Source organism: Macaca fascicularis, chromosome 11, assembly GCF_037993035.2.
Source record: "Macaca fascicularis isolate 582-1 chromosome 11, T2T-MFA8v1.1".
NCBI classification, from domain to species: domain Eukaryota; kingdom Metazoa; phylum Chordata; class Mammalia; order Primates; family Cercopithecidae; genus Macaca; species Macaca fascicularis.
The window spans coordinates 10,767,194-10,903,878 of record NC_088385.1 but is presented as its reverse complement, the minus strand read 5'-3'; the positions used below and the strand labels follow the sequence as shown (position 1 = coordinate 10,903,878).

At 38.1% G+C, this 136,685-nt stretch overlaps 4 protein-coding genes and 2 pseudogenes across 13 annotated transcripts; 4 read left to right on the top strand and 2 right to left on the bottom strand.

The window, feature by feature from the left end:
* Window positions 1-5,672: 5,672 nt before the first annotated feature.
* Window positions 5,673-14,358, top strand: CLEC12B (C-type lectin domain family 12 member B). Of its 2 annotated transcripts, XM_005570102.4 has the most exons (6): window positions 5,673-6,274; window positions 8,378-8,476; window positions 10,115-10,333; window positions 10,845-10,999; window positions 11,201-11,316; window positions 13,908-14,358. In XM_005570102.4, exons 1-6 carry the CDS (start codon window positions 6,184-6,186, stop codon window positions 14,056-14,058), a joined length of 831 nt encoding a protein of 276 aa, XP_005570159.3. In that variant the 5' UTR covers window positions 5,673-6,183; the 3' UTR covers window positions 14,059-14,358. The 2 variants fall into 2 exon arrangements, with proteins under 2 accessions (XP_005570159.3, XP_065379571.1); XM_065523499.1 differs by lacking the exon at window positions 13,908-14,358 and having other exon boundaries at window positions 10,123-10,333; window positions 11,201-13,527.
* A 16,425-nt stretch (window positions 14,359-30,783) lies between these two features.
* On the top strand, window positions 30,784-37,781 carry LOC102146517 (C-type lectin domain family 1 member B-like; annotated as a pseudogene).
* A 6,933-nt stretch (window positions 37,782-44,714) lies between these two features.
* On the top strand, window positions 44,715-59,157 carry CLEC9A (C-type lectin domain containing 9A). Its single transcript, XM_005570104.5, has 6 exons — window positions 44,715-44,825; window positions 46,327-46,407; window positions 53,591-53,737; window positions 55,529-55,680; window positions 57,206-57,327; window positions 58,608-59,157. Exons 1-6 carry the CDS (start codon window positions 44,735-44,737, stop codon window positions 58,738-58,740), a joined length of 726 nt encoding a protein of 241 aa, XP_005570161.3. The 5' UTR covers window positions 44,715-44,734; the 3' UTR covers window positions 58,741-59,157.
* Window positions 59,158-63,659: 4,502 nt separating this feature from the next.
* Window positions 63,660-92,974, bottom strand: CLEC1A (C-type lectin domain family 1 member A). Of its 5 annotated transcripts, none has more exons than XM_045364686.3 (6): window positions 92,739-92,974; window positions 83,361-83,459; window positions 74,971-75,209; window positions 69,244-69,395; window positions 67,047-67,165; window positions 63,660-64,684 (listed from the first exon to the last, which is right to left on the bottom strand). In XM_045364686.3, the coding sequence occupies exons 3-6, from the start codon at window positions 75,200-75,202 to the stop codon at window positions 64,504-64,506; spliced, it is 684 nt and encodes a 227-aa protein (XP_045220621.1). In that variant the 5' UTR covers window positions 75,203-75,209; window positions 83,361-83,459; window positions 92,739-92,974; the 3' UTR covers window positions 63,660-64,503. The 5 variants fall into 5 exon arrangements, with proteins under 5 accessions (XP_045220621.1, XP_005570162.3, XP_073862344.1 ...); XM_005570105.4 differs by having other exon boundaries at window positions 74,971-75,147; XM_074006243.1 differs by lacking the exon at window positions 74,971-75,209.
* A 3,383-nt stretch (window positions 92,975-96,357) lies between these two features.
* LOC135966381 (heterogeneous nuclear ribonucleoprotein A/B-like) lies at window positions 96,358-109,308 on the top strand (annotated as a pseudogene).
* Window positions 109,309-113,194: 3,886 nt separating this feature from the next.
* Window positions 113,195-125,917, bottom strand: CLEC7A (C-type lectin domain containing 7A). 5 transcript variants are annotated; one of them, XM_005570108.5, is made up of 6 exons: window positions 125,697-125,917; window positions 123,509-123,607; window positions 122,328-122,465; window positions 121,048-121,199; window positions 119,298-119,416; window positions 113,195-114,690 (listed from the first exon to the last, which is right to left on the bottom strand). In XM_005570108.5, exons 1-6 carry the CDS (start codon window positions 125,824-125,826, stop codon window positions 114,558-114,560), a joined length of 771 nt encoding a protein of 256 aa, XP_005570165.2. In that variant the 5' UTR covers window positions 125,827-125,917; the 3' UTR covers window positions 113,195-114,557. The 5 variants fall into 5 exon arrangements, with proteins under 5 accessions (XP_005570165.2, XP_065379768.1, XP_015285855.2 ...); XM_065523696.2 differs by having other exon boundaries at window positions 113,195-115,378; window positions 125,697-125,866; XM_015430369.4 differs by lacking the exon at window positions 119,298-119,416.
* Window positions 125,918-136,685: the final 10,768 nt, after the last annotated feature.

The following is a 136,685-nucleotide window of genomic DNA, read 5'->3' as shown; positions in this document are numbered from 1 at the left end:
TTGTTTCCTTTAAGTCTCGGATACCTCTGGCTTTCATCTTCACTTTTCCCTATCTCTTTTTTGTAAATAATTCTGAATTAATTGTCATTCTTGCTATTCTCTAGGTACTTGCCCATTTAAACCCCACTTTAAAAGTGTCCTCTGAAATAAGCATGAAATGTGAGAACAGAAAGAACAGAGTGAGAACGAATCCTTCTGTCATGTTAACTCAGTATTTCTTTTAAGGTCTTTTAAATCAACAATACTTCCACATTTAATAACTGTGTTTCCCTATTTTCCAAGGTGAACAATATTTTCTGACAGATTTAATTCATGTGAGAGCAGCAAGAAATGTCAAAGGTGATTCCAAGTTTTTAGCCGAGAAACTGTACACATGGAATGTACATTTATTAAGAAGAAGAAACACATTGGGAAAAAGTACCCATTTTTTGATGTGTTAAGTTAGAAAATCATATAATATATTGAAGAGAATATGCCAAGAATCCAGTCAGATATGTGATCCTGTAGATCAAGCACTGGTATGGAAATAACAATTTTTGGACATTATCAATGTATGGCTGTTATCTCAAGTCACGAATCTGTAAGAAATTAATTCCTATTCTGCCTTTCTCTGGGTACTATTCAATGTAGTTCAATCCAGGATAAGTTTTTTTTTTTTTTTTTTTTAAATAAGACCAACATTTGAACTCTAGGGCACGAAAACATCTTAAGTTAATTTAAAGAGGAATCAGTTAATCTGAGGGAGGATTGGGTTGTGACTGAAGCAAAAGGAAAACCAAGAGAATGGTGTCCTAGGGAACAAAGTATTTTGGAGAAGCAAGTTTATTATAAAAAGTGAATAATCAGTTATTTAAAATTCTGTTTATACAATGTGTAAGATGAATCCTAAGAACTAGCCATTGAATGGGTTTATATTGAGGTAATGATGACTTTAGCAGGATTGTTTTTATAGAAATAGTGAAGGAAAACGCCTAATTAGAATAAGTTCGAGAAGACCACAGAGAAATTTTTGAAGCCATTTGTTGTTAAGAAAATTAGAGAAATGGGGTGATCATGTGTATGGTGGTACGATAAACAAAAGATGGCTTTTGCTTGTTTTTACATAGGAGATACTACATCATCTTGGGAAGTCAATGTAAGTGAACAAGTAGAGACGAAAAAAATGGAAAAATTGATAGTGCCAGAAAGAAAAAAAGAAGGAAAATTGCAAGCTTGAAATCTTTAAGGAGACAGGTGAATGGATTTTAATATACAGATAGAGATTAATCTTAGATGAGGTAGTACAATTTAACCACTGTTGAAAAGGATACTACCTTACATACTGATGTAGATGTTTTGGTATATTTGATTAGTGAAACAGAGAAAACGCCTTTCTGAATTTTTTTGCTTAAGATAATGTTAATGGAAAAGCCAGGTTAACCACTGAGTTTGTAGAAAGAGAAGACAGAAATTTGAGAGTTTGAGAAAGAAAAAGAGATGGGGAATAATCTTTTAGGAGATTTGCAGAACAGATTGATTAGTAAGAGTGCTGGGAAGTTACATTTCAAAAACGTAAGATAAAACCAGCTAATATGGTCACATTCAGCTATTTGAATGTATGCACAGAGCAGGTAGGGTTGGATTTAACCAAGCTGCATTTTCTAGATGCTTATGATGAATGAAGAGATAAGCAAGGAAGTTGGAGCTGTGTGTAATAAAATGATTTTTATAATTGTTCCCAGTAAGTGGTGCATGCTAGGTATAATAGGCAGTGAGACATGAGGGACTGACAACAATGAAAAGGTGGCATGGTCAGTGAGGTTGCTATCTCAGTGGGCACTGAAATACTGTAGAGTGCAGAATCCCCAGAGAGAGTGGGCTGGAAAGATAGGAGGTGGAGGTCAGAGAGTGAAATATCTGAAACAGATAATGGAGGAGTTTCTCATACTGGAAATGAAATTGCCTGCACTCTACGACAGTGCTGTTCAAATAGCAATGTTGGGAATAATGGAAATATTATTTACCTGCACTGTCCAATTGCATAGTCAATGCCACCTGTGGCTGGTAAGTACCTGAAGTATGACTAGTGAGACCTAGGAAATACATTTTAAATTTTATTTAATTTTAATTAATTTAAATTTAAATAGCCATTATATGCCTAGTGATTACTATGGTGAATAGCATAGCTCTCAACTAGGATCATCTAGTGGGTGACTGATTTTTGTGTGCGAGCAACTGATTTCTGAGTGTGGGTAAGGTTATTGGAGGCAAATTCAAGAACTGAGAGCTCAGAGTATTGGAATTATCACCCACCCGAATGTCGAAATCGCTGATGATAATCATGATAGGAGTTGAGGTCAATACGATTTAAGATAGTTGAAAAAATAATAAAGAAATGAGAAGAATTTGGTAAATGACTGTAACAAAGTGAGTTTTTTAATAGTGTAACCGATAAAATAAGCTACAGAGATGCTGTAAGTTTTTAAGGGAGAAAAGTACAGAAATGTCTAAATTAATATGATCATACACTAATAATGATAGATGATACAGCTTTTTGGATCATAATAATAGAAAGTATGTGAGAAGTGTTATCAATCTACTTTCTCTTAGAAATAATTAGGAACCAGGTGACATTCTTCATCGTTGTTCAAGCTAAGCATCATTTCATGGATAGTGAGAGGTTAATACTTTGTTAGGAAACTTTAAGGTATGTGAAATAATTAAGGAAATGAGGATACAAACCCAGTTTTTGCAAAATCTGGTGAAAGTTATGAACAGTGAGGCCAGCTGGACTTCCTGGATAGAGTTGGGAGTTGGGGAACTTTCCTGTCTTACAAGAGGATTGTAAAATGTACCAATCAGCACCATGTAAAATGCACCATTCAGCACACTGTAAAACACACCAATCAGCATTCTGTAAAATGCACCAATCAGCACACTGTAAAACACACCAATCAGTGCTCTGTAAAATGCACCAATCAGTGCTCTGTAAAATGCACCAATCAGCAGATTCTAAAAATAGCCAATTGTGGGGAGGATTGTAAAAAGGGCACTCTGATAGGACAGAAACAGAACATGGGCGGGGACAACAGGAAATAAAAGCTGGGCACCCCATCCAGCCGCAGCAGCAATCTAGTCAGGTGCTGTGGGTGCTTTGGCTCTTCACGACAAACCTTGCTACTGCCCAGTCTTTGCGTCTGTGCCATCTTTAAGAGCTGTAACTGTAATCCCAGTACTTTGGGAGGCCGAGGCAGGTGGATCACGAGATCGAGACCATCCTGGCTAACACAGTGAAACCCTGTCTCTACTAAAAATACAAAAAATTAGCTGGGGCAGTGGCGGGCACCTGTAGTCCCAGCAACTTGGGGGAATGAGGCAGGAGAATGGCATAAACCCAGGAGGCGGAGCTTGCAGTGAGCCGAGACTGTGTCAGATTGCGAGATTGCGAGTGTCTAGCCTGGGCGACAGAGCGACACTCGTCTTAAAAAAAAAAAGAGCTGTAACACTCACCTTGAAGGTCCATGACTATATTCTTGAGGTCAGCGAGACCACGAACCCACCTGGAGGAACCGACACAGACCAGAACAGAGAGAGAAAACCATTCTTAATTTCTTATTTTTGTAATCACCTATTTAAACTGGTCCTATTAATGTCAATGGTCTCTGCCTTAATTCACCTAGAATAGTAAAAAGTATAGATTTATTATTTGTTTCCATATTTTTGATAGTGGAGTTTTGTTGATGTATGACTTAGAGCCTCCAACATTTTTTTGAGTATTTAATCAATTTGGAAAAAAACAATGAACAAGCAGCATATGTACATTTAGGTGTTTAGAGATCATGCACAATATTCCTAAAGAGAAAGTTTTCACATTGCCTTTCTGCACCTGCTTCACACCTGTGGAGTGAGTGCACCTCATGATGGACACCTTTGACTAAGAAAATCTCCACACAGACATGAACGTTGGAAGTTTTAGATCACTCCCCAGTCATCTGAAACCACAAAACTCATACCAAATCCTCCACCTAAGTACAGTTATGTAATCATCTGCCTCTCCCCAAAGGAAAGTTTTAGAAGAGATTCCTTAGTTTCATCACTCATGTATAGCGCCCCCCTGCCCCACCCATATTTTCCTGGGTTCTGTATTGACTACATATTGCTGCTGTAACAAATTGCCACACATGTATTATCTTAAGGCTCTGCAGGTTAAAAGTGTGACATGAGTCTCACTGGGCTAACATCAGGGCTCTCGCTAGGGATATATTCCTTTCTAAAGGCTCGCTCTGTGGAAAACGCTGTTTCCTTATTACCTTCCCATTATCTAGCCCAAATTCATTGGCTCCTGGCTCCCTTCCTCCCTCTTCAGCTAGCAATATTGCATGTCCCTGAGCGTTCTTTTCTTTGTTTTGGTCACATCACCTTCTGACCACATCTAAGAAATATCTTCCATTTTTAAGGACTCAAGTAATCAAATTGCATCTACCCAGATAATCCAGGGTAATTTTCTCATCTCAAGGTCTGTAACCTTCAAAATTTACAGCATCTCCGTAGCTTATTTGATCAGTTACACTATTGAAAAACCGTAACAGTATCTGAAACGTCCCTTTTGCCAAGGTGAGCCGCCATATTCAGAGGTTCTGAGGATTAGAACGTGGGCATCCTTCAGGGCTATTATTCCACCTCCCGCAGATTCTTAACAACAATTTACTTTGTTATATAAATTAGTAAATTTAACGAAAAGTTATGGTAGGTTTAGAAGTAGGTTCAGTTTTTTAAGGTGTATGTAAATCCTATGGCTATAAATCCTATGACCAACTACATGTGCAACATGTTGTTTTCTCCTGTTCTTCCAGATAATAGAACACTGTTTATACAAACTGTCAACTCTTTATTGCTCATGTTGTGTTGTTCAAATTTATAATATCACAGTTCAAATTTATAATATCACACAAAGCAGTGCAGTGAGTTTACTTCAATTGTACTGGATGCATCTTTTCAGAGTATTTTTAGACCTAAGCGAGATAAAATAGAGGTTGGTTATTTTATTAAGTTTAAAAAAAATAAAATCTAAATACATAGAAGTTTAAAGAGGCTTCAAGTCCTAAAGACACTCTAGAGATGCTCATTAACCAGTAGTTGTATGGATATTCAGTTACTTCAGCGCTCTTTGTAGCTGTGGTTGCCCCACACAGCATCATCTGATTTTGTAATCCGGATATACAGCATGCTTTCTATAAGAATTCCGCTACCCTGCAGGAATGACTGAAAGACAAACAAACGAACTAAAAGCAGTGAGCCGAGATCTCGCCACGGCACTCCAGCCTGGGCGACAGAGCGAGACTCCATCTAAAAAATAAAAAAATAAAAAACTTAAAAAAATAAAAAATAAAACCAAAAACACCTTACCATGTGCCAGTCTCATTCTCTCTAGAATCGACCTGCTTTTTCACTTTCACTCTCATGAAACTTCAGGTTTTAAAAATCTTTTAAAAATTTTGTCCTGTGTATTCCTTGCTGTCTGCAGGATTATTCTAGGGTGGTTGTTCTGTTAGGAACTTTTCCAATCTTGCCAGAAGAGGGCACTCCCATTCATACTCACGTTAAGTAGCTAAGTAGCTATCAATTTCTTCTCCATGCCCCATTACCAACACCATCACCCCCCCCCCCCACACACACACACACGTGTTTGAATTTCCTATAATAGCAGCCATGTCTGTGACACAGCTCTTCCTGTCTTAATGTGTGTTTCTGCTTAATATCTGATGTGGCTGAGAATAAACTAGAACCAGCATCTCCAGGCAGATTAGCTAGCCTTAGGTAGATGTAAAGAAGATAACCTGACTCTTTTCTGAAACATTCACAGCAGCCTCTACCTCCAGGATCATGGAGGTTCTCCACATTCCTCCCGTTCTGCCTCCAAGCACCCCTTCTTAGCTGCACAGCAAGAAACAATGCTGACAGAGCAGACAGTTTGAGATCTGTAACATTCTAATGAGAATATTTCTAAGGAGAATATTTGACTTTTCTCACTTTCTCTGCAGAGAAACAAATTGTCATTCTCCTCTTACAGAGGGGCAGTGGAGTGTGTCTGGGTCAGCTGAGTGTCTATATCAAAGCTCCCAGCCTTGAAAAAGACACCCTGTTCCCAGGCCTCGAGATATTGAAACGTTAATTAGATAATTTAAAGTAGGGTTTTCTTCTACAATGTCTGAAGAAGTGACCTACGCGACACTCACATTTCAGGATTATGCTGGAGCAAGGAATAACCGACATGGAAATAACCTAAGAAAAAAAGGTAGGAGTTCAGAGAACACCAGCTGTGTCATTGGGGGAGCGGACAGGTGTTAAATGATTTGAGGTGCCGGCTTTAATGCTGGCGTTAAAGACAGTGTGCTGTGAAATCTCCAAAATGGGAACAAATCTTGTGGAATGTAGTAGAAGAGTGAGTGTTCCCAAGGTTGAAGTGAAAATATGTGGCTTTCAGAACCTCTTTAAAATTGTGTGATATCACTATGTTTCAGGAAGCTCTGTGTTGTAGAGAAAAATTCTGACTGGACATGCCAGAAATTGAGCCTGGGGAATTAGAGATTTCTTTTTATGAATATAATCCTTGATATTTATACCTTGTTAGAGATGCCAGGAGGATATTCTTTCAGAAACCAGATTGGAGGCTTCTAAAATAGAGAAGATAGAGGACATTTTTCTTTTAGATGATGTAAGTTGCTTCAGAGAAAACTGGAAGATGAGTGAGTGGATTAGAAATGGATCAGAGCTAGTTTCTCTTTTGTCAGTAGTTTTTCAAATTTTAGGGTAGTTGAAATCCAAGTATAATTTGTAATGTTGAACCAGTAATAATAGTATCTGGGTAGTATTTTATGTACATTATATACAGATATAATTGTGATGACAATTCACGATAATATTCAAATATTAGTATTTTCTCCATTACATAGATGAAGAAACTGAGGCTGAGAGAAATTAGATAATTTAACAAGCTCACACAACTGCTATGTGGGGAAGCCCAGACTCAGTGCTGGTCTTCAGCTCATTCTCTTATGCCTAATTGGAATAAATAGCAGTCTCCATGTTCAAGAATCAAACCAGATTCTGTGGACATAAGACCACATCTCTTATTTTCAGATATGTTAACTATCCAGGTTCTCCTGAATCATGTCAGTCATCTGAACTTCTTTCTCCTGCCCTCTAGATTTATCTTTACATTTTGTGTGGTACATGACATTTGAGGGAAGGATATCTACAAAAAGATGATGGGAATAGACTTTGCATGTGTCTAATAAAGGTGGTTCCACATTTTTGCCTTTTTTTTTTTTTAACTTCTAATTCTAATCTGTGAGGAAAAAGGGAGGTGTGGATATGGTGCATATCAGTGCACCTGGAGACTGTAACGCTATATCTAAAATATTGGGCTAGATGTTATTTGGACCTAAATCAAGGAACACGAAGCTAAGGAAAATATGACAATCATTGATATTTTAGACAACAACTACTACAAGTAGGATGCTAATGGCTTTCTGGTCTATTCTGCTGTTTGTAAGTTAGACTGCACATTCTTTCTTTCATTCAGTATTCATTCATTAGTTATTAGGTGATAAATAGCATGAATAATAGATAAGTTATTGTTAACAGGTAAAAGATACTTTAAAAAGTAGAATCCACTTTTACAAGGCAGATAGAACATCTGCCTTATAGAGACTTTTGAGCTCAAAAGCTTGAGGTGTCTCCTACTGTCAGTATCATCCAGAAAAACACTTTATAGATCTCTCATTTATGAATTCACTAAACTTGAGGAAGAAAAGTGGGTAATGGTGTAAAGCAAAAACCTTGAAATTAGGAGAAGCTTCCTCTTAAAGGGAAGAAGAGCGGTGGAGAAATGGAGGGGAACCAATGACGGCACCCTCATTGCACTTCATATTAGGTAATTTCTTTTTCTTTTTTTTTTTTTTTTTGAGACGGAGTCTCGCTCTGTCGTCCAGGCTGGAGTGCAGTGGCCGGATTGCAGCTCACTGCAAGCTCCACCTCCCGGGTTTACGCCATTCTCCTGCCTCAGCCTCCCAAGTACCTGGGACTACAGGCGCCTGCCACCTCGCCCGGCTCATCTTTGTATTTTTAGTAGAGACGGGGTTTCACTGTGTTAGCCAGGATGGTCTCGATCTCCTGACCTCGTGATCCGCCCGCCTCGGCCTCCCAAAGTGCTGGGATTACAGGCTTGAGCCACCGCGCCCGGCCCCATATTAGGTATTTTCTAAATGAGGGCATTAAAGGAGCAAGAAAGAAATGTTAGTATCTGGAAGCTCCCTAAGTGTGAGAAATAAACAAACCAAAGTGAAACAAGCACAAAGCAGTTCTGTTTGCTAATTGCTTTGTGGGCTTTCTCCAGGGCATCCAGCTCCATCTCCCATTTGGCGTCATGCTGCCCTGGGTCTGCTAACTCTTTGCCTGATGTTGCTGATTGGGCTGGTGACGTTGGGGATGATGTGTAAGTAAATCCGCATCGAACCCAACAAAAGCAACTAGAAAACATATTTGTAAACCATGTGTAATCAGCTTGGATTGCAGATGGGTCCTAGCATCCTGAATCCTCTGATACTTTTCTGCTGTCTCATATCTCTCCTATTCGTCATATCTTCCCAATAAACCGGCAAAAGACATTATCAGGATGTGGTTCTAAATTCGTTGTTTTATCTTGATAAGCTAAACTGGACTTAAATGAAGACTCTTTGTTTCTACTTATTCATTAGGATAAAGAGCCTCTTTTCTGCCTAGACACACATTCACTTATCATTCCAAGGCTGAGAAATAAAGTCAAGAAATATGTACTGAAGGAAGTGCATGCTATGTTATTTACCGGGAAGACTTAGCACTAGACTAGGCTCAGTGTGCTTACATGAGACTTCTCTAGTGGAGAGAAATCTTCCAAGTAGCAGCAGCAGCCTGATTTCTATGAATGAGAAAGACATATAAACAAGGAGGAAGAATGGCCTGATACACTTTACCAACTAAGAGAGTTGAACCATCTCCACATGACAATGGAAGCTCCACTCTCAAGCACCACGGCCACAAAGTAACGGTCTATTGATTCTGACCCATCCTTGGGCAGTTGGGGATGAACATGGTAGGGAGTTCTTGAGTAATGAGGAAAACATCCTGAGAATACAAACTTTATAGAGTTGTTAAGTGTATGGTATACAGAGTAGTGAATTGGCATGGTATTCACTTACAGGGAACTCATAGTCAAGAAAGTTAATTTGCTGAATGATGCTAACATCTCCTCTGCCACATTCATTTCTTTTTAATAATTTAATGGATAATTTTTTAAGATTTAATTGATAATGAGGATTTGGACATAGCTTTGTCAACATAAAAAGAGGTTAATGATGTACCTTGCTCTTTTGAAAAGGAATATGATGTTCAAGCAGCAGTGACAGATATTCTGGAGCCAATCAGTATGAGATTAGCAGCTGATCTTCTACAATAATGTATATTTAAAAATTAAGTGAAAATGCAATAACATATGTCCATTGGTTTGATATAGAAGGGTGACATTTCTTTTCTAAAATTTAGTGCTTTTGGTGCAGTGGTTCTTAAATTTGTTGTGCTGATGAAGCACCTTAAATGCTTATGAAAAGGGCGTATTTCATGGACCCATGACCAGAAATGGTCTGATGTGCCATTAAGATCTGCTTTTTTTAACCTTTTGGTAAACAAGCATCTCAGGTCATCTGCAGAGTTTGCGATATCCATTGTCCCAAAGAATGCTGTTTTCATTAAAACAACAATTACATCATCTATCTCCAAATAAAATAAAACAAAAATAAAATAATTTCACGAAAATGAGTGGCAGAATGACTGGCCCTTCCTTAGATGTGATGTCAGAAATACATAATTATTAAATCATTATTTTAATATAGTGTAATAATAAAAATGTAAATAAAATTAAAAAGAACTATAAATAATTTGGAATAGAAAGGCATCTGGTTTGTTTCTTGCATGATACCTCAAATACTAAGAGCTACTAGTGAATCGTGAACAATTAAGAAATGTTTCTGTCACAAGAATTGTCTACAGTTATGAGAATAGAAGAACATATGAACTTGTCTACTGTCATGTCTTGGAGTTTTGCAGATATCTAATGACATTAACTCAGATTCAGAGAAATTGAGTCAACTTCAGAAAACCATCCACCAGCGGCAGGATAACTTATCCCAGCAACTGGGCAACTCCAATAACTTGTCCATGGAGGAGGAATTTCTCAAGTCACAGATCTCCAGTCTACTGAAGAGGCAGGAACAAATGGCCGTCAAACTGTGTCAAGAGCTAATCATTCATACTTCAGGTAATCAGACTTAGACCTGCTGACCAGTCAGATGGCATATGTCGCCCTGGTCTAAGTTGATCACATGCACCACCTCAGAGTATTGAGAGAGAGATGTCATCCAATGAACCTCAATGATGTTGCACCAAATTTACAGACAGCAAGGAAATATACAAATTCATTTAATATTTTTGAAGCCACAGGCAAATTTGGGAAGTATCTTGGAATGATACCAATCCAGATACTTCAACCCCTCATTTCATTAACTATTTCTAGGTGATCCTGTTGTTATGAAAGCTTAAAAGCACAGCTGGTAATTCTGAAGCCAGAAGACTAAGCCCTGAAAAGAGAATCCCTATTGCCCCAACCCATAACCAGGGGTCACCTTATTTTCAGAGGCTTCTAAAGCAGTATGCTTTCAGGGTGCTGACTCTCAGACCCTATTGTTCAATTAAATGATTTTGTTTCAAAGCCTTCTCCAGTCACTCCAGGGTCATTCCATTTATATTATTGGGTGTAATTTCCTTTTCAGACCACAGATGTAATCCATGTCCTAAGATGTGGCAATGGTACCAAAATAGTTGCTATTATTTTACAACAAATGAAGAGAAAACCTGGACTAACAGTAGAAAGGACTGCATAGACAAGAACTCCACCCTAGTGAAGATAGACAGTTTGGAAGAAAAGGTAGGATTGAGTCTCTTTCTCTAGTTATAGACATTATCTATACAATGAGAGAGAAATAAATAAAATATCTGATTCACATGTTGGAAATTCAGTGCATCTTGAATTAGAATTAATACATGAATTTAATGAATGTTCTCATCTATCTTAACTCTGCAAACTGGAATGTGGCACTCACATAAAACTTTTTCTCTGTTTTCTCAGGATTTTCTTACGTCACAGCCATTACTGATGTTTTCATTCTTTTGGCTGGGATTATCATGGGACTCCTCTGGCAGAAGTTGGTTCTGGGAAGATGGCTCTGTTCCCTCTCCATCCTTGTACGTCTCTAACTATTGAGGGTAAACACAAGCTTTCCGTGGAATCCTGGGAAAATTAATAATGATTGTGAGAATTATAAACACAGACATAAAAAGAGGAGTACAACATACTGAGAAAAGAACTCCAGTAACAAATATTGAAAGGAGGTATAGTTCATTTCATCTCTGTGACAAATTTATGGCAAGGCACTGAACTTTATCTTTTGGTAGAAATGTGTTTATTTAACACACACACACCTAATACTACATTCAAAGTATTTTATAAATATTAACCTTTGAAGAAAGCACTGTTACATTCCCACTTTATAGGTAGAAATATTATCACAGAGAGATTAAGTAATTTGCCTGAGGTCACTCAGCTCATAAATTGCACTTTAGGGACTGTGCACTCAGTCACTCAGCTGTTGTGATTCTCCATCACCTCCAATCCAAAAGGGTACTGCTGGTCATAAGAACATACATCAACACATTTATTTATACCAAATAACTGTCAACTATTTTCTAACAAAAAGTAAGACTGAATTGACTGATTAGTTCAAGAATTAGTGTCATGTTGAGGACTTGCAAATTACAACATATGTATGGCAAGTGTCTTTTATGAATTAAAATGAACTAAACCTTCCACTTCAAGGTTTGGATGAGAATATTTAAAGGACAAATAGAATATATAACACTTGGAAACTTTCAATTTTTTTAACTATTTAAAGTTATGAAAAAATAGATGTCAACAAAAATGTGTAAGGGGATATTAGGTTTGCTAAATTATTTCACAGATGATAAAAAAAAATTTTGAGGAAGACCTCTCATCATAAGTACATTTAAATGAAACTGTATTAATATTTTAAATATAATAGTGTTTTTATATTAGATAAAATTTAAGATCATTGGCATCTTAATGGATTTTTAAATTTTTTATTGATACATAAGAGTGCATATGTTTTGGGGTACATGAGATAATTTGATACATTCAGATAGTGTGTAAAGATCAAATAAGTGGAATTGGGATATCTATCACTTTAAATATTTATCTTTTCTTTGTGCTAGGAGCATTTAAATTATTATTTTCTCATTATTGTGAAATGTACAGTAGATTATTGTTAATTGTATTCACCCTAATAATCTATCAAACACTAGGTCTTACTTCTTCTATCTAACAAGATATTTGTATCCATAATGGCTTTTTATCTACCTTCCTCCCCCAACAAATAATTATCCACCGCCCTCCCTCCTGTTTCACTCTTTAAAGCATGTTGTCAGTTTTCTTAAACTGAATAATAATCACTCATCTTCTGTCAAAGATGCCACGCTTCAGCTGTGACTCAGCAATTCCTTAAATCACAAACAATGCTAGGTCTGTTACTTTCTCCCTGGATACACTTTATCTTCATCCGTTTCCCAATGTTTCATTGTGGCTACTTCTACTCAAACACTAATCCCCCATTCTCTAATCACCATTATCAATCATATCAAGTCAACTAGTCTGGTTTCACACTAATAATAATGACAAAAAGCACATGCAGAGTAATACACAAACAAAAAAAGTGACAGTTACTCTTCGTGATGAGAGCAATACTCGGCATGAACTGATTAATATTAATCTGAGGTGTTGCTACTAGACTGAGGGTTTCCAGGAGTAGTACCATGACATCATGTAAACACATTCCGTGTTGGAATCTAAGATGTGTCCGTTCTCCCAAAGGGATTTTAATCATCCTTGGCCTCTCTACTCACTCTTAATCAAAGTGTGAGGGAGGTGGCCCCCACAGCAGGGTTCGGAACTTACAGACCCTGGCCCCTGAGACATGCAGCTGTCAGATAAGCCAGCATGTCAAACTCAGGTTAGAGAGACTGAGCTTCCAGATTGTAGAACCATTTCCTTGACTACTGAGTAAAAGCCCAGGCTAAGATTTAGAAAGCCTAGCCCTGAAGCAAGAAAAGAATATGGCAGTGTAATGCAGGTCATTTAGGAAAAAACAATGTTGGGCACACAGAAAATTTAGACCTGACAAGTATAATTTTCTAAAGAGATTATTTCAGGGTTAACATCACTTTCTTAGCAGAGGAAGTGAATACTATTGTCAGCACCATATCTATATAGTCATTCATTTCCTCTTTTAATGTCTGTCTGGTTCTCTTTTTACCCACCGCATATGTATAACTATGTGAAAAGTTATATTTGTGCATAGTAAAATGTGATAGCTTTTTATAACAGAACGTGATTTTATTTTTATGTTTTTCTTCATAAAGTCCCAGAGAACTTCAAGTACTTCTAATATAAGCTGAACTGAGTAGCTTTCATTAATGGAATTCCATATTTCTAAAGGACATACAAATTCTCAGCCCAGGATTTAAGTATTTTCTTAAAGAATTCTACCCGGGATCATGATTAACTTAAAATAAAGAACCCACATGTGCCAGCTCTAGGCAGATTTTGTGCCAGTTTTAGGCAGCTTCAGAGTTTGAAGGTTTGTGGAGGCAGAAGTCTCTCAATATTCAGATACATGACATTGGCTGTAAGAGCAACTGAGAGCACTAAATAGTGATCATGTTTCAAATATAGAATTTATAATACATTTCAAATTAATTTTCAGATTTAGTACTAAAGAACTGGACCAGATCAATGGATCCAAAGGATGTGCTTATTTTCAAAAAGGAAATATTTATATTTCTCGCTGTAGCGCCGAAATTTTTTGGATTTGCGAGAAGACGGCCGCCCCAGTGAAGATCGAGGATTTGGATTAGTATGCTTCTTCCAAATTCTCCAAGAAGTAAGAGACTTGGAGAGGAAAGAGGAAACTACGGTACCAGAGCCAAAACCAGCTTTTAAAATGACTGTGTATTTACATCATCAGACGAATGAACTTGTTTAACAAACATTCTCCAGTTCCTTGTCTGACATCTTCTGATTTGATGTTATTATTCAGTCTTACAATTATCCCTGGGGACCAAGGGGAATAGCCATACTATGGCTTTATGATTGTCTCAGAATCATTTCACTGAATTTCTTTGCTTTCTCAAATAAAGACTCCTTTCTTACATTATTATTATATTGTCACGTGTGCACTAGGGTGATATTTAAATATTTAAAAACTAGGGTGATAATTAAATATTTAAAAACACAGGCCACAGCACTAGAACAAGGTCCAAGAGACGCCTGTTGTGATAGTTGCTGGATCATGTGGAGGTCTGGGGGATCCCAGGCTAAGGATCCTGGTAGCTGGGGCTGCAGCACTGTATCAACTGATTTGGAAATATTTTATTTTAGCAAATGTTTGTACCACTGTGAACCAGCTAAGTGTCACCCTGCACTTGCAAAATAACTTTTCTTCTCCAACAACCCTATGAAAATAAGTATTTTTATTAATCTTTAAAATTTAGATAACTTGTAATCTAGGTTAAGAAGCATAAGCATTTAATATTTACTTTTTTTTTTTTTTTTGAGACAGTGTCTCACTTTGTCAGCTAGGCTGGAGTATTGTGATGTGATTGGCTCACTGAAGCCTTGATCTCCTGGGCTCAATCAATTCTCCCACCTCAGCCTCCAGAATAACTGGGATTACAGGCATGCAACACCATGCTCAGCTAATTTTTGTATTTTTTTGTAGAGACGAGGTTTCACCATGTTGCCCAGGCTGGTCTCAAACACCTAAGCTCAAGCTATCTGCCAACCTCAGCCTCCCAAAATGCTGGGATTACAGGTGTGAGTCACTGCCCCTGGCCAATAGTTATATGTTTATCATTTATCTAAATTAGTAATATTGATGTTACTGATTTTGTAATCTGGGCGTTATTATAAAAATATATTCTCTTACAATTGATATTTTGTTTCCCTCAGAAAAGTCTTAATAAACTGTTTGAAGACATCAAAATATAAAAACCATTATCTTTAATTATTTAGGCCTTTCCTGAATCACAGTTTGTCAGTGTTCCTGCACACTAGATGCTAAATATTGTAAATCTAGGGTTTAAGATTTTTCCTGGAACAAAATTGCTGATTTCAGAATACTGGTAAAGGATATAGTTTTCCATTTATCCTCACATCATTCCATAGCTATATGTAGGCAGAAAATAATGGTGAAATTAGCCTTTGATACTGATTTTGCTAGGTCAGAAATCTAGAATTTACTGGAAAATTGATATAATCCAAGTTCAAAGTTAGATGCATTTCAGTACTTTGACAGTCCTTTGAAACTACAACTTCATACATACCATCTAGTAGCTTCTTATTCTCTAAATATTTAAAATTATGAACTAATCAGTGTTTTATATATGCACCAACAGAAACTATAGAATAAAGGAAAAATGTCAATGTGAAAATTTAGTAAGAATTACAAACAATATATTTAAGCACAACTTTTGAAATACAGACAATTATCATAGTTCAAGTAAATAGAGTCTCAGCTCTTATACAGGATTCAAACATAAGTTACATACACATGGATTAAAGAAGAAACTTGATTCTTTCATTTCTCTTTAGCAGTTTGCCCCTGGCATTCTCACAAAGATAAAATTATTTATTAAAGTTCAAAATCTCTGCCTCTGACTCCCACACATTTGGGTTTCATTTTATTCCCAGGAGAAAAATAACTTCTTTCATTCCTCTATTTCTAATAAGAAGATCTACTTTTAACAATTAGAATACCTTAATTGGTTATTTTGTTCCTATTAAGAAGTTATAGGTTTTTTTCTGGTATATTGTATGTTTTAATTCTTATTTCATGTAAACTCTTTTATACTCATTAAAAGTTCTGTTTGTGACCTCACAGTGCCCTGGATCTTGATCAGCTCTTATTACTAAGAGCCTCCTCCTTGCTGCCGTGCTATCATCATGTTATCCCTGACGGCCTCTACAGTAGATGCACAAATCCAGAGTTCTCAAGATACATTAGCCATTTGTGTCAGAATGCTTCATCTTTTGATTCTGGTAACTTAGCTTATGAGACAGGGCTTGTTTCCAGAAATTTTCATCTCTTTCTTTTTCTTCTCTCTTCCTTTCCTACTGCCCCCAACACCCTCTCCAGTCAAAATCCCTGAGATATTTTATATATATATACAGGTATGTGCAAATGGTATATTTTTAGGGGAAAGACCATTGATATGGTTTGGATCTGTGTCCTTACCAAATCTCATGTCGAGATGTAATCCCCAATGTTGGTGGTGGTGCCTGGTGGGAGGTGACTGGGTCATGGGGGTAGATTTCTCATGAATGGCTTAGCACCATCTTCTTGGTGCTGTTCTCATGATAGTGAGTTCTCACAAGATCTGGTTGTTTAAAAGTGTGTAGCATCCCCCCAACCCCCACACCACACCATCTATCCTGCTACTGCTCCAGCCATGTGAAGTACCCACTCCTCCTTCATCTTCCATCATGACTGTAAGTTTCCTGAGGCCTCCCTAGAAGCCCAGCAGTTTCCAGCATCATGCTTCCTGTACCACCTGAAGAACTATGAGCCAATTAAACTTTTTTCTTTATAAATTACCCAGTCTTGAGTATTTCTTTATAGCAATGTGAGAATTTAATGTGGGTTCCAAACCTGGCTTCACATCAAATTTACACAGATAGTACCTTAAAGGCACAGATATTTGTGTCACACATCAGATCTATAAAATCAGAATGGTTGGAAGACAGAAATGGAGAATCTGTAAGTTTCTCAAACTACACAGGTGATTTTTATTAACTCAGCCTGAGTGGCAATGTTTGGATAAATAACATCAATACTACCTCCCTGAGCAAACAGGCCCAGAGACAAAGGTGCTGGAACCATCTTCAAATTGGATGGCTCTTTCTGCAATGTTAGAAAAATTAGTTTGGTTTGTGCAGACCACATTAGCTCAGGACAGGTCAGAATTGGGACAGATGTAGTGACAATTCTCAGCTATTTCACTGTCATAATCTTAGCCAACAGCCCTTACTGAAGGTATTAATTGGCATGGTTAGGATGGACAAGTGATATGAAGTTTGATCTATCTAGTTCTTTGAAAATAGTTTTCAATTTTGCTGCACACTGAAATTATACTGGGGAGCTTTGAGGAAATACTGATGTCTAAGATTGTCCCACCTCTTAAGATGCTGATTTCATTGATGAGAAGTGTAGCTGGATTATTAAAAAAAATTAAAGTTTCCTATATGATTCCAATGTGAAGCTAAGGTTGAAAATCCTTGTACTGAGGTAGGCCCAATGGCCCTTATCCCAGCAAAATAGCCAACCCTCCATTATATATTAAGAAAACAAGTGAACTAGCTCCATTGGTGATGAATACACATGGTTGAGGCAGGGACAATAGTGTTGATGGCACATTCGAGGCTGCATACAAACATATATAATCATACTTGTATATATTTGTACTTACATGCAGAAGGATTTAGACACATTAGTTTTCCTCAGGGTAGGTATGATGGAGTCAAATTGGGCAAGAAGGGGAGATGATACACTTTTGGAATGAGAATCCACTGTGAAGCTGAGGACTGAAAACAAGAGGCAGATTATAAACAGGTGGCCAAAATTAACAATGTGGTCCTCAAGCAAATGTAATTTTTTATTCCACAGGTATATTAGTTTTACTGAACAAGTAACTACAAGTTGTACACCTGTCTGTCTGACTTCCCTTCCTTCCTTCCTTCCTTCCTTCCTTCCTTCCTTCCTTCCTTCCTTCCTTCCTTCCTTCCTTCCTTCCTTCCTTCCTTTTCTTTCCCTGCCTCCCTCTCTCCCTCCCTTCCTCCTTTCTTCTTTCATTCTTTCCTTCCTCTCTCTCTCTTTCTCTCTCTTTCAGGGTATATAACAATATAAATATAATAAAACACATCTCTATGCTATGGAATATTATTTAGCCTTTAAAAAGAAAGAAGCCCTGCCACTGCAGCAACATGAATAAATATGGAGGATGTTATGCTAAGTGAAACAAACCAGATACAGAAGGACAAATACTACATGATACCATTTGTATGAGGAAGTTCAAATAACCAAGCTCATAGAAGCAGATGGTAGAATGGTGGTTGCCAGGGATTAGAGGAGAGGGAAATGAGGAAGTATTAGCCAAAGGGTAGAAAGTTCAGTTACACAAGATGAATAAGTCCTAGAGATCTACTGTACAGCATAGTGCCTATGGACAACAATACTATATTATATGTTTAGAATTTTCTAAGAGGGTAAATCTTATGTTGTGTTTTTATCATACAAAAATAATAACAATAAATAAAGAGGGTGAGAGGACTTTTCAAGATAATGCCTATGTTTATGGTACACATTGTTGTGATGGTTTATTTACATGTGTATACTTATCTACAAACATTAAGTTGCATATATTACATATGTACAGCTTTTAAATATCCATTATATCCAATAAAGTGTTTTTTAAAGAAGACATGCTTATGAATAAGGCAAGCAAGTAGGGATGGCATTCCTAGTGGCTTCAAATCAGCCAACATCAGACCAGCAATAGAGGCTATGAAGGGAAATAGCAATACATAAGGCAAGAAAAGTGCCTCATCTTGAATTATAGCTCCCATAATCTTCACATGTCATGGGAGGGAACCAGTGAGAGGTAATAGAATCATGGGGGCGAGTTTTTTTCTGTGCTGTTCTCATGATAGTGAGTAAGTCTCATGAGATCTGAGGGTTTTATAAAGGGGAGTTTCCCTGCCACCATGCAAGACATGACTTTGCTTCTCCTTTGCCTTCCACCATGATTGTGAGGCCTCCCCAGCCATATGGAACTGTGAGTCAATAAAACCTCTTTTCTTTATAAATTACCCAGTCTTGGGTATGTCTTTATTAGCAGCATGAGGACAGACTAATACAGTAGACCAAAAAAACTACATTTTTAATCATAAAAGGAATGAAAATTACCAAACAATGTCTCCTAAGGGATGTAAGGGCATCCTGGTTATAAGAATTCTAACAGGAATTCCAACTCATTTTTTAAAATGAGTAATTTTTAATTTTCTAGTAATGCATATTTCAGTACACACATTTTCCCAGTATTTGAAATTGCATAGATCTCGCTTAATAATAGACCAGAACTTACAAATTTAGTCTTAGGTAGTTTGTAAGAGACGTAAACTAGTATCATACCAGGTATTATAATCCTGGCAAAAAATAAGCTTACCGTATTCCAATCACTTTCATTATAGATTATCTGTATGAGGTAACCTCTATGTAATCAGAGGGTTAAATAGGAAATTCATTTCATGGAGGTAAATCACTGTGGTTAAGGGCACAGACCACGCAGTAAAACTGCCTGCCTGCCTTCCTTCCTTCCTTCCTTCCTTCCTTCCTTCCTTCCTTCCTTCCTTCCTTCCTTCCTTTCCTTCCTTCCTTCCTTCCTTCCTTCCTTCCTTCCTTCCTTCCTTCCTTCCTTCCTTCCTTCCTTCCTTCCTTTTCTTCCTTCCTTCCCTCTTTCCGTTTCTTTCTGTCCCTCTCTCCCTCTCTCCTCTCTCTCCCTTTCTCTTTTTCCCCATCTCGCTGTCTCTCTCTCTCTGTGTCTCTCTTTCTCTCTCCTGCGCTCTCTCCTCTCCCCCACACCTCTCTATCTCAGATCACTTGGTAAACACCAAGACAAAAACCTGCCAAAAGAAAAAGGAATAGCTCACCACATTTTTCTAAGAACTTGAAACACATCAGGGAAGCGCTTGTGCCATCTTATAAGAGTCACACTTTCCTAAGAATTTGACACAGTCAGAGGATTATGCTATCTTTCCACACTCATAGTTGGATGTGCCATGTGAAAAACCCAGCCAGGAAGGAGGTAACAGTGAGACACAAAGTTCTGTAGAAGACAAAAGCAGAACATAAGTCAAATCGTCCATGATGCTGCCTCCTGGAGCTGTCTTGACCATGATGAAATGTATCAGAAATTGACAACATTCCATGACACCACCATGGTTTCTGTGCTGAGGATGGACATTGGAAAAAAACGCACAAGTTAGAAAGTTGATTTCTTATCCTGCCTTTTCCTCTGCCTCCAAACTCTATTAAATCCAATATAAATGAAAATCCCAACAAGTGTTTACTTTTTAAAACTTCTTCCCAGCATACTTTTCATTTACCTAGACTGAAAGTTTGATTCCCTCATGAAACGTGCTCTTCTAAAACTTTCCAAAGTATTGCATTTGATTGTCAGAATTGTCAGAAGGCAGGTGAGTTGTTGTGTAAACCTTAACTTTATACAATATCAATGTATCCACCTTAGAACAATTATAAATTCAAGATGCAATGTCTTTTTAAAATTATTCTCTTTTTTTGTTTTGTATTTTATTTTCTTCTTCTTGTATACTATCATTTCCCTAGAATCTCTTTTCCAAAATGATATGTTAGATTTGGAATTCAATGATGAAAGACAAAAATAAGTATTTAAATGAGGAAGTAAGTATTTCCTCTGTCTCTTTTTATTTGTTATCCTATTCAATATGCAAAACCAGGCTGTGTGGTCTAAATTAAGTTTTTTTATCCTCTAAAGCCTAGGTTTCATATCTAAAAATTAAGAATGATATTACCAGACTTGTAGGGCTGTTGTTTGCACACAAAGGAAGAATTAAATGTGATAATTTATAGACTCGCCTGAGAGCATAATATTTTATTATTAGGTACTCAATAATTGTTTTTAACTTATCCTCACCTCCTCACCTCACCTCTGTAAATTTTAACAAAAGACAGAGACCTGCATACTTACCAGTTCCTTATTCTGTATATTGAGTAGGGTAGAAATTTTAGAGACCCTCTAAAAATTTGTATCCTTGCTATCTTGCCATGTTATGGATTCCTGAATTATTTTATATTACTGGTCTTTTGCTCCATTACCACCTTTCAGGATAAGGCTTACATCCATTATCTGAAAAGTCAGAGGTATGTATTAATTATCTTGATTTCTTTATATTAAATATGGACCATTTAATGCAATGTTTGAGTTAGTTTTGCAAATATCTCATTTCCTCCCATGTTCACAAAAGTCAAAATATGAAAATAACCTAAATGTTCATTTCATTGATGAACAAGTGGATAAAGAAAATATAGTGTGTGTGTGTGTGTGTGTGTGTGTATATATATGTATATATACACACACACACATATATATATACACACACAAGAAAAAAGTTTCCACAAGAACCTCCATGTTCTCATTTAGAATTTAATTTTTTACCTCACACACCTCTTTTTTTTTCTACTTCCACTTGACACCTTTCTGGGGTACTAGGTAAGTTGTACCTGAATTCCACTTTCTCCCTCAAAATATCTGTCTCAAATTTGTATATACATTAGTAGGTATCAATGAGGAAGGTCTCCCCCAACCCATTCAATAGGCCCTGCCCCAAAATTTGAAAAGTTTAAGAAATTCAGAGCCCTGATTATGTACATGGGTGTACATTTTTGCAGACATTTTTGCCGACAAAAATCCCCTGTGCTCTACCTACTCATCAATCTTCTCCCTTCCTATCAGTCTTCCCCCTTCCTATCAATCTTCCCCTTTCCTATCAGTCTTCCTCTTCCCCTGAATCATTGATAACAACTGATCTCTTTGTTTTCTTTGTCTTGACTTTTCTGGAATGTCATATAGCTAGGATAATATGATAGATTTTCCTACTGGCTTCTTTCACTTAGTAATAGGCATTGAAGATTCCTCCATGTTTTTCATAGCTTGACAACATGTCATTTTATCCTCGAACCATATTCCATTGTATGAATGTACTGCAGTTTGTTTATCCACTCATCTTTTGAAAGACATCATAATTGCTTCTAATGTGTGGCAATTATGAATAAAGAAAATGTGTGTGCCAGTTTTTGTGTGTATATGTTTTCCACTTTCTACGGTTCCTAGATTGTATGTTAATACTATACTTAGCTCTATAAGAAACTGTCAAGTTCCCCAGCCCAAAGGTGCAGGCTGCAGAGATGGAGTGGTCCAGTGCCCCGGAGGGCAGCAGCTCCCACCTCCGCAGTGTAGAAGGGGCGGGACTCCCGCTTGTCCCGAGGCTGTGGCAATCTGTGGTGAAGTTGAAATGCTTTTCTGCTAGACTGGCAACATGTTTTGATTCTTCTCAAATAACCTGCAAGCTGCTGCTAACCTGAAGCACATCAGCTTACCTTGCCTTGAAGGAAACACACTCAAGGGCCCACAAATGATTAAACCCAGCAATTTATGTGACAATAGCATTTTTATTTTTCTTATCAAAATCTGGTTATTTGATCCACATAATGGTAAAAATTCCCAAGTTAGCCACCATCTAAATGACTCAAACTGATGATACTCTCTGCAGAAGAGGTAAGAACCACTGGCAGTAGGGTGGAAGGCATGGCATTACAGATAATGCTGACAGAGAAGGTAATCTGAGCCTACTTTATAAGAAAGTCGTGATTAAAGGAGAAAGGGGAAAGGGCATTCCAGGTTAGGAAAGATTCTGAACAAACGTAAAATAATATGAAGGTGTGAGCTGATATATTTAGGAAATAATGAATGATATGTGGGGGTATGTATCATCTGCAGAGGTGGGTGAGGGAAGATTCAAGTGGAGATGAAGGCTGGAGCTGCTGGTGGAAAGGCATCAGTGTATTTCAAAGGCCTGATGCTGGAGGCGGTAGAGAGCCTCTGTAAATCAGGCAGCTTCCTTACTCTTGCTCCTACTGATCCCTCAGTTTAAAATGTCCTCTTCTCTTTCTCTTTAGAGATAGAGGGAAAGGGAGTCAGACAATAATCTTCAGGAGGCCCTCCCTGGTTATTTCTTACTCCTCTGTTGATTTCCTTTAATCTGTGAAGTGTCTTCTAACTCATGGCCTGAGGCTTTACTGACTCTGCTGACTCATTGTCTGGTGCTACTGATTGTCTTCTATCTTGTGTCAGTGCCCCCTCTCCCCATCCCCACTGTTTTGGGAAGGAATTGGCTTTAGTTTTTACTCAGATTGAAATTTTATTTAGAAAGGGGAGTAGCAAGGACAGGTGCAATTAGTTACACCTGTAATCCCAGCACTTCGGAAGGCCAAGGTGGGTGGATTGCTTGAAGCCAGGAGGTTGAGAAATGGGCATAGCAACCAATGTCAATAGAAGAAACAGCATATAACAGGATGTGATAAATCTCAAGAAAAGTTATGCACAAATTACTATGGGATCAGGAACGAGTGAGCTGCCCGATGCTGTCAGTGAAGGCTCTGAGGGCTGGGAAGGATTGGCAGGGTTACAGGAGACAAATAAATGCTACAAATAACGTTCAAAGTAGAAGGGGAAGTGTTCAGTGTTGCAGATGCTCGATGACATACCTTAGGAGGGAACTGCAAATTAAAACAACAAGGAGAAACCACTGCATACTATTTGAATGACTAAAATCCAAAATACTCACAACATCCAATGCTGGCAAGGATGTGGAGCAACAGGAGCATTCATTCACCGCTGGTAAGAGGTAAAAAGGCATAGCCACTTTGGAAGGCAGTGTGGCAGTTTCTTACAGAGCTAAGTATAATATTAACATACAATCTAGCAACCATAGACACAGGACAAGAACTTGGACAAAGACGCCGCGGCCACAAAGGTTTCCAACCAGAAAATCAACACCCCAAAGATGCCGTAACATTATCTATGATCAATCTCCATCTGTATATTGAAATCAATCCACCTACCTCCTTAGGGATTTCAAGCTTGTAATTTTCTTTCTTTTGTTCGCTCTGGACACTATCAATTTCTTTTCATCTCCACTTGTTCACTCACCTTCACCTCCCAGTGTGGTGCAATATCTCTATGTTAAAAACAAGCAAAAGCCATCTTTTGTTTACCAAGGCCCCATACACATGATTCTAATTTTCTTATATTTCTTCTTAACATTTCTCTAATTTTCTTAACAGCAAAAAGGTTCAAAAATCTCTCTGTGCTTACTGTTTCATCCTACTTTTCTTTTATGCTAATTAGGCTTTTTCCTTCACTATTTCTATGAAAACACTCCGGTCAAAGTCACCATTAACCTCCATCTGAACACATCTAATGGCTGGTTCTCAGAATTCATCTTATTCACCAGATAAGCATTAAAAAAACAACAACAACTGATTATTTCCTTTTCATAACATATATTCTTCACTAAAATATGTTGTTCCTTAGGACACCGTTCTCTTCGTTTTCGTTTTGCTTCACTCACATCCCAATCCTCCCTCAGATTTGGATTCCTCTTTAAATTAATTTAAAATGTTGTTGTGTCCCAGAATTCAGTTCTTTGTCCTCTTTTTTTTTTTTTTAATTCATCCTGGGATGAACTAAATTGGATAGTACCCATTGAATGGCCATAATGGGAGTTAATTTCTTGTAACCTCATGACTTAACAGCCATACATTGATAATGCCCAAAATTATATTTCCATACCATTGCTTGATCTCCAGAACCACATATCTGACTGGATTCTTGGCATATTGACTTTGATCTACTATAGAATTTTTTAACTTAACACATCAAAAAATGGGCAACTCCTCCCAACAAGTTTCTCCATCTCGATAAATGAATATTCCATACCTACTGTTCTTCCGCCAAAAACTTGGAATCATCTTTGACTTTTCCTGCTGCTCTCACATGAATTAAACCTGTCAGAAAATATTGTTCACCTTGGAAAATATGGAAACACAGTTATTAATTATGGAAGTATTGTTGATTGAGATACCTTAAAAGAAATACTGAGTTAGCATGATAGGAGGATTCATTCTCTCTCTGTTCTTTAACAGTCTTTCCATTCTCACATCTCATGCCTATTTCAGAGGACACTTTTAAAGTGGGGCCTAATTGGATAGTACCCGAGAATGGCCAGAATGACAATGAATTCAGAAGTATTTACAAAGATAGAAATAGGGAAAAATGAAGATGAAAGTCATAGTTATCAAAGACATAAGGGAAACAAAAATAAACTAAAAACAGAAGAAAAATAAATGGCCACAAGGAGGAGACAGAGGATGAATACAGGAGGGAATTTATTTTGAAATGTATTAATATAGTCACCCAATTAGGTGAGTATACCTGACCTGGATAATAAAATGTCTCAATTAAAATGAAGTACTATGAAGACAGGCTGATTCATTCAAATCCTGGATCAACATTTACTTGTCCTGTGGCCTTTGGCAAGTTACTGAACCTCTGTGCTTTATTTTTCTTAATAGCAAATTTGCCATAAGTTCAGTGCCTACCACAAATATAACTGATAAAAGCATATAGAAAGAGCAATAAATGGCAGCTGTCATCATAGAAGTAAGTTTGGATTATTCTGGATTATCTTAAAAATGGAAGAAACCTGGGAAATTGCCCAAGCACTGACAGTGAAGCTTAAACAAACCAATCCTCATGAACACAACCAGGATCTGCCTCGAGCCTGTCCAGAAGAACTCGATTATATCACTTTTCTTCATTTGTAGCACTTTTCATGATATAAAATTACCTTGATCTTTGCTTTCTAAGTTTCTTTACTATCTGTGCTCCCCACTCTTTACTATAATATAAGCTCATTGCTGTATGATTCATTAATGATTAGTCCCCAGAAAATAGAAACATGCCTGAGACTTCAATAGTGATCAATAAACATATGAAATGGGAAAAGTTCCCTTATCCCCTTTGCAGAGCGTGCAATGGAGGTATGGCTCGCTTCTTCAGTGCACCGCTACTCAAACCTCTAGGGGAAGGGCAGGCTGTGGGGCTCTGGCCCCACAGCAGTGTCTAGGAGTGAATGTTTGCATCTGAAGCCCCAGTGGGCATGTGTTACAGGGTGCTCTTTTAGTTTACCCATCCATAGGTGGCTTGTGTTAGTCAGCTCAATTAGACCCCTACCTTATAGCAAGGACAGAGGCTTTCTGTATCCAAGGGTTCTTGCCTTGGTGTACCGGAAGAGTCAGATCACACGTGGGCTTGGAGAATGAATGCAAGGTTTTATTGAGAGGAAGTCGCTCTCAGCAGATGGTGGAGCCAAAAGGGAGATGGTTTTCCCCTGGAGTCTGGCCACTCAGTGGCACGGGCTCTCCTCAGATTGTCCTGGCCGAATTCTGCCTTGTTTCACCAGTTGGTGGCCTGCCCATGTGCTCTTGACGTCCAGCCACTTGTGTCTTGTTCCACTGATGACTACTCTCAATGTCTAACCACTTGTGTGTCTGCCTGCTAGGATCTTGGGATTTTTATAGGCACAGGATGGGGACATGTGGGCCAGGGTGGTCTTGGGAAATGCAACCTTTGGGCATGAAGGCAGGAGTGCCTGTCCTCACCTAGGACTATGGGCAAAGGCCCGGGGGTGGAGCCCTCGCCAAGGACCCGCCTTTCTCTACCCAGCACTTCTCTGCCCCCCTTCTGTATCACATACGTTCAGATAAATGATTAATTGCCCCTGTCATGAAATTTTATAGTAATTTTAAAGGAAAGTGCAATGGCAGATATACTTAACATACTATGAATCCTCAATTCAAATATACTTGATCAGTTCACTTTCTTTCAATCAGTCACACTATTTCCCATAATCACACTGGGTAGATTAGATGATAGTACATTTTTCTTATTGTTAGTGTTTTGTTTTTGAGACAGGGTCTGGCTCTGTCACCCAGACTGGACTGCAGTGGCAAGTTTCATGATCTCAGCTCATTGTAATCTCCGCCTCTTGGGCTCAGGTGATCCTCCCACCTCAGCCTCCTACGCAGTGGAGCTACAGGCATGCGCCACCACACCCAGCTAATTTTATAAACCACGGGTTTCACCATGTTGCACAAGCTGACCTCAAACTCCCAGGCTCAAGCAGTCCTCCCACCATGGCCTCCAGAAATACTTGGGATTACAGGAGTGAGCCACCATGCCCAGTGCCTGGTACTGCTTTTTACAAGAAGTATACTTTCAAACTTCCAGACTTTTATTCAGATGTTTGCCCTGACTGATAAACATTGCCTTCTTCTTTCTCTTCTTAGGCAATATTTACCTTTCCTTCAAATATCAATGCAAATCTTAATTAATCCAATTGATTATCATTCTTATTTTTTCACTTACATATGTTTTGTATGCAAATGCTTGATAAACTTTGTGATATGACTGCAGTCTGACACATTTTTCCCTTCATTTTCACTACTGTTTGTCACAAATGATCTGCCATAATTTTGGTCTGAGAGTTATTAGTTGTTTGGTTTATTAACTTTTAATAAAGCTCATTCCACTTTGAAATCCACATGTTTAAGCTTTCTGTAAATGAAGGAGAAAATATTAATTATACTTTTCTATGACAGGAAATCTTACAGAATTTAGTATTTGTGTGAAAGCCTGGTAAGTCAAAGGCGAACCAACAATTGTAATGAAGAGAGAGGACCAAATATCACTGATAGAAGCACTTAAGGCTTTAGCTTAAAGGTGGTAAGAAGTCTGTGAAAAGCTATCACCAATTGCAAAATACTTCCTTTTTTTCCTGTCTGCAGTCATAACACCCACAGTAGTCAACATCTTATGGTCCTTCTCTTTTACACATCCACAGACCATCCCTGTATGTTAATCAGTCTTATCTACAATGTTACACATTCCACTAATTTCAATTCTTACTGCATGTACTCCTTGTCATTGCTATCTTAGTGTCTTTTACTCATTCTTCAGCTATAAACATAGATGATGGAGTATATGAAAGACATCAAAATGTAGTAGAAAGAATTTACACACTGGGTAGATGCTACTAGGTGCTACTTTTTACAAGAAATACCATGATTTAAAAAGTCCCCCAAATTTCTTAAACTTCTCTTCCCATGTTCAAAATCAGGATGATAATGCCCATCATACATACATGCATTCATTCATTCATTCAACAAATATGTATTGGGTAACACAGGAAATCCTCACTTAACATCATCAATAGATTCTTGGAAGCTGCGTAGAAACAAGGTAGAACCAAACCAACCAGCATATTTCTGGTCACAAAAACATCACCTACCTTGTAAATAAAGACTCAAAACACTTCTAAGAGTAAACATTAAAACAAATGTGAACTATATATAATACGTACATTTAGAAAAGATGAATGAAAACAAGATAATTATATACCCAATTTTTAGTAAATCAGTGGGTGTTGGTCACAGTAGTAGGTAAAATCAAGGAATAGGTGTTTGCAAAATAAAAATTGACACAAGCACCTCCTAAAACATGCAGTTCAACAATACACAATCAGGAATAGGGCGGACTCACTGAGCCCTTTCCAACTGCATTGCTTATTTACCTGCATTTGTATATTGACTATTTTACAGATTCTTATTTTACAATCATTTGTATTCATTCATTCATTCATTCATTCATTCTCCCACATACTTATTTCAGCTCCATGTCTCAGGTGGCCAGAGACCATCCCGGCAGCTCAGGACCAAGGTGGGCACTGACTGTGAAGGGGCCACCATCCCATCGCAGGGCATACTCACAGACATGCACCCTCACTCACACTGGGACCGTGCAGACACGCCCACTCACCTAATGTGCACATTTTGGGACATGGGAGGAAACAGGAGGGCCCAGGAAAAACCCATGCAGACGTGGGGAGACCATGCAAGCTCCACACAGTGGCCCCAGCTGGGAAGGAATTTTTTTTTTTTCTCAACATCGTTATAACAAAACAACCTTACACAGAAGGATGTTACTCAAGAACCTGCTTTAACTGCATGTCAGTCACTATTTTAGAGCCATGGGACACTTTCTTCTGGTAATAAAGGACAAAACATTTATGACCAAAGATATCTCTACGTGTGTTGGGTAGTGATCAGCGTCATGGAAAAGAGTGAAGCAGGGAAGAGGGACAAGAACGTGGGCTGGTGTGTAGTTGAGTAGGAAAGATGTTCTAAATGTTCAAAAAGAAAGTTCACATAGCCTGAGAATGAGTGAAGGAAGAATTTTAAGAGTCCCTTTTGGCTAAAACAGAAGTTACAAGGACACACGCTGTGGTAGGTGAATGGTAAGTGACTGAATTTACCCAGCTTACAACTGAGAACTACTGAATATTTTAACTGAGATTTTAAAAAACTCAGTGACAAAAATGGGTTTGGGATTTTAACTTTTTAAATTTTTAGTACTTTTAAGAAATTCAGCATTGATTTGAAGTGAGCTTTTTTATTATTAAGAATTGGTTTTTTTGGTAAAAATATTTGAATCATACTAAGTTTGTTTCCAAAATCAGGTACTGTCTTACTTTTTTGGTTGTTTATTCTTCACTTCATTCTCAAAATAATTTGAAGAGTGTAGAGAAAGAAATTTTAGAATGAAGGATCATTTTAAGTGAATTGACAAAGAATTCACAGAGAAGGAGATAGCAGGGAGAAAAAAAATATGTACAAGCTATGTCAAAGGGCATGTTAGTAAACAAAATATCTGCCACTACAACTCACATAGTTACTATATTGAGAAGTCTAACATTCTGCTAATTAGAAGAAAAAAAAGAAATCGGATCACTTATAAAGTAAAAGAGTACCACTTATTTGGAAAAATGGAAGCTTTTTTGATCATGGGGGTTTAACAACAGCAACAAAATCTTCCATAAAAGTATGTAAGAGCTACTCTAATGGCAAAATAGACAACATCCTCCCCAGTATTCGTATGATAAACACATCAGCTAGCTTTGTATGGCTGTTCTTATAACTATTTTCAATGCAAGCTAAAATAACTTAAAAGCTCATTTCATAAAGTTAAATGTATGCAATACAATACATATTACATTGTGATGAAAGGATACTAGGAAACCATTCAGCCTTAAATATTAATCTAATCACCACTATACCTGAAATTAGGTGATTTCATCACATCAAAATTCTCCATTTCCAAGAAATTCACTGTAAAGTGCAAACATTACTGAAGAATAATGCAGCAAGTCACTAACTGTATTATTTTACTTTATTTGATAGTTTTCCTTTAATATCTAAATCTAAGCAATATCAGGCCTGCCCCACATGGAGTCTTCAAATAAAAAAAATTGACTTATAAAATATGCAAGAAGTTGGGTAAATTCTAGGTCATAATCAGGAATGATTTCTTCCAACACAGGCCATGAAATTTAGCCTCTATAAGATCCAATTATATTAGACTTGCTTCTCACAATGGGATAAACCGTATATCTGCTGGTGTGCTATCCATAGGAAATCACTTCATTTGAACAATGTGATTTAGACTATGCTAGGGCTAAGATGAATCATGAACTTTTGTTCTTCAGAAGGATACACATGGTGGAGTATCTATTTACTTAATGTTGAAGATAAGGAGACAGGAAACAAATGCTCTATCTACTTCTTTACCACAAGTTATTTATTATTTTTGTGTTTTTGTGTTCACGGTCCACGTATCTCTGAGCACCTATTAAAGGGCTTCCTGGAAAACAAAAAGCAAACAAACAAAAAAAAATGTGTCCCATCTCACATGGTTCTACCCTACCAGAGAGGAAGATCATATACTGACAGATACTGAAATTGTAAGAGTTGGACACTACATTTTGCAAAGTCATTGAACCCTGTGCTCACTTGCAGTCTTCAGGTAGCCATGAAGGTTGAAGATGGATACATCACCTTAAATATTGAAATTTGAAAACCAGCTCTCACCTCAGATAAGAATGCCCAGAGCCAATAATTTGGAAATGAATTAGAAAAATGAATACAACCTTTTTTTTCTTTTTCTACTATTGATAGTATATATAGTTCAATTTCTTTTTCCTGAATAACGTGAGTGCTCTATAGCATTTGAGCTGTACCTTCATAGGCTCATACAGACCTATTTAGAATACAAATATCAAATATAAGGGCAGGGATCTTTGCATTAAGCCTCTGAGAGTTTAATGTTTGAAGGCATAGAGGTTTAGGGGACAAGGGAAGATAATGTTTGGAAACTTCATTTTCTAAATGTGAGCAACAACAACAAAATAATTTTCCATAAAGGTATGTAAGAGCTACTCTAATGGCAAAATAGACAAAATCCTCCCCAATATTCCTACAATAAACACATCATCTAGCTTTGTATGGCTGTTCTTATAACTACTTTCAATGCAAGCTAAAATAAAAGCTCATTTCATAAAGTTAAATGTGTGTATGATTCTCCAGTTGCTGTTTATTAAAGCAGTTATTCATGGGATGGGTGGGCATAAAACAAAACAAAACAAAAAATACAAACACATCAGGCCTTAACAGAGAGTAATGTTTTGGCTTGGAGAGGTAAAGTCCATTGGGGATGAGGATGGGTGTGTGGTGTGGGAGTGGGCCATGCCTATTGTTGATGATCATCAAGAGAACACAGGTGAGATCTGCCAGCAAAGCTCTTTCCATTACTTGGAGAATCTTGAGATGGCAGGGACAGGGGCAGGGGTGAGCCTTCCCCATAGCTAACCCACACTGCCTGCTCCTTGATATCTTTATTTTATGCCTACAGTGGCATATTCCTGGTGGCGTGTGATGGCCGATTCTGCTGATTCTGTGCGTGGGGATGGTTGTTGGGCTGGTGGCCCTGGGGATTTGGTGTAAGTGCTGACTCTTTGCCAAAGATTCGACTGGAGGAAGGTAATACTGAAGGGTCATGGCATATCCCACTAAGCTTCTCAATTGTCACTATTTGTCTGTTTGTCACTACTTCAATTGTCCTATACATAGCTGCCAAGATATTCTCAATGAAGGAGAACACCGACCTTTTCCTTGTGATCAAAATAACTTTCTAGGTTTTTATTACTTAAAAGTATTTTTAAGAATTTACTACTGGCTTTTAAGAACTCCTAAATATGGATCCAAACTATTTTAAAAAACTATTTTGTCCCTCTTCCTATCTTGCATATCCTAAGAACCATGGAGTTTTTCAATTTCATATGTAAATCCTATGTTCCCCTGTCTGAAATTTTTCTCATTCTATTCTCTCTACCTCAAATTTCCTTCATCCCACTTTGTTTACTAAAATATTGTGCTGCTTCCCTCCAGTAAATCTCACAGTCCTCCAGTGGCACACTGTAGTCTGCATAGCTGTTGCTTGTTTACATATTTGTTGATTTTTCATAAGATATTTTAGAATCTTTCATTTATCATCTTTTATGTCTTTGTTATTTACCTAATTATCACAAGTACTTTATTTATTTATTTATTTGAAACAAAGTTCTGCTCTTTCACCCAGGTTGGAGTGCAGAGGAGCTATTTTGGCTCACTGCAACGTTTACCTCTCAGGTCTGAGAGATTCTCATGCCTTGGCCTCCCGAGTAGCTGGCAGTAAGGTGCGCACCACCACGCCTGGTTAAGTTTTGTATTTTTAGTAGAGACAAAGTTTTGCCATGTTGGTCAGTCTGATCTCGAACTCCTGGCCTCAAGTGATCTGCCAGCCTTGGCCTCTCAAAATTCTGGGATTATAGGCATGAGCCACCGTGCCCAATCTTATCACAAGTACTTTAACCATAACAAGAAATCAGTATGCATTTTAAAATAAATGAATAGTCTGGCATCACGCAAGGAACAGAAAATGAGTTCATTCACCTCTCTGAACTCAGCTGAGAATCCTGTATTCAAGAAAATGTCAAAACAACTGCTTTGGGCACGTTATTGATCTAGGAATCTTTTTTATTTGTGATTGTCTCCTTCAAACAGTTCAATTATTAACCCTCAGGTGTCAGTTTTGTGTATTTCTTAATCTGTTCTTTATAGCCCCTTCACTCTTTTCAACATTCATTTATTCACCTGTATCTAGTAAACTCTTCAGATATTGGCAATTTTAATGAAATGAAAATTCAATAAAAAATCTTTGCATCATTTTTATAATTCTGATTACAAAATGTTATTATTTATTTTTTATATCTAGCTGTCATGCAGCAAAATTACCTACAAGTTGAGAATGAAAATCTCTCAGGAACTCTGCAACAATTAGCAAAGCTCTTCTGCCAATATGTAACAAAACAATCAGAACAAAAGGGCGGCTGGATGTGGTGGCTCACGCCTGTAATCCCAGCATTTTTGGATGCCAGGACGGGCAGATCCCCTGAGGTCAGGAGCTCGAGACCAGCCAGGACAACATGGTGAAACCCTGTCTCTACTAAAAATACAAAAAAAACTTAGCTGGGCATGGTGGTGGGTGCCTGTAGTTCCAGCTACTCGGGAGGCTGAGGCAGAAGAATTAAACCTGGGAGGTGGAGGTTGCAGTGAGCCAAGATCGTGCCACTGCACTCCAGCCAGAGCGACAGAGTGAGACTCAGTCAAAAACAACAACAATAACAAAAACAGAAGGGTACTTTTAGTAAGTATTGTTTTTTTAACCTCTTCATTTCTCTAATCCCTGGAGCATTTCTCTGACGGTAACTGAAGGGAGTCTTGAGATCTGCAGAAAACATTGAATGTAGGGAAAATGTAATTCCAATTTAAAAACAGCAACAACATTCTCGTGCTTGGTTTCTCCAGACGACCATAAACACAGCCCCTGTGACACAAACTGGAGATATTATGGAGATAGCCGCTATGGGTTCTTCAAATACAACTTGACATGGAAAGAGAGTAAGCAGTACTGCACTGACATGAATGCTACTCTACTGAAGATTGACAACCAGAACATTCTGGTAAGAAGATTCTTATGTCAAATATTTTGGAGGCAAGGGAGAAAACTCTCAAATGTAACACCTGACCTTTTTTGTTTTTTACATTTTTCTTAACATCTTTCAGTTTGTACTAATCTAAGAACCTTATGGAAACCTAGTAAGGATTACAGAACCCAAATATTCAATCCAATCATAATATTCTACAACATTGCTAGAGTTGATCAGTCAAATTGACTTGTCCCTTCCTGACAGCTCAGGTACATAGTCGGTCACACAAAAAGAGTCAGCCCAGTGATGTTCTCAATCATTTGTGTCCTGTGTTGTTCTAACTTGCTGCACTGCCCACTTACTGTTTTTGTGGGCTCAAACTCATACAAAGGATATCCAGTAAAATTAATTAGCTTTTGTTTCCGCTCCAGCAAAATAAGAGAATTTCCTAAAATCTCAGCTCTGTTACAAAACGATTAATTGAAAACATATATGTATATCCTGAATTTGTATTAGTCTAGGCTGGTTCTAGTTTAAAGATTTATAACTAAAAGTAGTCATGCAATTTTTTTTAAGGAAAAAAAAGGTATAGGTGAATTTCAAGTAGAATTATCTGTTAGGTTCTGTAGGGAAGTATGTAATGTTGATATATTCCAAAGAAAAGATTAGGAAATTAGAGAAAGGTTACTAGTGGCTTAAGCTTTTAGAAATCAGCAATCAAATGCGACTGTCACACAATATCTCCTGTGGAATGCCATTCTGAGTCTTACATATTGGTCAAGAACCTCAAGTCACTTCCTATTTGCCAAAAATGCATTCTCACTTGTTATTCCGGGAGGTGTGAAAGAATGTAGACGTTTGTCCTCCATTTAGTTTTCTTACTCATATACTGATTGATTTACCTATTCCTTCATTAATTCAACAAATATGTGCTAAAACTATCCAGGACTTGGACCTATGCAGTTAATAAAACACAAAAAATAATCCTTAAGCTCAAGGAGTGTATATTTTAGGTGAAGCAACAGCCAAGAAACAAAACAAACGACATAGTATACAGTATAGTAGGTAGTGATTATTGCTAACTAGAGATAAGTAAACCAGAAAAGGTAGATAATAAATCCCTTTGAGAAAGACATTATATACTCCTTGACTCAACTAACTAAATTAATGCTTCTGTAGGTAAGATTTTATAGGCAAGCTAAGCAATAAAACCAAGCCATATAGAGTTTTAAATCTAAGGAATATAAAGCTCACCAATAAGGTATTTCTTTGTGTTTTCTTTCTCTAACTGTTTACATTTATTCCTTTGAATCATGTTTGGTAGTCTATTTGGGAGTATAATCTTCAATTGATTGCAGATATAAATATATGCTATAAACACATAGGAAGATTAGAATATCAGCTATTTTGTGTACAATTTCACTTGTGTCCTACAAGCTTTTTTAAGTTCTAAGACAAGTGAAATTGGTACAGATTCAAATATCAAATGAAATACATTAATATTAATATAGACATGTAATCCAACTTTTTTTTTTGTCCGAAGTCTTATCATAAAGCTTTGTCTTTATGTCATTACCAACAGCTATGGAGGGATCTGACCATTGTGTTTATTTATGTTTACAATAGGAATACATCAAAGCCAGGACTGGTTTAATTCATTGGGTCGGATTATCCCACCATAACACTAATGAGGTCTGGAAGCGGGAGATGGCTCAGTTCTCTAAAAATATATGTAAGTCCCCAACACTCAGAATAGAAAGTAATACTAGAAACTCTTATTCTTGAGATCCCCTTTCCTCTCAGTCCAAGTCACTTAATAGTTGAGATGTGTCTCTACACCCTACTATGGGTTATATAAGCAGCAGCTGAGTCACTTACCCCCTACTTCAAACAAGAGAGCACTGGTCATAAGACAATTCTACTTTCCTCTCTCCCCTTCTTAAACTCTTTTATCTAAGCCACAACCGATCTTTATACCTGATATTATTCCCCTTCATTTCTACATTCATCTTTATCACGGAACAGAGTGTGTGTGCGTGCGTGCGTGTGTGTGTGTGTTTAGATTGCTCTGATTCTCTCCATATATATATATGGAGAGAGAGAGATGGAGTCTCGCTCTGTCACCGGGCTGGAGTGCAGTGGTGCGATCTTGGCTCACTGCAGCCTCCACCTCCTGGGTTCAAGTGATTCTCGTGCCTCAGTCTCCTGAGCAGTTGGGATTACAGGCACGCACCACCACACCCAGCTAATTTTTGTATTTTTAGTAGAGACGGGATTTCAGCATGTTGGCCAGAATGGTCTCCATCTCCTGGCCTCATGATCCGCCTGCCTCAGCCTCCCAAAGTGCTGGGATTACAGGTGTGAGCCCACGGGGCGCCTGGCCCTCTCCACATATTTTTAAATCAAAATTTCATCCTTATTATTTTACAGTTGAAAGTTGTAAACTTGAGAGTCTTTAGACTTTTCAGTGGCATTTTGCCTACTCTTCTATCCTCCAAGTCTCCAAGAATTCAATACATTGTGGTTCACAGGATAATTCCAATGTCCATTAATGAAGCTCTATCCTCCTACACATGATGCAGGCAAATGGGCTGTTAACACTGGGTTGTGAACCTCAGCCGCTTCCTATATGGTTTTCCAAAGTCCAGTCTCAACATCTTTCGTCCATCCTACATATCAAAACTACAGTCTCTCTCCAAGTAAAATTTAAACTGAAAACCAAATCTTGCACAATCTGATCATGACTTATACTATTAATTAACTTATTTAATAAATATTTAGTAAGTATTTACTACAGGTGGGATCTCAGGATACTACAGCTACAACTCTTCACAGACCATGGGCTTTATCTCCTATTACTTGCTGCCTCATTCACAATATTGCAGACAAATTAGTGGGTTTTTAAAAAAAATTCTTCCAACAAATCAAACTCGTTTTCTTGTCTCAAGGCTTTTGCATTTGCTATTTTCTTTTCCTAGAATGCTCTGCCTCCACAACCCCATGACTGTTTCCTTCTTGTGAATCCAGTCTCTATTTAAACATCACTTCTTCAATGAAGCGAAGTCTAATTACCCAAACTAAATTAGCTTCCCTTCAGCCCACATCCACACAGTCTACCACTGTTTTGTTTCTTTGTAACTTTACCACTGTCAGAAATTTTCATGTCTATTTGTGGGCTTCTTACTGGCATCACCTGACTGAAATGGAAGTTCCCCCGCAGGAAAGCCCTTGGCTTTCTTGCCTTTCCTTATCAGTCTATCCTCAGCCCATAGAACAATGTTGTCACATAGTTATGCAGATATATGCCCCATAAACTAATATATATTCTTTGTCCTCTCGTGATAAACAATCTAGAAGAGAATAAAAGATAACAGCCGTTACAATACAGCATGCTGTCTTAGATCATCTATCCTGTAACATAAATCCTCAGTTCAAAAATATTGAATCAATTCACTTTTCCATGAACCTATTGCCATCCATGGCAGCTATTTGTCCTGTCCATCTCCTGTCTGTTCATCTAAATCCTGCCCTTCCATCAATACCGAACTAAAGTCTGAACTTGTAAATAAAACCTTTTCCCATCATTTCAGAGCTATCTCAATCTCTTCTTTGGGGTTCCTGTTGTACTAGTGTTCCCGTGCTCCTTAATCTTACGCCACACGAAATTGCCATTGAGCTTTTCAGATACGCATACCTTCTACTACCAAGCAGGTTGGGAGTTACTCAATAATGAGAAACTTCTTTTCTCTGTTTTCCCCAGAGTCTCCATTTTGTGCATCAAAATACTATACACAGAGTTTGACTGTTGATTACTTCCTTAGTCTCTGAAGGAATTTATTCTACCTTTCCCATTCACAGGTTTGAGCTTTCTGAAGATGGAAAAGGAAATGTGAATTGTGCTTATTTTCATAATCAGAAAAGGCACCCTACCTTCTGTGAGAACACACATTATTGAATGTGTGAGAGGAAGGCTGGCATGGCCAAGGTGGACCGGCTACCTTAATGCAAAGAAAGGGGCCGGATATCACAGTTAAGGGCTTTATTGCACAATGAAAGTTCTGAATGAAAAAATCAATAGCCAAAAATTGCTTATTTCTTCCTTTCTTCTCCTTGATGTCATTTTTAATATTATCTTTACTACCAGAATCACTTGCCCACTCCCTTCTTTGAATATCCAGAAGCCAACATGTAAATTGATCACTTGTTTCCCAATTATTCTACTTTCCCTTAATTTTCTTTCTTCTTGTCTAATTTCTAATTACCTGAATACAATATGATTTACTGCATCTTCATATATACACACATAAAATTAAAATCAGGACAATATAGGCTAGTGCTTAATTAAGTTGGGCAAAATATCGAAGCTTAAAATGTATGCAGAATATCTAAGTTTGAAAGATAGCGTGATGTAACAAAACGAATACTAAACTTGGAATCGGTAGAACAATTTAGATAATGTCACATAAAGTACAAAAATGAACAAGTCACATAGATTTTTTACCTTCTATTTTCTAATACTTAACATAGGAATAATACATTCTCCATTTATACCTCACTTCTACAACTTAAAATAAAACTTTGTAGTGTTAACTATACCAGAAACTTTACAAAAGCAGGCACTGTGACTTCTCCATTTACTATTGTATTACCAGCACCAACCCCAGATCCTGGCTTACAGGAAACAGAAAGACATTACAGAAATACAATTACTATTCCAAGTTCATTTCTGGTTAGACTCAACAGCAGTAATTTTGTGCAAAAGAAGGAGAAGAAAGTTTGTAAGAAAGCTCGTGGGGTTTGTAAAATGAATAAATGCTTCTCAAGAAGGCCCAGAGGCTACTGCACAGAAGGACAAGTTAAAATGCTTTAGTTAGGTCTTTTCCTAACAACTCTATGCTTGCTTCTTGCTGAATAACTCAGCAAGTATTTATAGAATACATGGAAAGGCACCCTTTCACAGGATAATAGGCAAAAACTGCATTTCTTTCCCACAGCTTCCCTTCTTTAGTGAATACAATTTATAAACATGATTCTCAAACATCTCAGCTGAGGTGTTGGTTAAAACATTGAGACATTCAAACACAAATGCTGATGTTACTCAGTGGGAAGCCTGAGGACACACAGAGATGTGGGTTTTTACAAGCACCATGACATAATTCTTGTACAAGTAGTCTTTAATACAGTTAGAGAAATATCACTACTTTAGAACTTACTCTCTCTATAAGTAATTTAGTGTCTTTAAAACTCTATTTCCTCATCTACGAAATGGGTTTAATATTATGACCTTGCTCATAAGGTAATTGTGAAGCTCATTTGATATGATTATATAAAGTATTGATCAGAATACTAAGCACATAATACATCCTCAATAAATGTGTGTTACTCTTAAAGCTTTGTGCACTAACACTCAAAGACACTTGAATCTTTATCTTTTTTCTAGACTATCAATAAACAAGCAGATTTGGAGGGCTTAGGAAAAATAACAGAAATACCTCAAATTCTACTTGCTATTTCAAATGTCTAGAGATCTTGGATTTGGAGTGAATGTATTATTATTTTCTTATTTTTAATTGTTTATTTAGAGAAACCAAATAGGAACTAATAATTCAGAACATTATCCAAAAATTAACCATATCTTTGGCTTTCGTTTCATCTCCCCAAAATGGGAAAGCATATGTTCATACATCACTATGGCACACATAAATTTAGAAGAATAGTATCTTAGTGCATGGCAACAATACAACTTAAAAATGTAAGCCAATCAAACTGTGCCTACAAAGATACTTTTTTCCTAGTATTCGTATCTAAAGCATCTTACACATGAAATCAAAATAACAGAAACGTTAGTAACACAAATCAGAACACTTCATTCCAAATACTGAATCTTCTACCTATTATCTAAGTGAACTTAGCAAAATTCGACTCCTCTGTGCTTCAAATTACAACTAAGTTACAAGCATACCTCAGAAGTATTGTGGACGCAGTTCCAGATCACCACAATAAAGAAATCATTGCAATAAGGTGAGTCACACTAATGACTTGGTTTCCTAATGCATATACAAGTTATATTTGCCCTAAACTGTTGCCTATTGAGTATGCAATAGCACTATGTATACAAATGTACATACTTTAATTTAAAAATACAATACTTTATTGCTAAAAATGCTAACGATTACCTGAGTCTTTAGTGAGTGGAAACCTTTTAACTGGTAGAGGGTTGTGCCTCGATGTTGATGGATGCTGACTGATCAGAGTGGTGGTTGCTGAAGGATAGGGTAGATGCAGATGCAGCTATTTTTAAAATAAGACAACTGTGGGCCAGGCACGGTGGCTCATGCCCTGTAATCCCAGCACTTTGGGAGGCTGAGGTGGGCGGATCACAAGGTCAGGAGTTGGAGACCATCCTGGCCAACATGGTGAAATCCTGTCTCTACTAAAAATACAAAAATTAGCTGGGCGTGGTGGTGCACACATGTAGTCCCAGCTACTTGGAAGGCGAAGGATGCAGTGAGCCAAGATTGCGCCACTGCACTCCAGCCTGGTGACAGAGCGAGATTCCATTAAAAAAAAAAAAAAAAAAAAAGACAACAGTGAAGTTTGTGGCATCAATTCATTCTCCCTTTTATGAAATTTTTATCTGTAGCATGAAATCATGTTAAATAGCCTTTTACCCATAGTAAACTTCTTTCAAAATTGGAGTCAATCCTCTCAAATCCTGCTACTGCTGTAAAAACTAAGCTTATGCAGTGTTTGAAATCCTTTGTTATTATTTAAACAATGTTCACAGCATGTTCACCAGGAATAATATTTGTCTCAAGAAACCATTTTATTTGCTCATTCATAAGAAGCAGCTCCTCATCTGTTCAAGTTTCCTCGTGAGATTGCATCAATTCAGCCACATCTTCAGGCTTCACTTCCAGTTCTAATTCTCTTGCTATTTCCAGCACATCTGCCGTTACTTCTGCCACTGAAGTCTTGAACCCCTGAAAGTTATCCATGAGGGTTTGAGTCAACTTCTTCCAAGCACCTGTTAATGTTGATACTTTGACTCCTTCCATGAATCACAAATCTTCTCAATGACATCTAGAATAGTAAATCTTTTCCAGGTGATTTTCAATTTACTTTGCTCTGATATATCAGAAGAATCACTATCCGTGGCAGTGATAGCCTTATTAAATTTATTTCTTCAAGAATAAGACTTGAAAGTCAAAATTACTCCTTGATCCATTGGTTGCAGAAATGGAGGCTGTGTTAGCAGGAATGAAAACACTAATATCCTGGTACATCTTCATCGGAGCTCTAGGGTGAATAGAGGCATTGTCAATGAGCAGCAATATTTTGAGGAAAAAAAAACAAACTTTTTTTTCTGAGCTGTAGTTCTCAACAGTGAGCTTAAAATACTCAGTAAACAATGCTATAAACAAGTGTGCTATCATCCAGACTTTGTTGCTTTATTTATAGAGAATAGGCAGGGTATATTTAGGACAATTCTTAAGGTCTCTAGAGCTTTTGAAATGATAAATGACTATTGGCTTTAACTTAAAGTCACCAGTTGCATTAGCCCCTAACAATAGAGTCAGTTTGTCCTTTGAAGCTTTCAAGGCAGCCACTGACTTTTCCTCTCTAGCTATAAAAGTCCTATATGTCATCTTTCCAATACAAAGCTGTTTCACCTATACTAAAAATCTGTTGTTTAATGTAGCAACCTTCACTTATCTCAGCTTTATCTTCTGGATAACATTCTCCAGTTTCTAAATCAATATTTGCTGCTTCATCTTTCGTTTTTTTGTTAGAGAGATGGGTTCTTTCCTTAAACCTCTGGACCAACCTCTGCTGGCTTCCAATTTTTCTTCTACAACTTCCTCACCTCTCTCACTCATCGTAGAATTGAAAAGAGTTAGGGCTTTGCTCTGAATTAGGCTTTGGCTTAAGAGAATGTTGTAATTGGCTTGATCTTCTATCTAGACCTCTCAACTTTCTCCATATTAGTAATAAGGCTATCTTGCTTTCTTATTATTTGTGTGTTCACTGGAGCAGCACTTTTAATTTCCTTCTAGAATTTTTCCTTTACATTCACAACTTGGCTAGCTGTTTTATATAATAAGTCTAGGCTTTGGCTTATCTTGGCTGTTGACATGTCTTCCTCACTAAACTTAATCATTTTTAACTTTTGATTTAAAGTGAGAGACATGCAACTCTTCCCCTCAACACTTACAGGCCTTTGTAGCATTATTACTTGACCTGTTTTTAATATTGTTAGTTCTCAGGGAATATAAGGAGGCTCAAGGAAAAGGTACCGAGATGACGGAACAGTCAGTGGGTGGAACAGTTAGAACAACACAGTATTTACTGATATTTATCAACAAAGTTAACCAGCTTATATGGGTATAGTTCACGGTGGGTCCCCAAAACAATTATAACAGTAACATCAAAGATCACCATAACAAGTAACAATAATGAAAAGTTTTGAAATAGTATGAGAATTACCAATATGTGACACAGAGGCATAAAGTAACCATAGGTTGTTGGAAAAAATGGCACTGATAGACTTGCTTGAAAGAGGGTTGCCACAAATCTTCACTTTTAAAAAATGCAATATCTGCAAAGTACAATAATACAAAGCTCAATAAAACAAGATATGCCTGTACTCGATGCTAATGATAGCGCCTATTTCATTGATCCGTTGGTAATAATCAAAATAATTTATGTATAAGTTCTTGAAAATAGTACTTGGAATATAATTAACAATAAATAAAGGTACGATTAAAAACATCAAAAGTAATAAAGGGAACATATTAATCCTGCACTAGGAGAAGCCAATGGCTCCATACAATGAAATTTATCAGGGAATGTTCTATATTTGGGGAAAAGGAGTCTTTCTGAGCCTGATATTTAGTGCTGATAAAAGTTGAGAACAATTGGAAATTAATGACAACTTATGCTTCTGTTACCGTGTTCCTAACATTAGTCTCAATGTACATTTGGTATGCTTATGATTTCTTCCTCTGTTTCTCCTCAAGATAGAAGTGACCCTACTTCAAGGCTATGTGGGATTAAGTTATGTTAATTTTCAGATGTGAATCTCAGGTCATGTGAGCATCACATAAAATATTGAAGAATGGGGCCAGGCACAGTGGCTCATGCCTATAATCCCAGCACTTTGGGAGGCTGAGGCAGGTGGATCATCTGAGGTCAGGAGTTTGAGACCAGCCTGGCCAGCACAGCAAAACCCCATCTCTACTAAAAATACAAAAATTAGCTGGGTGTGGTGGCAGGTGCCTGTAATCCTAACTACTTGGGAAGCTGAGGCAGGAGAATTGCTTGAACCCAGGAGGCAGAGGTTGCAGTGAGCCAAGATAGGGCCACAGCACTCCCGCCTGGGCGACAAGAGTGAAACTCCATCTAAAAATATATATATGTGAATGGGCTGGATATTCTCTTCAATTGCCCCTGGGGATTATCTCACTTCCAACCTGTGTTTTGAGAGGCTGAGGTCAAATGAACACATTATCAGAGCACATAAACTTGGCCCCTGAATTGTAAATTCAGCCAATGGAAGGCACTGATGATCAGAGGTAGGGTATTAATTTGACGGGCTCTCTCCCTGCCATGTGTTGGTTTGGCAAAGGTACACGTTCTCTATATTAGTCCAGGGCCTTTGTCAGGCAGGTCATGCAGTTCCAATAAACATTTTCAGCTTAATTATTCAGGTGACCTGACAGCTTCCCAGTGCATATGTCACACCCCTTTTTGGTTCCCTTAACACTTCCCGAAACTTTATATACAGTCCTTTAATTAAATGCCCTTAGATTACCCCTTGAGTATGCCCTTTGTTTCTTTCTGGGGGCCTGATTGCTAGGGAAAAGACTGATGAATCCAGTGAGATACTGAAACAAAAGCAAACAGTGTAATTTTGCATAATGTTGGGACTCGTAGACTATGTTACTTAGACATAACCTTTGGCCATAAAGACAAGTGGTCAAACGATGAATGATGATTAAAAGTCTCAAATTTCTGATGCTATAGTCACAAGATGTGGCAGAAATGGCCATTTGTCAGCTAAATAGTTCATGCTTTCCTTCTAGAGTGAAGTGGTCATCAAGAGTTTGCTGTCCAGGCAAAAAATACATTTTGCAAGCTCAAACCTTGTGTCCAAAAGTGGGCATGCCTTTGGTGGATGTGAATGTGAGACATGCTATTCTAGGTTATGGCTTTCAAGAGCAGGTGTGGATTCATCACCTTCTCTTTTCTTTCCCAGTGGATGGAAGTCAAGGACTCCAATGTCTCACAAGATGAAAGAATCCCAAGTCTCATTTGGAGGAATGCTATCACTAACTAGGATTCCTGGAGCTAAAACATTATGTAAGATATAAACTTTTATTGTGTTAAGTTGCTGATATTTTGAGGTTTATTTATCACAGTAACTAGCATTACACCAACAAATATACAGTATGTAAATTTAGCTTAAGGTTGAAATCCCTTCCTAGCTTTGTTGTTTGAGGCTACCCAGTTATCTCCCACTCTTTACACCCTGGTTTGCCCAATGTGAGTTATCTTTATATCTTTACTATCTAGGTCACCCCTATGCTTCATCTCCTATACCAAATGCAAGTGCGTTCTTTGCACTTACATCTTTTTCTTCTGAACTCACTGCTATCACCTTCAACATCTGCTACATTTTGGAAACCATATAAAAAATGTTCTATCATTGGCCATTCTGAATTCAGTTCTCTCTCATTTCCTTTTTCACCAAGTTGTGTTTTGGCTTAGACTTGATAAACTTCCACTTTCTGAATGAAGGTGCATCTATTCTACTCCTTAAACACAAATATAGTTTCCCACTACTGTGAAAATGTAACCAATTTCAGTTCTTTCACCAACCTGCTCCAAACCACAAGAGGAGTTATTTATTCCAGCCTCCTGTGTGGACTGCTTTCCTATCAAAGCACCTCAGACATGCATGAGGAAGAAATATACACCTCTCTTCAGTGGGATAGTCCAGCACCAAACACTTACCAGAAATGTCTGTCTTCCAACAAATGTTCAGGTAACCAGTTCTAGCTATTTTGTGCGAGACTTTAGGGTTCATGTTTTTTGTTCTTTGTGTTTTGTTTTGTTTTTTTCTGCTCTATCATGAGGCCAAGATGCTTATTCTAATCTGAGATAGTCTAGTTAAGGGTAATGTAATGTCCGTGAAATGCTAATGAAGTGGAGAAGGAGTAATTAAAGGTGAAAAATAAAAAGAGCAATTAACTTGATAAATACGTGGAACTGTTTTTTCCTCTGCCTCTCTGGAAAAGAAAAAGAATACCTTGATTTGGGAAATTTGTGAAAAAATACAACTCTAATTAACTGAAGTCCTATTAAAACATTCTGCAAATTATCTGATAAATACTAATAAATAAAAAGAGAAAACATAGGTTGAAAAACTGGCAGGATCTCATTGGCCTAGAGTTGTTGGCTACAGTGATTAGTTCTGTCTGCATCATTTAATATCTATATTAGTTCCTGTCTGCTGGTGTAACCAATCACACAGACTTAGGGGATTAATAGAACGTAAATTTATTATCTTAGGGCTCTAGATGTCACAAGTTGAAATGGATTTCAACGGGCTGAAACCAAGGTGTTGACAGGAATCTAGTGGAAGAATCTATACCTTGTCTTTTCTGGTTTCTAGAGCTGCATTTATTGCTTTACTTGGCTCATGGACCCTTTTTCTGTCTTGAAAACCAACAACATAATGTCTTTAAATGTTTCTCAGCCTCCATTATCACGCCATGCTGTCCCTCCAATATCCTACCTCTCGCTTAAAGAGGACCCAGATAATTCAGGTTAATCTTCCCATCCCAAATCCTTAACTTAATGACATCTTCAAAGTCCCTTTTCCACATAAGGTAACTTACAAGTTCCAGTAATTATGACACTGGCATGTGAGGCAGGGGCGTTTCTCTGCCTATCACAATATCCAAAGATAAATTTTAACTATTTTTCTCTGATTAGTGTTTGAATACAAAAAAATCACATAATCCTTTTTTTCCTCTCTGCAGGTTTGTAAAATTACCTTGGAAAACTTGTTCGTCTTCCAAAAATGTATATTTAAAAGTATATATTTAAAATGTGTATCTTTCTTTTATTTAATCATGTTCAAGTAACACTGAAGAGATGGGGAGATGTGAGACAGCATTTTTTATCTCAAAAGATAAAGCTAGCATTTGGCTTGGGGGAATCTCTAAATGATGGTTGGAAAAGAATACATATAATTCATTGATAAGGTGTGACATCAAAGATAAGGATAACAGAAGTATACTATTAAATTTATTTAATTTGGCAATTTCCATATCACATGTATTCCAAGTTATGCGTTGCATTTCAATGCATTGGAGCAAAGGTTCTCTTTTTCCTTTTCTTTTACACATTCCAGGCCCCAACAACTCTCAGTAGAAATGCCAATGTTAATTTCTTTTTTTACTCAATCTCAATCCATCCTTGCCCCATCTTTTTTATCTACTTTCTCTAACTTGGTTTCATTTTTCCTATTCCATGGTTAGGAGCATGGTGTCTTGTGATGGCGATTTCATGTATTTTCTGCATGGGGTTATTAACAGCATCCATTTTCTTGGGCGTCAAGTGTAAGTACAAAAATATATTTTCAAAATAACCTATATTGATATATGTATTATACACTACAAATAGCTTATATATAATGATATATGTAGGTAATTATGTATAGAACTTCATAATTTATAAATGGATGGAAAATCAATCAAGTAATATGTGAATGCACATAAATGATGTAAAATAATAGCCTCAAATTTCAAGCATTTGATAGACCTCTCTGAGCACTTGGATGCCACTGATAACTTTCAGTGATCTATTGCATGTTTTTTAACTCAAATTATATGCTGTAGGTCTCTGGGAGAAACAGTGAAAATAATAACATATTCTGATTCAATTTGTGAGTCATGCTAACGTGCTAAAGCATTCAATTTGAAAGATTTCACATTCTGCTTTTCTGTTTCTAATACATATTTAATTTAAATTTGACTTTTAAAGAGTATTTATATTACGCAAGTTTCAATTTAAAATGTTTAATGCAAACCCGAGAGCTTTGTTCGGCCACATTTAACCACATTGCTTTTTAGTCCAAATAGAAGAAATGTTTTCATGTTTGACAAGTGCAATTTTTATAAAATTTAATAATTACAGAGCTTCAGTTTCCAGAAAAAGAACTATGAACCTCTAACATCACTCATGCTAGTACTAAGAAAAATGTACATTAAAAGACAGAGGTGAAGGGTATTGTTTGGATAGATGTTTCTTTCTTATATGCCTTGGCAAATCATATCTCTATCTAAAAGACATCAGCCAGAGAGGAAGAATTATGAACTCTGAGAATAAGGAAGGGAAAGGTTCAGATTCGCATTCACAAAATATGGGAAGTTTGCTCTTGCTCAGGTAATGTCATGAGCTTCATTTTCTGCTGGTTTTTATAGGAAGGTTTTAAGAATTGCTAAGAGCTTAATCAGTAATTGTTACTTTGTCTATCTCCTCAAATAAAGTTTCACAGCTTAACAAAAATGTTAGAACTTCAAGACAGCTTTCTTTTTCTCTATCTACTCTCTTTGTGTCTTATTAAAAAATACATATTTTAGGCAAATGTGAGTTCATTATTTTTTAAGAAGCATACATATTAAATACTTGTTTATCAAACACAATAGAAACAGTTTATATCTAAAAGACCAGTTAAGTCAATTAACATCTAATAATCTACTTCTGCAAAAATTGAGGACTTTTAATGACACATTGCCAAGCTTCATTGTACCTCTACAATGTAAAAATTCATATTTAAATTGCATTGCAAATATTTAAAAGTACTGTTTAAATGTTAATTCTATGTAATGAATTTCAATGTTATTTTACAAATAATTATTTGGGGTAAGAAGATTTTGAAACCTAAAGTATAAAATCATTTCCAATTAAAAACAAAAAGTAATTGAAGATGCAACATCTTGAAGCAGTGTTGTCAAGTGAATGGGATATATAATTTGGTTTTTATATAAACATAAATCTATAGTCTCCAATTGCCAAATATTTTTTCTACTATATAGACAAAAATCATATATTACATAATAAGGATGATTATAAGAGTACACTTTAGGCCAGGTGTGCTGGCTCACGCCTGTAATCCCAGCACTTTGGGAGGCCGAGGTGGGCGGATTGCCTGAGGTCAGGAGTTCGAGACCAGTCTGGCCAACATGGTGAAACCCCATCTCTACTAAAAATACAAAAAAATTAGCCAGGAGTGGTGGCATGCGCCCGTCATCCCAGCTACTCCGGAGGCTGAGGCAGGGGAATTGCTTAAACCGGGGAGGTGGAGGCTGCAGTGAGCCAAGATTGCAGCACTGCACTCCAGCCTGGGCAACAGAGCGAGATTCTGTCTCAAAAAGAAAAAAAAAATACATTCTACATTTTCCATGTTGTCAAAAGATTTGCTGTTCAGTGTATACGTAAGTGTCTTCTCGGTCTAGTAAAGGAAATCTCTTTATATGAAACCTATAAATCATATTCCTAAGATGATGAGTTATTTTAAACTGTCTTAATTGTGACCCAGCAGCACCACTTTTGGAAATTGTTTCTATGGATAAACCTGCAATTTAACAATAGGGAAAAAGTCTCAAATACCCACCACATTGATGAGAGACCATGTTAATAAATAAGGGTACATCATCTACACAACAGAATACCTGGAAGCAAGAACAACAAAAGAAAGAAGAAACACTTCTGTATGTAAAGTGCAAAAAAACGGCATTTAAAATTTGGCTGATGAGATCAGTTGTACCCCAAACATCAGCATCATGCAATATACCTGAGTAACAAACCTGCACATGTACCCCCTGAATCTAAATAAAAGCTGAAATTATTTTCAAATGTATATGCTATGTTACAATTTGACTAAAAATGGACATTTTCTTGAATTTAAACAAACAATGGAAGGTTATATAAGAAATACTGAAAGTGAGGGCAAGAGGAGTGAGATAAATCGTGACGATGCGGAGAAAAAGATATTTCAATGTTTACTTTTTGGATTTTTTTTAATGTTTTAATCCTATGAATGTAGTGTATCTTTAAAAAAAGTTAACTCCCCAAACACAAATTATATGAAGAAAATGTTACTTTGATGAGGATAAAAGAAACATAGCTAGAAAACCATGTGCTTAAGACTTCCAATAATTTCTCGAAAATTCTTACAAATAAAAGTTTTTGCTTTTTAAATTTTGTCTTAATAGCTAAAAATGTATACTTACAAAACTTAAATATCACTATACAGATGTAAAGTATATTTTCCTTTAGCTTTTGTTCAAGTGTAGTGACTATTAATTTTTATTGTTGTTGTTTTAAAATTTATAATTTGCCTAGGTCTTCTTATACATTTTTAACACTTAGGGCTTTAAAAAAATACAACCAGTTACCATATTGAAACTGTTGTGTTAAGCAATAAGCAGCTTCTTCATGTGAAACATTCTGTTCAATAACTAATTACTTGTCCCAGCTGGTTATAGATTAAGTTATAGCCAGTAGGCTTTGAGTTACAAAAGTCATGTTTATTTTTTAATAAATATTCCATTTTGATTATGTTCCATTTTAAATTAAAATGTTACATCCAATTCTCTTTGTGAAAACTTGCCTTGTAAGACAAATGTCAAAACATATTTAACTTATATACATATATATATTTTTTAAATAGGACCATGTTCTGACAAAAAGTAGTAAATGAAAATTATAACCTTTTATTTAAAAGTATCATAACATGAATATAATGAAAGTGCTGATTACAAATTACTCATATATATTACCAAAGGACAGTTCATTCCTACCTGACAATAGAAGGACTGGCAAAATTAATTAAGTCATATTTATATAAAAGAATACAATGCCATTATTTAAAGAAATCTTCTAGAACCATTGTTATTGTTTTGGAAATATGGTTATGAAATATTTTCTCACGAAAGTAGCAGATTTCTAAAAAGACATTTATATAAAAATATGGTTTTCTAAAGGTTGTATATAAAATACTTTTCTATATATGTACATAGGAAAGAGTTTCAATAGATATAAACCAAATACTAATGGCCATATTTGAGTGGTAGGTTTCAAAGTAAGTAGACTTAATTTTCAGTTGTCTTCCTACTATTTCACATTTTCTAATTTTTCTACATTATTTATACCATTAATTTTTTTATTAAAAAAACTCTATAGTTCAAAATATTTTCTAAGAAATCAGCTTTTTTATTTGTTTTTACTGTTCATTTTCTTGATTCATCAATTAGGTATAATTAGGTATAAGATCATATAACAAATAATTTTATTTGGGGGACGTTAAAAGTATTTTGTTATTTTTCTCTAGGTAATTATATTGTTTTGTCTTTAGTCCTCATTGCAAATTTATTACAACTTCAACCCCAATAAAGGTGCTATATTTTGCTTCCCATTTAGGGTGAAACTCTGAAGAGAAGTCTCATTTCTCTTTCTCCAGTTTTATTACAGTTTCATATAGTATAAGCTGTTCAGATAGTAATAAACAAACAACAACAGCTTCTATAATATGGCTAATCTAAAAAAGCATCTAAATATAAAATTTTAGAATTATATATTGAATCTAAGAGGAAAATTATTATTTTTCAATGTCTAAACATGCCAGATCATTAATAGGATAAAATTAGCGCATCATTGTCCTACACTCGACTCTGGTTAGATCCATCATTTTGCTAAAAAGAGGGAAAAAAACTCCAAGCAGCTGACAGCCTGAGTTTTTTTAGCTATCCACAGACGGACAGGGCATAAACATCTGCTTTGTCTAGTGCATGGCTTTTGATGTCTGGTATTTTCTTCTCAGCAGCAATGTTGATAAGTAAAACAGACCAGAATATGTAGATATGTAATTAAATGGGTTTTTTTTTTTTTTTTTTTTTTGAGACGGAGTCTCGCTCTGTCACCCAGGCTGGAGTGCAGTGGCCAGATCTCAGCTCACTGCAAGCTCCGCCTCCCGGGTTCCCGCCATTCTCCTGCCTCAGCCTCCCGAGTAGCTGGGACCACAGGCGCCGCCACCTCGCCCGGCTAATTTTTTGTGTTTTTTTAGTAGAGACGGGGTTTCGCCGTGTTAGCCAGGATGGTCTCAATCTCCTGACCTAGTGATCCGCCCGTCTCGGCCTCCCAAAGTGCTGGGATTACAGGCTTGAGCCACCGCGCCCGGCCTAAATGGGTTTTTTTTTTCTTTTCTTTTCTTACTCTTTTGCCCAGGCCGGAGTGCAGAGTGCAGGGGTATGATCTCACCTCACTGCAACCTCTGCCTTCTGGGTTCAAGTACCTCTCCTGCCTCAGCTTCCTGAGTAGCTGGGATTACACGTGCACATCACCACGCCCAGCTAATTTTTGTATTCTTAGTACATGGCTCTGCCATGTTGGCCATGGTGGTCTCGAACTCCTGACCTCAAGTGATCCACCCCCCTCAGCCTCCCAAAATGCTGGGATTACAGGCAAGAGCCACTGCGACCAGCCTGTCTTGGTCAGAAGATTTTTGTGTGTGATCTTGGTTACCTCCGTTTTGTGGTTAAAAATATGAACATAATTTTAGAGATTTGCCCATTTGTTCTCCTCTTTTGTTTTGTTTCTCTTTAAGAGAGGATTTTTAATCCTAAAGGTCTAGCTGACATGCATAGGTGTTTTGATTTGTTTCTTAATCCACTAATTAATTTTTCTTGATGCCATTCTCTCTATACAATATGTCTATTCAATAGCCACAATCTGATAATGATTAACATATCATAAACTTATTTTAAACCAATTATATAACTGAGTAGAATCAATTTACCTGATTCCAAAACCTCTATTAATAGTGGACAAAAAGATAGCTATAAAATACAATAAAGAATCCAGAAATAGACTCATACAAATATGCCCAAATGATTTTTTCAGCAGTGCAAATCAATTGAAAGAAGGATAAGCTTTTCAACAAATGATGCTGGAGAAATTAGACATCCATAGGAAAAAAAAATAAAAGAAAAAGAAAATAAGCCTAAGTCTTATACCTTACACAAAAATTAAAAGTTAACTCAAAATAGATCACAGTCTTAAATGTAGAGCATAAAACTATAAAACTTTCCAAAAATATAAGACAAAATCTTCAGAATCTAAAGGTGCACAAATAATTCTTAGACTTACATCAAAAAATGATTAATGAAAGGAAAAATTGGTAAGCTGGATGGACCTCATCAAAATGAAATGTACGTACTCTGCAAAAAACACTAGGAAGAGGATAAAAAGACATGTTACAGGCCAGGTGTGGTGGCTTATGCCTGTAATCCCAGCACTTTGGGATTCCTTGAGTCCAGGAGTTCAAGACCATCCTGGGCAAGAAGGTAAGACCCCATCTCTACAAAATAAATAAGTAAATAAATAAAAGACAAGTTACAGACTGGGAATAAATACTTGTAAATCAATATCTGACAAAGGACTAGAACCTAGAATGTACAAAGAACTCTCAAAACTCAACAGTAAAAAACTAGAACATCCAATGAGAAAATGGCAAAAAGACATGAAAAGACATTTCACCAGAGAGAATATACAAATGTCAAATAAGCACAAGAAAAGATGTTCAATGTCATTAGCCATTAAGGAAATGCAAATTAAAACTACAGTGAGATATTACTACATACATAATCAGAATGGCTAAAATAACAATAAGTGACAACATCAAATGCATGTCAAGCTACAGAGAAAGCGGATCACTCACTCATTCCTGGTGGAAATGTAATATGCTGTAACCACTGTGGAAAATAGTGTAGCAGTTTCTTAAAAATCTAAACTTCACACTTCCTTAAAACACAGCAATTGCACTCTTGAGCGTATACCTCATAGAAATGAAAATTTATGTTCACACAAAAACCTGTACATGAGTGCCTATAGTAGCTCTATTTGTGATTACTAAAACCTGAAAACTACCCAGATGTCCTTCAGTGGGTGAACAGTTAAACTAGTAGTGGTAGTCCATATCATGGAATTCTATTCAACAATACGAAATAGGTGAGCTATTTATTTAAACAACAGTCTGCGTGAGTCTCCAGAGGATTATTCTGAGTGAATGAAGTGAAGAGCAAAAGGTTACGTACTGTAAGATACCATTTATATTTCATTCATGTGATAGAAAAGGAACACAAATTAGTGATTGCCAGGAGTAAACAAGGGGTGAAGGCAAGAGGGAAGTGGGTGTACTTATAAAAGGGCAAGGACAGATCCTGATGGTAATGGAGGAGCCGAGTTTCTTGATTGTATCAATGTCAATATCCTGGTTGTGCCATTGTACTATAATTTTACATGTCTATGTACTGATATGGAACTATGTTCAAATATGTATGTTAATGATAAAACAAAAGGTGCAAAACCATGTAAACATATTGTTACCATTTGTGTTAAGGGGAGAGAGTGAGTTTTATATTCATTTGCTTTCATTTGTGAAGTTTCATTTTGTTTTATGTGTAACATTCAAAAGCTCCCAAATAATAAAAATTAAATTGGTAAATCTGGTTGGGGGGAGTCAAATCGAGTGAATTAAAAAGGGGTGCAAAGAGAAGTTTTGTTCCACGTCCTTTGTAGTGTTTGATTCTTGTACAATGTAAATTTTAAGCAAAAACTAAAATAATACAAATTCAAGTCTCAAAAATAATAGTAATTTGTAGTTGTCTTTAGTTTGTGTTGAAGGATTCTTTTGCTATAAAATGTCAGTATTTTATTAGGAATGATTGCTGTCATTTGAAGTGTTGCAGGTGTCCACCATTGCGATGCAGCAGCAAGAAAAACTCATCCAACAAGAGAGGGCACTGCTAAACTTTACAGAATGGAAGAGAAGCCATGTCCTTCAGATGAAATTTTGTCAAACCTTCATGCAAAGCTCTTTTAGTTCAGGTAATGGATAAAAATCAGTTTCCACTGTATACATCTAAATATATACACCAATACCTCAAAAGAAACAGTGACACACATTTTGTTCTCTGCAAAACTGTTAGGATTTCATAATAAGAGTAACATAATTTTGATCACTCTTTAGTTCAATCTTATTATAACATCCAATACTATGTGGAAACACCAGGGATCCAAAAGAATACAACTAAAGGAAATGTACTGTCAAATGCCAAAGAGGTGTGTATGCAATTAGTAGGTCGGATTAAAAAAATACATGCACACACACAAAAAGACATTGTTTTATCTAGCCATTCAAATTTGTAAGGGTATTTTAATTCTAGCTCCAAATTTCCCAATATATTTAGATACTGTTTTAGTTTCAAGTTTAGATAGCTTTGAGCAGAAAAATTCATTTTGAAAATGAGTATTTACCACAAAATTCTTTTACGATGCAGGACCTAGCTCTTTTTTAAAATTCTATGAATTTACTCCAGTTTAATCTTTTATATGCTTTACAAGCATTTTAAACCTAATGCAGTCTATTTCTACCTGTCATATAGTTTGTCAAGTATTCTATGGTTACTTAATTGGCATTTCATAATGCTTGTACATATAGTTTAGAGAATTAACTTTCCTAGACTGGATACCATTTACATAATTGCCAATGAGAGATGTCAAAAATCAACCATAGTTCTTTCTGATTAAAATTTAATCAAGTATTTGAAGGATCACTGTGTGCCCAACAATGTCTCTATATGCAGCAGACCACTGCAAACTCGAGTGAGACCCACCTCTGAGCCATCAACCTTCAATAGAACAACATCCATTTTGGAGACCTACAAATCCAACACGTTCTTCAACGTCACAAATACCATTGTCTACATTATTTATACTATAACTCTAACAATGTTCAGGATATTGGTTAGCAGGGATTCCAAACAAAAGGTATTGAAGAGCTTTAAACAACTCATCATCTGGCCCATGGAAGCTACTGATGAGTTATTTCTTAGCCTAAATACAGGGACTGTCTAGAAACCAGAGTTGTGGAAGTTTCAGTGTCTTTCATTCTATAAACCTGTGCCAGAAACACTTGGTCAAATTCTCGGTCTTTGGTGCCCCTTTTACATATTTGACCATTCTTCTTTTGTGACTATATTCCATCTTAAAACAGGTTCCATAAAACTGATTAAACATTAAGGCTTACTTCTTAGTTGTATCAGAGTCCTAAACTAAGCATATTGTTCACTTATGTTCTTCTCCAATTTTCCTCACCTGCATGTTTTCAAATCACTTCTTAAGGTGGATTACTTGTTCTCTCCATTATCTATAAAATATTTCCTTGTTTAGCTCTCAGAATTTAAACATAAATTCAAGGCTTATGATTCAATCCATGCAATGGTCCAGTACATTTCCGGCTAAATTGGGGCAGTAAGATTAACCGACATGAAACAATAAGCAAATAAGTGAAGACAATAAATGATGTGAACTCAAAGAAAGGAAAGACTGATAAAACGGGAATAATCAGATTAACTATTATAGAAGATAAAAAAATTAGTTAAATATATCCCACAATTAATTTCATATTTAAGTTAAAGGCCCATTGCATGTAGAACGTATTACATGAATCTTACTCTATTGAGCCTCAGAGAAGCTGAAATTGGTAAGTGCTACATCATGTGAACCATTATGTTATGGGATTCAGCCTCACTGAGGGTGAGGCAAGGGGCTTTTTGGGGGATATATGTTGTTAATATTTTACAATAAGATACTAAAGTAAAATGTTTATATTCAAAGCCCATAACTGCAGTCCTTGTCCAAACAATTGGATTCAGAACAGAGAAAGCTGTTACTACGTCTCTGAACATTGGAAAATTTGGCACACCAGTCAAGAGAATTGTTTAAAGGAAGGTTCCACGCTGCTACAAATAGAGAGCGAAGAAGAAATGGTAAACACTGTTTTGTGGTCTCATGTTTTCTGAAAATACCATTTTACTTATTAAAAGAAATCCCTCATTCTCATAAGATAAAGTTCCTTAATATTGTATAACAGCAGTATAATTGTAAAAATAAAGGTTTAAAAGAGACAAAGTTAGAATCCGTATGTTTTATTTTCTTTTTAATGGGAAAACATAAAAATAGGATGGTTATCTGAAATTGAGAAGAATATGTTTGTTCTATGTCCTTGGTTAATTAAAAAAAGGAGGGAATAAGGAGAATACTATTTCATAGCATGATAATCCACTTCAAGATGTACGTACATTATAGTTGCAGATATGTTTTAAATGTATTATTTTCAATGCTGTAGGCAAATATAACAACCTATAATAATCTTGTAATTATCAAGAAAAAACAAGTATAAAAACTGAAGTGATGCCATGAAATAAATAGGTCTTGAAAAATAAGTATCTGCTAAATGAAATGTTTAATTGGCATTAAATCTAGTTTACCAACATCTTAAGAAGTGAATAGGCTGGATGGGATGATTCACACCTGTAATCCCAGCATTTTGGAAGGCCAAGGTGGGTGGATCACCTGAGCTCAGGAGTTCAAGGCCAGCCTGGCCAACATGGGGAAACCCTGTCTCTACTAAAAATACAAAAATTAGGCGGGCATGGTGGTGGGAGCCTGTAATCCCAGCTACGTGGGAGGCTGAGGCAGGAGAATTGCTTGAACCCAGGAGGCAGAGGTTTGCAATGAGCCGAGATAGTGCCATTGCACTGCAGCTTTTGCAACAAGAGCAAAACTCCATCTCAAAAATAATAATAATAATAAAATAAAACAAGTGAACAATAAGATGTTTCCTTGAACTCATTCTACCCATAAATATATGTGAAATAGAATGCAAAATTGCACACTTAGGTGCTATAAAAAATGTATACCTGCTATATTCAGTAATTACATGAAGTTCATTTCAACAAAAATCATGAGAAAATAATTTGTTAAGGATATGCAACAAATCAAGAACACTTGAAGTAAATTATTACAATTATATGCTCAAAAAGTTATTTTACGTGTAAATTTGATGACACAAATTAGAATGCTTCTTTCTAACCGAATGTGCTCATACTTAAGTTACCCCTGGAATCTCATGAACTATTTTTCCACATCGAAGTATTCTGAGAAAGACTATTCTATGTGGTCTATGATGTCAAGAATATTTTTACTTTTGATATTGAAGGTTCAGTATAACACTTTCTTTTTTTTTGACGTATACTACCTGCCGGGCTCTGAATATGTTGAAACTTCCCAGTTGTTTATTTTTTTCATAGTCTTTAACACCACAAGGATCACACAGCAATAGAAAATAGTCTAAAAAATGTATCTGCACTTTTTTATAATACTCCCTTCTCTCTTTTTCCAGATTTCAAGTTCCCATTAATTTCTAGCTAGGCACAATGTCACACTTTATATTTCACTAGAGTTTTGTTTGTTTGTTTTCTCATTTCACAGTTCAGGTCTTATCTCTTATAGGATTTTATCACTGGCAGCTTGAGGAAGATTAGAGGAAGCTACGATTACTGGGTGGGGTTGTCTCAGGATGGACACAGCGGACGCTGGCTTTGGCAAGATGGCTCCTCTCCTTCTCCTGGCCTGTAAGTCTCTGAGTAAAATGCTACAAGAAAAGTTAGAAACATGAGGGAATTCAAAAGTTTATTTTACCTTGTATCATGAATTTTCTCCAAGGGACAAGCAGCATGATAATGTTACAGGCGGCTAATTGGGATTTTTTTTTTTTTTTTTTTTTTTTGAGGCAGAGTCTCGCTCAGTCCCCCAGGCTGGAGTGCAGCGGCGTGATCTCGGCTCACTGCAAGCTCCGCCTCCCGGGTTCCCGCCATTCTCCTGCCTCAGCCTCCTGAGTAGCTGGGGCTACAGGCGCCCGCCACCTCGCCCGGCTAATTTTTTGTATTTTTCGTAGAGACGGGGTTTCACCGTGTTAGCCAGGATGGTCTGGATCTCCTGACTTCGTGATCCGCCCGTCTCGGCCTTCCAAAGTGCTGGGATTACAGGCGTGAGCCACCGCGCCCGGCCTAATTGGGATTAAAGCTAACAAAATTAAGAATAGCTTCATGCCAGGCCGGGCGCGGTGGCTCAAGCCTGTAATCCCAGCACTTTGGGAGGCCGAGACGGGCGGATCACGAGGTCAGGAGATCGAGACCATCCTGGCTAACACGGTGAAACCCCGTCTCTACTAAAAAATACAAAAAACTAGCCGGGCGAGGTGGCGGGCGCCTGTAGTCCCAACGGCTCGGGAGGCTGAGGCAGGAGAATGGCGTAAACCCGGGAGGCGGAGCTTGCAGTGAGCTGAGATCCGGCCACTGCACTCCAGCCTGGGCGGTAGAGCGAGACTCTGTCTCAAAAAAAAAAAAAAAAAAAAAAGAATAGCTTCATGCCTTCTAAGTCTTTCTCCTTCCCAGCCCTGCTACTATTATCTTATAGAAAATTCACCTCACAATTTGAGTATCTGATGAATAATATAATTATCAAGTGTGTTTCTTTTGTATTGCTTAGTATGTAGAGAGTAACTATTCATTTCCACATTAAGCTTTTCAGATGGCAGTGGGGAGATGGAGAAGCAGAATCAGGTTCCTTAGTATTTTGAAAATTAAGAGTCAGCAAAGACATTCTAATTTAGGGACTGTCTTTGGTTATCTATGTTTTCGTTTTCTTTACATGCTGTTTTTGTTCAAATTATATTAACATTCCTTATTGAGAGAAATAAGCAGTTACTGAAGAAGGAGGACGAAACCACCACAGGAAGGTGCTATGTTAATACAAAACAAAACAAGTAGCTACACACATCTCATTAGTTACCCTCAGGAACATCTCTGAAACCCCCAAATCTAACCTCAGAAATGCTGACTTGCCTTTCCAGGTTACCAGTAGAGAGATCCCAGTCAACCAACCAAGTCTGTGGATACATCAAAAACAGTTCCCTTCTTTCGTCTAACTGCAGCACTTGGAAGTATTTTATCTGCGAGAAGTATGCATTAAGATCCTCTGTCTGAAAGAAATTGTGTTCAAAGTATTCTATTACATTATTATTTGGAACAGGCCATTGGAAAACCCACCCTCCAACACCCACGCAAAAAAAAAAAAAAAAAAAAAACAGAACAGTAAACCAAAATGTGGGCAATGAAATTAGTAACCTGGGACTCAATAATACACTTGGGAATATTCTTCCACACCGTCCAGATTTCATTCGATATTGTTCATATTGCAAGAATAAAACTTATTTAGAGCTACAGAGGACAAAACCCCGAAGAATTGAGAACAAACGCACGGAAATCATTTTTATTGTTTAGAGCCCAGAATGACTGTAAATTTCACACAAGGTACAGATCTATGTTGTTGGGGGAGGTGAAGCAGTTACAGCTGACTAGTATTTTTAAAATAAATAAATAAATTTGGCCTTTTAAACTCACTGTCTGTGAGATCTTTCCATGCATTTTCTAGCCTTTCAGGCATTATGTTATCAGACTGATAGGATAGAAGAACAGAGATATGAATTTCCAAATTGAAAGAAAGACAGATTTCTATCTGCAGCCTGTAAGACAATGTACTTTTTAAGATTCGATTTCTACTAGAAAGATGAACTACTAGAATTGGACATAAGCAGAAGGAATAGTCGGGATGCCAGGATCAGAATGTTCTCCAGAGAATTCTGTGAATTCTCTCTTTCCTCTCAATGACCATCCCTACCATTCACAAATCAAAGGGCTCATGGTCTGGTCCCTCAGGGTTAACACGCCAGCACTTTCGATTACATCTTTCAGTGCCTCAATTGCCTCGTTGTAAAATAACAACAGAACTTACATCAAAATATTGTATGAGTATTAGACTGTAAATATATGTCAGTGCCGAGAATAGTCTTGCACAGAGTTGAACACTATCAGTGCTTGGTTTTGTTCTCTGGACTATATCACCAGTCATCTCTACACATCAACCTTTATTTGTGCATCCCAGACAAAAATGATCCCTTTTTTTGTTCCTGTTGCAGGGATATTGAGAAGTGAAAGTTTATGGGTAAAATGTCAGCAACTCTTTGGAGAGAATATTTGCTTTAAAGTTAATGGATTCTCCTCAAATAAATCCATAGACATTCTCTGTCCTAAGTCTGTAGGCTCCCTGAAGCATGGACTATCTTATCCCCAAGAGACGATTAATAGCAAAGTACCTTGTGATCTACAGAAAGAACAGATTCCTTAATTATTATTACATTACTTGTTACCACTTACCGTCCCTACAGGAATGCCTTACCACTTAGTAGGTTCTCAATAAATATTTGCTTAATTCAATATGTTTATTTAATTCTTCTTTTCTCACAAGGAGGAGCTGAGATTCATTAGATTATCATCTTTTCTTCCTAAGCATAAAGACATCACTTAAATATATAAAGTAAAAATAAAACCTAATTCTCTGAGTCACCGGAAATCATTTAAATGAAACTAAATATCCTCTTACCTAAATGTCCTAAATGTCCTTTTACAATGGATAAGGTTGTGTAAGGATGAGAAGAGCATGTTTTTGCTTATTTACCTTGACCTAGAGTTTAAATGTGGGAGTTTAAGTAAAAGAGATTTTTCTCTAATTTTCTGCCGAACCTGAAAAAGGAGAATAGCAGAGAAAACACAGCATATATTGTCTCCTGTGTTCGATTTTTACAGCCGACAGCTGGCAGCTGAATGTAATAACCTGGAATAAAGGAGAAACAATAGCAGAATTTACTAGCAAAGATTGTTTGCCTTAAAGATTCTTCAAAGCATTGTCATGGAACTACGTTTAGAGAAAGGATATGAAGCATTTATGATCATTCTTTAAAAAGTACAATAAAGCAAAAGGCAAACATTCTTCAACTGATGTCATCCCGTTGTATGATGCAGTATTTTCAAATTACAATTTATCTATAGCACAGCTGACTTCAGCTCCTACAGATCTCCTCAGCAACAATGCTGCTTTCCACACAGATGCTGTAGTGGGGAGATTCTTCTCTGCAGGTTGTTGTTGGTCCAGGATACCAAGGCTTTTCAAATACAACACTGAGTATGCCAGTCTTAGATCCTAGTCCCACCAACAATGAATTGGGCATCTTAGATCTCTTTCATTGAGTTCTAAGTTAGCCTTAAACAAACGAAAAGAAAACTAAAAATAAAACTGTCTTGCAAATGTAAAAAAGCTTTTGTTACATGTTTGGTTAAAGTACATTAAATGTATAATATATATATACATATATATATTATAATATTGGTAGAATAATAGATATTATTCGAGCCTAAATATCTATTCATATAATGAAGTGTGTACAAAAGTCATGCAGACTTTAAATCAGAGGATCCTGCTGTTTGTAATCTTCAAATACTGTAAGAATCTCCCTACAGAGGAGTCGACGCCCACATATTAAAGCTGGCCCTGAGATAACCTACCAGACTTTCTACCTTGTTCATAATGTGTTTGCATCCTTAAAATAAAAGCTCCCATTACCCTTCTCACACTTCCTGCTGTTACAGGGCTCATGGCCTGTTTCCTGTTGATAAATCCTGAGAGCAGGTTCAATATCCTCAGGAAAAGAAAGAGCTTATTGTGTACCCGGGGATCTCAGCTCTACCAGGAAAGGCTGGGCTCCTTGTTTGACTGCTCCTGCAATTTCTTCAGAATTACATAAACAAGAACCTAGAGAGAAAAAAGTCTCCTCATCCAGAAAAACCAATTCATACAGTGCCCCTCTCTGATTCTCAACTGGATATTATTCTTAGCAAATCAGATTTTAAAATTCACTTTATCATTATTTCCTATTCGTAATATTGATTTTTCAAAAGTGTGTAGTGAGAATGTTATGCAATACACTTTTTCTGTTGTTTTGAAATGTTTGTTCACACTGTGATCAATATTGTGAGTTTTGCTATAAAGACAAAGGGATTAAGGGGAAAGACGAAGAAGAATAAGAAGAATAATCCCTATAAAGACAAAGGGATTAAGGGGAAAGACGAAGGGAAGGAGCCGAAGTATGTCAAATGTATGTTATTTTTTCCTCCTCACAATGTAAAGTGACACTATCCCTTAGTCCCAGACTTGGAATGACATACCATTCACCACTTACTCTGCAGGCAGCTAGACTCTTCACATCAATGGCACTTAAAGAGATGCTTGTCATCCATCCCTGAGCTAGACTGCAGCTATATAGGATGCTAGGAGTCAAAACTTCAATGAGTGCATGTCTCTGTTTTACAGCTTAGTCCACAAAATCATTTGACTTCCTCCTATCAGTCATATTTTCCTTCTGTAGCAATAAGGCTTACATAACAATTGCTTAACTGCAGACTTACTTCTCATTTCTTGTTATGTACTTATTAATATGAACTACTTCCATTGAAAATCTGCACTCATCATCAAAAATATTTGGTAATAAAATCCTTAGCTCCCCAAAGTAGGTGCCCTTCTACAATTTGTTCATAAATACAAATTTCCAAAGAAGTTGGTTGTTATTAATAAATCAAGTTTAGCCTAACACCGCCTTCTCACATATTTTAAGTTTAGCCTAAAGGATTCTCTGTACATAATGTCAACTATAACAAGTTGAGGTGTAAATAGACCCTAGCCTACACTTGTGGCAATCACTGTGTTTTGGGCAATCAAAGGTAGCCAACTGTTTGAACTGTGTTCAAATAAGGCAAACTCAGAGCTGTAACCAATCCAGCTTTTTCTGTACGTCACTTCCGTTTTCTTTAGTATGTTTTCCTTTCTCTGTCCATAAGTCTTCTTCCACCACATGGCTGCTCTGGAGCCTCTGAGTCTACTCTGGCTCTGGAGGCTACCCGATATGTGAATGCTTCATTGCTTAATTAAACTCTTTTAAATTTAATTCAGCTGAAGTTTTTTTTCTTTTTAACATTGCTTATGCATGTGTGTGTGCCCCCCTATATTTAAAAATAAATCGCTAGATCCTTTAAAAAATATTTTCTTGACTTCCCTTACATTTTATATTGAAGTTCACACTATGAAACTGATTTCACATTTACTTCATTTCAGCTAATAGTAACATTATGAGGAAATTATAACTATTTCTACTTCATATGCAGTGATATAGGCTTCATGAAGTAAAGTGACTTGCCTAATAAATAAATCAGAATAAGAGATCTAAAATCTTCATTTTCTAACCACAAATACAGTTTTCTTTGCATGACACAATATATCAACAGAACTTCCTCAACCCTGAAGAAAATTTTAAGGAAATCAACAGAAAATTGAAAGGAAAGTTCTCAAGGAAGAATCTGCAATCGTCTTTGCTAAGTGACAATCTAACAAAATGAAATTTATGAAAGTGAGCACCAATGTGTTCTTTCTATCACATTATTGCTACTCTATGTCATTTTACCATGAGATAGATGTTTATGAAAAACAAAACTGAAGCACCTCAGTTGCCACTGTTGAAAAACAAAGATTTATAATGTTATCCTTTCTAGCATTAAACCCTCAGAATTGACTATCAATAAACCAATAAACTTGGTGGCTGTGATGGTGTCACTCCCAACGATCCCTGTTATATTTGTGCATGGAGTCATCTCAAGAAAGAAGTGCCTCACAAAGGGGCAGCTACAAAGATGTCACTGTCTCTGTTCATTTCCCACTACCTGACTGGAAATTGTGTGCACTAATGCAACGCAGCTACCTCATCAACCATGTGTTGATGCCATAAGCTTGCCTCAAAATATTTCATTTTAGGAAAATGTTAAAACTGTTCTCTTGAAGACAACATGTATTTCAAAGACATCTTATTTTCTCCGAATAATTGTGTAATCCGTACTCTTGTAAATTCCCCAAAAACTCTCAGCAAGGCACGATGAAAATAATGATTGCCATCATATTCTGAAAAGCATTTCCATGCTGAATTTTCCCACAAATCACAAGTCCATTGTAAAATCACACACACTTCACAGTATTTACATTTATTATTATTAAATCTTCAGTACCTGAAAGGTATAAATATGGGTCAATGGAAGAAAATAGGAACTGATACTGTTACAGGTGCAGATGAAGAGGCTGACTTTTTTCTAGTCTTTAATCTCTCTGAAGGGAATATCGGGGACGGTAGTTCTGATATGAAACTGAGATGGGGATATATTTCTTTCCTGGGAGAAATTCCTATGGAAGGGAGACAATGATCAGAGTCTTAATGGACACAGGAAGGAATGTTTATAAGGCATTGAGATTCTCATATCAAGAGACATCCCTGTTGGGAAACAGGGCATAGACAAGGCAGATGGGGTCTTCACTGATAGACTGGGAAGGGACTAGTATGAACTGAAACAAACAAAAAGAATGCCTTGTGTATTTGGTGGTATAATCTGGGGAGTAACTGCTAATTTCTGATGGACTGCTTGACTGTCAGGGAAAAGGATGTTACTTCGATGTATTTCCTCTACAAAAAGTTTCTCATTCCACCAAGTGTAAGGAAGACATGGAAACAGGGAGGTGATATTAGACATTGAGAAGAAAGAAAGCTAAAAGTTATCTCTAAGCCAAGAAGGTAGATGACATTATGGGTTTCTGAGGTTGGTTGGTGGAATGTAAATAAGACTTCTTGTGACTTTTAAATATGTGCATAAACTCAAGCTCACAAATGCTGCTGATCCTGAACAGGAAACACGAGAACCCATTTTGTACTAGTCAGAGAGATAGTGTTTCCTGATTATGTTCCATTTCCTGATGTCTCAAGTAGCCCTTGCATTGGCATTGCCTGGCTCACTCTGCTATTTGCAGTTGCAGAGGGAGAATCAGTCACCTTCGCCTAATGTTTCAGGGGGGAAATGGAGGCTCTCTGTCTTCACCATTCCCGCTCTCCTCTCACAGATACACCGCTTCAATTCTTGGCAGTCCTTTGAGAAGATCATCCCATTAAGGATGGCCACACAGTCTCTGCTTCTTGGGCTGGTGACATCTATTATAATCTCGAACCTTAAAAAATGAAGAAAAAGTAAATTTAATCACAGTTTATTTCTAAAATAAAATATTAAATACCCATTCTTCCTAGGGTGATAAAATTATAGTCTAGATACCAGAATCAGTTTACTGGGAAAATGGGGTCATATGCCTCTTTCTCTTCAGCCCCTAAGTTTCCACACTCATTCTTAGACACAGCAGGTCACCAGCCATCCCATTACTGGGTATATACCCAAAGGATTATAAATCATGCTGCTATAAAGACACATGCACGCGTATGTTTATTGCGGCACTATTCACAATAGTAAAGACTTGGAACCAACCCAAGTGTCCATCAGTGACAGACTGGATTAAGAAAATGTGGCACATATACACCATGGAATATTATACAACCATAAAAAAGGATGAGTTCGTGCCCTTTGTAGGCACATGGATGCAGCTGGAAACCATCATTCTCAGCAAACTATCGCAAGAACAGAAAACCAAACACCGCATGTTCTCACTCATAGGTGGGAATTGAACAATGAGATCACTTGGACACAGGAAGGGGAACATCACACACTGGGGCCTGTTGTGGGGTGGGGGGAGAGGGGAGGGATAACATTAGGAGATATACCTAATGTAAATGACAAGTCAATGGGTGCAGCACACCAACATGGCACATGTATATGTATGTAACAAACCTGCATGTTGTGCATATGTACCCTAGAACATAAAGTATAATAAAAATAAATAAATACATAAATAAATAAATTATTAAAGGAGGAAAAAAAAGAAACAGCAGGTCACCCAAAACAGCAAAAATCATTTCTAACTAAAGTGAAGCTACGTGTTCTCCTCCAAATTTATATAGTTTCTCTGCCACTTAAAAAGTTATCTACCTTCTCTGTAACTCAGTTTACTTAACTGTAAAATACAAATGATTACATCAAATATATCCTGTTTCCTGGGAGAATAAATGATATATTGTATATAGGGAAGAAGAATGTCTGTTCAAATACGGCTTTAAATGTGATATATTTTGATAGACAAATTACAATTTCCTGTTTCAAAGGATACTGATATGGTTTGGATGTTTGTTCTTTCCAAATCTTAGTTGAAATATCATTCCCAGTGTTGGAGGTGGGGCCTGGCAGGAGGTATTTGGGTCATCGGGGTGGATACCTCATGAATGGCTTGGTGCCCTCTTCTTGGTGATGAGTGAGTTCTCAGTTAGTTCATGCAAGATCTGGTGGTTTAAAAGGGCCTGGAACCTCCTCCCACCCCCCTCTCTTTTGTGTTCTCTCTAGCCACTGGACATGCCAGCTCTTGCTTTGCCTTCTGCCATGAGTAATGCTCCCTGAAGCCTCCTCAGAAGCCAAGCAGATGCTTGTACAGCCTGCAGAATTGTGAACCAATTAAACCTCCTTTCTTTATAAACTATCCAGCCTCAGGCATTCATTTATGCTGATGCAAAAATAGACTAACACAGATACCATGTGTACTCCTATCTAAATGCTCACGGCATATATGAGACTAGTGTTTTATATTACACCTTACATTTTCAGCAAATCTTTTCTCAGATACTGCATTTTTTAAAGATGTGTTCCCTATTTTACTAATGCACAGAGAGCCAAGAAATCTTATCCTATCTCTGGGTACTGACCAGTTGTGTGATTTTAGGCAACCGCCATTACAGCCTGGACTCCTGGGCTTCAGTTTATTCGCCCATAAAGATCTCTCTCTCTGTCTCTCCCTTCTCTCATCCACAGTATGTCCCAGACACAAACTTCTGCCAGCAGCAAGAGAACTACCCTGATATTTCACTAATGCTGTGTATCTGTCTCCCTCACTGGCTTATAAGCAGTTCAAAAGCAAGCACTGGCCGGGTGTGGTGGCTCATGCTTGTAATCCCAGCACTTTGGGAGGCCAAGAAGGGCAAATCGCTTGCGTCCAGGAGTTCTAAACAAGACTGGGCAACACAGCATAAACCCAACTTTCCAAAAAATACAAAAAATTAGCTGGATGTAGTGGTGCACGCCCGTAGTCTGAGCTACCCAGGAGGCTGAGATGAGAGGAGAGCTTCAGCCTGGGAGGCAGAGATTTCAGTGAGCAGAGATTGCACCACTGCACTCCAGCCCATGCAGCAGAGCAAGACCTTATCTCAAAAAACAAACAAACACACACACACACACACACACACACACACACACACACACACACAACAAAATGAGGACGCACTATGGTTCAAATATCTTCAGTCATCCTCCTGCAAACACAGTATCCAGTACAAAGCAGAAGTTTGAGCAATACTTGATGGACCAAATTCTTGAACTCTGTCACTCAAGCAAAATATCTTTGTTAAATGCCTTTCCCATAAAATATCCTGAAGGCTTACAGTTCAGAAGCGAAAGGGGTTCCATCCATCCACATCCAGGCCTTGCCACTGTCAGGGCGCAAAAGCCCTGTCCAATAAGAGTAGAAAAACGGAGAGCGGCTCTGGAATATGGCAAAGTCCTGCAGAAAGCACACAAGAAAAGCTTTAGCTTTGGAGGCATGATCACACACATGCACAGACATGCACGGGCCAGCCAACGCTTTTCTCAAAGCACACACCAGTCCTGCTTCACACAGATGCTCACATGCTTAAGAGAAAAAGCATCGACACTGAGGCCTGTCCGAAATTTGTCCGGGTTTAATAACTCGTTTTGTCTTAGTAAATGTGGAACACATATCGATATTCTGAAAGCAGAAATCACATCAACCCAGATTTATTCCTGACGCATGGCTTTTAAGGCACAGAATTAAATATGAATGTTGATATAAAAATATGAGGGAAAGACTAATAAAGAGATGTGGAATGATTCTGGGACAGGGAAGAATATGGAGGGAAAAGTGCAGGAATGAGGTAGCAACCTTTATAAATGCCTGGGAAAGGAAGAAAGAAACTAAAAGAAAAATTTGCAAGGATGATTTACGTCTTAGACTAGGAAGGGGAGAAAGAAATTTTTAAATTTCTATTTATAAATATTTATGTGCATACATGTGTATAGTCCTATACATGGTAATTCTTTTCCCAATATCCATATTTAACATATGTTTACATTTAAAAAGTGATTTGCTTCCTTCTATCTAGTCTCACTCTGCACTCCTAATACATATTTTTGGAGAATTGGTGGGGACAGGGTCTCACTCTGTCGCCCAGGCTGGAGTGCACTGGCACGATCATGGCTCACTGCAGCCTCAACCTCCCAGGCTCAGTGTACTCCTAATATTTTAACATAGACATTATCTAAATATTTATTATAATTATCCATTTATACAATGAGTTTCTCAAGGCCATACACTTTGTTTCATTGTTACATCCATAACCCCTCAGATAATTAATAAAATATACCGATTTAATGAGAGATTATTGCAAATGTAAATGAAGCTATTAGCAAGCAATAGTCATAGAGTAACATGTGAAAATAACTGTAGTTGAAAATCTTTATTCTAATTAAATAGGGGGGTCCCTTCAAATTAAAAGTTTTGAAAGCAAATCATATGAAAAGGATTTAAATATATACAAATATATGAAGTTCATATAAAAAATAACTACATAGATTTAACAAGAAAATGTCCTACCACCTGATATAGTATAGTTCAATTTTATACCTGAGTTTGCAGTGTATGCTGGAGGCAGAGGAATCAAAGAGAATAAGAAAAATTAGGAGGGTTTATGCTAGGGCACACTGTCTTAGTCAAAGAAATTGCCTCGCTTGATGCCTAAATTAAGCCATCGAGAAAGGGTTATAAAATGTCTTAGTAGCTGAGAGAAATTACAGAGGTTCTTTCATCACAGATTTCAGGAAGTAGGTAGAAATTAAGAAGTAACTAGAATGATGTTAAGAATTTGTATAGTGAGCTGAGAATTTAATTCAATTAAACAACCCTTTGTTGATAACCTACTCTTTATCAAGAAAAATCTCTGCCAAATTCTAGAGAAACAATGATAAATAAGCAACGGCCATACTATTTAAGAACTTCAATTCAAAGGCAATAATAAATATGAGAGAAAGTGGAATAATCATATTTTAATTGTGTACTTTAATTGCATGTACTAACTCAATATATGTCAATTTGTAGTTTTATTGTCACATTTGCCTTGACCAATCTATCCTAGACTGTAAACTTCTGGAAAGCAAGATATATATTTGCAGGTTATGGTAATAATTTAGTTAAATATTTTCCACTTAAAAGCTTTGCCACTTTTAAAATGGAAGAGCAGGCAGTACTATCTTCATGTTTCTGACATTGCGTCAATATTCTTCCTTTTCTACCCAAACCAAAACAGGAAAGAAGTTAGGACATTCTACCTTTGCTCCCTGAGAGGGGAGTTTGAAGTGATATTGCTTATCTTTCTAAGGGGTGTGTATTTCTGGAGAACACAACTCCTTCTAGCTACTTCAGGGGACCATTCAAAGCAATAGGAATAAGACTCAGGCCCTGATTGAAACGAGTGTGAAAAACCGTGGACCTATATTCTTGATCCTTAGAATCTTCTGGCTTAACTCTTTTAAGGCGTCTTTTTGAGAAAAGCCTCAGAATCTTACCAGATCTTCTTGTTTGTTTATCTTCAGCATGGTACAGTTCTCACTGAGGCAGAAATATTTACAGTCCTCCCAACTTTTGCCGTCTTTATAGAACTGGTAGCATTTGTCTCCATGCCACTTCCATTGGTCAGTACAAGGGCTGCACCTGTGCACTTGGAAAAAAGCCAAATTTATTGTTATTTTCTGTATGAGTCTGTCTTGCTCCTCTCTTGAAATTACATAATATTTGATGTCCTAAGAAAGAATTAACTCCTCTTCAATATTTAATTAATTGCCCAGGCAATGATAACTACAATGTTTACTGGATACCTACTAAATGCCAGGAATTGTAACTGGTCCTAAGTATGTTGTAGAAATTAAAACAGACACTAATTGCTTATGTGGAATCTAGTAATAAATCATTGGAACTTTCTTGCCACTTGCCTGTGAAATTCAGCACGTGAAGAGAATATTCAATTTTACAAAGCAGTTGAAATGTACAGAAACTCCAACCGCATTGTGTTTAGGAAATAAAGTTTCTATAATGTTCTCAAAATTATCTTACATAACAGTAAAATCAGTTTTAAAAAAGACAGTATATACCGATATGATGTGGAGTCTTTTTAAGGAAAAAAACACTGAAGCAAGCATGAAGTTAGAATGCTGAATCTCCATGTGTCGCAAATTAAATTGGGCATCCAGGCCAGAGAAGTATGGGTAGGGATCGCAAACATAGGATCCAAGCCCTGAGCACTATAGTTTTAACCCTATGTGGATACATGACCTTGGGTCATTTAGTTAGGAACCTAATCCAGTCTCTTGAGGGTTTGTAGTGGGATGAGAACTCAAGTCATAGCCATAACAATTTCTTTATTTTAAAAGCGACCTAGTTAACATGTTAAAATCTCAGTAGGTAATACACAGGTAGGTATTATATTATCATTTAATCTTCTTGTAAATTTGAAATATTTCATGAAGTAAAACAAAATTTAAATAAATAAATAACTTAGAAGGATATCTTTGTCATGTTATGAAAAACTTGCTGTGGAAGTCAATAGTTTTTGCACTCTCTCGGACAGGTCTGCTTGCGTCGGAATTCTACCAGGAGAAATGTAACAACCTGGAGAGACTCAAGCAAAAATGCAGGGAGCCTCAGACTTCCTAAAACACAGAACAAGAATGGGAATGACGCTTACCTAAAAGGATTATTGTAAAGATTAAATACGTAAAAACCAGAGTCCAGTTTGTGCAGAGACTTACGCATAAGAAGCATTTAATAAAGGTCAGTTTCAACTGTGGTCCCTGGTGTTATGAGAACTTAGATGGGTAATACGTGCTTGGAGTGCTGTGCTGAAAAAGATTATGAAGCAGCAACTGGACTCAGCAAGGAGAATCCTGGTTCATTCTGCTCTGGATTCAGTAAATAAAAACTATGTAACTGCAATTTTAGTACAGTGCATTAATACCTTATTCCCATCTCACGTACAATGTTTTCTTAAATACCTTTGATCTTCAGATACAAGTGACCCTCTATGTGCTCTATGTAAAAATAAGTCCCATACTTGCATGGGAATTAATAGAGAAATTTTCAATGAATGTTTAAGAGGAAGCAAGGGACAATTAGATCAAAAGGTGAGAGACTAAAGGACTGAGAGCCTTATGTGAAATAGGTAGTGATACGATGTAACTAAAGAGACAGAAATAGAGAAACCGCTTTACCTCCTTAACTTCAACTAACTAAATATTTAATATACTATTACTTAAACCATTGGAGGAGGAAAATGGAATACAGGTCAGAAGAAATTCATTTCTCTATGTATACATATAGATATAGGTATAGACCTAGATATAAATAGATATACATATACATACACCCTCCACTCCAGCCTGGACAACAGCGTGAGACCTTGTTTCCCCACCTCTCTGCTCCCCCTCAAAAATATATATTTTTAAAGAAGAAAATGCATATTTTTGGCCAGAAAAATGGGTGGACTGAAAATGACCTGTTCTCAAATGTTTTGTCCATGGCACATACACCTAAGAAAAATAAAATACCAACTAATTTCTAAACGGAACACGTACACTTTCTATGAACTCTCTTTACCTATAAATTACTATTTTTGTATATGATATAGTGCAACAAATGTTTACGGATATTTAGGATCAATAAACAACAATGGTCATATTAGCAAGGCCAAAAACCCCAGGAAGGGCATTCCATTTCATAAATACATGAAAATATGTCATCCTAAAAAAAAAGGCTAATCGTCTTTTTTTTCTTACAGTCCTTTCTCTCTCCATTTCCCCTTCATTTTTGCTGTGTTTTGGACAAAAGGAATGTAAGTCTGTTTACATGTCTGGCCCAGAATTTTTTCCTCATATATGTAGCTCCCCAAACAGCATTCCTGGTTTCCAATTTTCCCCTTGTAGCCAGAGAATTCTTCCTCCTTTCACTCGATCACATCTCTATGCTTCTAGCTGTTTTGCCCCCAAATTCTGGAGCTGTTTTTGAATCTTTCATTTCTCACACATCCATTTGTGTCCCATCATGCAAAATCATTTCCACAAACAATATCCTAGTTAGAAGAACCATCATATTTCTCCTGGATTTTAGTAATAGCCATCTCTTATCTCTCTGTTGCTATTCTTTCCTCTTCTAGTCTAATTTTAACATAATTGTAGATTAAGCCTTTAAAAACTTATGCCAGATCATGTATTTCCTCTGCTCAAGACCCCATAATTAATCCTCATCTGCTCAAAATAGCAGCCAAATCTCTCGCAAAGGCACCTAATGCTATCTATGATCTCTACCTAGCCTCCTGTTAGTCTCCCACTCCAACCACATGGGCTCCTTATTATTCCTTGAATATGCAGATACATTCATGTTTTAAGGCTCTTGTGTTTCCTGTTTTACCTATAAAGCTTGTTATTTATCTGTATTACACGGCTAACTCCCTCAACTTTTCAAGTCTTTGCTACCATATAATCATCTTAATTAAGGATTTATGACTGTTCTATTTAAAGTAGCAACAGACTACCCTTGAATTCCTTATCCCTCTTGCCTTGTTTGCCTTCATTTCTCATAGGATTGATTAATCTCTCATACATTATATTTAGGCTGGCTAATCATTATTGTATACCTGGGACCTAGAGTTTCCCAGAATCTGGGACTTTTAGTACTAAAATAGGGAACATTGGGGGAAAACTTGGAAATGCTGGTTGATACAGTTTGAACATCTGTCTCCTCCAAATCTCATATTGGAATTTGATCCCCAGTGTTGGAGGTGGGTCCTAATGGGAGGTGTCTCGGACAAGGGAGCAGATCCCTTATGAACAGCTTGGTGAGTTCTCGCTCTATTAGTCTCAGGAGAACTGATTGTTAAAAAGAGCCTGGCACATCCCTCCCCAGTCTCTTGCCTCCTGGACTCTTGTCCTGTTACCTGCTGCACTTTCCCCCATGTGTGAAAGCTGCCTGAGGCTCTCAGAAGAAGCAGATGCTGGCACCACGCTTCTTGTACAGCCTGCAGAATCATTAACCAAATAAAACTCTTTTCTGTATAAATTACCCAGGCTCGGGTACTCCTTTATAGCAACACAAACAGATAAAGACATGAGTCATCTTATTTTATGTTTTTCAATATACTTACTTCTACCACCCCACTAGAGTAAGTGGTCCATGACAGTAGACATCCTGTGTGTTTTGTCAGATATGCATCAGTAGGCATTCAGTAAATACTCCAACCATACTGGTAGTAGTGCTAACTAAATGGATAAATATCACTTCAGTGGGTGGATGGATGGATGGATAATGGGTAAGATGAGGGTAAGAAATAAAAAGTAGCAGATTAAAACTGAGAACTGACGTCTAACCAAAAGTATATAAGAATTTTATATGAGAAGAAACTTTAATATATTTGCATTTAGAGTTTATATTTAAATTAAATGACTTATTTGCATAGTTTCTCTTTTTATTTGTTTTTATATACCTAAATAAAAATTTGAAAGACCATTTGTGTTAGGAAAATCTCGGTTACCTTAAAAAAAAATATTTTTGGCCAGGTGCAGTGGCTCATGCCTGTAATCCCAGCACTTTGGGAGGCTGAGGGGGGCAGATCACTTGAGGCCAGAGTTCAAGACCAGCCTGGGCAACATGGAGAAACCCCATCTCTACTAAAAAAGGACAAAAATTAGCCAGATGTGGTGGTGCACGCCTGTAATCCCAGCTGCCCAGGAGGAGATATGAAAATCGCTTGAACCCAGGAGATGGAGGCTGCAGTGAGCCGAGATCACACCACTGCACTCCAGCCTAGGTGACAGAGTGAGACTCTGACTTTAAAAATAAATAATAAATAAGTAAATAAAAATAAAAATAATTTCTGAGATAGTGTCTTACTATGTTGCCTGGGCTGGTCTTGATCTCCTCAGGTCAATCTTCCAACCTCAGCCTGTCAAGTAGTGGATTATCTTTTTGAAGATATGGCAAATAACAAAGGAAAGTATGCACACTGGGCTTTGTTGGAAAATTCGTAAATAAGCGCCAGGTGGGGTGTTCACGCTTATAATCCCAGCACTTTGGGAGGCCGGGGCAGGGGGAACACCTGAGGTTGGGAGTTCAAGACCAGCCTGCCCAACACAGTGAAAACCTATCTCTACTAAAAATACAAAAAAAAAAAAAAAAAATTAGCTGGGTGTGGTGGTGCACACCTGTAGTCCCAGCTACTTAGGAGGCTGAGGCAGGAGAATTGCTTAAACCTGGGAGGAGGAAGTTGCAGCAGTGAGATCATGTCACTGCCTTCCAGCCTAGGCAACAGAATGAGACTCCATCTCCCCCCACCCAAAAAAAACAGAAAAAGAAAAATTAGTAAATAAGGACATTATGACCATTGAGGTCATTAGTCATGTAGGAAAGAATCACTTAGAGAAGTAAAACTGTGCCTATTAATATTTTTTCCTAGGTAGCCACGCAATCAGGATGTCCGTTTCAGGTGGGAAGTGGTGTGTGTATAGTAGATGAGGAGACTTTGCCCTCCTTCAGAGTTCCTAAAAAAGAAATAAAAAGTGGAAACCTGAACATGTATGCCATTTCCTAAGTAAGCATGATAAAGAGAGCAGAAGGGAGAGCTGACTTGAATAAAGTGGATTATCACAAAACTTGAAAAGAATAGAATAGGAATACACACACACTCACACTGAAACGATGCTCCTAGCCTTCTCCAGCAGTAAATTTATCAATGGTGGTTCACCTACCACTGGCACTGTCATTATCTGTGGTCCTTAATAAGCTACATATTTCTGATACCCAGCCAAGTTATCCTGAATTAAAATAACTTGAGTTTGATTCAGGTTATCTGCATTTTTGGACTAGTCCCTGTATGATTTTTAAGATTTGAGAACTACAGTTATGAGTTTACTTACTTCTTACTAGGAAAGAATTTGTAAGAACATCTGCTGAGGTAAATTGAGACATAACCCTGTATTTTCTTTACTTGTTGTCTTATTTTGGTTATTCATAGTTAATTGTTTGTATTGTTTTAAAATGTCTGCATTTGAAGAGTCCCTTGATGTATGGTATCACAGACACATGTGAATCACGGGATCCCAACAACTGATCATGATCTGGAAGCCCAAACCCTTTTTCAGTTTGCCAGACCTCTATTTAAATAATACTTGACTCTCACTTTCACCGGTGGGAAATCTATCTCTCCGTTGCCAGATAACATGGGGACAGAGTGACCAGGACACACTTACCTCCAGTTTTGTTATAGAGCTCACGACAGAGTTTTTCAGCCACATGCTGCAGACTTCCTGAAAGCTTTCTGTTCTGGACTTGAAGAGATTGCAACTCTCGGGATGTATTTCCTAATCTTTCTGCCATTTGAGAAATGGTGCCTTGACCAGTATTGGAGAGCTGGTAGTACTGAAAAACTAACCCAAATGACCAAGTCAGACTGGACAGCTTATTTCTATGTTTTATTTCCATTTTCTGCCTATGGGGAAAACAAACAGTATATTTTTTAGTATCTCAGGCTCTGAGATCTCATATTGCCTATATTCAAGTTTGGACTCTAGTACATATATGAAAAGTTGTATCACCTTGGGCAAATTAATTTCTTTAAGTCTGTCTAAAAATGTGAAGTCGTGGGGAGAAAATGGCAGCTAAGAGGGCTAAGGTGAAGCTCCCACTTGGACAACAGAACTGTGTGAGGAGACTCACACTGTGAACTTTTCCTCCAGGAACCACCTTAGGAACATACCAGGAAAACTGAAAGAATTCACAGATCCTTTGAAGGAAGCAACTCAATACTGAAAATTCTGTAAGACAGCCACAAATGTGTGAAGGGGGAAAAACCCACCTCTGAACGCACATCCCTACTGGGGAACCTGAAAATCTGGGTTACATGAGAAGGATTTAACCTTACCTGGAACAGAAATGGATATAGGGAGCCAAATATAAAATATATGCAAAACATAAAAGTAGAAGAGGCAGAAGGAAGAGTCCTGTAGGCACTCCCATTCTCCAGCTCAAGCCCAGGGAAGCCATCCCTGACTTTCTCTCACAGGGGTCCTTGGACAAGGCAGCCAGTGGAATTTAAAGAGGAGTCACAGGATGAAAGAAGCTTCCAAATGAATTTTGTAATAATTTCAACTGGATACGAATTTTCTTAAGCAGGATCCAGGGTGCAAAGAGGAACTGCTACAGATATCAGCACAGGAACTGTAACAGATGGTGTGAGAAGGTGGGGAGGGGCGTGGCCTGAAAGCCTGCTTGCTTTCTCAGTGGGAAGGGTTGTAGCCTAGGGCAAGATCACAGCCCCAGGCATGAGCTGCCAGGATATAAACTCCATGTTATTGGTGGGGCATGGGAGGAACAAGACTTGCCTCACCAGCTATGTGGGAGCTGGGTAAGGCCTATCACTGCCAGCTTTCTCCCACTTCCCTGGCGACCTGTATGACACAGCAGAGGCAGCCATAATACCCTGAGAAGCAACCCTCATGATCCACAGCATTCATGGCAAGCCCTGCCCAAAGAGAGTGTGAGCTCAGACCTGCCTAACCCTGACCCCATGTGATGTTTTTTCTCTACCCACCCTGGTACCCAAACACAAAAGACATAAACTCTTGGGAGCTGTATGGCCCCGCCCATCACCTGAGAAACCTGAATACTTACCCTGGCAAACTTAGAACAAGCTGTGAATCACAGGATCCCAACAACTGATCATGATCTGGAAGCCCAAACCCTTTTTCAGTTTGCCAGACCTCTAGTTAAATAATACTTGACTCTCACTTTCACTGGCGGGAAATCCATCTCTCTGTTGCCAGATAACATGGGGACAGAGTGACCAGGACAGGATGTAAATCCCCTGTCTACTACTGCAGTTGGTGCTCTCTTTAAAGCACCACCTCCTGGCTGGAGGCCAACCAACTCAAACCATTAGAGTAACTCAGGACAGAATAACCCTGCTCCAAGGAGGGAGAAGACAACAGCTAATTCCACTGCCTGCAACATCCTGGCTAACCAGAGGTCCTGAGTGTGTCCATCTGACAACTTCACTGCTAGCATAACCAGCATTCAAGACAACCAGCACACTAAACATATCTACAACCAAGGACTCTCACAGAGTCTACTTCACTTCCTTGCCAACTTCATCATAGCAGGTGCCCCACAGATGGGAGACCTGAAGATGGATCATATCACAGGACTCTGCAGACATTCCCCAGCACCAGCCTGGAACCTGGTAGCACCCACAGTGGCTAGACCCAGAAGAGAATAACAATAACTGCAGTCTGGCTCTAGGGAAGTCCTATTCCTAGAGGAAGGGGGAGAGCACAACATCAAGGGATCACCCCATGGGATGAAAGAATCTGAACAGCAGCCTGTGTGTTCCAGATCTTTTCACTGAAATACCCAATATACCCAAATGAGAAGGAAACAGAAAAGTAAGTCTGGTAATATGACAAAACAGGACTCTATAACACCACCAAAAGATAACACTAGCTCCCCAGCAATGGATCCAAACCAAGAAGAAATCTTCAAATTGCCAGATAAAGAATTCAGAAGGCTGATTATTAAGTTACTCAAGGAGATACCACAGAAAAATGAAAAACAACTTAAAGAAACTTATTTATGGTTTTCTTTCTTTCTTTTTGAGACAGAATCTCACTCTGCTGCCCAGGCTGGAATGCAGTAGTGTGATCTTGGCTCACTGCAACCTCCACCTCCCAGGTTCACTTGATTCTCCTGCCTCAGCCTCTCAAGTGGCTGGGATTAAAGGTGCCCACCACCATGCCTCTCTAATTTTTATGGTTTGTAGAAATGAGGTTTCACCATGTTGGCCAAGCTGGTCTTGAACTCCTGACCTCAGGTGATCTGCCCTCCTCAGCCTCCCAAAGTGCTGGGGTTACAGGCATGAGCCACCACATTTGGCCTAAACAAATTTTCAAAAACAATATAGGATGTGGATTTTAAAAATTATCCAGAGAAATAAATATCATAAAGAAAAGACTATCACAACTTCTGGAAATGAAAGACACACTTAGAGAAACACAAAATGCACTAGAAAGTTTCAACAATAGACTAGAACAAGAAGAGAGAACTTCAGAGCTTGAAGACAAGGCTTTTGAATTACCCCAATCTGACAAAGACAAAGATAATAGAAAAAAAAAAAATGAACAAAGTCTCCAAGTAAGTTGGAGCCATAGTAAATGGCCAAACCTAAGAATAATTGTTTCTGAGGAAGAAGAGAAATCTAGAAGTTTGGAAAACTTATTTGAGGGGATAAACCAGGAAAAAACCCTTGGTCTTCCTAGGGATCTAGACATTCAAACACTAGAAGCTCAGGATGTAAGGGTTCTCTGGCTGCGATATCTGTCACCCCATTGATTGCCAGTGTTCATTTGGCTGATCTGGCTGGCTAGGCATGTGTCCCCTTCCTCCCTCACTGCTCCAGGTGCATCCCTCCTGAATGCACATGGTCGAAGAGGATGACTATACCCGATAGAGGAGGACCAGTCTGGTCAAGGGTATACAAGTAGCTGCACTCTCCTGCTAGAACCTCCAAACAATCTCTCAAATACTAGAAGCTAAAAAAACACCTGGGAAATTCATTGCAAAAAGATTATCACCTAGGTAAATATTCATTATGTTATCTAAAGTCAAGATGAGGCCGGGCGTGGTGGCTCACGCCTGTAATCCCAGCACTTTGGGAGGCCGAGGTGGGCGGATCACAAGGTCAGGAGATGGAGACCATGGTGAAACCCCGTCTCTACTAAAAATAGAAAAAATTAGCCGGGCGCAGGGGCAGGCGCCTGTAGTCCCAGCTACTCGGGAGGCTGAGGCAGGAGAATGGCGTGAACCCGGGAGGCGGAGCTTGCAGTGAGCCGAGATTGCGCCACTGCACTCCAGCCTGGGCGACAGAGCGAGACTCCGTCTCAAAAAAAATAAATAAATAAATAAATAAAGTCAAGATGAAGGAAAGAATCTTAAAAGTTGTAAGACAAAAACATCAGGTAATCTATAATGAAAACTTATCAGATTAATAGCTTACATCATCAGAAACCCTAAAAGGCAGAAAGGATTGGGGTCCTATTTTGACCCTTCTCAAACAAAATATCATCAGCCAAGAATTTTGTATCCAGTGAAACTAAGATTCATAAATGAAAGAGAGATAATGTTTTTTTCAGAGAAACAAATGCTGTGAGAATTTGTAACTACCAAGACAGCACTACAAGAAATGCTAAAAGGAGTGCTAAGTCTTGAAACAGAATCTCAGAACCTCAAAATACACCAAAATAGAATCTCCTGAAAACATAAATCTCACAGGACCTATAAGACAATAACACACACACACACACACACACACACACAAAATAAAACAAGATATTCAGGCAAGAACTAGCATAATGAATAGAACAGTACTGCACATCTCAGTACTAACACCGAATGTAAATGACCTAAATGCTCCACTTAAAAGATAAAGAATGACAGAATGGATAAGATTTCACCAATCAAGTATCCGCTGTCTTCAAAAGACTCACCTAACACATAAGGACTCACATAAACTTAAGGTAAAGAAGTGGAAAAAGATATTCCATGCAAATGGAAAACAAAAATGAGCCAGAGTAACTATTCTTTTATCAGACAAAACAGACATTAAAGCAACAACAGGAAAAAATAAAATAAAATAAAATAAAACAAAGAGAGACATTATAGACATTATATAGTGATAAAAGGAATAATTCAACAGGAAAGTATCACAACCCTAAATATATATGCAGCTAACATTGGAGCTCCCAAATTTATAAAACAATTACTACTAGACCTAAAAAATGAGATAGACAGCAACACAATAATAAGTGGGGGACTCCAATACTCCACTGACAGCACTAGACAGGTCTTGAAGACACAAAGTCAACAATGAAGAACAAAGAAAGAAACAATGGACTTAAACTATATCCTAAGACAAATTGACTTAACAGATATTTACAAAACATTCCATCCAACAACTGCAGAGTATGCATTCTTTTCATCAGCACATGCAACATTCTCCAACAAAGGCCATATGATAGGCCACAAAACAAGTCTCCATAAATTTAAGAAAACTGAAATTATATCAAGTATTCTCTCAAAGCATAGTGAAATAAAATTGAAAATTAACAATACAAGGCACCCTGAAAACTACACACATACATGGAAATAAAATAATCTGATCTTGAATGATCTTTGGGTAAACAACAAAATCAAGATAGAAATTAAAAAATACTTTGAACAGAACGATAATATTGGTGACACAACTTATGAAAACCTCTAGCATACAGCAAAAGCGGTGCTAAGAGGAAAGTTCATAGCATTAAATGACTACATCAAAATGTCTGAAAAACCCCAAATAGACCATCTAAGGTCACACCTCAAGAAATCAGAGAAACACGAACAAACCAAACCCAAATCCAGTAGAAGAAAAGAAGTATCAAGGATCAGAGCAGAACTAAATGATATTGAAATGAAAAAAAAAAAAAATAAATACATACAAAAGATAAATGAAACAAAAAACTGGTTCTTTGAAAAGATAAATAAAATCCATAGAGCAGGCCGGGCGCGGTGGCTCAAGCCTGTAATTCCAGCACTTTGGGAGGCCGAGACGGGCGGATCACGAGGTCAGGAGATCGAGACCATCCTGGCTAACACAGTGAAACCTCGTATCTACTAAAAAATAGAAAAAACTAGTCGGGCGAGGTGGCGGGCGCCTGTAGTCCCAGCTACTCGGGAGGCTGAGGCAGGAGAATGGCGTAAACCCGGGAGGCGGAGCTTGCAGTGAGCCGAGATCGCCCACTGCACTTCAGCACTCCAGCCTGGGCGACAGAGCGAGACTCCGTCTCAAAAAAAAAAAAAAAACAAAAACAAAAAAAAAAAATCCATAGAGCATTAGCAAGGTTAATCAAGAAAAGGAGAGAAGATCCAAATAACCTCAATTACAAATGAAATGAGAGATATTCCAACTGATGCCACACAAATACAAAAGATCACTCAAAGCTACTATAAACAAAGTCCAGAGGGGATAGACAAATTCCTGGAAATATACAACCCTCCTAGATTAAACCAGGAATAAATAGAAACTATGAACAGAACAGTAAGAAGTAGTGAAAATGAAACAGTAAGAAAAACACTGCCAACAAATAAAAGTCTATACACAAATGGATTCACAGCTGAATTCCATCAGACATTCAAAGAAGAATTGGTACAAATATTACTGAAACTATTCCCAAAAATAGAAAAAGAGAATCTTCCCTAAATCATTCTATGAAGCCAGTATCACAGTAATACCAAAATCAGGAAAGCACAGAACAAAAAAGAAACTAGAGACCAATATCCCTGATGAACACTGATGCAAAAATCGTCAACAAAAGACTAGCTAATTGAGGGCCTGGTACGGTGGCTCATGCCTGTAATCCCAGGACTTTGGGAGACTGAGGCAGGTGGATCACCTGAGGTCGGGAGTTCGAGACCAGCCTAACCAACATGGAGAAACCCTGTCTCTACTAAAAGCACAAAATTAGCCAGGCGTGGTGGTGGGTGCCTGTAATCCCAGCTACTCGGGAGGCTGAGGCAGGAAAATCACTTGAACCCAGGAGGCGAAGGTTGCACTGAGCCGAGATTGTGCCACTGCACTCCAGCCTGGGCAACAGTGTTAAGACTCCATCTCAAAAAAAAAAAAAAAAAAAAAAAAAAAAAAAAAAAGACTAGCTAACTGAATCCGACAGCACATCAAAAAGATAATACCCCATGATAAAGTGGGTTTTATCCCAGGGATGCAGGGATGGTTTAACATACACAAGTCAATAAATATGACACATTACATAAACAGAATTAAAAACAAAAATCATATGATCATCTCAATAGATGCAGAAAAAGCATTTGAAAAAATCCAGCATTCCTTTATGATTAAAACATTCAGCAAAATTGGCATATAAAGGACATACCTCAATGTTATATATATATACACACACATATATAACATTTTAATATATGTATTATATATATTTATATATAAAATATATATATTTTTTGGATGGAGTCTATATATATATATATAATATCTATATATATAGATAGATAGATATTTTTAGATGGAGTCTCACTCTGTCACCCAGGCTGGAGTGCAGTGCAGTGGTGTGATCTTGGCTCACTGCAATCTCCGCCTCCTGGGTTCAAGTGATTCTCGTTCCTTGGCCTCCTGAGTAGTTGGGATTATAGGTGCCCACCACCACGCTAAATTTTATATTTTCAGTAGAGACGAGGTTTCACCATGTTGGCCAGGCTGGTCTCCAACTCTGACCTCAAGCGATTCGCCTGCCTTAGCCTCCCAAAGTGCTGGAATTACAGGTATGAGCCACCATTCCTGGCCTAAAAAAATGTATAATTTAAATAATTTATCTATATCTATTTATAAATACATAAATAGAAATGTGGAGTTATAATATTAGTTCCCAACTTCAAGAATAAATTCTCAACCTATATTTATTGCTTGATAAATCTTTTTATGTATACTCTCAAATGTTACTCAACATAAAACCACCGATCTGTTTATATGTTGGTTATTATATTGAGTATTGACAATATACCATATATTGTTACTTATTCAGTTATTGAAATAGTGTTATTATTTTTTCCATGATTTTATAGTTTGCAATTAGGATCATTGAGAACAAGTAAATTCCTAATGTCATTTTACTAGAAATTTTCAACATTCAGATTTGAAATTCAGGTCTCTACATCTAAGTATAGAAATCTCTCATGAATCATGAGAGTTCCTCTGTATTTCCAAGAATAATGGTGGTTGCAAAATAATAGTTATATCACAATGAAATAAAACTTTGGGGATCAAAGGGGGCAATAAGAAATTATTTGTAATTTTGAAATATAAGATACAAACAAAAGTCTTAAAATTCCTGTAAAATCCAGTTTTTGACATTAAAATCTGCTCTTCTATATAACATTTTTCTTTGAATAACCTTCTTCAGCTGTTTAGGAAACATTGCTGTGGGGACTTCACCTACTGAGGCAAATTCATCCACTTTCTTTTTTAAGGTTTTTAACTTGTTTTTACTAGTTTGAAATTTAAATATTTTTAGATATGCATTTTTCCAATTTGATTTTCACAAGTTTTTATAAAATGACTGTATAACTTCCTGGCCTTTAAAATATACGATGATGAAGGAGTTTACCTACTCTCCTTGTATTGACGGTATGCGCGGCCCTGTGGGTAGTATACTCTGCACTAGCCCACCGAACCCTGTATTCTCAGAGTCAAAACCTCTGATACCCTAGTCTTTCGTGGAATGGGAGAGGGCTGAAGCATGCATTTATTTAAAATAAATGATATTTTTAGACAGTGACATATAAACAACCAGACAAAACCCTTCTTATCTCAAACAGAATGTTTAATTCTAGTTGGCAACTGATTGTCATATTTTAATTCTTCTTCCATTATTCACCATTTAAATAGCTACATTTAAGAAAAGATACACTGAGTTTTCCAAAGGCTAAAGAATTAAAGCTTAAAAAACAAATCCATGACAAGTGTTTCTCATCCTAGACAAACCTTGGAACCAGGATCCTCCCCCAGGTCAGAGCGCAGACTTACACAAAAGCCCCAGGACTGCCAGCCCTATCAGCAGCACCAAGCACAAAGTCAGCAGGGTCAGGGCCACTGGTCGCCACGTTGAAGAGGGAGCCCTGTGCTCTGCAGGGAACAGAAGAGAAAGCAGGGTTTGGCTTTTTCTTCCTCTTGCATCTAAGTCAATAACAGGTAAAGGAGAGGAGTTGATTCTGCACGGGAACAAATTATGCTGGACAACAGTAACGGGGGCTGGATAACTTGGTTTCTGTCCTCAGAAACATCATCATAAGGCTCAGTGCAAGCCTCACTTATCACAGCTAGATTTTCTCACAAACCCCACCCATTTGTATCCACCTCTCAAGTCTTACTTTGCACTGAAGCACACTATGCATTATCTTTATGTGGTTGGTTGTACAACCTTCTGCTTGTCAAAATTCTAATTATGAAAGACTGTCATGAAAATGTCTGAGAATCTCTGAACCTTACCAAGGGACAACTTTTTACATAATCAGGGGAAGATGAAATTAATTTGCTGTTACTTTTGAAAAACATCCCCCTCCCCCCAAGTTCCGTATATGCTTTTTCTAAAGGGCAAATTGCATGTTAGTAATGGGAAGTAATAATTTTACTGTTTTTCTGTGGAATTGCTTCATTGAAAGTCCCTCTTTTGTAAGGATATTGTTTGTTCATTCATTTGATTTATATTTTTTCAAAAATAGATTATAAAGAAATAGGATCATCAATTTCTGAAAGATGAATCTAAACTATTTTTGCAACAGTTAAATAATTTTTAAAACTGTGGCAAACATGCTTTCCTTGCCCTCCATTCTCGTAAGTTTGACTAGTAATTGCAGAGATTTTACTGTAAGTCATGGGTAGACCCTTCACCTAGTGAGATCACCTAGCTGAGTCTGAATGACCTAATGTATCTGACAGGGAAGATTTTTCACTCAGGTGCAGCTAGCATCTAGCATTGTGATAAAAATGAACAAAGAGAGAGTGAAATCCTCAAAGAAACTCTCATCTCTTTGTAGCCCGTTAGTTCTACTTCACTGAGAATTCAAGTCACGTTCTGAAACAGAAAGATTAAAGAGTTCAGAGGGGCTTTTTGAAAGAAAATTCTTTTCCTTCTAGCAAGGTCCTATACATAAAACATTCCAGGTACAGAGATTTTCCAGGCTGGAGTGCAGTGGCGTGATCTCGGCTCACTGCAACCTCCACCTCCCAGGCTCAAGCAATCCTCCCACCTCAGCTCCTGAGTAGCTGGAACTACAGGCACGTGCCACCACGCCTGGCTAATTTTTTTTTTCTATATTTTTGTTGGAGATGAGGTTTCACCATGTTGCCAAGGCTGCAGGCTGTTCTCTAACTCCTGAGCTCAAGTGATCCTCTTACGACACCTCCCAAAATGCTGGGATTACAGGCATGAGCTACCACGTACAGAGATTTATATGAAACATTATTTCCAAATGGGGAATGATAACTAGTAAAGAATATAGAAATAGACAATATGATTACTGTCCTCTGGAACTTACAATCTAGTAGGGAAAATAAGTTAAAGTCTCAGAGTAGACATACTGATGTATTTTTAAATGTGAATCTTATTTCTTAGCAATCATCTCCTTTATAAATAGCTCTCATTACATTTAGAATAAAATCCGAATCACTTTTCACAGATTGCTCCTTTAAAAAAAAAAAGAAAATGGCAATTTTATTATGCTACTTCCCTACTTAAAAACTTCAAAAGCTTTATTGCACTTAAAATTAAATCCTACATTAGTCTTATTGAGACCTTCCTTAGCTCTTTCATCCCTTTCTGAACTATTTTCCTCTCATTCACATGTACTACTCACAATGGCCTTCCGTTTAATCCTTGATCTGATCAAGCTCGACCCTAAGTACCTTGTATCAGCCCCATTTCTGCCTCTGCATTAATTTCAGTTTCAATGGCACATCCTTGGAGGAGGTCCATGAGTCCATCTCTAGCATATCACTCACCCTGTACTAGGTAATATTTTCATGACTTTTGTTTCTTTTTGCCTGTCTCCTTTCTCTCCATTTAACATTCCATTAAAACAATGATCTTGTCTATCTTGTCCACCAGTGTATTTCCACTACTGAAAGTAGTGCCTGGGACATAAGGGCTGAGTAAATCTTTGACAGTTTAAATAACTGAAAAATGAAATTATAAAAAATTAATATGACTTAAACTAAGTTTTAAAGAGATAAGTGGGTTCTCCAAAGTTAAGCTTACAGGGTTTTCGTTTGTTTGTTTGTTTGTTTGTTTTTCTGTAGTCCATTGACTTCTCAGCAACATCTATGTCAGCAGAAAACAGGCTCAGCTAAATATATCTCCCAGCCATGGTGGTTTCTATACACTGACTTTTGTGAGATTATATCATGAACAAATCTAAGGGAGATTTGCCTCCTCCTGTTTCCTTCAGTTAACTGAGCTATGTGATTTAGTCTTGGTTTTTCTGCAAAAGGATGGTTTTCTCATGGTATCGACTATAAAAGTATTTCAGATCAGCAGAACATAAAAAAAAAAAAAAGATTAGAGGCAGAATATAGTTTGGGTGAATCATCCTCTCCAAAACCCTGTATTTGTAAACTTCCATACAGTCCAAGAAAGTTAATCATATGGATGTTTCTAGATTCCACAGTTAAAAGTGCTTATGTGAGCCCATCACTATGGTGATTTTATTTTTCCACATACCTCTTATTACCATTAAATATATTGTATATCTTTGTTATTTCATTTAGCTTATATCTGTCTTACTCCAGGAAAAATTAAGCTCTTTCTTGGAAAATATCTATTTAGCCATTATTGTAACCCAGTTCCTAGTGCAGTAGTTGAAATAAGCTCAATTAAATTTAAATAAATGAATGAATAGGTCCATTATATACAAATATCTGTGTTATATGCCTACCTACCCCTACTCAAACATAGTTACATTAATACACATCTCAAAGTCATAATAATTTTTAAAATCCTGTTACTTCTTATAATTAATATTTGGCTGAAATTAAAAATAAGAGGTAAAGGAGAAGAAGAACTATGACAGTCAACTAACTTATTTATCTCTTTATAAATCTGTTTTCCGCCAGGCATGGTGGCTTAGGCCTGTAATCTCATCACTTCGGAATCCTCCCAACTGAAGCAGGAGGATTGCTTTGGGCCAGGAGTTCGAGACCAGCCTGAGCAACATAGTGAGATCCCATCTCTACAAAAGATAGCAACATAGTGAGACCCCATCCCCATCTCTAGAAAAGTTTTTAAAATTCATCAGCCATGTTGGCACACACCTGTAGTCACAGCTACTCAGAAGGCTGAGGTGGGAGGATTGCTTGAGCCAGGGAGGTCAAGGCTGCAGTGAGTCGTGATCGTGCCACTCTACTCCAGCCTGGGTGACAGAGCAAGATCTTCTCTCAAAAGTAGTGATGAAATGAAATGAAATGAAACGAAATGAAATGAAATGAAATAAATCTGCTTTCCCTTGCATAATATCGAGGACATGGGAAGTGTTGTTTTTCTGCCCAAAGGACCAAAAAGAGTGAACTTAAATTCCTTCTGTGAAGTGATGGCCTGGACTTTAGAAATTAGAACATCTTTCAATGATAACTATATTCATGAAAAGAAAAAAAATACAGGATCCTTCCTAAGATTGCCTCTAGGTCGGAAAAAATAAAAGAAATATAATAGGCTTTAAAAGGTTTTTAAAAATCTCTTCTAAGAAATCCTCTTTCTCTGATCAAATTTTCCCATTTTGAAATTTTTCTTCTCTCTTCCCATCTCCATCTTGCTCTCTCACTTTCTCTCTCTCTTTTTCAATATTCTCCATCCAATCATTCTATGTAAAGACATGGAGAAACACAATCCTGGGTAGTTCATCTTCCAGGAAACCAAGCTCCCATGACGGAAAGTCCATGAAGTTGAAAGTTTCACTTTTTCTTTTTCTTTGATGCTATTTTTCCTTCTAGATGTTTTTCTTCTAACTATGAGTCTAATGTTTCTCAGTTTTATTCCAAGTGCTCCTAATCATACTGAAGTCTCTCTCCAGGGATCACCCTCACCCTAACCCGAGAAAGATTTTCACAAAAATAAGATGCCTGGGAGGTCGCTTGAGTTTGGCCTGGCTTTATTGTGGTTTTATTTTTTGGAAGAGAACCCCTTTGCTCTCTCCTGAGGCATACTTAGAAAGGGGTGTGGATAGGCCAAGGAATGATATAAACATCCCTAAGAATAATAAGATATATATAGAAAAAAAAACCTTTCCTGTATCCTCTTAGTATAACCATAGTATAAAAGGCCTTTGTGCTAGGGTCAAATTTTGGATACCAATTACTGTGTAATTATATGAAACTTTGTGGGTGGAGAGTTGTCAAACTGAACCAGTTACCCTTCATCAGGCATCAGAGAGAGAAAATTTTGTTTTCCACCCAAGAAACTAAGCTGACATTACCATATACAGTCTATTAGTATACATATGAATGCAAAAGGTCTTAAAAGCTGGAGGAGACACCGAGAGTTTAAATAATGTGCACATTACAAACTAGTTGCAGAGCTAGGATTAAATCATTATGCTTAACGCTATACTTTGCACACTTTCCTGTGAGCCAGTCAGGAGTCACGGAGACATGGGGGCAAAACTGGTGGCAATGTACACAATATTTCAGAAAGCACTTTTTGATCCCTTTGTATTTTGAAATGTAAATGTCTCTGTTTCCTTAATCCTCACATGTAGTGCATGGGAAACCTCATAGGAGTCTGAGTTCATGGGTTGAGTCTGCTTTTCTGTGTTCATGTAAATGCAGGTTTCTTTTCTCATATGAATCTATTTCAAATATTGCTATTTTCATACTCTCTAAATGAAAATGTGTGTTATCCTTCCTATTATTTGAAAAAAGTATATATCTAAGAACATACAAGCTATTTCTAGAATATCATTGAGGTTCCAATTCACAGTATTTAGAAACTTAATTATATTTTTCCTCTTCAGTAAAATTTAGGTGATGCAATTTTATATCTCCATCAACAGATACTATTTACTGAAATAAAATTCAAAAACAATATTACCATTCATGATAATTTCTCAAATTTCTTGAGTTACTAATATGAATGTTCTCATCTAGCCTCACAAACAACCCCTATAAGGTAGATATTATTATCTCATTTTACAGGTAGGGAACTGAGGCCTAGCGGGTTTAGACAGCTTATTCAGGAACACACAGCTACTATTAGTAATAGTTACTAATGAACTATTAGTAACTCCCCAGGATTGTGTTTCTTCATGTCTTTATATAGAATGATTGAATGGAGAATATTGAAAAACAGAGAGAAAGAAATAGTTACTAATAGTAACTGTAAGTGTGTTCTAGATACACTTTATTTCATTGGAAGCAACCTTTGCAAAAATTCAATTACCAAGGAGTCACTGAAGTTGCCTAAGTTTGCACAACTGGTAAGTAACAGAGCTACCCAAGCAGATGGATTCCAGAGCTGGACATTTTCAGTCATCTTCCTATCCTCCCAACACATCTCAGATCAATATTTGTACATGGCAGTGCATCTGGAATCATAGAACGACAGCAGCTTGCAACTTTTCACTTCTACATTACGAAATATCCACTCTACCAGCAAGATGAATTTTGAAAGCAAAATTTAATCACACTTCCTCTCTTCCATAGGAAGAAATATTTCCCAAGGCTCATTCTGTCCTAGTCAGTTTCTTAGTGTGCTGTATCAGGCTCCTCCTAATAGGATCTCATTATACTCGTTAGCCTCATGGGTCCAGATCATGTCACTTCCTCCGGGAACTTGTAAAACTAAACTCAATCAGTAACTCATTCATTCCTATATTGCTTCTGTGGCCTCCAACACTGATTTAACAGCACTAAATGACATTTACTACAACTATTGATTTAGAGCATTCCTTCCACTTCTCTAAGTACCTGAAAAACAGGTTCCTCTAGTACATGCCATAATGTCTTGTCATGAGTAGGTTTGATTTAAAAAGTTCTTGAATCAGTTAACAGTGATTTATGTCATGACTGTGATGAGAGATTTATGCTGTAATTGAGGAAATAAAACTAAGACACTGGGAAATGCAATAGTACTGTAATTAAGGCGAACAAGGGTAAAGAGGAACTTGAATTTATTATTAAATTTTTTTAAATTATTTAACCAAAGTAATTGTTCATTTTATTATGTAACCATCAGTTCCTTTTTAAACTACTGCTATCAAAACTAAATATTTTCTTCCTTTTTGATAAACTGTTAAATACTCATTTTTAGTCTTCCTTTTACTTAAACTCTCTGCAGTATTTGTTATTTGCTGTTTTTAACACTCACAGTCATCATCACTGACTTTTCCAATACTCTTGAATTTATTGTCTCTTCCATTATTCTGATTTTCCATTACTCTTGACTTTATTGTCTCTTGATGCCCTTGAGGTCTCTCTCCCAGATTCCTGCTTCTACCACTCTCTGCTGTTCATCCCTAGTAGCTCCTTTTGGAATCTTTCATTCTTCTTGCTCCTCAGGTCCTGATATTCCCTCAGATTTTCTCCTTGACACTCTATTCTTCTGTTCATTCATCTTTTCATTTTACATTCCCTCCCTCAGTGATCTCACACACTCCCATACATTTTAGTTACTATCCATTTATTTTACTTAATGACTTAGGTACCTCATCTACTTTATTTATTTATTTAATTACTATGCCAGTAATTCCCACAAATATGTGTAGCCTAACCCACATCCTGCATATACAGGTGTCTTTGGACAGCTCCAAATGCATGTCCCTCCTTCTACAGACCCCTTAAACTCAAACTCAATTCATCACCTTTCCTGTCCCTTCTATAGTTTCTGTCTCAGTTAAACAGCAGTATCATCCACATTACATCAGACAGAACCTAGTCAACCTACCACCGAGGTCCCTTTCCTTGTCTCCTCACATGTAACCAATCACTGATTATCTAAACTCCATCGCCTCGACATCTTTCATATCTGATTCTTTTTCCTCGTTTTTGCTATACTGCCTCAGTTCAGGTTCTTTTACTCTTGTACCCGACTAGTGAAAAAATTTGGTATCGGCACATCCAGTTTCATATACTTTCAACCTATCCTTTCCATTGCATCCTGGAAGGTCTTCCCCAAATGCAAAATTCTGTTTCTCCCTATCTAAATCCTGCATTGACCTCATTTTAAATATTGAATAGAATTAAAATAGAGCAGCATGCCCGAAAATCCCTCCTTAACTTGCCAGACTTACCCCCTTGCCAAGTTTCCCTCCTCCAACTCTACACCTATGCCATACATATTGCTTATAGTTCTCTAAAAATACAAAGCTACTGAAAACCTTCATGACTTTCCCTTCATATGTTTCTCTGTCTGTAGTGTTCCCCAGCCTCTCAAACATCCTCACTCCTGATTCCACATTATGTGGAAGATCTTAAAATTAACTCCATTCCACAGTCGCTCCTCCTGTTAAGCCTTTCCTAAGCTCCTCTACTTAATTAGGTAGACATAACCAAGCTCTCGGCTGTACTGTACATGCTTCTGCCATAACACCTTATTATACTTATTCCTCAGTTGAGAATTGTATTAGACTTTCAATTTCCTTATGAACAGGGACCATATCACATTGGACATTATATCCTCAGTACTAGGATAACATGACCCCAAACATAAGTTTGTGAAAAATATATGAGCTTGTTGTCTTTCATTTTCACTATCTTAATTGTTTGGCATTTTTACTATCTTGTTTGTCATTTGTAAACACAAACATAGTTGTTATGTCAATTGTTATTGACAAAAGTCTAGAAATTAAATGAATGTGATTTGTATTAATTCTAAAAAATAAAAGTTGCCAGCTCTTAATGGTGTCACATCAGTATGTTGAATCTGAATCCTCCACACTGCCAAAAATTTCTGAGTGATTTCTGCTGTTATTTTTATCAGCGAAGGTATATCAGATATGTTTATCTAAGAAATAATTATACTTCTATGATGGCATTCCCCTGAATGTTTGTATTACCATAAAAAGATGAAAACAAGATCTCATATATGTTGCGTAAGATAACTATTTCCAGATGATTTCCTCCAACACAATTCTTTGTAATCTCTACTCCCACTGTTTCAATTTCCATTTCTTACAGAGAAGCTCCCAGATGTTGCAGCTAGTGTTTTATCTTGCTCCACGTCCCTCTCCACCCTTCAACCGCAGCAGAACTTATTTGTACATGCTGTTCCTGATTATGCTGATCACTAATCTTTGAGAGGCTTCTGGCTCCAGTCAAAGGTGGAAAATGAAGTTATATACAAGCTACTCAAAACCACAGCCCTACAAATGGACTCTTCCTAAGATTTTTGGAGGAAAACACTTCGTATCCTATTACACATATCCTGTGGCTACAGAAGCTGACATCCCTACTTTGTCACTTAGCTTCATTTCAAAGAGGTTGGAAATCCCCAGTGTCCCTTAACAGCTTACTGGGTAGTTTAGTTTAAAAACAACAACAACAAAAAAAGAGCCATATTAGTAGGTCTCAGGTGGAGAGTCATTTAATAAATAGAAAGTGAATGGAGGGTTTAGTAGGAGAAAGGAAGGAAAACTAAAAGTTATTCGATAAAGAAATAAGGAACAGGATCTTTTTAAAAAATATTTTAAATGTATATCCAAATTTACAAAGGCGAAGAAAACGATGATATAATCAGAGGGAAAGGACATATTAAAATACAGGCACTGAATGAAAGCTAAAATGTGGGATTCCTTTCAACATTTCATTTCTTGAGAATTCCTCAAGTGTTCCTTTCAGCAATTTTGTGTCAGTCTACATCAGTTCAGACAGACACTCAAATATTTTACATAATTTATCATTCTCAGTACTCACAACCACCTTGTAAAGGAAGTTTTATTACTTCTATTTAATATTAATTCAAATTAACATGAATTAATATACTTAAAGCATTTAAAACACTGCCAGCACATAATGAGCCCTTTATACATGTTTGTGGCCATTAATATTTTATAAATAAAGAGTGTGATGCTACCAGGATACTTAAATAACTCATCCAAGGTTACACAGAAGGAAAGTGGCATACCTGGGTTAGGACCTAGAACCTAGTCCTGTGTATATTACCATGTGAGTCCTTTTCACTAGAACTGAAGTCATATTTTAGCTTTAGATTGGCTGAGTGGCCCAGGAAATAAAATCCTTCTCTAACTGTGTGAATTATGGAACTGAATAGAACTGGAAAAAAAAAATCACTACTATGTCACAGGAATTGGAAATAAAGTTATAAGATAGAAGTTAAATGTACAAATTTCTAGGAGGGATAGCTCATCTCACACATTTCACAAGGGCTCTGGTCTATCTGGACTCCAGGAGACAGGGTACCTGTGCGCCGGGGCTCTGGACGTCGAGCTGTGGCAGAGGCTTGAGAATGCAGGCTCATGGTGGTGTCTCCATCATCATCCAGCACGTCCCTCGTGCTGCTGTACTTGGGCTGCATCTGGATTCCTACAGCGGTGAGAGTGAAATATGGTGGGATTGCCCTGGGCCGCCTGGCTACTGTGAGCTCGTTCAGGAAGCAAGGCACTGAAAGGCATTCCTAATGTTCTTTCCCAGCAAGTAGCAGGGGAAGTCTCTGGCTGCAGTTCCTGACTGGACAGGCCCAGCCCCTCTGCTGTGAGCTTGTACTCTGAATGCCAAATCAATCAGGCTGAGGGGAAACAGCATGTGTTTTCGGTTTAGGCAGTCTCTGTCTCAACAGTTATCAAAAAGTTGGCCTTTCTCAGGTCTTTTTTGTTTACCTGTTTGCATTTCTCATGTAACTTCAGTGTAAAGAAGGCAAGAACTTACAATAGCATGGTGTAGCCCTGTGGTTCCTTCAGAGCATGCGGAATAATAATAACTTGGAAGGACACGCATCCTCATTTCTTACCCATCCTTTAGGGAGTCACTTAGTTTAACCTCTCTGTGCCTTTGTGAAAAGAGAAGAGATTATAGGATCTAGCCCCTTCCTTTCTCCAAGAACAGAGTAGTGATCATTCTTATAGTATCTGAACTTGATGTAACATTTTATAGCACATTTGGTACATTATGATCATGAGGAATTACACATTTTACTGGAAGTAAAAACTTTTAAAACTATTACTAACCACCATGTGGTTTGCAGAAGCCAGTTAGTTTGTGCCTAAATCTCCTAAACTGAGAGGAAAATATTTTAGGTAATGTGAAAAAAATTCTTCCTGAATCAGTACATTAGAATTAGTCTGTTTGTGCTGACCTGCAACAGGATACCTGAGACCAGATAAATTACAAGCAATAGAAATGTATTTCTCAGCATTCCAGAAGCTGGGAAATCTAAGATCAAGGCACTGGCAGGTTTGGATGTCAGGAGAGAGCTGCACTCTCTGTAGTGGAGGAAGGCTATTCTCACGTGGCAGAAAGCAGAAGGACAAGCCAGCCAAATGCTACATGTAGCCTCTTTTATAAAGGTCTTAATACCATCCTCAAGAGAGAAGCCTTCAAGGCCAAACCATCTCTTAAAGGCCCCACCTCTCTCAATACTACCACACTGGCAAGGCCTGAATCGTGCAAGAAACACATTCAAACCATAGTAAGATAGTTATCAGTAACAACCTTGTGGCTTTGGGAGGACAATTAACAATTTGCGTCTGCATTTCCTAAACTGAAAGACAAGAAGATTGTTTTAGATAATGTCTAAAAGTTCTTCCTGAATCTGTACAATAGGCTTATATTACTCTACCAAAACTTTTCCAGATGTTAAGTGATAGATGGGCAAAATCAAACATGCTAAATATAAAGGAGTGTCAGAATGCTCCAGGTGGGGTAGCCAGACCATCTAAAAGATCTATGAGGAAGTGCATATTGTGGATTCACATGTGTTTTAAGCTGTGTGTTGTTCATCAAATTATTCTAAATTTTTTAAAAACAGGATTTTTTTTTTTTAGATGACAGATTGGAGGCAGTGGTAGCATGACTCTACCACTTGGAAGGATAAAATAGTGAGTAAAAAACTCTCACTGTGGGCCAGGCATGGTGGCTCACACCTTTAACCCCAGCACTTCGGGAGGCCGAGGTGGGTGGATCACCTGAGGTCAGGAGATGGAGACCAGCCTGACCAACATGGCAAAACCTCGTCTCTACTAAAAATATGAAAATTAGCCAAGTGTGGTGGCGGGTGCCTATAATCCCAGCTACTGGGGAGGCAAGAGGTAGGAGAATCACTTGAACCCAGGAGGCAGAGGTTGCACTGAGCCAAGATCGTGCCACTGCACTCCAGGCTGGGCGACAGAGCGAGACTCCATCTAAAAAATAAAAATAAAAATTCTCACTGTGTACATTTTTCCAAGAAGCAATGCAGGAACTGAACAGGAAAACTGAAAGAATCCATAGACTCTTTGAAAAAAGCAGCAGGTTACATCCCACGCCGTCAGTTAGGTGAAAAACTGTAAGCCCCCAGGGTGTGAGAGGTGAAGAGACTGGCTCCAGGATACAAACCCCCACTGGGGAACCTGAAAGTCCATGCCATGGGGGAAGGCCTTAACCCTTCCCAGCACTGGAACCAATTAAAAGAGCAGTGAGGAACATAAAAGTAACAGCAGCAGCAGGAAGAGGCCTGTGTGTATTCCCAGTCTCCAGCATGAACCAAGGGAAGCTATTCCTTATTACACCTCACAGACAACCTCGTGGAACTCAGCCAACTAGCTCAGCCAGGGGATGCACATTGTAAAAACTCCCAACTGAAATTCACAATATAACCTCAAGAGAAGATGAACTCCCTTGGCCAGAACCAGAAAGATGAGTGGGAAATGTGTTGCAGCCACGAGTGCAGGATCTGGGTGCCAGCTGTGTGGGTGAACAGAGTATGGCATGGCCCGAAAGCCAGCAGTTGCTATCACCATGGCAATTTGGTGTGAGCTCTGAGTGCACACTGCCTGGAACTTAGCTCACTGCTGCTAGCAGAGTACTGCAGGAGCCAGATCTGCCTTGTCAACTGTGTGAAATCTGGGTTAGGCTTACTGCTGCCTGCTACTCCCCACTCCCTGTGCAAACACATCTCCAACAGGGACCGCTGCTTGCCATGCACATGGTGACTCAGAGTGCAGACCCACCTAACACAGCCCTCGTCTGGCTTTGCCCCTCCACCCACCGTGGTAGCTTAATACAAAGGACAGAAACCCTGGGGAGGTTTATAGCCCCATCCATCACCTGAGAAGCCAGACTACCTACCCTGGGCAACATAAGGCAAGCACAAATCCCACTGCTACTACCACACCTGGTACTCTCTTGCAAATGCCACCCAGTAGCTGGAAGGCTACCAACACAGTCCATTACAGCATCTGTAGGTGGAATAACACTGCACTCAGGAAGGACAAAACTACTGTATGACCTCAGCTATTACCACTTCCTGCACCACCCTATCTAACCAGGAGGTCCTGAGTCTATCCACATGACCAGTTTATTACTACTTGAACCAGCATTCAAGAAAGACAACGCACTAAAGTTATCTATAATCAAGGAATCTCAGAGTCTATGTCACACCTCTGGCACCCCCATCAGACCTGGTGCTGATACCTGCTGTTGAAAAACTGGAGGACAGGTCATGTCACTGGATCCTTAGCAGACATCTCCCAGCACTAATCTGGAGCCACTGAGTGGCTAGACCCAGAGGAGAAGCAGCACTCATAGCAGTCTGTCTGTCAGGAACTTCTACTCCTACGGAAAGGGAGAGTGCGCCACATCAAGGGAACACCCGGTGTGACCAAAGAATCCAGATGGCAGGTCTTGAGGATTAGATTGTTCCACTGGTGGGAAGTTTCTTTCAATAGAGGCAGAATTGAAGTGCTGGGTTCAGCAGGGAATGTCTACAGCTGTCCCAACAGTCAGACAGCCCTGATGCTTATCAAGGATCTTGGAGAAAGGGACTTCTTACCAACCTCGTCCACCACTGCAGACACAGCTGGGTCTTCTCCCACAAGAGCTCAGCATGGGTGCACCCATAGACGGACTTTCTCGAACACTTCAGGGTGACCGCATCCCCACAGGAGAAGCACCCTCCAGTTTCAGGCTTACACAAGAGGCAGAGTCACAATTGTCTACTTGGAACATTAACATTCCAACAGATGAAAAGAGAGGCCTGTCTGATCTGAATAGCCAGAATGTTGGGACAGGTGTGTGTCTGGGAGATGGATAGCTTCCCTGCTGACCTGACAGGGGAGCCAAGGTGGCTACCACCCTTCCCCTGATAAGACTTCAGTGTGTCTCACTGACAACTCCCCCAGCCCCCTTTGTCAAGGTTGAGACCTCTGCCCACCATTGGGTATTGCATTTACCCACCTTCTTTAGCCACAACTGGTTCCTACCTGGGAACACCTCCACTACTGGCCTGAAGCCTGAACCATCAACCCAGTGAATGAAATACTGGGGAAAAGTTAAAAAGTTTAAAAGTGCATACCACATTGGAATGAGATAAGCTTCCAGAGACAGTAAGTTTGCTCACACACTGAGTACATTACTGCTATGTCTAGCATCTGAGAAAGCCATCATACAAAGTTTCTCTATAACCAAGGAAATCATACAGACTTTGCAACCCTAAAAGCACCAAGAACCAAATTAGGCTATAACAAACAATAAACATTAAAGTCAAACCCTTAAGAAGGAAAATAAGAAATAAAATCACACAGTCAAATCAAAAATAAATTTAAGAATAATTAGAAGAAACAGTCTACCCAAATGAGGAAAACTAATTCTGTTAATATGATAAAATAGGGTTCTATAACACCTCCCAAAAGATCACATTAGCGCTCAAGAAATGAAGCCAAACTAAGACAAAATTTTAGAAATAGCAAATGAAGACTTTAGAATGTTGTATAAGAGCTACTCAAGGAGATACCAGAGAAAGGTGAAAACCAACATAAAGAAATTTAAAAGAAAAAAATTCAGATTACAAAAGAAAAATTTTCTAGAGAGCTAAATATCATAAAAAAGGAACTTCTGGAAATGAAAGATACATTTAGGGAATTACAAAATGCAGTGGAAAGTATTAACAAAAGACTAGAATAAGTAGAAGAAAGAATTTCAGAATTCAAAGATGAGGCTTTCAAATTAAGCCAATCAGACAAAAATGAAGAAAAAATAATCAAATGAACAAAGTCTCCAAGAAATACGGTAGTATGTAAAACAGCCAAATCTAAGAATAATTGGTGTTCCTGAGGGAAGAAGAGAAAAAAAAAGTTTGGAAAACTTATTTGAAGGAATAATTGAGGAAAACTTCCCTGGCCCTGCTGGAGATTTAGATATCCAAATCCAAGAAGCTCAAAGAACTCCTGAGAAACTCATTGCAAAAAGATCACCACCAAGGCATAGTCATTAGGCCATAAAAGTCAACATGTAGAAAAGAAATCTAAGAGCAGTGAGACAAAAGGCATCAGGTCACATATAAAGGAAAACCTATCAGACTAACAGCAGACTTCTCAACAGAAACCTTATAAGCCCAAAGGAATTGGGACCCTGTCTTTAGCTGCCTTAAACAGAACAACTGTCAGCCAACAATGTTGTATCCAGCAAAACTAAATGAAAGAGTGATATAATGAAATGAAAGAAAGATAAACTCATTTTCAGACAAACAAATGCTGAGAGAATTTGTAGTGTTACCAAACCAGCACTACAAGAAATGTGAAAAGGGCCGGGTGTTTTGGCTGATGTCTGTAATCCCAGCACTTTTGGAGTCCGAGGCAGGAGGATCACAAGGTCAGGAGACCAGCCTGGCCAATATGGTGAAACCTCATCTCTACTAAAAACACAAAAATTAGGCCAGGCCTGATGCCTCATACCTGTAATCCCAGCACTTGGGAGGCTGGGGCAGGTGGATCACCTGAGGTCAAGAGTTTGAGACCAGCCTGATCAACATGGCGAAACCCCATCTCTACTAAAAATACAAAAATTAGCTGGGCGTGGTGGCGGGTGCCTGTAATCCCAGCTAGCTGGGAGTCTGAGTCAGAAGGATCACTTGAACCCAGGAGGTGGAGGGTGTGGTAAGCAAAGACCAGGCCATTGCACTCTAGCCTGGGCAACAAGAGGGAAAACTCCATCTCAAAAAAAAAAAAGAAAAAAGAAAATACAAAAATTAGCCAGACCTGGTGGTGGGTGCATATAGTCCCAGCTACTCAGGAGGCTGAGACAGGAGAATGCTTGAACCTGGGAGGTAGAGGTTGCAGTGAGTCAAGATCGCACCACTGCACTCCAGCCTCAGTGACAAAGTGAGACTATGTCTCAAAAAAAAAAAAAAAAAAAGATAAGAAAAGAAAAGAAATGTGAAAAGGAGTGCTAAATCTTGAAACAGAAGCTCAATATGCACCAAAATAGAACCTTTTGAAAGCATAAAACTCACAAGGCCTATCAAACAACAACACAATGAAAAACACAAAGTATGTAGGTAACAATTAATATGATGAGTAGAACAGTATCTCACATCTCAATATTAACATTGAACATAAATGGCCTAAATGCTCCACTTAAAAGAAACTGATTGGCAGAATCAATTTTAAAAATTACAAACCAAATATCTGCTATCTTCAAGAGATTCAACCAACATGTAAGGACTCATATAAATTCAAGGTAAAGGTGTAGAAAATGATATTTCATGCAAATGAAAATGAAAAGTGAGCAGGAGTAGCTAGTCTTATACCAGACATAACAGACTTTAAAGCAACAATAGTTTAAAAAAAAGAAGTCAAAGAAGGTCATTATATAATGATAAAAGGATCAATCCAAACAGAAGATATTACAGTCATAAATTTATATTTACCTAACCCTGGAGCTCCCACGTTCATAAAACAATTACTACCAGAGCTAAGAAAGAGATAGACAGCAAAACAATAACAGTGGAGGACTTCAATATTCCACGTGTAGCAGTGGTTCATTGAGACAGAAAGTCAACAAACCAATAATGGACTTAAACTAAATTTTAGAACAAATGGGCTTTACAGAACATTCTTTGCAAGAAACAAAGCACATACATTCTTCTCATCAGACATGAAACCTTCTCCAAGATAAACCATGTGATGGGATACAAAACAAATCTCAATAAGTTAACAAGTATCTTCTCAGGCCACAGTGGAATAAAACTAGAAATCAATACCAAAAGAAACCCTCAAAACTAAACAAATACATGGAAATTAAATAATCTGCTCATTATTTTCATTTGGGTTGACAATGAAATCAAGATGAAAATTTAAAAATTAATTGAAATGAATGATAGTAGTAACACTAGTTATCAAAACCTATGAGATATAGCAAAAAAAAAAAAAAAAAGGAGTGCTAAGAGAAAAGTTTATAGTGCTAAATATCTACTCGAAACTTCTGAAACAGCACAACTTGACAACCTAATGTCACACCTCAAGGAACTACAGAAATAATAACAAACTAAACCCAAAGCTAGCAGAAGAAAGAAAATGACAAAGATGAGAGCAGATCTAAATGATATTTAGATGAACAAACCAAAAAAATTTTTAAAAAACCCAAAACATCAATGAAACAGAAAGCTGGCCCTTTGAAAAGATAAACAAAATAGATATACCATTAGCTAGATTAAGCAAGACAAAAAGAAGATTCAAGAAAGTTCCATTAGAAGTGAAAGGAACAACTAGTACCAGCCACTGCAAAAACATGCCAAATTATAAGACCATCGATGCTAGGAAGAAACTGCATTAACTAACAGGCAAAAGAGCAAGCTAACATCATAATGACAGGATCAAATTCACACATAACAATATTAACCCTCAATGTAAATGGACCAAATGCCCCAGTTAAAACACATAGACTGGTAAATTGGATAGAGTCAAGACCCATCAGTGTGCTGTATTCAGGAGACCCATCTCACATGCAGAGAGATGCCTCAAAATAAAGGGATGGAGGAAGATCTACCAAGCAAATGGAAAGCAAAAAAAAAAAAAAAAAAAAAAAAAAAAGCAGGGATTGCAATCCTAGTCTCTGATAAAACAGACTTTAAACCAACAAAGATCAAAACAGACAGAGAAGGCCATTACATAATGGTAAAGGGATCAATTCATCAGGAAGAGCCAACTATCCTAAATATATATGCACCCCATACAGGATCACCCAGATTCATAAAGCAAGTCCTTAGAGACTTACAAAGAGACTTAGATTCCCACACAATAATAATGGGAGACTTTAACACCCCACTGTCAATATTAGACCAATCAATGAGACAGAAGGTTAACAAGAATATCCAGTACTTGAACTCAGCTCTGCACCAAGCGGACCTAATAGACATCTACAGAACTCTCCACCCCAAATCAACAGAATATACATTCTTCTCAGCACCACATCGCACTAATTCCAAAATTGACCACATAGTTGGAAGTAAAGCACTCCTCAGCAAATGTAAAAGAACAGACATCACAATAAACTGTCTCTCAGACCACAGTGCAATTAAATCAGAACTCAGGAAACTCACTCAAAACCGCACAACTACATGGAAACTGAACAACCATCTCCTGAATGACTACTGGGTACATAACGAAATGAAGGCAGAAATAAAGATGTTCTTTGAAACCAATGAGAGCAAAGACACAATGTACCAGAATGTCTGGGACACATTTAAAGCAGTGTGTAGAGGGAAATTTATAGCACTAAATGCCCACAAGAGAAAGCAGGAAAGATCTAAAATTGACACCCTAAGATCACAATTAAAAGAACTAGAGAAGCAAGAGCAAACAAATTCAAAAGCTAGCAGAAGGCAAGAAATAACTAAGATCAGAGCATAACTGAAGGAGATAGAGACAAAACAAAAACAAAAACAAAAACCCTTCAAAAAATCAATGAATCCAGGAGCTGGGTTTTTGAAAAGATTAACAAAATTGATAGACCGCTAGCAAGACTAATAAAGAAGAGAGAAGAATCAAATAGATGCAATAAAAAAATGATAAAGGGGATATCACCATCAATCCCACAGAAATACAAACTACTATCAGAGAATACTATAAACATCTCTACGCAAATAAACTAGAAAATCTAGAAGAAATAGATAAATTCCTGGACACATACACCCTCCAAAGACTAAACCAGGAATAAATTGAATCTCTGAATAGACCAATAACAGGCTCTGAAATTGAGGCAATAATAGCCCACCAACCAAAAAAGTCCAGGACCAGACAGATTCACAGCCAAATTCTACCAGAGGTGCAAAGAGAAGCTGGTACCACTCCTTCTGAAACTATACCAATCAATAGAAAAAGTGGGAATCCTCCCTAACTCATTTTATGAGGTCAGCATCATCCCGATACCAAAGCCTGGCAGAGACTCAACAAAAAAAGAGAATTTTAGAACAATATCCCTGATAAACATCAATGCGAAAATCCTCAATAAAATACTGTCAAACTGAATCCAGCAGCACATCAAAAAACTTATCCAACACGATCAAGTGGGCTTCATCCCTGGGATGCAAGGCTGGTTCAAAACATGCAGATCAATAAACATAATCCATCACATAAACAGAACCAGCGACCAAAACCACATGATGATCTCAACAGATGCACAAAAGGCCTTTGACAATATTCAACAGCCCTTCATGCTAAAAACTGTCAATAAACTAGGTATTGATGGAACGTATCTCAAAATAATATGAGCTATTTATGACAAGGATGCCTTCTCTCACCACTCCTATTCAACATAGTGTTGCAAGTTTTGGCCAGGCAATCAGGCAAGAGAAAGAAATAAAGGGTATTCAATTAGGAAAAGAGGAAGTCAAATTGTCCCGCTTTGCAGATGACATGATTGCATATTTAGAAAACCCCATTGTCTCGGCCCCAAATCTCCTTAAGCTGATAAGCAACTTCAGCAAGTCTCAGGAAACAAAATTAACGTTCAAAAATCACAAGCATTCCCATACACCAATAACAGACAAACAGAGAACCAAATCATGAGTGAACTCCCATTCACAATTGCTACAAAGAGAATAAAATACCTAGGAATACAACTTACAAGGGATGTGAGGACCTCTTCAAGGAAAACTACAAACCACTGCTCAACGAAATAAAAGAGGACACAAGCAAACGGAAGAACATGCCGTGTCCATGGATAGGAAGAATCAAAATCATGAAAATGGCCATGCTGCCCAAGGCAATTTATAGATTCAATGCCATCCCCATTAAGCTACCAATGACTTTCTCCACAGAATTGAAAAAACTGCTTTAAAGTTCATACAGAACCAAAAATGAGCCCGCATTGCCAAGACAATCCTAAGCAAAAAGAACAAAGCTGGAGGCATCATGCTACCTGACTTCAAACTATACTACAAGGCTACAGCAACCAAAATAGCATGGTACTGGTACCAAAACAGAGATATAGACCAACAGAACAGAACAGAGGCCTCAGAAATAATACCACACATCTACAACCATTTGATCTTTGACAAACCTGACAAAAACAAGAAATGGGGAAAGGATTCCATATTTAATAAATGATGTTGGGAAAACTGGCTAGTCATACGTAGAAAGCTGAAACTGGATCCCTTCCTTACACCTCATACAAAAATTAATTCAAGATGGATTAAAGACTTAAATGTTAGCCCTAAAATCATAAAAACCCTAGAAGAAAACTAGGCAATACCATTCAGGACATAGGCCTGGGTAAGGACTTCATGACTAAAACACCAAAAGCAATAGCAACAAAAGCCAAAATAGACAAATGGGATAATTAAAGAGTTTTTACACAGCAAAAGAAACTACCATCACAGTGAGAAGTCAACCTACAGAATGGGAGAAAATTTTCACAATCTACCCATCTCATAAAGGGCTAATATCCAGAATCTACAAAGAACTTAAATTTACAAGAAAAAAAAAACAAACAACCCCATCAAATAGTGGACAAAGGATATGAACAGACACTTCTCAAAAGAAGACATTTATGCAGCCAACAGACACATGAAAAAATGCTCATCATCACTGGTCATCAGAGAAATGCAAATCAAAACCACAATGAGATACCATCTCACACCAGTTAGAATGGAAATCATTAAAAAGTCAGGAAACAACAGATGCTGGAGAGAATATGGAGAAATAGGAACGCTTTTACACTGTTGGTGGGAATGTAAACTAGTTCAGCCATTGTGCAAGACAGTGTGGCGATTCCTCAAGGATCTAGAGCTAGAAATACCATTTGACCCAGCGATTTCATTACTAGGTATATACCCAAAGGATGATAAATCATGCTGCTATAAAGACACATGCACACATATGTTTATTGCAGCACTATTCACAATAGCAAAGACTTGGAACCATTCCAAATGTCCATCAATGATAAACTGGATTAAGAAAATGTGGCACATATACACCATGGAATACTAGGCAGCCATAAGAAAGGATGAGTTCATGTCCTTTGCAGGGACATGGATTCAGCTGGAAACTATCATTCTGAGCAAACTATCATAAGGACAGAAAACCAAACACCACATGTTCTCACTCGTAGGTGGGAATTTAACAATGAGAACGCTTGGACACAGAGTGGGGAACATCACACACTGGGGCCTGTCATGGGGTGGGGGGCGGGAGGATTGGGAGAAATACCTAATGTAAATGATGGGTTGATGGATACAGTGGGCCAGCATGGCACACGTATATCTGTGTAATGAGCCTGCATGTTGTACACATGTACCCTAGAACTTAAAGTATAATAATAAAAAAAAGAGAGAATAATATGATCTATGGAAATAATGTTAACTGTTTTTTCTAGTTTTGTGTCTTTTGCAAATTTGACATTGTTGATATAGAAATATAGCTTCCCAAGCTGTTTATAAGGCAACCGTCATACATTTGTATCTGTCAAATTCTGAATTTCTAGGTTTTTGTTTGGTTTGGGTTTGATTGCTTTTTGAAGCAGTCAATATGTTATATAGTAACAAATAAAATATAAATAGTTTATCCTCCGGGGAAAAAAAAGAAATGAGAATGGAAACATTACAATAGATACCACAGAAATACACAAAATCATTTGAGACTACTATGAACACCTCTAAGTACACAAACTAGAAAACCTAGAGGAAATGGATAAATTCATAGAAAATACAACCCTCCTAGATTAAATCAAGAAGAAATAGAAACCCTAAACAGACCAATAAAAAGCAGCAAAACTGAATCTGTAATAAATAAAAAAAAAAAAGCCAACCAAAAAAAGCCTAGGACCAGATGAATTTACAGCTGAATTCTATCACTCATTCAAAGAATTGATGCTAATCCTACTGAAACTATTCAAAAACTGAAAAACAGGGAATCCTCCCTAAATGATTCTATGAAGCCAATATCACCCTGATACCCAAACCAGGAAAGAATATAATTTTTAAAAGACCAGTACTACAGACCAATATCCCTGATGAATATAGACATAAAAATCCTTAACAAAATACTAGTTAACTGAATCCAACAGCCAATCAAAAAGATAGTACAATGCTGGGCGCAGTGGCTCATGCCTGTAATCCCAGCACTTTGGGAGGCCGAGGCAGGCGGATCACTTGAGGTCAGGAGTTGGAGACCAGCCTAGTCTACATGGCAAAACCCCATCTCTACTAAAAATACAGTAATTAGCCAGGTGTGGTGGCACGTGCCTGTCATCCCAGCTACTCCGGAGGCTGAGGCAGGAGAATCGCTTGAACCCGGGAGGTGGAGGTTGTGGTGAGCTGAGATCATGTCACTGCACTCCAGCCTGGGTGACAGAATGAGACTCTGTCTCAAAAAGAAAAAAAAAAAAAGAAATATATAAAAAGATAATACATCATGATCAAGTGTGTTTCATCCCGGGGATGCAGGGATGGTTTAACATAAGCAAGCCAATAAATGTGAAACATCACATAATTAGAATTAAAAACAAAAACCGTACGATCATCTCAAAAGATGCAGAAAAAGCATTCAATAAAATCCTGCATTCCTTTATGATAAAAACCCTTAACAAACTAAGCATAGAAAAGGCTTAACCTCAAAATAATAAAAGCCACATAGGACAAAGCCACAGCCAACATCATACCGAAGGGGAAAAGCTGAAAGCATTCCTCTTGAGAACTATAACAAGACAAGGATACGCACTTTCATTATTTCTATTCAACATGGTACTAGAAGTCCTAGCCAGAGCAATCAGGCTAGAGAAAGAAATAAAAGGCCTCCAAATTGATAATGAGGACGTCAAACTATCACTGTTTGCCACCAATATGACTGTACACCTAGAAAACTCTGAAGACCCCTCTGAAAGACTCCTAGACTTGATAAACAAATTCAGTACTCTTAGATTACAAAATCAATGTACACAATTCAGTAGCACTGCTATACACTAATAACAACCAAGCTGACAGTCAAATCAATAACTCAACCCTTTTACAACCGCTGCAAAAATAAATACCTAGGAATATACTTAACCAAGGAGGTGAAAGAGCTCCACAAGGAGAACTACAAAACACTGCTGAAAGAAATCATAGATGACACAAACAAATTGAAACACATCCAATGCTCATGGATTGGAATAAACAATATTGTGAAAATGACCATGCTGCCCAAAGTGATCCACAGATTCAATACAATTTCTATCAAAATACCATCATCATTTTTTCACAGAACTAGAAAAAACAATCCTAAAATTCATATGGAACCAAAAAAGAGCTTGGATAGAAAACACAATCCTAAGCACGAAGAACAAATCTCGAGGCATCACATAATTAGACTTAAAATTTTACTCTAAGTCTATAGTTACCAAAACAGCATGGTACTGCTATAAAAGTAGACACATGAACCAGTGGAATAGAAAAAAGAGAACTCAGAAGTAAAGCCTAATTAATGTCCAGGCAACGTGCCTCACACTTGTAATCCCAACACTTTGAGAGGCCCAGGCGGGCGGACCACTTGAAGACAGGAGTTCGAGACCAGCAGAGCCAAGATGGTGAAACGCCTTCTCTACTAAGAATACAAAAATTAGCTGCATGTGGTGGCCAACACCGGTAATCTTAGCTACTCGGGAGGCTGAGGCAGAAGAATCACCTGAACCTGGGAGGCAGAGGCAGCAGTGAGCTGAGATTACGTGTCACTGCGCTCCAGCCTGGGCAACACAGCGAGACCCCATCTCAAAAAACAAAAACAGAAAACAAAAAAGAGGCGGCGGCAAGGCGCCAGCGGGAACTGGTTTGTGGGTAAATGGGTTCTCTGCGGAGGCAGCTGGGAAGGAGGGGTTGCAGTTGAAGCGGCTCAGTCAGCTGACGAGGCCAGACCTCAGCAGTCCGAGCTGGAGCACAGCAGAGCCCAAGGCGCTTTCCCCGGAGGGTGGGGACAAGTGGGTGAGTAGCCGCCACGACTCGGCCTATCATGTCCTCAGAGACGACTGGAGCCACCGAGAACCGAGGCCTCCCCGAAGGCGAGTCGTCGGTGCCGCCGCAGCGCCCTCGAGCGGGAATCAAAATCAAAACTCGCCGAGGACCACGCCTATAGTCCCAGCTACTCGGGAGGCTGAGGCAGGAGAATGGCGGGAACCCGGGAGGCGGAGCTTGCAGTGAGCCGAGCTCTTGCCACTGCACTCCAGCCTGGGCGACAGAACGAGACTCCGTCTCAAAAAATAAAAAAATAAAATAATAAAAAATTATATCACTGAGGACGAACAGATCAACGCCAGCAAAAACGAGGAGGATGCAGGAAAAATACTCATTGGTGGCCTGAGCTGGGATACCAGCAAAAAAGATTTAAAAGACCATTTTACTAAATTTGGAGAGGTCATTGACTGTACAAAAACAATGGATCCCAACATTGGATGGGCAAGAGGGTTTGGGTTTATCCTGTTCAAAGATGCAACCAATGTGCAGAAGGTCCTAGACCAGGAGTACAGGCTGGATGGCCGTGTCATTGACCCTGAAAAGGCCATGGCTATGAATGAGAGGTGACAACGTGCCAGCAGCCCTCGCTCGCTCTCGGCACCTCCTCGGCCTTGGCGTCCGCTCTGGCCGCACTTGAGGAGCCCTTCAGCCTGCCGCTGCACTGTGGGGGCCCCTCTTGGGCGCTGGCCAAGGCAGGAGCCAGGTCCTTCTGCTCGCCAGGAGGTGTGGAGGGAGAGGCGCGGGCGGGAACCGGGGCCGCCCGCGGCAGTCGCGGGCAGGCGCGGGTTCTCTGGTGGGCGTGGGCTCTGCGGCCCCGCATTCGGCGAGGCAGGTAGGCGCCTGCTGGGCTTGATCAGGGTCGAGATCCCTCTGGGCTGCGGGGTGCCACGGAGTCCCATGGCGACTGCCAGTGAGAGGTGAAGCCCGCTGGGCTTCTGGGAGGGTGGGGACTTGGAGAACTTTTCTGTCTAGCGAAAGGTTTGTAAATGCACCAATCAGTCCTCTATGTCTAGGTAATCAAGTGGGGACTTGGAGAACTTTTGTGTCCAGCTAAAGGATTGTAAACACACCAATCAGCACTCTGTGTCTAGCTAAAGGTTTGTAAACACACCAATCAGCCCTTTGTGTCTAGCTAATCTAGTGGGGACTTGGAGAACTTTTGGGTCTAGCTAAAGGACTGTAAACGCACCAATCAGCACCCTGTCAAAACAGACCAATCAGCTCTCTGTAAAACAGTCCAATCAGCTCTCTGTAAAATGAACCAATCAGCAGGATGTGGGTGGGGCCAGATAAGGGAATAAAAGCAGGGCACCAGTGGCTGCAGTTGCAACCCGCTAGAGTGCCTTTCCGAGGGGGTGGGGACTTTGATTTTTTGTTCTTTGTAGTAAATCTTGCTGTTGGTCGCCCTTTGGGTTGGCAGTCTTTGTGAGCTGTAACACTCCCTGTGAAGGTCTGTAGCTTTACTCCTGAAGCCAGCGAGACCCGGAACCCACCAGGAGGGACAAACAGTTCCGGACGCGCCAACTTTATGAACTGTAACCCTCACTGCAAAAGGTCTGCAGCTTCACTCTTGAAGCCAGTGAGACTACGAGCCCCACCGGCAGGAACGAACAACCCCAGATACATTTAAACATCCGAAGAAACGAACAACTCCGGACGTGCCACCTTTATGAATTGTAGTCCTCACTGCCAAGGTCTGCAGCTTCACTTCTGAGGGCAGCGAGACCATGATCCCACGGGGAAGAATTAACAACTCCAGACGCGCCACCTTTAATGAGCTGTAACACTCACCGCGAAGGTCTACAGCTTTACTCCTGAAGCCAGCGAGACTACGAACCCACCTGCGGGAACAAACAACTCCAGACACATCTGAAGGAATGAACAACTGCAGACGCGCCACCTTTCTGAACTGTAACGCTCAGGGGTAAGGTCTGCAGTTTCACTTCTGAGGCCAGCGAGACCACGAACCCTCCGGAAGGCATGAACAACTCCAGACGTGCCGCCTTTAAGAGCTGTAACATTCACCGGGAAGGTCTGCAGCTTCACTCCTGAAATGAGGAAGACCACGGACCTACCAGAAGGAAGAAACTCCAGACACACCATGTTTAAGAACTGTAACACTCACCAGGAGGGTCTGCAGCTTCATTCTTAAAGTCAGTGAGACCAAGAACCCACCAATTCCGGAAACGTGACTTCATGGAGGGTCTGAATCCTGAAGCCACTGAGGAAAAGATCAGGGAGTACTTTGGCGAGTTTGAGGAGACTGAGGCCATTAAAATTCATTGGATCCAAAGTTTAACAAAAGACAAGGTTTTGTGTTTATTACCTTAAAAAAAAAAAAAAATCTGTGAAGAAGATTCTGGAGAAAAACTTCCATAGTATCACTGGAAGCAAGTGTAAGATCAAGGTGGCCCAGCCCAAAGAAATTTACTGGCAGCAACGGTATGGTTCTCGGGGCTGTGGAAACCACAACTGAGGTAACAAGGCAGCGGAGGTGGTGGTGGTGGTGGTGGTGGTGGTGGTGGTGGTGGTGGTGGTGGTGGTCAGGGTAGTACAAACTACAGCAACAGGCAGTGACATGGTGGCCCTCAGAATACCTGCAAGCCATACTGAGACAGCAGCAGGAGAGACCAACCAATCACACACATGCTGTGTTTGGATATGGAGTGAACACAATTATGTACCAAATTTAACTTGACAGACTTTCTAGGCTTGTCCCACGTGCATATTATTTAAAATTTCCCACACGGAAATCACTCTCTTGTTTACTATTTCCAGAGCTCTAGTTATTTAGGCAGCTGTGTGGTGTCTGAGAGGCCGGAGGGGCATTACTGGCTGATTTTTAGTACCAGGTCCTCCAGAACAAAATGGCAGTCTTTGCTTCCTGTTGCCGCATGCTGCAGCCTGGACCTGTGGGCCCTGGTTGTACAGAGTATATTGTATCTCAGGAAACCAGTGTCACCTTTTAATTTTATATTATTTATGTCATACACTTCCAGTAATGGAAGGGTTAATTTTACTGTACTTTTTAGTACCTTTGGGGAATCTAACGTAACATATTTTACACGTGTCCTGATTTTGCCACAACCTGGGTATTGAAGCTATCCAAGCATTTAAAATAAAACATTAACCCCCCGCCATAAAAAAGCCAAATACAACTGATCAGATTAACATCCAACTGATCTTTGTTGAAGCATGCAAAAACATAAACCTATTTAATAAATGATGCTGAAAAGACTGGCAAGCCACATGTAGAAGAATGAAACTGGATCCCAATCTCTCGCCTTACACAAAAATCAACTCTAGATGGGTCAAAGACTTTAAGAACTGAAACCATAAAAATCACAGAATATTACATTAGAAGAACTCTTCTGGACATTAGCCTATGCAAAGAATTTATAACTAATACTCCAAAAGCAAATGCAACAAAAATGAAAAATAAATGGGACTTCATGAAACTAAAAAGCTTCTGCACAGCAAAATAAATAATCAGAGTAGACAACCCCCAGAATGAGACAAAATATTTGCAAACTATGCATCCAACAAAGGACTAATATCCAGAATCTACTAGGAACTCAAATCAGTAAGAAAAAAAAAAATCCCATCAAAATGTGAGCAAGGGACATATGTAGACATTTCTCAAAAGAAGATATACAAACATGAAACAATGCTCAACATTACTAATTATCAGGGAAGTGCAAATTAAAACTACAGTGAGATACCATCTTACTCCTACAATAATGGCTGTTATTAAAAAGTCAAAAAAAAACGATAGATGTTGGCATGGATATGGTGAAAAGCAAATGCTTATACACTGCTGGTGGGAATGTAAATTAGTACAACCTCCATGGAAAACAGTACGAAGATTCCTTAAAGAACTAAAAGTAGATGCACCATTCAATCCAGCAATCCTGCTACTGGGTATCTACCCCAAAATAAGTTGTTGTATATGAAAAAGACACTTGCACATGTATGATTATAGTAACAGAATTCACAATTGCAAAGATATGGGACCAACCTAAGTGCCCATTAACCAATGAGTGGATAAAGAAAATGTGGTATATATACACCATGGAATACCACTCAGCCATAAAAAGTAATGAAATAATGTCTTTTGCAGTACCTTGGTTAGAGCTGGAGGCCATTATTTTAAGTAAGTCAGGAGTGGAAAACCGAAAACTGTATGTTCTGACTTACAAGTGGAAGCTAAGCTATAAGTAGACAAATCCATACAGAGTGATGTAATGACTCAGAAGCAGGAGGTGAAAAGGAGGGAAGGGGAGGGATTAAAAAAACTACATATTGGGTACAATGTACACTACTCAGGTGACTGACAGGTGCATTACAAACAGAATTCACAACTATATAATTCATCCATGTAACCAAAAACCTCTTGTACCCCAAAAGCTATTGAAATAATACATAAATAAAAATAAAAATACCTTCCTGTTGCACAGTGCCTTGTAAGAAGTAGGAAATCAAAAATTGTTTGTTTGCATTGGGTTGGATATCAGAGAGCCATATAAAAGAGAAGGTAGTCAAAATTGCGAAGATGAAGTTATGTAAAGCCCATATGTGAATAAAACAGAGATAGAGGATTAAAAATTACAACAGCTGGGATCAGAAAGAAAGGCACTTAGGAGGTGCCTGTAATTATGATTCTCATAAAATAGCAATTAGAACTATTTACCAAGCTTCGGTTATTCAAGTATATTACTAATAATTTTTGATAATCAACCTATAGTAACATTTATACTACTTTTCCTTAAAAGTTTTTTTTCAAAAATAAGAATATTTTTGACTATCAACTGTATGGCAAGTACTATTCTCAGACTCTTGGATACATCCATGTACAGCAAAGCTGTCAACCCTTTTAGAGACTATATTCTATGGGGAAAAACAGATGATACATAAGAAAGATAAGAAGTATCAGTCTGGTGTAAAAGTAATTGCGGTTCTTGCCATTACTTTCAATGGCAAAAACCACAATTTTGCACCAACCTAATAAGTAAATAGTACAGTATATTAGACTATAATAAATGCTATGGTAAATAAACAGAGGTAAGGGAGATAAAGAATGTAGGGAGAAAGGGTTGGTAACTTTAGAGTTATCTGAGTAAGTATCATTAAGAAGCTCATGTTTGTGCAGAGATGGGAAATAGGTGAGAGACCAGGTCCTGCAGCTTTGTCAGGTAAGAATCATTCAGGTAAAGGAGATAAGAATCACCAGTACCTTGAGGTGGAAGCATGCCTGACATGGTTGAGAAACAACAGAGAAGCCAGCGTCCTGAGTGCAATGAGTAAAGATAAAGGAAGTAGGAGTTTAGCTCAAAGTTAAGAGGACCAGAATATGTAGCTTCTTACAGGTAATTACAAAGGTATTTCATTTTTGGGTGGTTTTGTTTTTACTCTGAGATACATGAGAAGTTGATGAGAATTTTCAGTAGAGAACCGACATGATTTTATTTAAATGTAATGGCCTCACTCTGATTTGTTTGAAAATAGACTGTAGAGGACAAGGGTGAAGGCTCAGACACTACTACAAAAATTATTGCTGTAATCCAGACATGTGAACATGGTGGCCCCTCAGCATGTCTCCTGGTGTGATCATTACTCATCTCGAATTTAACTTTTCAACTGAGGTTCAGCTAGCAGCTATTTCACTTTTTCTGTCTCTTGGAAAAGTGTGTATGTTTTCTGTTTATTCACATATATTTCCATATAAGCTGTGATATAAATGTATCTCAACACGTCAGGTACTCTTTGTCTTGCACAACCTAGAGCAATCTTACTTTACACCCTCACTTTCATGATAACTCACGTCATGGGTTAGGTTGCCTGGCCTGTCCTAGATTAGTACAGCTGGATCTTCAGCATCCAGTTATTTACCTTGATTACCATAATTTCTTGACTCATTCACTATATCCTGAGGACCTGGGAGGAATGAATCAAAACAAAACCAAAATTAAAATACTAGGTATCTCTTCCAAACTCCATCCTAAGCCTTAACTACTTAAAACAGTTAACCATACTCATGTTCTCAGCCTGATCTATCTCTTCCTTTTCTTTTATGTTTATTATACATTACATCATTTATTTATTTATGTATTTATTTTTAATTATACTTTAAGTTCTGGGATACATGTGCAGAATGTGCAGGTTTGTTACATAGGTATACATGTGCCATGGTGGTTTGCTGCATCTGTCTATCTCTTCCCTTTCTACATTTTTTTAAATAATGAAAACACAAATTTGCATATTAAACAACAATAGTAAACCTCACAAAAATCTTTACCTTCTCTTAGGTGTTTTAAATTTTTTAGATCTCAAATTAATGCTTTAATATCAAAATATCTACTGTAAATATCCACTCCACCCATACCAAATTCATCATCATTTTTGGGGAGAGGGCAAATTGTGATAGGGATTGTGACACACAGGCACATAATTTAGGGGCCAGGGGTTTTTTTAATAAGAGTTTTTTTTATTGAAATGAAATGCACATAACATAAAAACAGCCATTTTAAAGTGAATAATTTAGTGACATTGGTACAATTTCTTTTCACATATTAATCAACATTAGAGGACTATAAATGCCTCACCAGTAATATAGAAATATCCATTGGAAATAAAAATAGCACCAGTGGGAAAGTATGAAAAAAAAAAGACAAATCAGCACATGAGGAAATATAGTTTCATTCCAATAATACCATTTTACAGTAATTAATGAAAAAAGTCAAAATTATAAAACAGTACATCACAAAACTAATAAAACATGTTTCATATTCCAAAATGTTAACACTTGTTCTAATGAGACTGGTTACTTTTTTATATTCATCATCAGATTTTATGTATTTCTATGTATTTTTGTATTTAAAAAGCAGAAAACTTTCCTATGAGAGCAGTTTCCCTACAATTACATATTATACAAGATTCTATTAGAGATACAGCAGACGTACTCTCTGGGTTATTTAACTGATAAAGAAAAAGCAGGAGTTCCTGCTTTTTAAAGATGATAATCATAATTATGATCAGATCGATGAAAATAATAAAATTGCTCTGATTGTGGTGAAGATTTTTTCCCATTTCTTCATTTAGCTATTCAGAAATATATTTCACCCTCAGTTCATATCTGATATACTGCTAGAAGTTGAGGGTCAAATCATGGCAACACACCATGCGCGTCAATGGCATTGTTGCGCACAAAAACAACTCGGATGGAGCCAGAAATTAAGACTTGCTTATGGTTTACCCCAGGTAAATGCCAAGTCAATGGCAGAATGAAAATTCAAGCTTGGTGCCAGGTGTGGTGGCTCATGTCTGTAATCCCAGCACTTTGGAAGGCCAAGGTGGGCAGATCACTTGAGCCCAGGAGTTCAAGACCAGCTTGGTCAACATGGCAAAATCCAGTCTCTACAAAAACAAACCAAAAATTAGCCTGGTATGGTGACATGCACCTGTAGTCCCAGCTACTTGAGGGGGCTGAGGCAAGAGATGGCTGCAGTGAGCCGAGATTGTGCCACCGCACTCCAGCCTGGGTGACAAAGTGAGACCCTATCTCAAAAAAAAAAAAAAAATTCAAGCTTAGCTGCCCTGATTCCATGTCTAGGGATTTAGCACGTAGAACAATAACACTGGCCTACCTGTAGGTCGACAAATACAGAAATCACAGCCTCTCCCTTCAATTTCTTGGTTAAGATTACAGTTTGCCAAGCTCACTAAACATTTTCTGCATTTATTTTGACCTCAGCTGTTACTCTTCTCTGTTCCTTTTTCTGTCCACCTTACTAGCTCACATATTTCTCTTTCCTCCTCCACCCTTCCCCTTACATTGAAAACTTCTTCTCACAAATACTATATGAAGGCACACTACACAGCTGGTCATAAATGACTGACACATGAATCCATACACAATTTGGAGATGGGTTTTCTTGGGTAGCTGTGGTTCTGATCTGAAATCTGTTAAAATAGAATACAGTGAGGTAATTAGAACAAATGTTAAAGAATACTGTCTACAGGACGCTCAAATAAATTAGTAAGGATATCGGTGAAAAGATTTTTGAAGTGTTTCTATTATTGGAAAAGGAAGCTTAAATCTAAATTGTTGTGAATCTCAAGTGGTTAAATGAATAGTCTACATTATTAAGGCAGAAAAATAACTTAATTTTTTCAAGAAATACTACTAGCTGCATAAACTTAAAGTTCCTGACAAAGAAGGAAAATTATTTAATATTCTATAAAAAGTTCTTTATATATCTTTCAGCCTATTACTTAAATGTTTCTTTATCAAACAACAGTTTAATAAATTATTACTGGATATACTTAATGAATAGACCAAGCAGAAGCATTAATGCTGAAAGGGATCTAGAACTGAAAAAGAATCAGAGATGCCCAGGCCATTTAAAGGCAGCGCAAACAACTCTGCATATTTTAATGTATCCTGGAAGGAGAATTACATTACAATACAATGCTTGATAGTTATGGAAATCAACACTGGTAAATAGAAGTATGGTCCTGTTCAATTTAGTCTTCAGTTTCCTGAAGCAGCAGTGTTAATTAGTCAAGCTCAAAGGGCATCACTGAGCCTCAGTGCAAAAGCTATGACTTGGCACTCTTCGTCCTGGGTATCTCTCTCTCCTTCTTGACCCTGAGGTTGGAAGATTGAGAAAACTTTGCTTTAGAGATGACTAAGACTAAGATTAACTACTTAGATTCAGACCTCAGGGAGAACTCTGACCAGCATTATTCCTTCAAAATTTTCCTTGATCTCTAAGTGTTTTGGGGGCATAGAAACAGCTAGATTAAATAAATGCCACCCAGAAAATCAAAGACTAGTAACATAAACATATCAAAATGTTAACTTGGGCCTGCTTGTGATTACAGAAAGAGTCCTCTAGCCATACATTTAAAATAGCAAAAGAAAATTCAAGACAAACAAGTGCTATAAAAAAGTAGAAAATACATTTGGCTGATTGTTAATAAATTCACTGTACATAGCCTAGTAGAAGTAAAACAGTTAAGTGATTATACTCAGCTGTTTGTACTGTTCACACTATTGGGTGAACAGACCTGGTGGTGAGAACAGAGGCAAATGAAAAAACACTTCAAATTAATTCTGCAAAGATTTTAAGATACAATGTTAACAACCCTATAAAAAGCAATCTGACATAAAAGAAAACTAATCAACACAAAACAAAAATAGGAAAAAAAAACAGAAACAGATACATATAGGAAATTGGAATTATTAGACACAAGCTAAAACAACTATGGTTAGTGTATTCTGAAAGTTAAAAGATAATACTAAGAATGTTGGAAGAAAAAACAGAAGTATAAGTGTTGAAATAATAGATTTGAGAAAGAACCGAACTAAAATTATAAAACTGAAAATGTCACCAAACAAAATAAAAAACTTAATAGAGGCATTTAACAGTAGATTAGCCACAGATGAGAAAAAATAGATGAACTGGAAGATATGTGAAAGGTAATTACATAGATTGGAGCAAAAAGCTAAAACAGAATGAAAACAAAGGAAAAAGCAAAAGAAACATATAGGATGGTGTCAACGGGTCTGTAATGAATGTAACTGAGATTCCAGGAGAAGGGAAAAAAGATGGGTCAAAGCAAAATATGAAGCAAGTATGGTTGAGAATTTTTCAGTAACATGTATTACCTTCAAACAGATGACCTCTCAAAAACAACAATAAAAAATAGAAAACAGTGGAATAATATATTTGAGTGGCTGAGAGAAGAAACAACCAACCTCTAATCCTATACTTATTGGAAATATCAGCCTTAAGAAAAAATACCTGAAATGTGCAGTTGGAAAGGAAGAAAGAAATAAATAAAATCATAAATATGTGGGCAAATTGAAATGAATACTAGTGCATAAACCTGCTGTGCACCACCATTTCTAATTTGTGTGTGTGTGTTTTTTTTTTTTTTTTTTTTTTTTTTTTTTTTTTTTTTTTTTGTAGAGATGCGGTTTCACCATTTTGGTCAAGCTGGTATCGAACTCCTGACCTCAAGTGATCCGCCCACCTCGGCCTCCCAGAGTGCTGGGATTATAGGCGTGAATCACTGTGCCCGGCCCAAGGGCTATTTTTGTTTGTTTGTTTTAGACTGAGTCTGGCTCAGTCACCCAGGCTGGAGTGCAGTGGCGCGATCTCGGTTCACTGCAACCTCCCGGGTTGAAGCAATTCTGGTGCCTCAACCTCTGAGTAGCTGGGATTACACGCGCAGGCCACCACACCTAGCTGGAGGCGTAGCTGTAGTCCCAGCTACTCTGGAGGCTGAGGTGGGAGAATCACTTGAACCCAGGAGGCAGAGGTTGCAGAGAGCCAAGATTGCGCCACTGCACTCCAGCCTGGGAGATAAAATAAAAATAAATAAATAAAAATAAATACATTAATATAATAGCATATAAATGGAGGAGGGAGTCAACAGAGTAAAGGAATGCTCTATGATTTTTATATTGGTCAGGAAGTACATAAAAATGTCAGTTAATATTAGTCTTTGATGAGTGAAGTATACATGTGTAATTCCTAGGAAAACTACTAAAAGATTAGAAAAAGAGATGTAAAAGACACGAAAGAGCACATTACAAATGAAAAGAAAAAAAAATAAGAAAAAGTGTTAAATCAGTCCAAAAAGGAGGAAAGAAAGGGAAAAAAAGTAACAATTCTACATCTTTATGTGCCTGATAACACAGCTTCAACACATCGAATCAAATGTTTACAGAACTATAAGTAGAATCGCAGCGGAAGATTTCAACACAATTCTTTTCATATGGAAAGAGGAAGAAGCACATAAAAATCAGAGAACTGCAAGCACGTGGAGCATGTTCTCTGATCACAGTGGAACTAAGCCTGAAACCTAAAACAAAGAGATAACTAGAAACACATATGTTTGTAAATTAAGAAATACATTTCTAAATAACTCCGGGGTCAAAGAGCAACTCACAGTGGAAATCAGAAAGTATTTTGAACTGAATGACAATGAAAATACATTAAAATTATAGCCTTTAAATCTACATACTTGAGATAAAGGAAGGCTTAAATTCATGAGTCAAGCACCCAATACAAGAAGTTTGAGATGGAATAGCAAATTTAAAACAAATAAATTAGGTCAGGAGATTGACACCATCCTGGCTAACACGGTGAAACCCCGTCTCTACTAAAAATACAAAAAATTAGCCAGGCGTGGTGGTGGGAGCCTGTAGTCCCAGCTACTTGGGAGGCTGAGGCAGGAGAATGGCATGAATCCAGGAGGCAGAGCCGGCAGTTAGCTGAGATCGCCACTGCACTCCAGCCTGGGCAATAGAGCAAGACTCTGTCTCAAAAAAATAAAATAAAATAAAAATAAATTAGATGGAAGGAAGTAATACAGACTAGAATCAAAGTTAATGAAAGAAATAATAAAAAGAGGCAGAGTCAACAAAGTCAAAAGTTATTTTCTTTGAAAAACTAAATCAAACCATACTCCTACTGAGATGAAAAAACACACACAGGTGTGCACACACACATACTAATAATAAGAACTTAAAAGGGACATATTTCATATTCTGCAGATATTAAAAAGCAAATGAATGACAACTGCAGTGACAAAGACCAACACATAATAAGGAATAATGTATAATCGTGCGAATGTGAAATACGTTTAAAATATCTTTTTAAAATGCAAAATGTGAAAATGTGGTTGCTTTTTAACTTAATAATATCGCTCATTAACTATGTACAAGACACTGTGCTAAATTATTTTACTTTTATACCCATCTCACAATTCGAAGAGGAAAGTACTCTTTCTTTCTTTCTTTCTTTTTTTTTTTTGAGTTGGAGTCTCACTGGAGTCTCACTCTGTCATCCAGACTGGAGTGCAATGGTGCAATCTCAGCTCACTGCAACCTCCATCTCCCGGGTCAAAGCATTTCTCCTGCCTCGGCCTCCCGAGTAGCTGGGATTTCTGGCAAATGCCACCACACCTGGCTCATTTTTTAGTGAAGATGGGGTTTCACCATGTTGGTCAGGCTGGTCTCAAACTCCTGACCTCAAGTGATCCACCCACCTGGGCCTCCCAAAGTGCTGGGATTACAGGTGTGAGCCACCGCACCTGGCCAAGAGTAACTTTCTATTCTTGTTTATGGAAAATGAAACTCATAGAGGAAAAGTGACTTGTCCCCAATGTCACACGATCAGTGAGTGGGGTAATCATTAACCCAAACTGAGGTCTGGCTTCAAAGCCCATGTTCTTAACCAGGGGGTTACACTGACTGACAGTGACTGCTCCTTGCCTGGACAACTTCAAACATGTTGGATGCCTCCCTGGTAAGAAAACTAGAAAAACAGCTGTGTTGATGCTGCTAGATGGTCTCGCTCCTTTTCATTCTAAGGTTCTCCTTATCTTTCTCCTTTTGTTGTAGCTCACTCTTTCTCTTCTTCTATATCTTTCTCTCTCTCTTTCTCATATATGGTCAGCAAATCAGGTTCTTAGATGCTTGACAGAGGTTTTCATAGATGAGGTGGAAACTTCTCTGAGAAAGAGGATGAAGCATTGTCTCTCCAAACACTTACAGGTTAGAAGAGAATGTTGATCCATCCTCCCAGAGCCATGGTACCTCAGTCTGGGGCCGAGAAAGGCCTATCCAAAATGAATTATCAGGTTGGGAAGACACTTGTTTTACTATAAATCCCTGTAACAAAACATATACAAATATATAACAGAGAGAGAGAGAGAGAGACACCATTATCATGGACACTGAGAAAAAGACAACTGATCGAATCACTTTGGTAAAGAATGCATGCCTAACCTGGCATCAACCTGTCATTGAATGTCTCAAAAGGCCTACCTTATTTATTTAAAGTAATTATCATTTAATTTTCCGAAAGAATAGATTTATAATGTGAAGATTGTACTGCCTCCATTCAACCTATCTGACAAAATCCCAGATGACAGGCCCCCTAGGCAGTTTTCATGGGTGATTAGCCATTGTCTTCTCCAATTGAAGAAATAAATTGATGCTACTTTTGTTAAGAAATATTTCTCAGAGTTAGATAAAAACTTAAAAATGATTTAGTCCAACTGCATATTTTATGAATAAGTAATCTGAGATTCAGCGAAGATATCTGAATTGTTTACAAATCTATAACAATTTATTTTCAATTATAGGCTGGCCTAAAAGTCAGATAGACTTGTAACCCAATACTCTTTCTTTGCCATACATGTAGTTCCATTAACTTTAAAAAAATTATTACTACTGAGTAAGGCATTACAGAAACAAAAACAAAATTAAAATAGTGAGAGTAGATGTAGAAGTTATAGACTGGTTTAGATTTATAATGTAGAATGTTTCCTATAAACCCCTTCTCATACCTCATCTAAGCTCTACCCTTCATTCAAGTGCCACTTTTTCTGAAAACTTCTTAGGAACACGGGGATCTCTTTAAACTCCTATAGCATTTATTGCCAATGCCAGATATTTAACTTTTAATAGCTGCTGAGTTGCATTTTTTTTTACTTAGAAGATTATATGTGTCCTGTGATAGCAGGGTTATTTTTTAACCCTCTTTGCCTTTCCCAGTATCTTGCAAAGAGTAAATAATTTCTAAACATATATTATCATTGTTGCCATTTTCTTGATAATTATGATGACAAGGAGGAGAATTTTCTACTTTACTCCACCAAATTTAACAATTGAAATACAAACGCACAAAAACGGGTAATGGCCTGATTATTGCAGTCATGCATACATGGAGCGTGTTTGAAAGGATTTGTTTCAAGGTGAAATACAGTTTTTTTTTTAATTAGTTAAAAATAAATAAATAAAATTAGTTAAAAATAAAAGTATATATTATGCACTTTATGTGCTTAAGGCATGCTATGATTATAATTATAGAGATATTAAAAATGACTTTTGGCCAAGTGTGGTGGCCTCCACCTGTAATCCCAACACTTTGGGAGATCAAGATGGACAGATCGCTTGTGCCCAGGAGTTTGACACGAGCCTAGACAATATGGAGAAACTCCATCTCTACGAAAAATACCAAAAAAAAAAAAAAAATTGGATGAGCATGGTGGTGCCCCCTCTAGTCCTAACTACTCAGGAGGCTGAGGTGGGAGGATCCCAGGAGGCTGAGGTGGGAGGATCCCTTGAGCCTGGGATGTCGAGGCTTCATTGCACTCCAGCTTGGGCAACAGAGTGAGACTCTGCCTCAAAAAAAAAAAAAGACTTCATTTTAGGAAAAATTGTTATTACCTGGAATCTCCCTCTATTTTCCTTCTGGATACAGACCACAGATAATTACAACAGAAGTTTACACTTACCAATTCCTTTGAGCTGTCTATCTTTATGAGATTAGAGCCCAGTTGCGAGCATTGTCTTTTACTTCCATCCCAGGAATTTAGTGACGGGCTGAATAGGTAACAGCTCTTCTCATATATAATCCAATTAGGAGGACAAGGGCTGGAAAGAACCCCTGGAAATAAAAGATTAGTACCATGAGGTTCATAGCACACCAATTCACTCTTTTAGTATGAACAACATTCATCTTAAGGACACTTATGAAAAAACCAATGAGTTGCCGTTATTATATTTCATTTTCAATTCAAACTACAGTGATATGATGTTACAGATGAGAATACATTCAAATCTTCCTATTCATTTAGAATTTAAAAATGAATTAGCTATAAATAGTATTTTAGGCAGCCAACTATCCTTTTTTTCTTGATTTGTCTTCTATTCCTTCTAATTTAGCTCAAAACTACCTTTCTCCTTAATAACTCCTTAAAATAATTCCACTCACAATCAATCATTGAGGTACACAGCAATTTCATATTGCTACTTAACTTATTTTATGATGTAAGATCTACTTCAGAATGTGACTTTCCAAATGAAAAAAGTATAGGTCAGTTATTCATATTACATACTCTCTCTCTTATATGTTATTAGCTACTTAATAAAAATAGTGAGGAGGTATGGGACCAGAGATGAAAAACTGAAGTGAAAACATTAAGTCATAGTCAATTATGATGCAATTAGAAGTAAAGGTCAAGTGTATATAGAATTGTAATTAAGTAAATGAAATTGTATGATTAAACAAATTTGATGAGTTTTCAGGAACATGTGTATTAGGTCTACCTTTTTTGTATATTTTTAATATAGCTTCTTTATTCTTGGCAACATTTTCCCTTCTTTCCTTTCTCCCTGTCATTCTTCCTTTCTAATGTCATATTTTCTATTCTAACTGTATCGCATTAAAAATCTCAATTCTGTAAGGGGAGAGAACACTTTTCTTTTATTTGTATCAAATTATATGATCTCCTGTAGATCTAAGCACATAGCCAGTGATAAATCGGTTACTGATTTTAAAAATTAATAAAGTCCAATTTAGAACCGTTCAGCCAAGTGCATAGAGTACTTATAATTTCACCTTATTGTATATATGACAGGGATATATTACACTAAGTTAATACTAATATGTGTGCTTGCCTTAAATGTACAATCATTGAATCTAAGCATATTTTCCTTATACCCCTGCCCCAGGCCTCAGCACCAACAATTAACCCTCTTGAATCAAGATTCCATCCTTTAACTATGCCCTTGCCTGTGGTTTTGACAGCTTTGGTAGGAGTCACACTCTCTTCTAAAGGTGATTGTGTGGGTTGACTGTGGTTCTCTTTATTTCTTGATGGAAAGTAGCCATTCTCCAATGAGTTTCTTCCTGAATTGGGTCTCCAAATAGCTTCATATCCCAACAATAACAGTGACAGAAAAAAGTCATTCTTCTGTGTTTGAAAATGAAAATCCCGAAACCCATATGTTATTGGAATAAAAGAATACATTATTGATTAATGATAAATAGATAATATATTGCTGTGGAGAAGTAAAGATGATTGATAGGATAGATGAAAACAAATAAATAACTTTCATAACGGAGGTATAGTTAAAAAGAAATAAGAATGTAGAGAAGAAGAAATAGAACGAGGGAGGCAGCAAGAGGCAAATGTCATAGAGTCAACTGGACCCATGGCAGATTTGAAATAGCAACATCTTTCACCTTTCTTCTATTACTTAAAAATGAGAGGTCCTTGAGAAACTGCCCAGTACCTATAACATAGAATGCACTTGACTAAGTGCATCTGACTAATTAAGGAATGTCATGAAGACTCTCTGAAGGTGTTTAACAACAGATTGCATGTGATATAAAATCTAAAAAACAATTCATCCATTACAAAATACCGACTTAAGACCAAGTGCCTCAGGAAATTTCTGGTCTATGCAAAGGTGTTTATATTAAAGATCAGAAATAAGTTCCCTAAATAATATGACTCATAAAAACAGCTTAATGTCTATTTAGTGAATTTATTTCATTAGGAAGACAGCACCATATTGTACTTTCTTCTTCAGCTCCATGTGTTTCCTTCCATTAATTTATTATCCTTTGGATTCTACAGCTTTGAAACCAGCTATGCAAGGGAGGTAGGAGAGCAATGTAGTTAAGAGTATGAGTTTTTTAGACAGATCGCCTAAATTTCTAATCATGGTCCCACCACTAACTAGTTTATAACCCTGGAAAGGAAAAATAACCTCTCAGTCTCTCACACCCTTTATAAGTGAAATGGGCATTAACAGCTCCAACCCAATACAGACAAAACCAGATTACATACAAATTAAAGTAGATTATGCATGTCAAGCCCTTAAAAGAGTGCCTGGCACATAATAATTGCTTACTAAATTGTCTGTTGTTGTTATTGTTGTTGCTGATCTTCTCCACCAAATACTCACCCATGGTACCCAGGACCACAGCTATCACCAGTATCACCAAGCATAGGATTCCCAAAATCACAGCAATGAGGCGCCAAGGAGGAGATGCAACACAAGATCCTGAGGAGCCAGAGGGGGCAGAAATGGAATAAAGAAAGAGAATGACAGAAGGTGGGGCACTTCAGTTCTACAGTTCATCAAAAATCTGGCCTTGCACAGTGGCTCACACCTGTAATCCCAGAAGGGAGACAGAGGTAGGAGGATTGCTTGAGGCCAGAAGCTCAAGACCAGCCTGGGCAACACAGGGAGACTCTGTCCCCACCAAAGAAAAAAAAAGAAGAAAGAAAAAATTTAACTAGCTGGGCATGGTGGTGAGCTCCTGTAGTCCCAACTACTCTGGAGGCTGTGGCAGGAGGATCGCTTGAGCCCAGGAATTCCAGAGCAGCATGGGCAACAGAGCGATACCCTGTTAAAAAAAAAAAAAAAAAAACAGAACACAAAACAACAATAACAAAAAATACTGGCAAATTTTAAAGTGAATTATTAATCACTGCCTAGGTTACCTAGTCATCAAGGATTCGCTGTGTTTTTCTCCCCTGGTAAGGATACCTCTTCTTCAATTATAATTTCAGCACATTGCCTTGATATCTGTATGCTCCTAATTTCAGCTCCACATTGATATCTACAGGTCACGACATTAGTAGGATCCCTGAAATCCCACTGATTCTTAGAGGAAATAGCTTAATGTTGGGAAGAGAGCAATGATTACTAAGGGTAATTTTCCCTTTTCATGTTTGTTGCATGACCCAGGGCAAATTACTCCCTTTGTTGTTTTTTATTCCTCTTTATGAAACTGGGGTAATAATATCTCAAAGGATTATTGTGGGAATTAAATGAGCTAACACGTATAAAAGCACCTCGTTTAGCCACTGCTAGCACATTATAGGTGTGTTGTTACAGGATACCGTTTGCCTATACATATGCATAAACATGCACATGTCTCCCTACCTCTTGCCTCACCCACTTTTTCCACCCTTCCTCAATAGGCTGCCCAAGAAAAGAATTACATCAGTACTGAGAGGAAAATATTTGTGCAATGTGAAGAATCAGAAAGCAGAAGAAAGCAAACTCTGGTGTCAAAACCAACAAATGATCTATCTCTCTCTCAAAGAAAATAGGGAACTAATTTTGTATTAACATTGCCATAACCAGAATGTATTTCTGCTTTCCACTGAGACTAAGCTGTCAGGACATTTCATAGAAGTGTCACATAGAGTAGGCGAAATCACCCACTCTGTGAATACAGAGATCCTCCAAAGCCCTTCTTTCTATTTCATTTCGTTTACTTTTTGTTTAAGACTCATGTCCTGCCAATGGGATGTTTTTATCCACCATATATTAATATATTTTCCTTCACTGGTATACCAATAATTGTTTTTTGTTTAAAAACAATTTAATCTCTTACCACAAAAAAACATGTTGTTCATATATATACTTCTTTAAGTTTCCTGGCCTCCATTCAATAATCTAGCCTTTCTATCAAACAAGCAACAAGTCACTCATACGGAAATCCTTTATCTTTGTGTATTATCCCACTTATTACCGATTCCTCACTGATGAAATGTCTATATCTATATAAAATAGAAATTGTATTTTCTGCCATCAGACATAATTAATTTAAATACTAATAATTAGTCACTGAATAATTTTCATGAAAAAAAGTTTAGGGTGCATTCAAATTATCTTCATTGACATCTGAAGCCCTTTAAAAGTATATCCATAAAAATGTACACTCTCAAATTTTCTCCCCTTATATCTTTTTGTTTTGTTTTGTTGTTTGTTTGTTTGTTTTTATTTTTTTCAGAGATGGAGTCTTGCTCTGTCACCCAGGCTGGAGTGCAGGGGCGTGATCTCGGCTCACTGCAACCTCCACCTCCCGAGTCCAGATGATTCTCCTGCCTCAACCTCCCAAGTAGCTGGGACTGCAGGCGTGTGCCACCATGCCTGGGTAATTTTTGTGTTTTCAGTAGAGACGGGGTTTCACCACATTAGCCAAGCTGGCCTCAAACTCCTGACCTCAGTCAATCCACCCGTCTTGGCCTCCCAAAGTGCTGGGATTATAGGCGTGAGCCACTGTGCCCAGCCTCCCCTTGGATCTTTTCAAATGGGAGCGCTAAAGGCATACATTAGAAAAAATATATATATATACCTTTCTCTGAAACAACAGCTATCCTGGTATTGCTTCGAGAGTCGAAGTGTAATTGAGTATATCCATCTTCATCCAAATTTTCTAAATCAGGATGATAGTCCATTGTTCTTGAGAGCCCATGAATAGACATAGCATTTGGGAGCTCTGTTCTTTCTGCTCCTGAGATGACTGCCTGTGGAGGAAAGAGAATCTCTGAGTCAAATCCTGTGGGATAGGTACTTACTGGGGTTTAACAAATTAAGCTTAAGTAGTTCAGCCAGATATTCAAGAGCAGGAAATGAAACTATGCTGTGGTAATTTTCCATTTGTACCTTTAGATCCTGTTTCTGAGACTGCTGACTCAGGAAAACTGAAAGGTAGCATAGCAGATAAGTCTTTGTTTCAGACCAAATGTAAGAAAAAATGCATAAATTAATGTCTTATGCTGCCTTCATTACTCTCACAACTAAATCTGACATTAATTAATTTAACCTATGCAAACTATTACAGTTTTGGTGCTCTAAGTTTACCATAACTTTGTTGTAACTTTGTTCATGTATGTATTCATGTGTTTTTTAAATTACATAAACAGGTACTGAATATCCACCTTTTCAATTGGCGGGAGCTTAGAATACAAGGAAAAATGATACCTAAGAAGAAAGACATCGCCTAATAGAGGAAATATATAGACAGGTAAATGAGGGATGGCATGAGGAGGTGCATTGTTGTAACAACAGACAGAGAGACAGAGAAAACAAATCTCTTTGAGAATTATCAGATATTAATAACACAAAATAACAATTATTTATTGAACAATTACTATGAGTTAGGAACCACATGTTGCACATGTTTTCTTGTTCAATCTCACTTTTCCAAGTCTATATAGTAGGCATTATTATTTCTATTTTCAAACGAAAAAATGAGACAGAAAATTTAGTCTCTTTCTCAGGTTTAAGAAGCTAATTTTAAAAATTTAGAGCAAGGAATCAAATCAAAGCTGACTCTTGCTGCAAAACTCATGATCTTTTCTGTTATGCTACACTGCCTCTTTCATCATTCCATACACTTATATTGCAAGGAACAGCTTATGGAAGGTGTTGGGACTGAAATATTATGCCAGATATTTGATTATTTTTCCCTCTCTTCCAGTTTCCATAGTAATGATCAAATCAAAGAAATATAGAAAACACCTAACATTGCTGGAAACTGAAGAGGTGTTCAACTCATTTACCAGATCTTGAAGCCAGTAGAGTGCAGGAGACATCTGTGTGTTGTCAAAGATCAACAAATCTGGATACTAGTTAATGTGGTGAGGACAGGTTTTATTCGGTAATACTATTGCAATAGGAAACAGCTGCACTGTTTCCTGTTGAACTGAACTCAACTTCCCCAAAAGTAAAGCCGATGACATTTTAAAGTGGAGTGTGCTAAGGAAAAGATACCGAGTGGCGTTAAGGAAGGTAAATGTGACTAGACCCTCTGGATTTGTTAATTAGCCCTTATCCAGAGGGGAGAGAAACTTCGCCTCTCTATATGACAGAAGGACATGGTGATATAGTTGAAGTGAAGCACCCAGCTAAGTTGGTCCTTATGCTCCACATGAAAGAAAGAGCAAGATTTATCTCCCTGAATGTTTGCATTTCAAAGAAACAGCTCCCAAGTCCTTGAAGAAAGAGTTCTGTGTGGTAGATTTGCTTCTCAAAGGGCAGAGAAAGAATTTAACGGTAAGATTTCTTTTTCTTTTTCTTTTTCTTTTTTAGATGAAGTTTTGCTGTTGTTGCCCAGGCTGGTGTGCAAATGGCATGATCTTGGCTCACCGCAACCTCCGCCTCCTGGGTTCAAGCGATTCTCCTGCCTCAGCCTCCTGAGTAGCTGGGATTACATGCACCAACACGTCTGGCTAATTTTGTATTTTTAGTAGAGATGGTATTTCTCCATGTTGATCAGGCTACTCTTGAACTCCCGACCTCAGGTGATCCTCCCGCCTTGGCCTCCCAAAGTGCTGGGATTACAGGCGTGAGCCACCGCACCTGGTCTAACTGTAAGATTTCTAAAGTAACTGCTCTAAAAGGAATTCGGGAGCCTATCTGTTACCAAGTTTTGACTGGAACAAAAAGTAAATTCTCCTAGCAGCATTGGGCTTCCTTAGCTGGCATTTTAAGTAGAGCTGAGTCATCGTATGGACCTTGCCGTAAGCTGCTAGAAGGCATGCTAGAGTTTGCCAAGTCTCTAGTGCAGAGATTTGGGAGGAGTTGTTATATGATGAGGGTTCTGCAGTTCTCACGGTCTAACACCTATCAAAATGGAAGAGAGCTCAAGGAGAGTACATAAATGAGCTTCCCGCCTTACTTAAGCTGCCACGAAAGTTTTACTAAGTTTTTGTAGACATGTTGCAAAGTGGTAATGTGGATCTTAACCTCAACATTCATCAGTCTTTCAGTTCTATAATGCAGTGGTTGGAAGGCAACGTAGGAGGTTCAGGACACGCAGCCCCAAAATATGGATTCTTGGCATTTGAGAAAACAGCAGGATCAGGAAGTTCACTCTCACACCTTTCTGCATCTTTCTGCCCTGAAGCAGATCATAAGACCCTTATTCTAGAAGTATCCTTTCCCAGAGGAAAGAAACATCCTTATCTTTGAAGACACAGAGATGCCAAGAAGAATCTGAACAAATTAGCCTTGCTAAGTTCCCTCCAGTTTATTACCATTAGATCACACTCCCCTTGTCCAATGTAGGGGAGAAAAAGTAATATCTTTTCCTTGCCCATCACCAGGTTCATGACTGAGACGCCTACAGCAAAAGACAGATGAACAAAACAAAAGCATATAAATGTTTTATGACAAGAAAGCCTTCTGAAATGAAGACACAGGACAAACTGAATATTTCTATGGACAGTTATGCAGAAGTATGATTGGAGAACAAAAGGGTATAATCTAATGGTAATAAGCTGAGTAGAATTTAACAAGGTCTGTTTGTTCAGGTAACTTCTATTAAATAAATTTGGATGCTATTGTCTTGTTAATATATGTTTTATTATAGGTGCCATGAACCTAGCAATAAGTGAGGAAAAGGAATCTTTCACCTCTACAAAGGGATACCATGGAATTTCTCAAACAGTGAATAAATTGTCTCCAGGAAGAAGGGTCAGCCTCCTAAATAGAAACAGAGAAATAGAGAAATGGAGAACAATAACAAGGGGAGTACCTTGCAGTCAGTAATAAGAAGCTGTCTTGGCCGGGCGCGGTGGCTCAAGCCTGTAATCCCAGCACTTTGGGAGGCCGAGACGGGCGGATCACGAGGTCAGGAGATCGAGACCATCCTGGCTAACACAATGAAACCCCGTCTCTACTAAAAATACAAAAAAATTAGCCGGGCGAGGTGGCGGGCGCCTGTAGTCCCAGCTACTCGGGAGGCTGAGGCAGGAGAATGGCGTAAACCCGGGAGGCGGAGCTTGCAGTGAGCCAAGATAGCGCCACAGCACTCCAGCCTGGGCGACAGAGCGAGACTCCGTCTCAAAAAAAAAAAAAAAAAAAAAAAAAAAAGAAGCTGTCTTTACTATCAAATCAGGCCTCCAATGGGAGTCTTTCCCTGTAGTGACTTTAACTGTCTCCCCCTATTTAATCACAATCCTATGAAAACAGTTAACTCTCTAAGTTGTCAAAGAAATTTTTCAATAACATAAACTTTAGTCTAATTCTCATTTTTCTCCTTTTTTGTCTCTTTGTCTAAAACAAAGCAATTAAACGTTAATTACACAAATCATTGACAAACTAGAAAAACGATGCCCTTCATATGTCAAGACAGTGGGAGAGATAGTCTGTGTATTCAGAGAAAAATACCCCTCATTAAATGTTAATGCAAGAAACAGGTAGAAGGCCGAGCATGGTGACTCAGGCCTGTAATTCCTGCACTCTGGGAGGCTGAGGTGGGTGGATGACCTGAGGTCAGGAGTTCGAAACCAGCCTGGCAAATGTGATGGAACCCCATCCCTACTAAAAATACAAAAAATTAGCTCGGTGTGGTGGCGGGCGCCTGTAATCCCAGCTAGTCAGGAGGCTGATGCAGGAGAATTGCTTGAACCCGGGAGGTGGAGGTTGCAGGGAGCCGACATCACGCCACTGCACTCCAACCTGGGTAACAAGAGTGAAACTCCATCTCAAAAAAAAAAAAGAAAAGAAAAGAAAGAAAGAAACAGGTGGAAACAAACCAACCTAATAACAACAACAAAAAAAGACAAACAAACAACGATTATCTAATTTACATTTTCAGGGAGATTTGTTGAAAACTTGCATCCGTAAAACAAGTGGGTCTTCCGAGAAAAAAGAGCAATAGGGCTGGGTGCGGTGGCTCACACCTGTAATCCTAATACTTTGAGAGGCTGAGGTGGGTGGATCACCTGAGGTCGAGAGTTTGAGAACAGCCTGAGCCACATGGAGAAACCTGGTCTCTACTAAAAATACAAAATCAGCCGGAAATGGAGGCGCTTGACTGTAATCCGAGCTACTCAGGAGGCTGAGGCAGAAGAATCGCTTGAACCCGGGAGGCAGAGGTTACAGTGAGCCAAGATCATGCCACTGCATTCCAGCCTGGGCAACGAGAGCAAAAACTCTGTCAAAAAAAAAAAAGAAAAAGAAAGAGGCCTGGTGCGGTAGCTCACGCCTGTAATCCCAGTACTTTGGAGGCCGAGGCGGGCGGATCACGAAGTCAGGAGATGGAGACTATCCTGGCTAACACGGTGAAACCCCGTCTCTACTAAAAATACAAAAAATTAGCCGGGCGAGGTGTAGGGCACCTGTAGTCCCAGCTACTCGGGAGGCTGAGGCAGGAGAATGGCGTGAACCCGGGAGGCGGAGCTTCTAGTGAGCTGAGATCGCACCACTGCACTCCAGCCTGGGCCACAGAGCAAGACTCCGTCTCAAAAAAAAAAAAAAAAAAAAAAAGAAAGAAAGAAAGAAAAAAGAAAAATGAGCAAACTGAGAAGAGTTATTAGAAGTGAAAAACACATTAAAATTATAATTAATGGAACCCAGAGGTAGATTGAATACTACATCAATAAAATAACTGAAAGAACCGAATTCATAATAGCTGAGTCTCAGGAATGGAAAACAAAACATTGTATGTTCTCACTTATAAGTGAGAGCCGGCCGGGCGCGGTGGCTCAAGCCTGTAATCCCAGCACTTTGGGAGGCTGAGACGGGCGGATCACGAGGTCAGGAGATCCAGACCATCCTGGCTAACACGGTGAAACCCCGTCTCTGCTAAAAAATACAAAAAACTAGCCGGGCGTGGTGTCGGGCGCCTGTAGTCCCAACTACTCGGGAGGCTGAGGCAGGAGAATGGCGTAAACCCAGGAGGCGGAGCTTGCAGTGAGCTGAGATCCGGCCACTGCACTCCAGCCCGAGCGACAGAGCGAGACTCTGTCTCAAAAAAAAAAAAAAAAGTGAGAGCTAAGCTATGAAAACACAAAGGCATAAGAATGATACAGTGGATTTTGGGGACTTGGAGGGAAGGCGGGAGGCAGGTGAGAGATGAAAGATTACACATTGGGTACAGTGTACACTGCTCAGGTGATGGGTGCAACAAAAATCTAAGAAATCACCACTGAAAACCTTATCCATGTAACCAACACCACCTGCTCCCCAAAACCTATTGAAATAAAAAATAAAAGAATAGCTGAGTCGGTCTGCTCATTCACTGCTAAATGCATTAAGTAGTAGTGTTTATTCTCAGAATTAAACCTCAAAAAGTAGCATTCTTTACAAACAAATATCTATTTTGTACATGTCTAATGTGCCTTTCTTGAAAACTCATACAAATAAATGAAGAGAAATAAGTAAACATGTAAATATATAGAAATAAATGGATACATGAATTAAATAGAAAAGATTATGGCTCACGATGGCTCATGACTGTAATCTCAGCATTTTGGGAGGCCAAGGCAGGTGGATGACTTGAGTCCAGGAGTTCGAGACCAGTCTGGCAACATGGCAAAACTACATCTCTACAAAAAAAATACAGAAAATTAGCCAGCTATGGTGGTATGTGCATGTGGTTCAAAGTATTTGGGAGACTGAGGTGAGAGGATTTCTTTGAGCCCCAGAGGCAGAGGTTGCAGTGAGCCAAGATGGTGCCACTGCACTCCAGCCTGGGTAACAGAGCAAGACTCTGTCTCAAAAAAATAATAAAAATAAAGAAAACAAGATTATTAAAACCAAGTTAAGCATTAAACTCAAGAACCACTGCAGAAAAATATGTTAAGTCCTCAGAAGATAGCAACATTTCAAAGTACCTTCCCAATTAAAAAAAAAAATTAAACTTCTCTTCCAATTTGAATGCTAAATCAAACCGGGAGGCGGAGGTTGCAGTGAGCCGAGATTACGCCATTGCACTCCAGCCTGGGAGGCAAGAGCGAGACTTCATCTCAAAAACAAAACAAAAACACAAAAATTAGCTGGGTGTAGTGGCAGGTGCCTGTAATCCCATTTGCACCCATAACAGGGACGGTCTATTTCGAGGGTAGATTGTGCCCCCATGCCATTGCTCAAGGGTCCCCTGAAACTGTCTCGGGCAGTCAAAATGAAAAATGGTCAGTTTGGAACTCAATGTCCTTGGTCAACTACCTTGTTCCTGCTTCTTCCAGTTTATCTCACTGAACCCCAGGACTCCTCTTCCTTGAAAAGGTGGACGTAGAAAACTCATAAATCGACTATTTATAAGTTTATAAGTAAATTTCATATACAATAAATAAACAGCCTATTTGTAAGTTTTCTGTGTCCACCTCTTTTTTAAAAAAGTGTTATTTCTTCTCCTCCCTCCTTTGCTTCTGACCATTTCAATAGTAGATATTACACTTACTTCTTTTTCAAGAGTACAATTAGAGAAAAATTCAATTAAATGAATTTTAGAATTAATCCTGAAACCAAGTTTGGGTACTTTTAAACTTATCATTTACTTGAATTTTGAATTGTCTTTTTTTCAGGGGGATGGAGTCTCACTCTTCTGCCCAAGCTGGAGTGCAGGGGTGCCATCTCGGCTCACCACAACCTCCGCTTCCCGGGTTCAAGCGATTCTCCTGCCTCAGCCTCCCGAGTAGCTGGGAAAAGGAGTCCTGGGGTCTAGTGAGAGAAACTGGAAGAAGCAGGAACAGGGCAGTTGACCAAGGACACTGAGTCCCAAACTGCCCGTTTTCATTTTGAATGCAGGAGGTAGTTTCAGAAGACTCTTAAGCAATGGCATGGGGGCAAAATCTACCCTCTAAATAGACCGTTCCTATGTGGGTACAAATGGAGAAACTTTGGAAGAAAAAAAAAAAAAAAAACCATCTCCAAATGTGGGAGTCAAGAAAAAAATGGCATAGGAAGCAAAATTCAGCTGTGTATGTTTATTTGTTTGCTTTAGGTTACCTGCGGGTCACCCTTCTTTATTTTACCCATAGCACCTTTGTGTTCCATTGCATTCACTTTTGTTACTTTATTGGCCATCCATGTTTCAGTGAAATATGTTAACTCTATTGTTTCTTTTCTCCTGTATCCTGTAACGCAGCATTATCTTTAGTAGAAAAGCATGGCAGAATGTGATGCGAGACAGGCCAAACAGGAAGGTCTCTGGACTGTCCCAATATTGATTCAACCAGAGTATCTCTGATGTTGCTTTTTTGATAGGTGGAAATTTTATATACAATTTCATTTAGAAAAAAAGCAATTGAGCTATGAAAATATTGGGAAGCTATTCACCTGACAAATTCCATTCATTTTTAAAAAGAGAGACAACAGGCCAGGCACAGTGGCTCACACCTGTAATCCCAGCACTTTGGGAGGCCGAGGCGGTGGGCAGATCACCTGAGGCCAAGAGTTCGAGACCAGCCTGGCCAACATGGCAAAACCCCATCTCTATTAAAAATACAAAAATTAGCAGGGCGTGGTGGTACAGGCCTGTAATCCCAGCTGCTCGGGAGGTTGAGGCATGAATCCTTTGAATCCAGTAGGTGGAGGAGGTTGCAGTGAGCTGAGATCCTGACACTGCACTCCAGCCTGGCACCAGAGTGAGACTCTGTCTTAAAAAAAAAAAAACAACAACACAGGTGGGCGCAGTGGCTCACGCCTATAATCCGAGCACTTTGGGAGGTCTAGGTGGGTGGATCACCTGAGGTCAGGAGTTTGAGACCAGCCTGGCCAACATGGTGAGACCCCATCTGTACTGAAAATACAAAAATTAGCCAGGCATGGTAGCACACCCCCGTGATCCCAGCTACTCGGGAGGCTGAGGTGAGAGAATTGCTTGAACACGGGAGGCAGAGATTGCACCACTGTATTCCAGCCTGGGCAGCAGAGCGAGACCTCACCTCAAAACTAACTAAGGCTAAATAAATAAATAAATAAATAAATAATTTTTAAGAAAAGAAACAACTCAATATAGGTGAATTAAATTACATAAGAAAGAAAAAACTTCAAGTCACTGGTAGAGCTTCGAATTTCAGAGTCTACATGCTATCCAATAAATGCCGCATGTGGCATTGCTGCTTCTGACTCTGTCACTGATGGACTGTGTGACTTTAGATATATTGTTTAATTTTCTGTGCTTGCTTCTTGACCAGTAAAATGATAATGGGTCTTAAATCTCTGTTGGGATCCTTGTGTGGCAAATAAGATAAGTACAGAAAAACTGATTAAAAAAAAGATTCCCTGTGGTGTTTGAGCTGAGCTAAGCCAGCATGAGTTAACCAAAATGATGTAGCAAAATCCGCAGGCGTGAATGACGTGATGGTGCCATCTGCTGCTTCGTTTTAGGAATTTCAAGGTAAGTTAGAGGAAGTTAATCTATTTTATTCATTTGCAAGTAAAACTGAAAATTTTCTGCAGGCTAGACCTGTCTCATAATAAAAATGGCACTTTCATTCTGCTAACAGGCATCTATGGTTCTTCATTTCTTCATTCCTAAGGAATTATCATCATTAGGAGTTAGCTTCTATTAAGATCACCTGTGAGAGTTCAATAATTACCATGTACATTTATTTTTAATTTTAAATTTCTGCCACCATCAGTTCCCAGAAAGAAGGGAACATTTCTTGCTCAGTACCAATTCCCAGTGCCTACAGTGATGCATTAACAACATTAAATGAATGAATACGATCATATACCTAGCTTTCTCTCTTTTTTTTTTTGAGACTGAGTCTCATTCTGTCTCCCAGGCTGAAGTGCAGAGGCTCGATCCTGACTCACTGCAAGCTCCGCTTCCTGGGTTCATGACATTCTCCTGCCTCAGCTTCCCGAGTAGCTGGCCCTACAGGCGCCCACCATCACACGCAGCTAATTTTTTGTATTTTTAGTAGAAACGGGGTTTAACCGCGTTAGCCAGGATGGTCTCGATCTCCTGACCTCGTCATCCACCCGCCTCGGCCTCCCAAAGTGTTGGGATTATAGGCATGAGCCACTGTGCCCGACTATAGCTATTTTTAATTTGTTTATTTTATTCCTCTATACCACACTGTAGGCACCACAAGAACAGGTTCTATGTATATTCATTACTGTCAACCCTATTAGCACTAAAGAAAGAAGGTATTCACTAGAGCGTTGATAAATAAATGAATTAATTAATGAATAAACCAAAAAATGAGAAAAAATATTTCTAATCCATATATCTTTGTCAAAATAAATTAAAGGGAAATCAAAATATCTGAAATTGTTATTTTTGTATCTAGCTTACTGAAGTATATGTTCAGCCTTTTAAAAATTACATAGTTGGCCAGGCGCAGTGCCTAACACCTCTAATCCCACCACTTTGGGTGGCCCATGTGGGTTGATTGCTTGAGGTCAGGAGTTCGAGACCAGCCTGGCCAACATGGTGAAACCCCATCTCTACTAAAAATACAGAAATTAGCTGGCATGGTGGTACATGCCTGTAGACCCAGCTACTCGGGAAGCTGAGGCACAAAAATTGCTGGAACCCAGGAGGCAGAGGTTGCAGTGAACCAAGATGGTGCCACTGCATTCCAGCCTGGGCAACAGAGCAAGACCTTGTCTCACAAAAAAAAAAAAAAAAAAATTACATAGTAGATATCCTATATCATTTTCAAAATATAGCAAAATAATAAGACAGGCATAAGTAATTATTTTAATTTGTAAAAGGTTTGGCATTTGTTGTAAATAAATAAGACAATGTTGTGTAAGCTTAGCAAAGGCAGACAATTTGATGTTTAATGAATATACTGAGATAGATTTTTGCTATCAGTACTATAGGATGCTTTATTGAATTTGAATTATGTATAATATTACTATTGGATTGTATGTTATCTGAGAGTTGAGATACAGATTATCTACCAGCTGTGCTGTTAAAGGAGTAAAAGAACTAGGGAAGATCTGAGACATGTGACTGTTTGCTGGAGTGTAACATGGACCATTAAGTTTAACTGTGTTGTCACTGAAGGTCAGTTTAATAATTATGAAAGCCCTCAGATTTCCTTATGGTCCACACACAAGTCAGATGGATGATATTCCTACTTAACTCTGTGCTTCCCAACTGTGTCAATGCTTAGTACTCCTCACTTCTTATATATATATATATATATGAATAACAATTAAACTATATGCATATGTAAAGAATAATAATGAAAAATATGTCCATATATTTTTAATTTGCTTCCAGGAAACGAGTACTCCAACAGTTTTATGGTTTATGGCACCTTTTTACAGGTGTTATCCATCATGGGATGAGGGGGGTCATGGAAAAGTGGAGATTAAGAGGATCTGGGAGATAAACACAGATGCAAAGGAAGAACATTTGAAGATATTAATATAAAGATGGAATGTCTTAAATTTGCTAATTTTACTTGTTACATTTAAAAAATATGAACAGGCCTGGCACAGTGACTCACACCTGTAATCCTAGCACTTTGGGAGGCTGAGGCGGATGGATCACCTGAGGTCAGGAGTTCCAGACCAGCCTGGTCAACATGGTGAAACCCTGTCTCTACTAAAATACAAAAATTAGCCGTGCATGATGGCGGGTGCC

Coding starts and splice junctions, on each gene's coding strand:
- CLEC12B (XM_005570102.4), top strand. CDS start 6,184: ATGTCTGAAGAAGTGACCTACGCGACACTCACATTTCAGGATTATGCT. Junction 10,334..10,844: donor GCTAATCATTCATACTTCAG/GTAATCAGACTT, acceptor TTTCCTTTTCAG/ACCACAGATGTAATCCATGT. Junction 11,317..13,907: donor TCTGTTCCCTCTCCATCCTT/GTACGTCTCTAA, acceptor ATTAATTTTCAG/ATTTAGTACTAAAGAACTGG.
- CLEC9A (XM_005570104.5), top strand. CDS start 44,735: ATGCATGAGGAAGAAATATACACCTCTCTTCAGTGGGATAGTCCAGCA. Junction 53,738..55,528: donor GCAAAGCTCTTTTAGTTCAG/GTAATGGATAAA, acceptor TTATATTCAAAG/CCCATAACTGCAGTCCTTGT. Junction 57,328..58,607: donor TCCTCTCCTTCTCCTGGCCT/GTAAGTCTCTGA, acceptor TTGCCTTTCCAG/GTTACCAGTAGAGAGATCCC.
- CLEC1A (XM_005570105.4), bottom strand. CDS start 92,853: ATGCAGCCCAAGTACAGCAGCACGAGGGACGTGCTGGATGATGATGGA. Junction 67,166..69,243: donor TAAACAAACAAGAAGATCTG/GTAAGATTCTGA, acceptor TGCTTTCTGCAG/GACTTTGCCATATTCCAGAG. Junction 64,685..67,046: donor ACCCCTTTCGCTTCTGAACT/GTAAGCCTTCAG, acceptor TCATTTTTTAAG/GTTCGAGATTATAATAGATG.
- CLEC7A (XM_005570108.5), bottom strand. CDS start 125,826: ATGTCTATTCATGGGCTCTCAAGAACAATGGACTATCATCCTGATTTA. Junction 119,417..121,047: donor TAGACAGCTCAAAGGAATTG/GTAAGTGTAAAC, acceptor GTTTTGTTACAG/GGATTTATAGTAAAACAAGT. Junction 114,691..119,297: donor TCAACATTCTCTTCTAACCT/GTAAGTGTTTGG, acceptor CTATTTTAACAG/ATTTCAGATCAGAACCACAG.